The sequence below is a fragment of the Drosophila tropicalis genome, unplaced genomic scaffold (genome assembly GCF_018151085.1).
Source record: "Drosophila tropicalis isolate 14030-0801.00 unplaced genomic scaffold, ASM1815108v1 contig_9, whole genome shotgun sequence".
Lineage (NCBI taxonomy): Eukaryota > Metazoa > Arthropoda > Insecta > Diptera > Drosophilidae > Drosophila > Drosophila tropicalis.
In genome coordinates this window covers 237,793-381,971 of record NW_027173398.1, presented here as the reverse complement: position 1 = coordinate 381,971, position 144,179 = coordinate 237,793, and the positions used below count along the sequence as shown (strand labels likewise).

General features: G+C 37.9%; 11 protein-coding genes and 1 long non-coding RNA gene across 18 annotated transcripts; 4 read left to right on the top strand and 8 right to left on the bottom strand.

Moving 5' to 3' along the window:
* Positions 1 to 29,236: 29,236 nt before the first annotated feature.
* On the bottom strand, positions 29,237 to 36,240 carry Rilpl (Rab interacting lysosomal protein like). 2 transcript variants are annotated; one of them, XM_068302117.1, is made up of 5 exons: positions 35,382 to 36,240; positions 34,796 to 35,274; positions 34,632 to 34,727; positions 34,338 to 34,460; positions 29,237 to 30,531 (listed from the first exon to the last, which is right to left on the bottom strand). In XM_068302117.1, the coding sequence occupies exons 1-5, from the start codon at positions 35,994 to 35,996 to the stop codon at positions 30,528 to 30,530; spliced, it is 1,317 nt and encodes a 438-aa protein (XP_068158218.1). In that variant the 5' UTR covers positions 35,997 to 36,240; the 3' UTR covers positions 29,237 to 30,527. The 2 variants fall into 2 exon arrangements, with proteins under 2 accessions (XP_068158218.1, XP_068158217.1); XM_068302116.1 differs by lacking the exon at positions 29,237 to 30,531 and adding an exon at positions 33,918 to 34,181.
* A 9,250-nt stretch (positions 36,241 to 45,490) lies between these two features.
* LOC137586095 (uncharacterized) lies at positions 45,491 to 72,612 on the bottom strand. 4 transcript variants are annotated; one of them, XM_068302103.1, is made up of 4 exons: positions 72,421 to 72,611; positions 58,518 to 58,802; positions 48,068 to 48,497; positions 45,491 to 47,974 (listed from the first exon to the last, which is right to left on the bottom strand). In XM_068302103.1, the coding sequence occupies exons 3-4, from the start codon at positions 48,467 to 48,469 to the stop codon at positions 46,763 to 46,765; spliced, it is 1,614 nt and encodes a 537-aa protein (XP_068158204.1). In that variant the 5' UTR covers positions 48,470 to 48,497; positions 58,518 to 58,802; positions 72,421 to 72,611; the 3' UTR covers positions 45,491 to 46,762. The 4 variants fall into 4 exon arrangements, with proteins under 4 accessions (XP_068158204.1, XP_068158203.1, XP_068158205.1 ...); XM_068302102.1 differs by lacking the exon at positions 72,421 to 72,611 and adding an exon at positions 59,418 to 59,527; XM_068302104.1 differs by lacking the exon at positions 58,518 to 58,802 and having other exon boundaries at positions 72,421 to 72,612.
* Positions 72,613 to 73,161: 549 nt separating this feature from the next.
* LOC137586101 (thioredoxin) lies at positions 73,162 to 73,974 on the top strand. The gene is made up of 2 exons (XM_068302111.1): positions 73,162 to 73,480; positions 73,565 to 73,974. The coding sequence occupies exons 1-2, from the start codon at positions 73,292 to 73,294 to the stop codon at positions 73,859 to 73,861; spliced, it is 486 nt and encodes a 161-aa protein (XP_068158212.1). The 5' UTR covers positions 73,162 to 73,291; the 3' UTR covers positions 73,862 to 73,974.
* A 953-nt stretch (positions 73,975 to 74,927) lies between these two features.
* On the bottom strand, positions 74,928 to 82,159 carry AMPKalpha (AMP-activated protein kinase alpha subunit). Of its 2 annotated transcripts, none has more exons than XM_068302109.1 (4): positions 81,914 to 82,159; positions 81,767 to 81,833; positions 81,234 to 81,706; positions 74,928 to 76,774 (listed from the first exon to the last, which is right to left on the bottom strand). In XM_068302109.1, the coding sequence occupies exons 3-4, from the start codon at positions 81,519 to 81,521 to the stop codon at positions 75,284 to 75,286; spliced, it is 1,779 nt and encodes a 592-aa protein (XP_068158210.1). In that variant the 5' UTR covers positions 81,522 to 81,706; positions 81,767 to 81,833; positions 81,914 to 82,159; the 3' UTR covers positions 74,928 to 75,283. The 2 variants fall into 2 exon arrangements, with proteins under 2 accessions (XP_068158210.1, XP_068158211.1); XM_068302110.1 differs by having other exon boundaries at positions 81,918 to 82,159.
* A 2,099-nt stretch (positions 82,160 to 84,258) lies between these two features.
* Positions 84,259 to 98,746, top strand: ssx (sister-of-Sex-lethal). Of its 2 annotated transcripts, XM_068302083.1 has the most exons (6): positions 84,259 to 84,464; positions 84,544 to 84,906; positions 85,039 to 85,146; positions 85,205 to 85,386; positions 97,017 to 97,555; positions 97,654 to 98,746. In XM_068302083.1, the coding sequence occupies exons 1-6, from the start codon at positions 84,384 to 84,386 to the stop codon at positions 97,668 to 97,670; spliced, it is 1,290 nt and encodes a 429-aa protein (XP_068158184.1). In that variant the 5' UTR covers positions 84,259 to 84,383; the 3' UTR covers positions 97,671 to 98,746. The 2 variants fall into 2 exon arrangements, with proteins under 2 accessions (XP_068158184.1, XP_068158183.1); XM_068302082.1 differs by having other exon boundaries at positions 97,017 to 98,746.
* On the top strand, positions 88,076 to 88,495 carry LOC137586087 (tRNA-specific adenosine deaminase 1-like; the record flags this gene model as incomplete). Its single annotated transcript, XM_068302087.1, is given in 1 exon segment — positions 88,076 to 88,495. A coding segment is annotated over 1 exon segment (420 nt), but the record flags the coding sequence as incomplete, so codon positions are not given.
* Positions 98,747 to 102,880: 4,134 nt separating the features above from the next.
* Adat1 (Adenosine deaminase, tRNA-specific 1) lies at positions 102,881 to 104,769 on the bottom strand. The gene is made up of 2 exons (XM_068302084.1): positions 103,803 to 104,769; positions 102,881 to 103,740 (listed from the first exon to the last, which is right to left on the bottom strand). The coding sequence occupies exons 1-2, from the start codon at positions 104,684 to 104,686 to the stop codon at positions 103,410 to 103,412; spliced, it is 1,215 nt and encodes a 404-aa protein (XP_068158185.1). The 5' UTR covers positions 104,687 to 104,769; the 3' UTR covers positions 102,881 to 103,409.
* A 1,875-nt stretch (positions 104,770 to 106,644) lies between these two features.
* Positions 106,645 to 111,630, top strand: unc (uncoordinated). Its single transcript, XM_068302115.1, has 4 exons — positions 106,645 to 107,328; positions 107,431 to 109,064; positions 109,138 to 109,733; positions 109,798 to 111,630. The coding sequence occupies exons 1-4, from the start codon at positions 106,878 to 106,880 to the stop codon at positions 110,690 to 110,692; spliced, it is 3,576 nt and encodes a 1,191-aa protein (XP_068158216.1). The 5' UTR covers positions 106,645 to 106,877; the 3' UTR covers positions 110,693 to 111,630.
* A 447-nt stretch (positions 111,631 to 112,077) lies between these two features.
* Bx42 (Puff-specific protein Bx42) lies at positions 112,078 to 114,150 on the bottom strand. Its single transcript, XM_068302118.1, has 2 exons — positions 113,768 to 114,150; positions 112,078 to 113,693 (listed from the first exon to the last, which is right to left on the bottom strand). The coding sequence occupies exons 1-2, from the start codon at positions 113,988 to 113,990 to the stop codon at positions 112,261 to 112,263; spliced, it is 1,656 nt and encodes a 551-aa protein (XP_068158219.1). The 5' UTR covers positions 113,991 to 114,150; the 3' UTR covers positions 112,078 to 112,260.
* An 885-nt stretch (positions 114,151 to 115,035) lies between these two features.
* Positions 115,036 to 119,879, bottom strand: ppk8 (pickpocket 8). Its single transcript, XM_068302088.1, has 5 exons — positions 119,058 to 119,879; positions 117,365 to 117,686; positions 117,148 to 117,296; positions 116,279 to 117,084; positions 115,036 to 115,298 (listed from the first exon to the last, which is right to left on the bottom strand). Exons 1-5 carry the CDS (start codon positions 119,288 to 119,290, stop codon positions 115,036 to 115,038), a joined length of 1,773 nt encoding a protein of 590 aa, XP_068158189.1. The 5' UTR covers positions 119,291 to 119,879.
* A 7,335-nt stretch (positions 119,880 to 127,214) lies between these two features.
* On the bottom strand, positions 127,215 to 136,514 carry LOC137586111 (uncharacterized). Its single transcript, XM_068302121.1, has 2 exons — positions 136,068 to 136,514; positions 127,215 to 128,500 (listed from the first exon to the last, which is right to left on the bottom strand). Exon 2 carries the CDS (start codon positions 128,240 to 128,242, stop codon positions 127,577 to 127,579), a length of 666 nt encoding a protein of 221 aa, XP_068158222.1. The 5' UTR covers positions 128,243 to 128,500; positions 136,068 to 136,514; the 3' UTR covers positions 127,215 to 127,576.
* Positions 136,515 to 136,996: 482 nt separating this feature from the next.
* On the bottom strand, positions 136,997 to 139,291 carry LOC137586112 (uncharacterized). The gene is made up of 2 exons (XR_011033690.1): positions 137,509 to 139,291; positions 136,997 to 137,452 (listed from the first exon to the last, which is right to left on the bottom strand). It is a non-coding gene; the product is annotated as an uncharacterized lncRNA (long non-coding RNA).
* Positions 139,292 to 144,179: the final 4,888 nt, after the last annotated feature.

The following is a 144,179-nucleotide window of genomic DNA, read 5'->3' as shown; positions in this document are numbered from 1 at the left end:
TCTCCAACTCCCTTGCCTGAGATGCACCCCCCAGACCATTACCGAAAGTTTTCCGAACTTAACAGTCGGTATTATATTTTTGTTCTCGAGGGCTTTTAGGGGCTTGCGCCACACTCTAGTTGGACCATCGTTGTAATATAGCATCATTTTGGATTCATCGCAAAATATTACATCATCCCAATATGAATCTGGCTGATTTCCGTGCATTCTTGCAAACGTTAGACGCCTTTGAACGTGATCTGCCGACATCAGTGGTTTTTTGCGGGCTGCTCGGGACGAGAAATCGTTCCGTTTTAGCGCACTCCGAACACTTTCCCGGGAAATGGTTATGCCACATTCTTCCTCCAAGTCTCTGGCAAGCTTCCGGGTTGCGGGCTTTGACTCAAGCCTATCCTCTTTTTTTGCACGGTTTAGTATATTATATACCGTTTTCCGAGAAATCAAAAACATTTGGGCAATCTCTATGGCAGTTTTTTAATAGACCAACTGGGCCATATCAAATGGTACACGTTTGCCTGGCATTCTTATTTTCGTAAAATATTTCTGTTACCGGAGTAATTGTTCCAACTAATAATGAAACCACACAAAAAATTGAGGCTGTCATCGCTCTCGATTCCGGGAAAATTCCGGGAAACAGCGGTAAATTCAGAATGTGCGACAAAAAGAAACGAAAAAGCGAGATGTGTAAACACTTTCTTGGCAGTTGATTTTTGTTACATTTTTTGTTTTTTATTTATTTTCTTTTGTTAATGGAAACATATTGTTATTTTTTTTTTTACTTATTCATAAGTTTATAGTTTAATTTACCTATTTTCATTAAAAAAATTTTGAATATACATTTTCTTACTGTTCTTGCTCTGCAAGCTCCGTTAGAGTATTTTGATTGGCCAGCCAATCGGCGAAGCCTAAAAAATTGGTGCATACTTTTAGGCACCAATATAAATTAAATTTGTTGCATATCCCTGAGGGGTCCACTGGCTTGTGTGGTATACTTTTAGGAGAAATCGAAAATTCTTCATCGTACTCACTCGGTAGTTTAAAGAACAGTTCCTGTGGTCTCTCCCATACCGAGATGGAATCTGATAATGTCTCCAGCGGCAGTGCCACCAATACTGCACCATGGTTCTATGTAACCAAAAGAAAGGCCAGGGATGCCCCCCGGAAGCCGACCGCAAGAAGGGCAAAAAGGTCCTAGCAAGCTCCAAAGCGAAATCCAGACGTATATCTATTCGTCAATGTCCACGGATTCCGATTCCTCAGGAGGCCCTATGGAGCCTGGAGAGATTAGGCGCTAGTCTGCAGCTGGTTCTGCACCATCCTCTGCTGCCAATAGCAACAGGTTTGCCCTGCTTGCTCCGCCATCAAACCCAGCAAGCGATCGCTCTCCCGAAGCGGAGACACGGTGGAGACGACTTCACTTACAAGGCGGGCAGAGAAGACCAGGTCCGTGTTATGACGACCAGCGCACAGGGATACAGGAGTCTTGTAGCTGCTTTAGAGTTGGGAAAAACGCCCTTCCACACATACCAGCTCAAGCAGGAGCGCGCTTACAGGGTAGTCATTCGCAGCCTGCATCATAGCAATTAAACTTCATCCGTGAGGAACTGGCAAAAACGAGTCATAACGTGCTATGCCGATTTTCTTCATCGACATAGAGCCAGCTGCCAACAACAAAGAGATCTTCGCAATAAAACGCCTGTGTAACGCCGTGGTAACCATAGAGCCGCCGAGGAAGAACAATGACGTTCCTCAATGCCACAAATGCCAGGAATTTAACCACACCCAAAACTTCTATGGTAAAGGACGTGTGAAATGCACCAGGGACCACGAGCCTGGAAAGGACAAAGAGCAGCCTCCGGAATGCGTCAATTACGGAGAAAACCACACCGCGTTAAGACGCGGAGTGGCAGAGCAGAGGATGTCGAGTCTATAAAGAGGCGAAAAGACAAAGGGAGCAAGGCCAAACACGCTCCGCACCACTGATGCAGAATCGAGCTGTTCCAAACCTCTTCGTGCCACATAGCTTCCCATCAAGCTACACTCAGCCTGGTATGTCCTACGCTGGAGTCATCAAAAACTCGGCCACAGCAAGCGCTCCTGTGGAGAACAATCAGGCTCCTCCTCCGCCCCAGCAGTGTGGCCCCATCGTCGCTCGTCGAGCAAATAATCCAGCTGCTCCAGGCCCAAATGGAGCAATTGACCATCATGATGAAAACACTCATGTCTTCACTATGCAAATAGGACTAAAAATCGTACTGTGGAATGCGAACAGCCTATGTAAAAGTAGGCCAAAAATCGATTTGTTCCTCAAAAGAAACAATGTCGATATTTTACTTGTCTCTGAAACCCATCTCTCCGAGAATTCCTACTTCCAAATCGTCGGATATGATTTGCTGCATGCCAAGCACCCTAGCGGCAGTGCAAGAGGAGGCTCTGGCATTCTTATGAAGTCCAGGCTTAATTACTCTGTAAATGCGCCCCTCCGTCATCCGTGGCTTCAAGCAGCCTCTGTCAACATTGCCACTTCCATCGGCAATATCAACATCGTTTCCTGCTACGTCCCTCCCAGGCATACAGTCGACACACTGATGTTTTACCAAGCCCTCAATAGTTTTGGACCTAGGTTCCTGGCTGGAGGCGATTTTAACTCCAAACATACCTGGTGGGGGTCCAGGCTCAACAATCCATAGGGACTTGACCTCTTCCCGTGTATTCGCAGCCTCAACCTGACCACTCACTATTCCGGCCAACCTACGCACTGGCCTACTGATCCTAATAATATCCCCGACGTCCTGGACTTCGCAATCTCCAGAGGCATCCACAGCAACCGCATTCAAACTGATGCAGATAATGACCTGCAATCGGACCACAGAGCTGTGAAGGTGTTGTTAGACATCCCAGTTGAGTCGACTACACGCTCCACCAGGCTGCTCATGAAAAACTCCAACATAGACTATTTTAAAACTATGCTTGATGAGATCACTGAGCCCGATGCGTGCCTCAACAGTGGAGAAACTAGCTCGCAATAAAAGGGCCTTCAACAGCGCCACGAAGAAGCTGGAAGCGCTATACTTTAAATCGCGTAATGAAGCCACTGGTACATACCTCGCCGATCATGAACCCAATACGCCTGACCACAACCTCTGGCAAGCCACCAAATACCTAAAAAGGGCCACCGTGAGGAAATTCCCCATTCGAGGACCAAGTAGCCAATGGTGCAGATCCACCGAAGTCTTGTTGAGTCTGTTGAGTCTGTTAAATATCTGGGCCTTACCCGGACAGGCGTCTCAACTGGCAAACGCACCTAAAAGCTAAACGAGCTCAGCTTAGCTTAAAGCTGACCAAAATACAATGGCTCATTGGCAGCAAATCGCAGCTCAGAATCCGCAACAAGGTGCTGCTGTATAAAGCAATTATTAAACAGGTGTGAGCAAGTTGCTGCAAAGAATTGTTGGAGCGCCTGCATTTGTAAGAAACTCGATTATCCATCGAGACTTGGAAGTTCCATCCGACTGCAGAGAGATAAGGAGGTACGGCATTCGGTACTGCTCCAGGCTCGAGTCGCACAACAACTCTCTTGCACTCAACCTACTGGACAACAGTGCGCGAACAAGGCGTCTTAAAAGATGCCACCCCCTGGACCTCCCGTTCAGACAAGACCTGGACTGTTGATACGTGCAGAGGCGCTGAAAGCTGCTATCATACGACAAATTAAATAAATGGAAATTTTACCATTTACCATTTCTTAAACACATAACTGTACTCAATTCAGGTCATTGTTAATCTCCTTACATAATTTGCTTATTGTCCTCATAGGACAGATTGCAAATAAATAAATGCAAACTATATTCATATGAAGAAAGTATATGTGCAAAATGAAAAAGGAAAATAAAAATTAAATAATTTGTTGTCTAATCCAATAAAATTTGTTTATTAATAGTTAATCCGTTATTTCTTTTTAACAAGCATTTGATTTTTCGACTTTCCATTGAATTTTACAAGTTTTGTAGTGTTGAAAGGTCAATTAAATCGCATTCTTCGATTAGTGCCTTTTTAAAGTCCTTAACAGCAGGGCCGCAGAGAGTAAATCAGTGCCCGTAGGGCCCCATACTTACCTTCAAATAAATCCGCTATTTTCGACTGTGATCTATTTTTATATCCTTGCAAAAAGGGTATATTAATTTTGGTCAGTACATAGAACGAAGCTTCTCCGACCATACAAATGGCCATGTCCGTCCGTCCGTCCTGATCAACGCAAACTCCTTCTAGACCGTAAAAGCTACAGAGCTAAAATGGCTTGTGTATACTGCAGGGGTTGTATATCTCGGATTCAGGCGGATTGTACAACTATATCATATACCTCCCATACAAACGCCAAAGTCACGAAATTTTTATTATATATTACAGTATAGTTTATATTATACACAGCACGTCATCAGGTTAGCGCCCCCGCGATAAATTCAATTTAACTAAGTTGAGGACGTATAATATTTGTTTATGAATATTAGTAGTGCATAGTCCCGCCTTTGTTTGAAACTACTTCAAAAATTCGATTGGGAATTGAATTATACAGTTGTTCGATATAGTTCAATGATATGGTTGACCAAGCGTCTTTGATACCTTCGATTAACTTTGTTTTTGTAGTAAACTGCTTTTCGGACTCATACACTTTCCTGACCAACCATCCCCAGGCGTTTTCATTTATGTTAAGGTCGGGTGAGTATGGTGGCCACTCCATGAGATCAACTTTTTGGCTCTGAATCCATGACTTCATTGATCGGGCGATGTGAATTGTCGCATTATCATGTTGGAAAATCCACTGTAGGTTTTGAAAAACGTTTTGGAAATGCGGAAAAGCCGTTTTTAACACGGTGTTGTAGTCCTGTGCGTTCATGCGCGATGTCAAAAATTGAAGCGCGCAAGTGCCGTAGTACGATATTGCTCCCCACACCATAATAACCACCCCCCACCCGGTTGTGCAACCGGTCCAAGTGATGTTCTTCTTTACGTAGGTCACGGAAATAATAATTGTAGCCATCAGGTCCTTCCGAATTTAATTTATTTCATCTGAAAAGACAACATACCGCCATTTTCCATAGCTTTCCTTATTTTTAAGATAATTGGCAATCGTTTTTCTGTGCCTTCTCGTCTTTTCAGCAATTTTATGGTAGGATAGTCCAGATTCAAAGTATGCCTCAGTCTTTGATTTTTCAACCAATGATAAAACTCTTCCTTTCACATAGTGTACTTTTTTTATAGATATTGATTATTTTAAGGTTCACAAAAAATTTCGTGAATGCAATTGCCAAATTAAGCGAGATAACTAAAATTGCATTGGGGGTAGAGATGGGCATGGACTGCAATTTTTCGGTCCAGGCCAACAACGTCCAAAATTGAAAATCCCAAACACGCACACACACGCACGCTCCAAAATTTTGGAAACACGACCCAACACGGCCCAACACGAAATTTTTTACTTGATTTTTGTTTATACTTTTTTTTGTATATTTTATTAAATTTCCACGTTTTTGCGTTCAATTTTCAATATGTATAACAATCAAATATTATAGTTTACAAGTTTTTGTACAAAAATAATAGTTTGTCAAGGTTGGAGCTCGAAAGTCGAGTATGTCGCTCATTTAAAATTTGCCCCGAGGTTGAAAACACCCTTTCGCTCGTAGCTGAGCTAGCTGGAATACTTAATACTCTTCGGGCTAGTACCCGTAGCCCTTTATTACTCGAGTTTTTCCAGAAACTTAATACATCCACAGTGGACGGTGATTCAGTGGCAATGTAGTTTTCTAATTCTTGTTCGACTACGGGTTTTTCTAACGAATTAGTTTGTTGACTGTCTAAAAATTCAGCAAATAAATGAGTAGGTGGTGTACTCCTTTTAGGGGGCGATTCTACAGAACTATTAACGGATTCCATACAGTCTACAAGCATAGCTCTAACAGTGGCCAGCACTTGCTCTTTTTGATCTGGATTTAAGAGAAAACGTTTTTCTAACGAATTTAAAGTGTTACGTTTTATTTCTGTCATAACATCAGAATCCATTATTGAATATTGACAGTGTTTTTTAAGTTTTTCATACCAAAGTACATAGATATGTATAGTTGGCTGTTTATCAGCACTTAACTGCTCTGAGCAACCTTTAAAAGGATTTAAAAATGCCAAAAGTAAGCCAATTAAATGAAAGTCAATTTCGGACACTCTTTTAAGCTCATTTTTTTGTAGGAGTAAGTTCTGTACTTCTTGTTGCATCTCGTAAATGCTGTTAAGCATAATATATTTTGAGTTCCAACGTGTCCTTATATCTTGCTTCAACGTTTTAGACAACTTATTATTTAGCTCAGAATGTTTAAAATATTTTACTGATTTTTTCCAACTCTCGAGGAGTGTTAGAACACCATGAACTGGATTTTTTTTAAAACGTCATCCATTACCAAATTTAGGTTGTGACATGCACAAGACATACGTTTATATGAGCTGAAAGCGGAAACAACGTTGGCCCCATTGTCTGTCACTATGAATGAGCTTCCTAGCTTTAAGTTGTACTCTTCCAGAATTAAAGAAACTTGAGAAAGAATATTAACTCCCGTTTTTTTTTTCATGTTCAAATTCCTTAATACAAAGAATAGCTACCTTAAGCTCAAATTCTTTTGTAATATAGTGTGCGCTGACCGAAATATAACTTTTCTGCGTGTGTGAATCCGTCCACATATCAGTTGTGTATGAAAGTTCTTCATTTTCCAGGGACTCCAACAGCTTAGTTTTTATTTCTATATATTGCTGCTCTAAAACGTCCCTTGTGAGTGTTCTCCTGGATACAATCAGGTCTTCCACGTCTTGGTTACCAAATTCTGCGCCCGTATTGATTAGCTGCTGTGCAAATTCGCGAAACCCAATGCCTTTAAATATAAATATATTTTAGAAACACTATTTAAATACGCACACGTTATTTTTGCTAAGATCTACAGTTTTGTAAGATTTTACATATCGCACATAAATAATTAATTGTGACAACTCTCACAATACCATCGATCGCAGCTAGGGTTGTCAAAAATATATCTAAATATCGATATATCGGATATTTTTTTCGAGATATTTTTTTCCCCAAATATCGAATATCGTAATTTTTTTGTGATATTTTTTGATATTTTTGCGTTGGTCACTTCAAGAATGATTGCAGCGAGCGCGGATGTAAAAATGATGAAATCGAATTACTTGGATCTTAAAAATGGAACAGCAAAATGTAAACTATGTCAAAAAATTATTAAAACAAGTGGAAATTCAACAAATATGTCGTCGCACATAAAAAACAAGCACTATGACACTTTTGTAAAGTGTATGCAAAAATAGGTAAGTACTTATAAAGTGCCGTTATTTTTCTGTTTGTGTGTGTGTGTAATTTTAGAGCCCGCGTTTTCTCGAAATGCAATGGTGTGTGTATTTCGAGAAAAACGCGGGCAATTTTAGAGCCACACGCACAAATTCTCGAATTATACACGCGATTGAATTTCATATAGATTATTTCGCAATTTCTAATTCTGAATTCTTATTCGTTTGACTAAATAATTAGGTTTCGATGAAGTTTCGTGAAAACCAAACAATTGAACAATCATTTCGAAACACTGAAGCTTTAAAAGGTAAGTAAGAAAAAGTGTGCATTCTGAATTTTATTAACTTGTTCTTCATTTTAGACAATGGACAGAAGGCGAATGAAATATATGAAGCAATTGTCTTCATGATTTGCAGAGACAACATGCCTGTCCGGTGCGTGGAGAAAGAAGGTCTAACACACCTTCTTAAGAAATGTGTCCCGCAATTTAAAATGCCTGGCCGGTCCAAGGCAAGTATTAATTTCTGTTGTTTTACTGTATAGAATAATCATAAAATCAATACGCTTTTCTAAATATATACCTATCATTTTTTTCAGATTACAACAATGATCGAAGAAAAATACAGCAAATCAGTGGATGCTGTTAAAAAGATTTTAAGCGAAGTGGAGGATGTCGCATTCACCTGCGACGCAGTGACTATCACAAACTCAAGCCGATCATTTCTTACAATAACTGCGCATTTTATAAATAAGGAATGTTTGGAATCAATTTGTTTAATGGCAGCTAGAATGGATCAGGTAATTTTTTTATATTCATTATTTTATCTGTGTTTTTGTCACCTCGTTAATTGTTAATCGTATTTGTCTAGTGTTCTGTGAATTTTGGCCATTTGTCATTTTGTTGTTATTTTTTTTTTCAATTGTCTGGACGTTGACGCGTACAATGCGAAGTACGTTCAAGTGGCCCATACGACACCAGGACATAGCCTGTTTCGCGCGAGCCCAAGCAGAGCGCTGTCCACCTCCCTCCCGACCGACCGTGGGGCGCAGCCGCATATCGGACGGCACGATCGCGTGGACAAATACAAATAAAACGGACAAACTATTAAAAATATGATTAACTACAGCTAATTACGAGCTAAATGTGCTAAAATAGAAGTTTTCACAAGGGAAAGAGAGGCTTCTGATCTGATTACGGGATACAGAAGATTGTAATCAGAACATAGGACTCGAAAAGGTTCATGCAAAGAATAGTTAGAACTACACTGTTTTAAGGATAGAGGAATAAAATTTCTAGTAGGTCTACGGGGTACAGATAGGTTTAACTGGTTCAATAGCTCAGGAGAGTCTATTTCACCTATTAAAAGTTTATGAATAAAGATAGCACCAAGCATTACTCTACGATTAATTAAAGAAGGAAGATTGATTAAAAGAAGCCTACTGGAGTATGATGTCAAATTGACATTGCGATCCCAATTTAGACCGCGAAGAGCAAAAAGCAGAAATTGCTTTTGAACAGATTCAATTTTACTTTGGTGCATCTCATATTGAGGTGACCATATGCAAGATCCGTACTCTAAGATAGGACGGATTAAAGAAGTATACAGAATTTTGGTTGTGTACGGATCGTCAAACTCTTTTGACCATCGTTTCACAAACCCAAGAACATTCATAGCTTTACTAACTGTAGCAGAAATATGAGGATTAAAAGTTAATTTATGGTCCATAAGAACACCTAAGTCATTGATAATATCTAACCGCTCTAAGGCAGTGTCGTTAAGATAATAAGTTGCTAAGTATGGAGTGCATCTATAAAAAGACATAACTTTACATTTAGAACCGTTAAGGTTTAATAGGTTTGTTTCACACCAACTCTGAAGATCATTAAGATCCGATTGAAGTAGGCAAGAAGACGACATCATCCGCGTACATAAGCACCCGAGAATGTGACACTACCAATGGAAGATCATTTATAAAAAGAGTTAATAGCAATGGACTCAAATGACTACCCTGAGGTACTCCAGAGGTCACTTGGATGGTCTTAGAAAATGAAGACTTAAAGAGGACCTTTTGTGTACGCTTAGAAAGATATTGAAGAATCCAATCTAGCAAAAGGCTGGGGATGCCAAGTGCGTTTAATTTATATCAGTCAGTTTGCACGGCAGTCTTGAACCCTTTGATTGAGTGAGATGTAAATTCTAATAGGTTAGTAGTTGTCGATCTACGTTTTTTAAGCCCATGTTGGGATGACGAAATGATTGAGTTACAAAAATGCTGCAATTGAGATGTTATTATTTTCTCAAATGCTTTGGGTATGGCAGACAATTTAGAAATACCCCTATAATTGGAGGCTTCGATCTTCTTCCCCTTTTTATGAAGAGTAATAATATATGATTCCTTTCAGATAGGCGGGAAAGCGGAAGATGTGACGGACAGTGTAAACAACTTAAGTATTGGCTTACATAGGGCCTCCGCACAAAACCTTAATACGCAGCCTGGTATTCCATCAGGGCCAGGTGCATATATTGGTTTGACGGAACTGAGCACGCTAAGAACCGAACTTTCATCAAACACAGGGTCTAAAATGCAATTAGACGATTGCAAGTGATGAGGATAAGGAGGATTTGCTTGATAAATCGAAGAGCAATAAGTTGTTTTGAAAAAAATCAGCAAACATGTCGGCAATTGCCTGATCATTGTCAGCTTTATTGTTTTCGAAAGACAAGTAAGACGGGTGCACCGATGTCTTACATTTAACATTTACAAATTTATAAAATTGCTTAGGATCGCGAGAAAACCTGAGTTTACATCGCTGAAGATAATCCTTATAGCACTGTGAATTCAGCACCATAAAATTTGATCGAGCAACTACATATAGGGAAAAATCCGATGCTTTACCGGATTTTTTAAATCTTTTATAACATCTCGATTTTACGTTCTTCAAGTTACATAACTCACGTGAGAACCAAGCAGGTCTATCAGACCATCCTAGAGTCACACGCGGGACACAAACATCAAAGAACGACTCAAGAGTTTTATATATATCCGTGCAAGTATACAGATATGTCCAATCATTAGTTAACAAAAGTTTTTTAAGTTTAGTAAAGTTTGTCTTTCGAAAACATCGGGTTGGAGGCATCGAGTTATTATGTCGAGACATAACACTAAAAGGAAGGTCAATGGTTATATCCAGAGTTGGATGAAAGTTGTCTTCGGGGATAACTAAGGGATCAGTCCTGGAAATATCGCAGTTGGAAGAATCCAACACTAATACCAGATCTAGTGATCTGTTACGACTATTCCGGACAGGATATAAAACGCCACCACCATTACGGATAGTCCGATCATGTCTATATAATAAATATTTTGAGGGGAAAATTGAAGCATCAGCAATATCAGGCTTCAGCCAAGTCTCAGTAAAGGCAAGAATATGAAAGTCAAAGGCTATACTATCTACATAGAGTCTAGACAGTTTAGACTCCCCGTACGTTCTGATAGGCCAGAGTTAGGGACGAAATTAGTTTTTTGACTCGCCAACAGGTGCAGACGAGCCGGAAGGAACGTTATTCACAGAGACAGGTAGCAAACTAATCGGAGGCCGATTCTTCTTTTTTATTGTATACTCTTTTACAACAAGGTGTTCCGGCCAAAAATCTTTATGACATATTTGGCCAAAAAGATCTGGGGAGACACCTATTTTAAAGGACGAAATGTCCCGAGTATATGAGAAACGGAACTTTTCCACCGCAATGTTTGGTGCTTGAACTTTGCCCTGGATATAGGCTATGACTTCTTCAGAAGTAGTATTGGGATCAAGCCTCGAAATAAAAATTTGCTTTTTGGGTGGAACTACAACAAGGGAACTAGGAATACTAGGCACAGCTGTAGCGGCTACAGCAGACGCGGCAGCAGCTGAAGCAGCCAGCACTTTACTAGCTCCTCTTGTAACTACTTTATTGGCAATATTCCTGGAAACGGATGTTTGCCCGGACGGTTCGGAAACTACAACCGATATCGTGTTAGTAGGTGGGATACTGTCTCCAGGGGAAATGGGAAGAGACTCCACACCTGCCAAAGCCGGACTCCTAAACGACATCAGCTGCTGTACATTTGGTGACATAGGGTCAATGTCGAAAGCCGGAACTGGTAGAGACGAAAGTGCCGACGGACTGAGGGACGCGCCCTGAAACCTGGCCCTCTTGCGCGTCGGAGATTCAATCAAAAGTTTAGAACTTCTGAATTGAACCTCCATCGCCAAAAGCTCCTCTTGGAGCTTCTGAACGCCAGCTGACAGGGTTTTAAACGCTTCCCGAGTCCGTTTCATAAAACTTCGCATCTCGAGCTCCAAACCACGACACGAATCACAGCCCCATTTAAGGCCGCCACCCTGTGCAATACTGTCCCGCACCTTGACTGTGTAACCAGCACATTTAAAGTGCATTACATTGTCACACAGCCAACAGTAAAGAAAGTCTTCACTGGTCTTGCTGGGATTATTGCAATTATATTTGCAACAGACAGACATTATTAAATAATTGATTTATACAAAAACAAATTATAAATCAATATGTAAATAAAAAGAAAACTGTATATGTATGTATGTAAAGAGAGACGTATACAAACCAAGGCAAAAGCTAACTGCAATATGCAAATTAGAAAGAGAAAACAAAAAGAGAGAATATTTGTACTTATCTGTACTAAAACACACAACAACAAAAACTTGTCACAAGCGCGAAGTTAACGGCCGCGAGCGCGATCAAAAGAGAAAACAAAAGAATAGAGAGCACCAACACCACACAAACAAAAGCAAACTATGAACTGTAAATTGAGAGCGCGGGTGGGAGCAAAAGATAGAACGGAATCAAAAACTGAGCAGCGCAACAACAAAATTATATTTGCGTTTGTTAAAGTTTTGATTATAAATTTATATAAATGTTTGTAAATTTAACTCAAACTTCGCGATGAGTATAGCGATTTATTAAGAATTAGTAAGGCAATGAATTTAAATTGAATATTATAAATTAGCTTCACGAAAGAATGAAAAACAAAAATTAAGCGAGAGCGCAAAAAAAACACGACCGACTTCGATGAGTGACAATATGTATGTACCACCTAATATAAGAAAACCATACATTTCTCAAATTTAATTTAGTCTGATACCAGTGAGTACATAAGCTCTCTATTGGAGAAAGCGTGCGACGATTTTAACATTGATAAGTCTAAGTGTACAACACTGACCACGGATAATGCGAATAATATGAAAGCCGCATCAAGATATTTTCTTGGAAATGGGAAACACATTCCTTGCTTTGCGCATACCATCCACTTAGTGGTAGACGATTCATCATTTTGTAGTATTTTGGACAAAGTTAAAAAAATTGTTATGCATTTCAAGCACAGTCCTGCATTAATGGACGAGCTGCGATGAGGGAATTCCGGAAGGTTGCATTAAGACCTTGCAGCAAAGCGTTGACACGCGATGGAATTCATGTCTTGAAATGCTGGTATCCTTTTTATGTCTTGCGAATAAAGTGGCCATCATTTTAATAAAGAGATCTGAAAAAGTAAAAGGTTTGCCAGAAATGCTATCAACTGATGAATTAAATACTTGAAAGGATTTTTGTAGCCTTCTGAACCCATTCAAAGATGCAACTGAAAAAATAAGCGGTGAAAAATATGTAACTGTCAGCATGGTGATCGCGTTAATTTCACTTTTGCTAAAGAAAATGCAGATTGCAAAAGTAGAATCTGCTGACGGCATTCTTGCACAAGATTCTCTTCACAAGCAATTAGAGAAAAGGTGCAAGCCTCTTGAATTAAATAAAGTCTTAGTAAAGTCTTCATTCCTTGATCCAAGATTTAAAAAGATGTATATCTCGCCAATCGGGGTACAAGAGGCGACTAAAGATATTTTACAAGAATTGATTACATTTACTGAAGAAAAACGGGTATGTCAAAAATTAAAAGATTACAATTATGTATTAACTTAAGTAACCCAATAATGTTTTGGAGTTCGTATAAGGCTTCGGCCACGCTTTAAGCGATGAGCGACTAAGCGACTGAGCGACGCTCTCTCGAGCGACGTAAAATATTAAAGCTTATGAGAAAGCGTTGGAGTGGCCACACAGCTGCTGAGCGACGAGCGAATTTTGTGAGCGTCTGAGCGACGTCGCTCAGCGCTAGAATTGATTCTAATTTTTAGTGCATCGCTGAGCGACGAATTGCAGACAATGCAAAAAATCTGCGCAGAATCATTAATTTCGGCTGTTCAAAGCCGAACCGTTTTATGGAACGACACTCATAAAGAGTATAAAAATAGATTTATAACTGATAAAGAATGGAATGAAGTTGGAGTTATTTGTAACTGTACAGGTAAGTTTTTATTTACCGTTATGTAGAATATAGAATGCTAACTTAAGTTAAGTTATATTTAATATGTGTAGCAAGTTGTATTTAATATGTGTATGTATGAATTAGTGTATATATTTAAACGTTATTTAATTTAATAACTTAATATCTAAAATCCCAAAAATAATCAGCTAAAGAATTTCTAACATTCATTGCTGAGTGACTGCTTCTGTTGCAATGTGACTGTTCTTCAAAAACATCCACATTTGTTGATGCAACTATTCCATTGTTAATTTCTGATGTCGTATTTATGTAGTCCAGATCACTGTCCCCATCACGTTCTCTTACATAATTATGTAAAATGCAAGCACATTTTATAATTTGAATGGCTGTGCTAGGTTTTGTCTCAATATCTTTTTGTAAAATTCGCAATTTCTTAGTTAAAATACCAAATGCACATTCAATGCACTTCCTGGCGATTGATAATCTTTCATTGTATCGATCAGTTTTGGCATTTAATTTTTTTCGAGGATATGGTCTCAATAAATAATTTTTCAGTGGGTAGGCTTCATCTCCTATTAAAAAGTTTGGCAAAATGATATTCGAGCCTGGTAGTGCTTGTGGTGGTGGAACATTGAATTTGCCTGCTTCCAGCAATCTAAACAAAGTGGATCCAGAAAATGTGCCACCATCGCTTTGCTTTCCTCTGCCACCCACTTCAATTGCTATGAATTTTTTTGTCAGCATCTGCTACACCTTGTAAAACAAGTGAAAAATAATGCAAATAATTAAAATAATGTGATCCAGTATGAGCTGGGCACTTAATTTGGCAATGTTTTCCGTCGATGCTACCCAGACAGTTTGGAAACTTCCAACGCTTATAATAATCATCCGTAACTTTTTGAAGCATATCAGTTGTTGGTGTTGGCATATATTCATTTACGAGTGATTTCCAAATTATAATGCTTGTTTCGCATATAATGTTGCTAACAGTGCTTCTTCCCAGACGAAAAGCAAATGACAAGTCACGAAACGATTGACCTGTAGCAAGGTACCTTAAAATAAAAATATGTGCTTAACAAAATAAAACTGATATAAAAAATTAAAATTAATAACAAATTTACATCTATATATAATTATTTTTTAGGAGCTGCTGCAAAAGCAAAATGGAAAAATTTAAAGGATACATATAGAAGGAATTTGCAAAGAATACCACGCCTACCATCAGGATCCGAAGCTCAAACGATAAATGTTAAATGGCCATACTTGGAGCTAATGTCTTTCCTAAAGCAAACAGTTGCACCAGATCCTACTGAGGGCAATTTGCAGGAGGACGATGAAAGCATGAACGACATGCTGCTTGCAGATCTGTTTGATGAAGATAACAGCAATATGTCTGTTATGTCAACACCGTCTACAAGTATAGACGGAAAACCTACTTCTAAAAAAAGGAAAATAAATATGGAAACCGAATTCTTGGAAATAGAAAAAGAGCGACTGGAAATGTTAAAAAACCAAATCGGAAAAGACAAGGAAACAGACGAAGAAAACAAAAACCAAGATTTATTGTTTTTTAAATCACTTTTGCCTTTTTTTGAAAAATTTACCTCCATCGAAAAGTTGGAAATCAGAAACGAAATACAAAATATAATTATAGCTAAGCTTAAAAATAAGGAACACCTACAACTTTAAACTAATACTACTGTTATATACTTATTTACATAATTTACACTTACCTCAATAATAAAACCAATCGTTCTTCAGCAGAAATTGTTGATCTCGGTTTATTTATTTTGTTATTAATTTTATTTAACAACAAATCAAATGAATCGATTGACATGCGTAAATATTGCCAAAATCGATCTGGGTGGTCTCGAAGGCTACTGTATAGGTGATGAAACTCGCCATACTCTTTTCTCACCCGATTTATGGGATGAACGCCAAACCTTCGCCTTTGAATTCTCTTTAATTGTCTATATTTGCTATAGCGGCTTTCAAGAAGAACTTCTTTAGAATAAGTCATTTTTGCAACTAATCAATCGAGCGGTGTCGCTTAGTGCGTGGCCACCTCACTCAACGCGATCGCGTATTAACGTCGCTCAGTCGCTTAGTCGCTCATCGCTTAAAGCGTGGCCGAAGCCTAAGGCAGCTATGCCAGGACTCTCGAAGCTTGCCTTACGATACCTTACAACCCCTGGTAGTTCAGTGCCTTCGGAGCGACTTGCTTCTGCAATTAAATGTGTTGTCTGTGACTCGCGAAGTCGTATGACGGATACACATATAACAGAACGGGTTTTTTTGAAATCTTTAAACTCCAAATACTTGAGTTAAACATGCCTTTGAATATGCAAAATGACAAATTCCGTATTAAGAAAATCCGTATTAAGAAAATGCGTGTGAAGAAAATCTGTATTTAGAAAATGCGTGTAAAGAAAATCCGTATTAGGAAAATAAATTGTTATGTTATTGTGTAAATTTAAATTTATTTTGGGTGAAAAAAATATCTAAAATATCGATATATCGATATTTTTAACGATATATATTAATATCATATCGATATTTCTTCAAAAGCAAAAATATCATCGATACGATATTTTAAAAATATCCGACAACCCTAATCGCAGCACTAACGCATGAGTTGTCTCTTACCTTCTGTAACATTTAAAGGTAGCAGATCTTTTGCTGAAAATGCCAATTGTTTTTTTGCCAAATTCGATCAAATTTGCTTCGGTATATGTTTTTTTGCATAGTTATGCATTGTTTTTTGCTCTGGTGGCTGCACCATAGAGCATTTATGCCGAATTAAGGCGCCAGTTCCGTTTTTCGCCAAATACGCAAACACCATTAAGCACTTTGAACAGCAAACAAAGTCAATCCGCACTCCATCCTTCTCAATGATGCGAAATGTTTCCCACTCTCTGCTTTTTGCATTTTCTTTAAAGGCTTTAAAAGCCTTAATCGAGCGTTTTTATTTTTAATTGCGTCTTGAATTCTTAGCTTTTCCATTTTTTCAAAGCGTGGTGCTGCGTCGCACAGTGGGGCCTTCTGGCATTTAGCATTGCAATCATAGCGTTTAAACCAATAAATCGATTTCAAAAATTTAAAAAGCATATGATAAAGAATACCTTAAGCTTCAAAATGAATGTTTGTCAAAAGTGCTGGGTGTTCGTGGTGCTGTAATATTCAAGGTCAAAGTCAGAAAATATTTCCAAGCATGTTTTTCCTTTAAAAATGGATCGAAACCCGATTTTTTTCAATCACAAATGGAATTTTTCATTGTTTTAGACGACCATGTAACATTTTTTAATGTTTTAATTTGATTTTTTAACATAATTACAAAAAGAAAAAAAAAATTTTTTTAATTTTTTTTTAGGTTAACTCTGAAAATTTGCTATTGATGGCTGATTTTCTTCAAAATAATTTTCAATATTTACATCAGTATCTAATAAACTCAACATTTCGGGACTATAGTTGCTATTTTCCAAATCCTTTCGTGATCGCACGTGTCTCAGTGATGCAATAAGTGGGTCCGAAGAGGCTGCTAGCATGTTAAAAAGGTCTTCATTTTGTCTAACACGATAAGTTTTTAATGTATTAGTGTATCTGAACCTTTTGTAGTCCTTGTTTTTACATTCCTGTGCTTCTTCGGATAGCTCTCCAAGTGGTAAACACTGATATTCTATTAAATCCTTTCCGTGAGCCAAAATCCTATGTACCGTTGGGGTAAGTTTTTTTTGCGGATACAATTCACTCAAAAGATGAAATCGTTTAAGTTTTCACACTCTTTGAAAACTTTCAAAATCCTTTCATTCTTTAACAACATTTTTGCACAATTAAATAAAACTGTCTTGAATTATATTGACAAATACTATTCAGTCCTGATTTAAGGTGTTTCCACTTATGAAGTTAAAAATAAACTGTCGCAAACGAGAGGAATAAGTACCTCTTTATGTTATATTTTTTGAATTAAATAGGTAGAAGGAAAAATCGGTATTACCCTTTTTGTATTAATTAGGTAAACAACTTAATATTTACATCCAATTAGGTAAACGGAAATAAAAACGACCAACCCACAAATAGGACAAACTTTTCATCAACTTAAATAACAAGTCTTGTCAATAATAAGTCTTGTCATTTTTTCCAAAGCAGGTAATTAGCAATTTATCATTGTAGAAAGGCATATATGTAAGGTAGTATTTGCAAAACAGCATTACGCAATGTTATCATTTAAATACAAAGAAGCTACAGGCCAATACGCATGCGCTCTTCTTCTTCCTTAAACCTGCAGCGCATTTTTTAGGCGAGGTTGCCTTAGTTTTATGGCTTACGCATCGCTGTCGCAGGTCTCCGCATATTGGGACTATATACATCTGATAGGTAAATATTTCACCTACCTAGTGTATGTAGTCCGGTATTGATACTCGTTGAGTCTTGCTAGTTTTATTCCATCAAAGTTCAAAAAATGCCAATATTTAGTACATTTTTTAAACGCTTCTAGTTCAATAACTATTTAAGTAATTATTAAAATTTATGAAACATGCTATTAATAAAGAACATACTTTTCAGATAAAACCAAAAAAATCCAAGATCGATTGTTGAAATCGCCCAATATTCAGTTTTAAAGTTGCGATTTTTTTTAAAAATTATCATTTTTTCCTTTTCACTAAAAATGTCTCAACTTTGGGCGCCTCTAGCACCCATAAATCTCAACCGATTTAAAAAATTTTTCGGATTCATAATCTCTGAAGTATTTCCTATCGATTGCATATATCATTTTTGCCAAACGCGATCATGAAAAAACGTATTTTTGCAACGCTATCCGAGCAGAGGCCCAACTGTGCGTCGCGTAAATTACATTAAAGTGTGACCGACCGATTTCAAGCTTAAAATATTGAGTCAGCATTGGGACTTTTGGTATTTTTTGTCAATTTGAATTAAAAAAAAAATGTTCGTGTTTTTTCGTGTTCATGTTGCCCTGAACGAACACGCACGCCCATGGACAAAATTCAACTTTTCAACACGCGCACGCGGGCGCCCGTTCGTGTCACGACGTGACACGATAAAACCCAGCCCATGCCCAACTCTAATTGGGGGGCGCTAATTGTGACGCATAATAACGGCAAGCTTTTTCGTCGAGAATAAAGCAAAACGCGAAAAAATATATGACAGTTCTTCTAAAAAGCTTTCTTCTCTTGTCATAACGATCATAAATGAGTATTGCAACGACAACAAAATTTTACGAAAAACAGTGGATTAGGAAAGTAAAAATTAGAAAAAACATGTAGAGAGAGGGGGGATGCTAACCTCATGACGCGCAGTGTATCAACTAAGTTTAAAACAATCATTTATCATGATTAACAACGTTTATTCATGCAAACAATTTTACTAAAATTTTTTTTTTCTTCTTCCATCTTACCATCACGCATACACATACAGTTCATGTAGCGTTGCGCGCGTGTGTGTATGCATGTGCTCTGTTGATGCCCTTCAGTACCGGTCGCCGCAAATTCCTCAGAAAATCCGAGGCAATTTTTCAGATGTCGCCTCGGATTTTCAGGGGACATGCCTTACAAATTTGCGGCGACATTTAACATTGTGTGTCCTAGCGCCTCGGACATTCTATCGATTTTTCGGCGACATATCGCCGGAATTTCCTCTGAAGACGAATAACAAAGTCGCTCGTGTGTTCAACGGAATTTGCGGCGACATTGTCGATGGAATATCCCCGCATTTTCCCAAAAATAAATAAAAACTTGACTTGATTTGGTTTTTTAACACGCATTAGTTTTTATTTAATAACAGATGTATACATTTAAATTTGTTTATTTTTATTCTTAAATATATTACATTAAATTTAAATATTTATGTACCTATATTTACATTTTTCTTAAGTTTTTTATTGCTTTACTTCTTTTGGCTTGTGCCAACCAATGTCTTAGCACATTCTCCGCCGGCTCATCGGGAATCGGATTTTGGATGGATTCTAAAAAGAACGAAATTGATTAGGGAATGAAACCTTCATAATATTTTAATAACACGTACCTTTATTACTGTTCCTGCCCCTACGAAATTCAATCGCGAATGAACAAAGAAACGAAAAGTACAAAGCAACGCGCGCAGGAGTTGGAAAAAACAATAACAACAATGCACTGACGAACGAAGTGAATTGGCGTAGACAAAAATCATCATGCTTTACTTCTTCCAATTTTTTTTTTTTTTTTCAAATGAGAAATATATATATATGTATGTATGTACAACAGAGGTAGGCACCCATAGCCCGTGCGGGCACTTTTCTTCGGCATATGATCGTTTTACCATCTGTGTGCATGCCGAAGTCAACACGAAGTGCACTTGAGAGCGTAAAAACAGAATTAGTCTGTTGCAGCATTTCGACGCGAGCGCATCTATGTCGCGTTGTTGGATAACTGCACATGAAAAAATTAATTTGGGGGTTGTTTTCTCATTTCTTTTCTTGCAGCAGATCATCGATTGTGCTGGTTTGAGCGATTGAACCATATTTAATTCACTTTTCATTTTTCACAGTGTAAAGCACACACATACACCAGAGCCAGGCACTCATATCCCCCGGGGGACGAACACGTTCGGCTCGTCGTATGCGTGTAACCGAACGGCTGCCGAAGTCCTCACACAAAAAAAAAAAGAGCATGAGGTTGGATTCAGTTTTCCTCAGCATTTCGACGCAAGCAGATCTATGTATGTCGCTTTGTTGAGAGATGACACATGAAAAAATTGATCGCTACTTTGTTTTTCTATCTTTCTCTTGCATCAGTTTAGCTGCTGTACTCGTTTTCTTGATTTGAGGCAAAATTTTGTCAACTTTCATTTTGCGCAGTGTAAAGCAACACACGCAGACAAGCAAGTGCACACATACAACTACATTTTTCTAGCGCTCTTTGTGCCGGGCCCTGACATACACTGACAGTTTGAGCTGGCTCTCTTTGTGCCTACCCCTGATGTACAATGACGACATTAGCTCGTTCGGTTGCCTTCGGCTAACCTCAGCATGAAATGCGCTGGCAGAATTTTTTTCTGTCGACGTCAGTAGTTCGGAATATGTGGCGATTTTGTCCCCGGCGGCATTTGGTACTGAAGGGTGACGTATGACGTAGTAGGCAGCAAGCAGCTGCCGGCAGAGCAGAGATTATTATATTGACTGTAACTTGTGTTATATTTATCCGATCAGATTAAAATTTTGGGATCTGCGGTTTTATATCTAATATTGTCACATATGTGAATTTCATAGCGATACATCAATTTTTATGAAAATGTTTGTTCTGGAGCTATATGTTATAGTAGTCCGATCCTGACAATTTTACTTTATACTTTATCTGCTCCAGGCTATAAGTAGCTCAAATACCAAGTTTCATCTGGATAGCTCTTAAGATGGCAGCGTGAAGTTGATTTGCACAGACGGACGGACGGACATGGCTATATCGACTCAGCTTTTCATGCTGATCAAGAATATATATACCTTGTGGGGTCGAAAACATCTCCTTCTTTGCGTTACAAACATCTGGCCAATTTTATTATACCCTCTGCAAGGGTATAATAAGACGTAAGACCAGGCGAGTTTGACAATCTTGACGGTCAGTCGACGCACAGTGGGCGAAACGGCTGATTTAGCGGCGATTAATTAATAACTTCTGCAAAAATGATGCTTTTTTTGTACGGATATATTTTTTTTTTCTAGATAAATTTATTACACATCAAAATTAATGAACAAAAATTTTTTCAGTCAGTGAAAATATTTGTTTTTATTATTTGTTCCAAGTTAGTGTAAACCTGTTTTATTCGATGTCTGGTCGTTTTCGCTCAATTTTAAGAAATTTCGTTACACATTTTCAAAAATTTTTTTTGCTGTTACTTATAAAGGATATGTATATACACATAAAAAAAAATTCAAATAAATTGGACAGCTACATATATGTATCATTAAAAAAGCTCATCGGAAATTGAATATTCTCTTGCATGTGTACTCATTCAGCTAGAGTTATGTTTAATCGAAAAAAAAAAAATATGCTTGTATCTTTAAAAAAACCATGTTTCTTTCTTAAAACATACATTTATTTAATCATTAAATATAATAATTTAATTTAATATTGCAGTTTGAAATGCATAATGTTTAAAGGCTTGTGTATCAATTTCACATCCGGATACTAGTGTTCGTAAGATTACACTAAATCGAGAAATTAAAAGATAGTTGACTCCAGTTATTTTCTCGCTGTGTTGCCGTTATTTGTATTGCCAAAGCCACCTGGCTGGAGAATATCAACCAATATACCCATCTCCTTTCGCAAATTCTTTTGTGTTTCCAGTTTTCTAATATCAACAGCTGATTTATCTGTACTTCGAACTTGCCAATTTTTAATTATCAGTCTATAGCTAATATGCTGAATGCAATCAAGGAAACGAATCCAAGCATGTAGACTGGATAAACCATATTCGTAGAGATTTTCTTAGAATGGTAAATTTTTAATATCACTGAGATCATTAATTTTTTTTTGGAGTTGTACCACATATTCCTCAAACTGAAGATGACGATTCCGCCAGAACACTGAATACTTTTCCATCTATCATGGTCATAAAAATTGATGATGTACTTCAAAACTCTCTACAATAGTTGGCTGTATTGTTGTTATTTGGCTTTTGAAATTATTTACAACATCATTAACCAAATCTGCTGTTTCCTTTCGACAAAGCACTTTTAATGGCCTGCAATAACGAGTGGATGAAGGTTTCTCATTCTTCCAAACTTTTTCTGATCCACGAAGTATTTCCAATGGTACCAAGTACACCGAAAACATGTGCTGATCGATCATACAAGCGTTTAAATCATTAAAATTTTGGCGATAAGTTGAGTGGCCACTACTTCCATCACAGCCCCATTTATATATAGCAGTTAGCTGGGAACCATTGTTATTCTCTATACTTGGAAAATCTTTATAATGTGCTTTATATATTCGGGATACTGTGTGGTCAATTAAATTTTGTAAAGGTACCTCAAATGAATGATCAGTAACTTCTAGACCACTAGGATAGCACAGTTTTTTTGCAGACCGCAATACATCATACGTCGGAAATATATTTGCATTTCGCTTTTTGGTACCACGCTCCAAGCCCGTGTAACCCTTCTTTGTGTAACCACCATCAATATATAAGGCTAAGGCTTCCTCTGGTGTGTAGTTAATTGGTTGTTTATCATCGGATTGAAGGAACGATATTACTTTCTTGGGAAGACTTTCATCAGAGCTCAACAAATTAATCATTTTAGATGCACTTCGGTTTCCACAATTGTACAAACTAGTACTTGCCGCAGAGACCAGCTCATTGCTCGGAATTTCCTTGACAATGTCCGACAATTTTTATTTTTTTTTGTTTTTCCCTGACTATTTCCAAAACTGAGTTTAGTCCAACATTTGAAATTTGGTCCACCAATACTATATCGTCATCTAACCACTCTTGGTTGTTTACCTCAAAATTTTTGAAAATGCGGTGGTTCTCTTTCCATTTCAATGTCAATTTTTTTATGAAATTTTAAATTTTCATGGCTATGTACGCGCATTGGCTTTCGTCGAATTTAGTTTTATCAATAATATTGGTGTATATGTACGTCTCTACCGCAAAAGTTTTTTTTTCAAGCATCAGGCTCCGTATGTCATACTGTAAAAAGTGCTCGCTTGCACAGTGACATTGTTGCTAAAAAAATTATTTCTAAAATAATATGCGGATATATGCAGCTCATTGTGGACAATTTCACTTCGTAATACACAGACTAATTTAAAACCAGAGGGCCGGGGCTAACTTCGACCGCGTCAATGTTTGTATACCCTTGCAACTGTTTTGGTAACTCTTTCCTTACCTATTAGCCATCAATGTGGAAGAACGTTTTAACTTCCTATGGGAGCTGTATGATATAGTCACCCGATCTTTATCAAATTCGACACAGTCGTTAACAGATATATTAAATTAAGAAATGTTTAATTTGAAAACAATCACGTTAAAAGTAACGAAGTTATTTACAAAAGTCACTGTTTTCGCCCGATCGTTCCTATGGGAGCTATATAATATAGTCACCCGATCTTGATCAAACTTGGCACAGTCATTAACAGATATACTAAACTAACAAATGTTTAATTTGAAAGCAATCGCGGTAAAAGTAACGAAGTTATTTACAAAAGTCACTGTTTTCGACGGATCGTTCCTATGGGAGCTATATAATATAGTCATCCGATCTTTATTAAATTTGGCACAGTCGTTTATAAGCGTAATAAACTCTCTAATATTAAGTTTCACGATAATAACATAGAAAATAACAAAGTTATTGAGAAAAGTCACTGTTCGTGACTTTGGGGTTTGTATGGGAGCTATATGATATAGTGGTCCGATCCGGCTGAATCCGAGATATACAACCCCTGCAAGCCGAGATATACAACCTATACAAGCCTACGTGCAAAATTTCAGCTCTGTAGCTCTTACGGTCTAGGAGGAGTTTGCGTTGATCCAGACGGACGGACGGACATGGCTAGTTGAACTCGTCTCGTCGTGCTGATCAAGAATATATATACTTTGTATGGTCGGAGATGCTTCGTTCTATGCGTTGCACACTTCTGACCAAAATTAATATACCCTTTTTGCAAGGGTATAAAAAAAACATTGATACCGAACCCAGTCGGACCTTAAAAGTTATACTCTACTAAAGTTCAATTTATTAGTAAATGTTAAGACACATATGTATAAGTACCCAAGAAAATATTACATTTTGGGACGAAACACAATCACAGGTCACAAACATTTATTTTTTTAGTAACTACATACCTTTTCCTTTAATTTACAGCAAAAAGTTCAATTGAAAGCAATAACACTAATTTATACAAATTTGTTTTATACGCAATCAGAATTGGCATGAAAGCTAATGAAACATATGCTGACTTCAAAGCTTCACTACTGTTCAAATATTGGTAGAAAATCGAATCGATTAATGTTTTTGGACTATTGAATATGTTAGTAATCGATTGCAAAAAAAAATTTTGGCGCCAAGTTTTACTTTAAATTTGAATTAATCACAGCTAAATCAGCCGTTTCGCCCACTGTGCGACGGTTAGTCAATACTTATTCGTGTGAAAGACAAGCCTTTCTTGCTTTAGAAGGGGCGAAAACATCGATAATTGAATTCAAGTTAAATTTTCTCGCCAATTCTGATTCTAAACAAAGTGTTGCCAATTCAGACACTCTTGCTTGAGTTGAACAAGAACGGTGGAAATTTTTTACGCTAAATGAGCGTTCAGCACTGGCTACTAAAACTGGCAAGGTACAAAATATTCGCAGAGCGACACAAATGTTTGGGAAGAGATTTTGCAAGTTTTTTGCTGTGACGTCATTTAGCAACTGGAATGGACGAAGACACGCAGTAAAGTTCGCTTCCTAAATGTGCTTTAAATGAATGATTTCACTTGACAGTTCTTGAGCAACGTCAAAAGCGTTATTCTCCACAAAGTTGTCTGCCTCCTTTTGTATCTCCTCATCTTCCATCTCTTGAAACCTCCATAAATATGAAAAAACCTTAACGATATCTCTAATTGCAGCGAATCTGTGATGAATTCCGGAGATTACTGAATCTATTACCACGAAGAAAGTATTTCTTTTGAATTCGATTTCTTCTTCAGTGCTGTCTTCATCTTCAGGCGACGGCAAATGGTCAGCGCGTTTCTTCTTCCGAAGAACAGGCAATGTTGAAGAAGTGTCTTCCATTTCATTCGCAACCACTTTGCATTCCCGCAAAATAATATTCCATTGATTACGCAGGAGTTGCAAATCGTCGACAAGACTCTCGAGATTCTTTTCTTCAATGTCGATAGTTCCTCCCCTGGCTTGAATGAATCTCGAAAGAGATCTTTGATTAGAAAATTGAACTTGACTCGGAATACCGAAGAAATAATGTTTGAAATTTGGATAAATTCACGCAGATTTATTTTGTTTACAAAAATCTGAGTACTTCACATCACAATACTTACGTTTGTTTCGTTAAAATACACTTGAAAACGTCAATCAAGCCTTGGCCACTTTCGCTCGGAATATAAAATTAGCAGGACATTTCGGCGTTCCAGATTCAGGACACAGAGACCAGTGTTGCCAACTGCAGCAAAATCATTTCAAAAGTCTATAGTAAGAGTGTAAAGTTGGCATCTCTGAGTACTGAGTACGCATTCGTGCTGCGCGAAGCAAGAAAGTTTGCGAACGAAATATACTGACGATGACTGCTGAAAAGCGCGCGCAGCTCCACAAACCAATAGCGCGTTCTCATTGGTCGTTGCTCTTCGGGCACGAAAATTTGAAAGGATGGATTCTATGCAAACATATGGTATTCAACATAGTGAAGTCTATCCTGCATAACCAAATGCTGCACAAATCATCAAGGATCCTCCACCGTTGTTGCCCCTCTGGCATGTTTTGCATAGTTGCCTTATATCCTGCCAATACTTTTTGAAACGGTCTGGCTCATCTAAGTAAACCTTTTTTCGTCGAAGCAAACTATATTTGTTAATTCTTCTGACCAAATGCCATGCGAGCGGTTATGTGACGTTTCAATAGTGTGGAATAGCCCCACGAAAAGCACAATTTACCGTGTCGTACTCCTGTAGAATCTGTTTTACTTTTCTAGTTGACATATTTAGTTGTAGCTGACGTATGATTTCACTTAATTACATTCTTTCTTCCACGGCCAGCCGTTAAATTGGCCTCATACAGCAAATTCAATGTTGGTAGGTGTCGACGTTTTTTCCCGCAATTTTTTGGATTTCTAAGGAAATAGGCCACAGGAATTTTATCCCCATTGACTCTGGAGGCGAAATAGTATCAAGTTTGGAAAACGGATTTTATTTATAATAAAGATATAAATATTTTTATATATGTGTATATATATACAGAAAGAGCCTTTTGCCCATTAAACTATTTTTTGATCGTTAATAAATCACACCACAATATTTAGAAAAAAGCTTTGAAAGCTCCCCAAAACTTTTAACGGTACTTTTTTTTTTAATAAACACAAAACATGTATTTTTTCGCGAGTGTAATTTGATCTGCTGCATGAAGTGTTTTGCAGAAATTTAAATAAATGAAGTAAGTTAGTCGTCTCGCCGACTTGGGTATACCATACACTAGGTGAAACAAATATTTCAAATTTCGAAAACCAAATGTATGTCTATTAAATTGTTTTAACATGCTACCATAAGCTATCTCGCTCACTCTACAAACACACGAGCACTCTAGCGCCGCCACTAGCCAACGGCCAATTCTGGCCTTGTGGACTGCTTTGTAAAATACGTTCATACGCATATTTTGCATGTTTATAGTCCGATTTCAATAAAATTTGGTACTTTGATAGAAATAGATAAGAATAATTGGACTGCCGAATTTGATTGCGATACTCAAAAAAATACAGGAGGAAATCGGTTTTTTCTTAATTATGGAGGCGGAAGTGGGCGTGGCAAATTTGAAAATATATATACTCTGCGCGCATGCTAAGCCAGTATACATACTAAATTTGGTGACTTTAGCTTTGTTTGTTTTTGATAAAATCAGTTTTGTTTAATTTGCGGGGGGCGGAAGTGGGCGTGGCAAAATTTTTAAATAGCCAGTTTCTGCGCGTCTATTAAACTAGTCTGCATACCAAATTTGATGTCTCTAGGTATTATACTTTTTAGGAAAAACAGTTTTATGTGATTCCTGGGGGCGTGGCAAAAAGTTTGAAGAATTAATTTCTGCGCGCCAACTAAACGGGTATACAAACTAAATTTGATGTCTCTAGCCCTTATACTTTTTAAGAAAAATAATTTTATGTGATTCCTGGAGGCGTAAGGGGGCGTGGCCGAAATTCCAATTAACTCTATATATGTACATAATGCACGAGTATACATACCAAATTTGGTGGCTCTAGCCCTTATAGTCTCCGAGATCTGCGTGTTCATACGGACGGACAGACGGACATGGCTAGATCGACTCGGCTGTTCATCCTGATCAAGAATATATATACTTTATAGGGTCGGAGAAGCTTCCTTCTGCCTGTTACATACATTTTGGCGACTTTAATATACCATTTCACCCTATGGGTGTGTGGTATAAAAAGCTTCCAAGAGTTTAGAAACTTAGGCGCGGTCGAAGTTAACCCCGGCCCTCCCAAGATGACCTGCACTCAGTTAAAGATGTTGTGCCGGATTTGAAACCATTCTATCAGGAAGTACTGGAAATACCGTCAGAAAAAAATGTTACCGTTTGAAGGGTCATACTTCTTTGCACCTCATTGCAGATGAGTAAAAATCTGAAATGGCTCGCAGACACAAAAATATTAAGAACAATTTATTATACGGAGCATAGAATATCCAAATCCATGTATGTACATATGTATGTCCGTCAAGTTAGCGACACTGCTAAGACTGAGTTAGCGATGGTTCTCTGCTTTCCGTTTCGATGATCCGTTGGCCTGTTTGTCCACGTTTGCACAATTTTTGAGAAAGCGTTTGTGTTTGGTTTTAGCTACTTCAGGATCAGTTTTATTTGTATTATTTTTTAATTATAATGATTATTTTTTAAATAGCATCTATATAAGTTCCTAAAGTGGAGTAACTTATGCCCAGCGATTTATGAAACAACAAATTTTTCTTTTATATATTTTTGCTGCTTTTTTCTAAAAATGTTCCTTTTGGAATTAAAAAAAGCTAAGAACGACATGAATCTAATTTTTTAATAACAAATAAATGTAAACTTTCAACAACCGTTAATATATCCTTTTCACATAAACAACTGTTCAAGTAAACAAATGAGTCAGTGAGTGAGCAACTGATTGACATTATATGAGCTTGCCAACACAAATTTCGAGCAACTTATGTATATATTCTTGATCAGCATGAAAAGCTGAGTCGATGTAGCTATGTCCGTTCGTCTATCCGTAGGTGCAAATGAACTGCACACCTCCGTTTTAAAGCTATGGGAATTATGCTATCTATAACCTGGGTGAGATATAATATGAAAATCATCTGTATCAGACCACCATATCAATATAAAACATAATTTCCCCAAATTTCAAGATGTTTTCAATATAAACAAGCTCTGCTCCATTCTTGAAACTGTAAAAAAAAGGTTTCTGGGATACAATTGCTTTTGGGTTTTTTTTTTTAAGTTGTTTTCGATATGCGTGATACCCTTAATACATTTAACTGCTGTTTCTCTTGGTGCATGGTATACGGAAGCGTTCAAACAATTTACTTACTTACGACTTACTCATTTGAGATTCAAATCGTTGAGAACATACATTGACTCCTTTTTTTTCTTTGTTTATTTATTTATTTTCTTCTGTAATATTAATATTTGTAGTAGTACGTGGGTATTGTTATAGTATAATCATTTAATGTTATAATAATATACGCATATATAGGCAACACAATCTCATTTAAATACTAGTTATTAATGTTCACTGCTTATTATTTTTAAATCATCAAACAAATTTGACCTCTTTGATATCTTAAGTTATTTGGTATAAAAATTAATCTATTACATAAATCTCGTCAAATTTTGGGTTAATAATTAAAAACAATTTGGTCTCTACAAATTTAATTCAATTAAGAAAAGTATGTTAGCAGATTGTAACAGTTGTCACTTCCTGACAATAATGAAAACAAGCATTGTCCCTGCGACGCTTTGCCATTTTTTGATTACTTAAAAATTTGTGTATATAAATTCATATTAAACGCATAAACCGATTTGTTTTCTGTTTAGGTAATCTAAAATACTCTACAAAAGAATTCAAACTCATACTGATGTTCAAATGTTCACGTGAACCGGTATCTGTGCAGGAAACGGCAAGGAGATCAAAATTTGGTTTGCCCAAAACGTAGAAACCCAGAGTTCAAAGTGGATAAAGATATAGACTTTCATAATAAGCTTCTAAAGGTTATTTTCGTCATTATGTCAACAAGTGGCAAACGAAAACAAAGTTTCAGCCATTCAAAAATATCCTTGAATTACGTTTCCTGTTTACTGGGGTTCAAAAAGGGGAAAGTTTCGCATGACCAAGAATTTAAATAATACTTCATAATTTTGAAACGTTTAGATTTCCAATGCGTAGAATTAAAAGTAATATATAGTAAGTATGTAGCATAAAAAGTATTTTTGTATTTAAACTTTTAACACGGTTTGATTTAAATCCCCAATGAAAGTATGTATAATAGAACATCATCTTTCATCTTTAACATTGTTAAAAAAGAAACTAGTGAAATCGCATGTTAAATTGAAAATGTTCTTTAATGCAGAAGATATACACTTTAATGATCTAATATTGATCATACCTGGGCATGCCCTGGAATGGTCCACGGTGTAAAATTTAATATTTCACACAGCAATTGCAAAAACAAAAATTAATTGATCTGCCATTTGAAGCCCTAGCAGTAGCAGACATTATGAGAGCAGAGCTAAGCAAAATCCTTTTTGTGATTTGAGATGACTTAAGCTGAAGCCCTTATAGTCATATCATTCTCACAAGAATCACTTGCCGCAAGTGTCAACGTACTCCCACGTTAGCAAAGTACATACATACATATCTCGCCTTAGGTCCAAGAGGATGCTAGATACTTGCTATCTCTTTTACCCATTCAAACGCAGTTTTGCTTCTAGGCCGATTTCTATAAGTTACAGTGGTCCGATGTGTCTGGTGGACACTGAGAAGCACGGTGGGACCTCTCTCCTTTATTTTAGATGATGGCAACCATAAGTAACCACATCGTAATATAACAAAATAAGTGTATCAGTAAAGGTTCAATTTTTGTACTTATCTGTAAATACAAATATTTAGGAGCATTAAATAACGTAGTTAACGTAGATAACGTGATATCCATAGAATGAGTCAAAGAAAATATTTGTTAATTGTCACAATAGCAATGCAACAAATGCACAGGGAACATAGACCTCAACAAAGTAAAAGTTACTATTTTTCATTAACACCAAAAGGTTTTTAATAAAAAGGATCACTTTAAAGTTAACTTTCTATATTCACTTTATTCACTATACTCTCCCCAAGGCGTTTCAAATTCTGTATTTTAAAATTATATTTATGTATTGAATGAACTACTATAGAATATGTGTATCTTTATAATACTTCATAGTAATTTTACAACCTTATCTCAAATCATCTGCACACACTGCAACCCATTTTATTGAAAATTGCAAAGAAAAACCTAAAAATTCCGAAATTTCTCACGAAATATTTACAACCAGTTTTAGTTCTGATTTTCTCGGCTCCCAGCCCAGGTAACTTAATTTACTCAATTTGAGTAATTTGTTGATTATTGTATTTTGAGTAAATGTGATGATCTTGGCTTCAGCGGTTTTTTCTACGGGTGCATTTGAACAAAATTACGCCTTTTCTGCCCTGCCATATATTTATAACATTTTTCTAAAATTTTTAATATTAGAGCTAGAAGTATGAACTCTTTGAAGAAGTTGTAGATCGAGCAAAACTAAACTAAAAGTAAAAATATTTAATTTAGCCTCATCATTCGTTTTAAGGGCCAATTGAATTTAGTATGCAACGACAGCTGCCCCAGGGCTAACTTCGTGTCAATGTTTGTCTTGCAAGTGTTGTGTTACTTTTTCCTTACCTATAGATGGAAAAAAGTTTTATCTAAAAAGTCGAATGTTAGCATAGCAAATAACGAAGACATTGGCAAAAGTCACTGTTTTCCACCGATCGATCCTATGGGATCCATAGGATCCATACGATATAGTCATTCAATCTTGATCAAATTTGGCACAATCGTTTATAGGTGAATAACGAAGTTTTTGAAAAGTCACTGTTTGTTTTGCGGTACGTATTGGACTTTATATTTTCTTGTTGTATTGTTCTTCTTCTTCCCTCATTCCCCAAGCAAAGCAACGCACTCATGCACATACAGTTTATCTAGCGTTGCGTCTGTGTGTGTATGCATGTGCTCTGTTGATTTGATGATGACGTAGTAGGCAGCAAGCAGCGCTGCCGGATTGATGTTTTATATCCATGTTTTATAACCAATTCTAACACTTTAGCAAATTTCATGGGGATACTCCAATTTTTATGAAATTTGTTTCAGCTCTTCTTGAGCTATATGATATAGTGGTCCGATCCTGACAATTTTTATATTTAATCTGCTCCAGATAATAAAAAGCACACAAAAAATTTCAGCCCGATAGCTCTTAAGATGGCGGAATAAAACGCATACGCACGGACGGACAGTCGGACATGGCTAGATCGACTCAGCTTCTCATGCTGATCAAGAATATATATACCTTCGGAAACGTCTTCTTCTATGCGTTACAAACATCTGACCAATTTTATAATGCCCCCTGCAAGGGTATAAAAAGGTATCTTCGGTTGTGCCGAAGTTTATATACCCTTTCAGTTACATGTTCCAAGCTCCTTTTCTGTAACTCAATTTATCAATGCGCAGAAAAAATCTTACATATGTATATAATTTCCATTTCTGTTTCTTTTTCTTCTTCAGCATCCCCTCACACATACAGTTTATGTATATAATAGGCTGCTGGCAGCGCTGCCAGCAGAACACCATGATTTAATACAGTAGTTCACACCGACTTCTGTATACCATGCATCAAGCAAAAAAACCATGTTTAAAATTTAAGAAATGAATGTACATACAAATGTCTATATGCATGTTATGCCCATTTCTACAAGCACCCTTACGCCGCCACCAGCCAACGGCCAAATTATGTCCGTGAATACGTATAATTTGTTGCAAATGTTTTAGGACCGTCTACACACCGAAATTGGTGTCTTTAGCTTTTTTGAGCCTTTGGGGAATTGAATACACTTGCATTGTCTACCTGAGACTAATCACCGAATATAGCTTTTATGGGCTCCAAGATCAAAAGAGACAAACATAACATTATAACCAGGTCAACAAATTTTTGAAAAAAAATTGTATTATGTCACTTGAGAGAAGGATCTTATTCGACAAAATTATATACATAATTTTAAATGAATTAGCCAACGAAAGTGGCTGTACTCAAAATGTTGTTGAAGTATACAAAGCATGAAAGTATTCAATCGAAGAACTCATTATTCAAACTGGCTCAAATTTTGACTTCAGCGATGCTAAAAATGGCAAAACAGTTGGCAAAACCAAACATAAAGTCGTTTAATAATCAAGCAGTCTTTCAATCAATGAAATTGATATTTATGTTTGAGATTGATATGCAAAAAATTGTCATATAAACATTTGTTTTTCAAATTAAAATCTGAATTTCATAGGCTCAATCCGATTACATGCTTTTTGGACAGTGTAGAAAATTGTTAAACTGAATGCGTTTAAGATTGATTAATTCCCCAATTAGATAGGGTTTCCTACTAAAGATAGCTATTCGAGTTGGCACAGTAATTATTGGAGTTATGGGATTATAATGACAAGGCAATAATTAACTACAAACGAATTACAAACAAATCTTTTCAAGTAATAACTGTCTAGATAACGACATTGGAGAGGCGCCCTCACTTTTTCTATGACGTCGCATTTCTTCTGCATCCTCAATTAACCGAGAATTTAAACACAACAACAATTTATCTTGCTATGTTTCCTTTAAATTTCTCTTCAATATGTCTTAATTGACTCCAAATTTGGCATTTGTAATACATGTTGAAGCCCAGGGCCCGTAAAATTGCACATTTAAAAAATTAACTTTTTGCAAATTTGCATCCTGTGAGATAAACGAATCGCAAACAGAATCAATGGCAGAATTTGGTTAAATCTTTGCTTTCATCAGGTAACAAAAACAAAATAATAAATTTTACAGGTTATAATTTAATTTTACTGCGATATTTAAAAATGGTTTGAGGCTCAGTTCTATGGAACCAAATATCACGTCGAACTGAATAGAATTCTTTGACTAACTAAATGACTGCACAAAATAATGTATAATTATGCGAAGTTTATGCTGCTTGGGGCCCCAGTGATGCAAGAAAACCTAATCCAAATATTTACTTATGACGTTATCACGTAAAGTCTTCGTTCCCAAACTGTCATTACAAACAACCTATTCTTTGTTTTTATCTTAGCCAGTAAAAATATTAGTCGAACACCCTAACTCTAACAAGAGCTAATTTCTGTTTGTTGAGGTAAACAGAAATCTAATTCAATCGGTATCCAAATAAATAAAGACGGAATCTATATCATTGGGGGAAAATAGAAGCTTGTTCATTTTTGTATTGTTTTTAAATACACCCAACTTTTTGTAAATCCTATTTATAAAGGAATAATAATTATAAAATTATGCATACTTATAAATATAGGGTTATTTAAAAAATTTATAACAACTTATTAATAGGCGGGTACAGCAATATAGTGTGTAGATAAGATATGTACAGCTTAAACGAAGGACAGAAATAGCGAGCGTATAAAACATAGCAAAAGGCAGCAATAGATAACTGCAACAACTGAAGGTTTACCAAAACAGAAGGCACAAAAAAAGAAGAAACACAATAACCAAAAATAAAATAAAAAAATAATAGAATGAAATTAAAAATAAAACTGACAACAAAAATGCGGAAATCGGAATGGTTGTAACTCAAATTAGTACAAAGGGCGCTTACTTCGCAACCTCGCCTGAACTAGTGCCCGGTGTGGCTGATAAAGCCATTTTGGAAAGCGTCGCTAAGGAACGTTTTGGGAATGTATTAGTGCCATCCGATGGATCCGAGAACAGTTTACGGAAACTATAAAGAAAACAAGTGTTAGGATTTATCAAAATTATACTACCACTTGGAAAATTCTTTGGTTCGACGTAAAGAAAGACGAAAGAAGTTGAAAATTATCTGAGAAATCGGTATTTTGTGTGTTTCGAGTGTCCAGACCCCCGGACATAGAAACATTCATTCATGACTTACAATTTTCGTATGCCCGACTCGGAACTTTTTTTCCAGGGTGCATCATCTGGCTCATAGGGCAAAGGTCCTTGAACTGGAGCATCATGACCAGGCGGCCTAGGAATAGAACGTTTTGAAATTTAATAAAGTTGGTTTTTCTTGAGTCATCAACAAAAAATACTGACGTTTCACCCGCAGCGGGTGCTTTAACTTCAACACCATCACCCGATTCGACATTTTCATTTTGTTTGTTTTCCACGGGGTCATCTTCTTTAGCGCTGTCATCAGAGCTTGAAATTGAACGCATACGTTTGTCTTTCACTCGGCTTGAAGGCTGCAGTTCGGCCAGTTGCTCATTGAGGCCATCAATTGTGGTAAGTAACTCGTCTCGTTCACTGATAAGCTCTTTGAGCTCACGTGTCGTGTACCGAGGCCGATTAGGATCATTTTGATCCTCATCATAAGACTGAACCAGATCCTCGTTCTCCTTCTCAGCCAGACCAAGACGTTTACGCAATTGATTGATTTCCCGAGACTGATCCTGCAGTTGGGCTAAAAAATCAGCTCGCTCTTCACACAAGTTTTTAACCTGAGCTTGCATTAGTTTGTGACGGCGACGCGTGTCTCGCTCAGAAGCCTTTAAGCGTTCAGCCTGGATATTAAGCTAAAAATGCATTAAACAAATAAATTAAAAACAAAAGATTGAACTAATGTGCAACTGCAACTGATTTGGAGAGTATTGAAGTTCCCAGTTTCCGGGAGTCCACTTACATGGTCCAGCTCGCTGAACTTGTCCTGCAGTTCGCATTCACGCTGCTTTAGCTCACTTCGTTGTTTGTAAATTTGCTCCTTCAGGCGCTGCAATACTTGAGTATCTGACAAGGAACTGTGCAACTCATTGTTAGTCATAGAAATAATGCTCTCGGTCAGACTAGCCCCTAAGCCGGAACTTTGTGCTGAAGAAGATTGCAAGTCCTGTGTCTGTTTTACAAGCCGCTTGTTCTCATCCTGCAGCGAGGAGACTAAATCAACCAGCTCATTGGTCTCACTGCGCCACTGCTCTTCAATCAATTCTAACTCCTTTTCAAAACGTCGACGAAACTCCGCCTTTTCTAGCTTCTCACTTTCCAGTTGGGCAATTTTATCACGTAAATCCTGTATGGTGGCATTTTCACGTTCGTTTTTAGTTGCTAAAGCCTCAAGCAACTCTAAGGTATTGATTATCTTGGGCATCAGGACACTGACAGCATCCGTGCCAAAGCGATCCATAATCCGTTCATATTCCTTGCCTATATCTGAGGCCAGATCGTAGACATCCACGACGCCGATATCATCGATGGACGTTAAAACCATTTCGCCCATTTCATTAACATGGAAGCCGGGCATGGAGGGTAGAAGTCTTGCGGCCAAGCCAAACAGCTGTGCAGTTTAAAACACACACACCCACAAACACACGCACAAAAGCAGAAACTAGAATTTTTTGTTCAAAAACCGCGATCGAAGACAGAGAGCTAGAAAATTGATTCTGCACCTTGTATAAAATTCACAAAATAAATTGTTGTTTGCAATTATTTTTATATCTTCGCAAAAAAAACCCTGATATTAAATGAGTAATAAAATGTGCTGCCAGATGTCATCAAAAGTGTTATATTATTCAACACTGTTTCTTAAATTATAGAGCTGCCACTCAATAAAAATCTGAGCGGTTAATTTAAAAAGACATACGGTACTTTTAAAAACGCCTGCCTTTATATGTTTCTTATAGTAGTTTAAATTTTTTAGGTTTAGGAGATATAAGAATATTAGAATAAGCGTATAGTGAATAGTGAATTAAAAAAATATGAAAATTTACATTTCGCATTTTTCTCTGTTTCTAATAATGACTTCCACCAAAACGGTATGCTACGACGCAAAAAATAAAAATGTACTGTACGTCCAAAATGTAACTTTTTTACTCTTATCAATAGTCAAGGCGGATTCGGCTGCTATGGCCGAAAGTTGTATACTTTGATGCATTTTGCTTTATAAAGAGAATACATTGTACTCAACACACTGTTTGAAATTAACCGCGAATTGCAAATGTGAGATTTGGCAACGTTATGTATTTTTTCGATCCCAACACTTATAATTTTAGCAACACTCTTTTTCCGGAAAGAGGGAGACACAGTTACTAATCGATTTTTTCCTATCAACTTTTATTATTCCCACTGAAACAAAGCAACAAACCAATGTGAAACAAATATTAGATATACATAGAGTATTTTGTTCTTTAGTAGAGGCTTAAACTTAGTAATTTTGAAAACATATGTACATTATTTTGTAGCATACATTCACATTAAAGAGCTGCATGGCTTCACTCACAACGTACGCTGAAATGAATTCATTCGAATTGAATTGAATTGAGTGAGTGAGGCGCAAACAATGAATTAAATGTGCATGAATGTTGTTGTGTGATGGAACTCATAACCAAAGTCACTCACTCGAGTGAATTCGATAAAATGAAGCGTAAAGCCGAGTGAAAACTTTAGAAATGCCGAACACACTCGAATTATTCTATTTGTAGCACACACATTTTGAGCATCGTTCATTTCGTTGGAGACAATTGTGGCAGGCATAATGAAAAACAGTCAAGATGTTTTAGCTTGGTGGAATACGAACCAACAATTTTTCCCTTTGTTATTTAAGGCTAGCTGCAAAATATTTTGCATTCCAGCAAGTAGCGCTGCATCTGAGCGTGCATTTTCTGCAACTAGAAATTTAATTACAGATAAACGTTCACTAATCACCACAAATCCAGAAAACATTAATAATATTATGTTCTTACACTCTAACATACATTAATTTAATTATAATTAGAATATAATGTATACATAAATATAAAAACATAAATTTTGTTTTGCATTTTCCCTTGTTCTTCTTCTGCTTCAAGCATGACAAAGCCAAAAAAAAATGTTGGCATTCGAATGAATTCATTTGGCGTTGAAAATTTTTCTGCATTCTCACTCATTCAATTCGTCTATTGTCGGTTAAATGTCGTACGACCGAGTCTTTCGCGAGCGCTTTCACTCACTCAAATTCATGACGTTTCGCATTCAATTCAATTCAACTCATTTTGAGCGTTGTTAATTCGAATGTGCCTTTTTTGACATTCATGCAGCTCTCTAATTCACATGTACATACATACATATGTACATATGTAATTTTCAACCATTGCTCGGGCTCAACTACTTTTGGTTTAATTGCGATAGTGCGTAATTATGATGTTTATGTTGCAGTCACGTTTCTTATCTCCACTTTAATGCAATTTATGCGTTTATAGCCAAATCATCACCGGTTAAGAGCGCTAATTCACAAAAGGCCAGATTCTTTTTTTTTTCCAAAAACTACAATTTGAATGCTAGAAAAATTGAATTTTGAATCTGGTATTTTGCATTTTTAGCTTGTTTTTTTTAGATGGCATCAATTTAGTTTCTTTACTGGCAGTTAATCATTTTACCTTATTAATTTCTATACAGACCACACTGGTTCAGATGTCGAGAATTTTGGCATAAACTACAACTTGAATGCCAGCCTATTAAAATAGTCTGCAGTCTAGTAAGACTTAAGATCAATTTTTTTTTATACCCTTGCAGAGGCTATTATAAAATTGACCAGATGTTTGTAACGCACAGAAGGAGACGTTTCCGACCCCATAAAGTATACATATATATTCTTGATCAGCTTAAGTAGCTGAGTCGATTTAGCCATGTCCGTCTGTCCGTCCGAGCAGACACAAAAAAAAAAGTCAGGATCCGACCACTATACCATATACAGTATGTCAAGAAACAGTTTACACACATGGAAAAAATAATTTTTTTTCACTTTAAATACAAAAATAACTGGGTTTTATTCATTTTAACAAGTTTTTTTTGATTAATTATAGCTTAATACTAAATACTTAATTTAATTATGAAAAAACGAAACGAAAATTGTTAATACAACTCAAAAGAAACAACAAAAACTGAGATTACACATTTCTGACACTGTCAAGAAAGTGTTTACACCAGGGCCCGGCACAAAGAGAGCGCTAGAAAAATGTAGTTGTATGTGTGCACTTGCTTGTCTGCGTGTGTTGCTTTACACTGCGCAAAATGAAAGTTGACAAAATTTTGCCTCAAATCAAGAAAACGAGTACAGCAGCTAAACTGATGCAAGAGAAAGATAGAAAAACAAAGTAGCGATCAATTTTTTCATGTGTCATCTCTCAACAAAGCGACATAGATCTGCTTGCTTCGAAATGCTGAGGAAAACTAAATCCACCCTCATGCTCTTGATTTTTTTGTGTGAGGACTTCGGCAGCCGTTCGGTTACACGCATACGACGAGCCGAACGTGTTCGTCCCCCGGGGGATATGAGTGCCTGGCTCTGGTTTACACACTTCATTTTTGGCAACTGTTTCGCTCTCGTTCTTAGAAATAATAGAACTTTACCGTTAGATATGCTTCCCCCAAATCATTACGGACAGTTTGCCAAATTTCACAGTCGGAATTATATTACGCTGGTCCAATGCAGTGGATACCTTACGCCATACTCTGGGTGGTCCATCATTGTAGTACAGCATCATTTTGGTTTCGTCACAAAATATGACGTCTTCCCAATAGTCTGCGGGTCGATTTAGCATGCTGGTAGCAAAAGTTAAGCGCTTTTCTACATTAACTGCCGATAGCAGAATACTTGTGTCGTAGGATGGCCTGGCGCACAGTTTCATGGGAAACAACTAAATCGCACTCATCATGCAGCTCCTTGGCAAGCGATCTCACCGAAATTTTCGGATTTTGATCGATCTTGCGCATGATAAGGCGGTCTGCCCGTTAGTAAATTTTCTTTTTACGGCCACCTCCACTCTTTGCCTCAAGCCGGCACTCGTTTTTGGCGCGATTAATTACATTGTATATGGTTTTCCTCGACACCGAAAACATTTCGACCAATTCTGGAACAGATTTTCCCAACTGGTGATTGTATACAATCAATTGGACTACGTCAAAACTTAATCTCTTTCCTGGCATTTTAAAAATCAATTATTCAACTCAATTCAGTCAATTATTCAGATCATGCAACGAAATTTCGCATCGAAATAATGAGGAACGCAAAGTTAAAGCTGTTCTAAGAAATTCTCGAAGCATATCTAACGGTAAAGTTCTATTATTTCTAAGAACGAGAGCGAAACAGTTGGCAAAAATGAAGTGTGTAAACCAGAGCCAGGCACTCATATCCCCCGGGGGACGAACACGTTCGGCTCGTCGTATGCGTGTAAAACACTTTCTTGACAGTGTCAGAAATGTGTAATCTCCGTTTTTGTTGTTTCTTTTGAGTTGTATTATTAATTTTCGTTTCGTTTTTTCATAATTAAATAAAGTATTTAGTATTAAGCTATAATCAATCAAAAAAAACTTGTTAAAATGAATAAAACCCAGTTATTTTTGTATTTAAAGTGAAAAAAATTATTTTTTTCCATGTGTGTAAACTGTTTCTTCCCTGCAGTTCGTGTCTGCGGAGACTCTCCGTCGAGTTTCCGGGGACATGTCCGATGTCTTGGGGGACATAGCGGCGACACGCTCATTTAAGTTGCGGCGACATTTAACATTAGATGGCCTAGCAATAAGGACAATCAAGACAACTGAGCGACATAGTCGACGGTATGTCCGCGGATGGTTTTTCGAAAATGTATTGACCCTGCAGTTCGTGTCTGCGGAGACTCTCCGTCGAGTTTCCGGGGACATGTCCGATGTCTTGGGGGACATAGCGGCGACACGCTCATTTAAGTTGCGGCGACATTTAACATTAGATGGCCTAGCAATAAGGACAATCAAGACAACTGAGCGACATAGTCGACGGTATGTCCGCGGATGGTTTTTCGAAAATGTATTGAGGGACATTTGCAAAGAAATTTCCTGTGAACGTCGACGGTATGTCGGCAGGTCTTCTTTGCGTTCGTGTCAGAGGACGTTCCATCGACAATTGCGTTAAATGTCGACCGTTGGTCGGTGGGACTTTTTTTCATGCGCTTCAGAGGACGTTCCATCGACAATTACATTAAATGTCGATAGTGTTGTCCATACAAAAATAAAATACAAAATACAAAATTTTCTTTTTATTAATTTATTCATTTATTAAATTTTTATTTAACAGCAAGGGTATAACAATAAACATAAACAATAAATTATGTATCTTCTAATGCCGCTGGCTGTACTCCTTGAGACATCTGCAACATAAAAAATTCAAATTTGTCACTTCTATTTTTAAAATTTAGAAACTTTATTTGAATTATTTTGAAATGCATGCAAACTTACCTTTATAAATTTTTAATAATTTAAATATTTTCGCTGTAATCTTTCACACTGAAATCTTTGACAACTGTCTTGTACGCAAATTTAAATCAAATGCAAAGAGAAACGAAAATTACAAAGCGACGCGTGCCGAAATGGTAAATGAAAACAACAATGCAATGCCCCGTTTGAACTTTGTTCTTTTTGTCTTCCTTTTTGTCGCGTGCCGAAAAAACAGAGTATGCTTGGCCATAACCGACGATGCATGTAAAATTATGTGAAATTTACATATGTTTCACATAAAAAAAAACATGCTTATTTAATGATCAATGTATGTATAAGTAACAAGTTATTGACAAATTATGTATGTATATATAAAAATAATATGTATATGGTAATAATGTTCAAATTTTTCCCTCATCCATAAGTAACAAGGGTATGGAAAAGCCGTCATAAAAATAAATATTATTTGATGCTGCATTTTTCCTATTCTTGGCTTTTTTTTTTGTGGCAATTTTTTTCAAGAAATTGTGTTTGCTCAACTCTTTTCGGTAGCCGAAGTGTTTCGATGACGACATTGGATAGTTCGGGCACCGTCGGCTGGTCTTTGCATGTCGACGCCGGCAGAATTTAATTCTGCCGACTTCGGTATAGTCGACGATGCGGCGACATTGTCGACCGGGGACATTTGGTACTGGAGGGTTGACATACTGTATGTAGCTCTAGAACAGTGGTCGGCACGGCCCATTCCCCGGACTAGGGCCTAGCTCTGCCGCAGCGCTGTCGTTTCACATACACTGTAAATGCTCGTGTAGGTTCGGCAATGGCACTTCGAAAACAATTCGACTCGTGCTTGTCAGAAAAAAATGATTTTCAAAAAAAAAAAAAAATGGTCCACATGTCAAAACTACACTTAGAAAAATGTTTGTTGACAAATGGAAAAATTTGTTTTCTCTTGATTGACAATTTGAATTCGATGTGCAATGCGTTATATTCTTTCAAGTTTCTTCAAAGTAGGTTATAATAAAATAAATAAATAAAAAATTTCGGACTTCGTGTTTGTTGCCACACACACAAATGCAAAACCTAATTTTTGGTTGTATGCGTGCCTACCCCTGCTCTAGAAGAAACATACCTTCAGTACCAAATGTCGCCGGGGACAAAATCGCCACATATTCCGAACTACTGACGTCGACAGAAAAAAAATTCTGCCAGCGCATTTCATGCTGAGGTTAGCCGAAGGCACCCGAACGAGCTAATGTCGTCATTGTACATATGTATATATGTACATATATTTCTAATAAAAAAAAAAAGAAAAGAAGAAGTAAAGCATGATGATTTTTGTCTACGCCAGTTCAATTCGTTCGTCAGTGCATTGTTGTTATTGTTTTTTCCAACTCCTGCGCGCGTTGCTTTGTACTTTTCGTTTCTTTGTTCATTCGCGATTGAATTTCGTAGGGGCAGGAACAGTAATAAAGGTACGTGTTATTAAAATATTATGAAGGTTTCATTCCCTAATCAATTTCGTTCTTTTTAGAATCCATCCAAAATCCGATTCCCGATGAGCCGGCGGAGAATGTGCTAAGACATTGGTTGGCACAAGCCAAAAGAAGTAAAGCAATAAAAAACTTAAGAAAAATGTAAATATAGGTACATAAATATTTAAATTTAATGTAATATATTTAAGAATAAAAATAAACAAATTTAAATGTATACATCTGTTATTAAATAAAAACTAATGCGTGTTAAAAAACCAAATCAAGTCAAGTTTTTATTTATTTTTGGGAAAATGCGGGGATATTCCATCGACAATGTCGCCGCAATGTCGATTGTAAATCCGAGGTATAATTTTGCTGGGATATTCTATCGACAACGTCGCCGCAATGTCGATTTTAAATTCGAGGTATAATTTCGCTGGGACATTGCGTCGACATGTTGCCGCTAATTCGATTGAAAAATCAACCACTATTTTGCTGGGACATTTCGACATGTCGCCGCAAGTTCCGTTGAACACACGAGCGACTTTGTTATTCGTCTTCAGAGGAAATTCCGGCGATATGTCGCCGAAAAATCGATAGAATGTCCGAGGCGCTAGGACACACAATGTTAAATGTCGCCGCAAATTTGTAAGGCATGTCCCCTGAAATTCCGAGGCGACATCTGAGAAATCGCCTCGGACATTCAGAGGAATTTGCGGCGACCGGTACTGAAGAGAAATGAAAAGCCATGTTTGTTATCGTATCGAGTCATGTGGAGGCATATATGTATATACATATAAATATTTTTGATTAGCATCAACCACCCATTCCATCTAGCACTGTCGGTCTGTCCGTATAAACACCTAGATCTCGGAGACCATAAAACCTAGGGCCACCAAATTTGGTTTGTAAATACGCCTAGTATGTACAGTGATCGAGTTTATTTCAAATTTTTCCCACATCCGCCCCAGAAAATCAGATATAACCGATTTTCACAGAGGGATTCCGATTGTATACCCTATACATACCTTTTGGTTAAAATTTTACTCATTATAGCACCATATCCAAAGTGTAAGATATTTATGTATTATAACAAAAAAATAAATCTTTGATTTTTTGTAAATTTCATTTAAATCATACCTAATATATTAATAGGTTAAAATAATAATGTTTTTAGTTTAAAAATATGTTTATATTATACAATAAAATATTGTAAATGAGGTCATTTTGAACAATTTCAACCTGACGTGATGGACAATCATTACCCCCCAGTTACTATAGGACACCTTTTGAACTTAAAACACTTTTTCCAGAAAATGTACGTGTGTGTTATGATTATTTCAAATTTTTGCCACATCACTCCCGCCCATTGTATGTCGCAATTATTGCCTATTGAAATCGAAATTCAGCACACAAATAGTCTTATTCACTTCAACCAACCTAAGCAATTCTGTTCAAACCGGACAAGAAACTTGCAAAATGTACCACGGGGTCAATAAGGACGGAGTTGGCCGTCACTATGACGGCGCTAGATGTACATCTGGGCTTTAAAGTTTAAAATATATTTTTACATGTTGCAACCAAGCATACCAATACCGCAGTCGGCGGGTATTGCTTCGTTTTTCGAGACTACGATCGCTCGAACAACCCAAAAGAAGTCTTTCATGACCCGCCATAAAACTCGACACACAAAAAGACACAAATTTCGACTCGCAAAAATTACCTTTTTCTCTTCCCAGCCCCTGCCAGTAAAGTCAGATTTTGATCAAATTTGGTGTTTTGCTGTATATTAGTATCAAATTTGATTGCACGAGGTAGAGAATTACCGGAAATAATCGAGTTTCTTCTTCGAATTACGGGGGAGGGGCGTGGCAAAATCGTTACACTTACAAAATGTGCGCTTTACTAAACAAATATTCATACCAGTTATGGAGTCTCTAGCTAGAATAGTCTTTGAGATAAACGATTTTTTGAAATTGCGGGGGCGGAAATGTGCGTTAAAAAAATTTGAAATAAACTCGATCACTTTACATACTAGATACCAAATTTGGTGGCTGTATCTTTTATAGTCTCCGAGATCTAACTGTTCATACGGACGGATAGATCGACTTGGCTGTTGTTACTGATCAAGATATGTACATATATACTTTATGGGGTCGGAAGAGCTTCCTTCTCCCTGTTGCATTTCCAGCATTTCCACAGAAAAGTGTATCAGAACCAACAAATTCATAGAAGTTAACACCATACAGCAGCATTAGCGGCTGCAGTAGCATCAGCCGCAGCGGCATCAGCAGCAGCATCAGCGGCAGCAGCAGCAGCGCCAACATCAGCGGCAGCAGCAGAAGCGCCAGCATCAGCGGCAGCAGCAGCAGCGCCATCGGCAGCAGCAAAAGGGGTAGCGAGCAGGAGGAGCAGAACGGGCCAGGAGGCCGAAGCCAAAGGTGGCTGCGGGGAGAACACCCGAAAGAGATCAATAGAACAAATAAACGATTATAACGTGAGACCGAACTAAAGGCTTGATGATTGGGTGGTGTGCGTGCCGTTGGGGGACGGAAATCAAATCCTTGCTGCAGCAAGGTGACCTCCTCAAATAAGAGGAAGTTAACTTAGATAACCCGAAATGTTTATTTTAATGCACAATTTTACAAAATTTGTCAAATTTTATTTAATTGAAGGTTTTACAATTTTTCGCCATTGCGTGGCAAGATATTGAGCTTTAAAGTCGAATGTTAATTTTTTAGTTTTCCTCGTTGATTTTTCTGGACAAAAGGCGTTGTTTGAATTGACTTATTTCAAGAGGGCTGGCTGGCTGGCCTAACTGGGTATTCTTTAAAGGACTCCGTTCTTTGTTCTTGTGGATTAGTCACCTTTAATTGACCTTTATCCAGCTTAGGCTGTAAAGAACAAGTAAAAAGTGGGCTTTTCCAGAAATTCCCTGGATGCAAATTTTTTCTGGCATGACATAAGATAGCCGGGTTCACCGGTTATCTAAAACTAGTTCAGACTTATATATGTACATATGTATATGTACATACATATGTATGTATGAACATTTATTGACTATCAGTCAGTGTCCTACCGAAAGTGGTCCAAAGAGTTCTTTGAGGTCAAGATCATTCATAGGGCTTTGTTTATTGCAAAAAAAAAAAGAACAATAAAAATAGCAATAACTAATTGATGAAAATATACAGTTTATGCGACTAGCGACTAATACGATTTCTCAATTATTTTGTACAGCTTTTTTTTTTAATAAAAAAAATATATATGTATATATATTTCCCTAATTATGGTTTTTAGTTACACTTCCATATTTAAATTTAAGTACAGGTTGTTTGTGATCTACAGTTCTTTGGAGTTTTTGTTTTTTTTTTTTTTTTTTGAGTCACATTTTTAAGATCAATTTTGTTAAAACAAGTTTTTCCTTTTTTTTTTTGTTTTACGGACTAGATTAGGAACCACATTTGTACAGTTTTTTTTATAATCAATAACATAAATACTAAAAAAAAATTAAATAAAAAAAAAAATTGAATATTTTTTCTTATTTCTTTGGTGCGTTTAAAATAAATTCACAACGTAGTTAAATAAAATATAAATAGCGATTCAAGTGGCTTAATAAACTTTTAAAGATAATAAAACATTTGGCAAGTTCGATGGCATATAAAAAAATTATTTGGAGGGGGATCATTTCCTTTGGCACAAAACTTAGAAACATTAAATAAATAATACAAATAATAATCATGCGTGATTAACCAATATTTGCTTTGTGATTGGCTGGAGTTGGCCATTGTTAAGGGAACAAAAGTTAATACACTTAGATACATACATATATATCCATATATAATATACATATGTATGTATAAGTCAAAATCATACATGCTAGAAAAATATTAGACTATTCTTAATTACTATACAGGGCGACAGCTGTTAACCGTTATTTCGGGGTTTTAGGGGTACTTGGTTATGATAGCTGGCCTGCTGCCTGCAGGTGCACCAGCAAGGCTGAGGCAGCTTCCGCTGGCAATATGGCTATTTGGCGCTTGGAGCGCTTTGGTCGTAGCGGGGGGCACTGTGATGGTGATGGCGAATGTAATGGTGGCAAACCATCCAACACGCCCACAGCATTGACTAAGGCATCGCGTGACTCATCCTTGTTTAATATTAAGTCCGTAATTTTTTGATCGTCCTCTTCATCACTTTGGTCAACAATTTCATCATCAATATCTACTATTGATAGTATGTCACTGGTGGTACTGTTAATTTCGTCTTCTTCCTCCTCCTCTAATATTTCGTCTTCCTCTATATCTGATTCTGAGCTTTGTGAGCGGGGATCATCTAATTTTCTTTCATCGCCGCCCTTGAATGTTTCGGACTAGCTTCCGCTCGTTTGTGATTGCATCGCACCTGCTGCTGCGGTGTTACCCATCACCACACTGCTTGGCAAATGACACAGACAGGCGGGATTTGGCAAATGGCCTGCAGACGTCTGGGAGTCCAATTTTTTAGTCAATGTTTGCCAGTATTCAATTTGGGCATTAAGCAAATCAATTTTACGTTTACGTTCCTCAATGGCCAGTGACATTATGTACTCCTGATGCTGAGCGCGCGGATTAGCAGCACCACTCAAGCCATTAGCAGGGACAACGTTTTCACCTGTTATGCTTAGACCGCTACTGTTCGCACTGCTGCTGCCACTGCTGGAGCTGGGCACAGTCACAGCAAGACCATTGTAGCCATTAAAACTACCAGCAGCTCCAATCGCCACCCCACTTGGCAATGGAGGATTCGTTTTATCGCGAGTCTGATGATGATGGCCATTATTGATTAATAATTGAAGTCCGTTGGTCGATCCAGTCGTCGCAACATTTGCTCCGTTGCTTGGATTCGTTGAGTTATGTCCATTGCCGCGTTGAAGACGAGGTAATTGTAAAGTGGCTGAAGTGTTACGAGTGACCGAATTGATTGCAGCCTGCAGTGAATGAGATGGCGGTGGATTTACAGCCGATAATCCCAATCCATTCAATAACAAATGTTGCTGCACCTGTTCCGCGGTGAGAGGTAGAATGCTGTTGGCATTAGTGTTTGTGTTCGATGCGGTAGTTGGCGATGATACTGCTGTTGCAGAAGTTGTGCTTGCTGACACACCGTTTTGTAGGGTTTTACTAATATTAGCAAACGAACCTACGCGTATTTGGCCCACATTCTGTATGGTAATATTGGGATTTGCTGAAATACTATAGCTGCCAGTAGAAGAGGTTGTAGTTTTTGTGGATAAGACCGGCGAACTGGCAGCTTGTGGCATTGGTTCCACTTGATTTGTATGATTTCCACCAACTGGTAGGGATGATGATGATGACGATGAATTAGTTGCATGCTGCTGCTGCTGTAATTGACGCAAATCTGTAGCAAACAGCACCTCATCCTCCTCTTCTTCCAGACATACTTCCGGGGCTTTGGGACTTAAGCAATCATCATCGTCATCATCATCCAAACAATCCATACCGTTCACTGTTTGCTCATTATCGCTAATTGTTTCCGATTTAATCATTATAACGTCCGTGTCCATGCCATCATATAAAGGTACCTGAAGAAACGTATAAAAAAGGCAATGAATTATTAACAATCTGATTTTCTAGCTAAAGAATTTATACTTATAGAGTTCTAAACAATTGCTAACCTTTGTGTCCTCGTAGTCATCGGCATTGCTTGGACCATTTATACCCATTGTCCCCGCCTGGCTTGCAGCACCATCCGGAGACATCTGATCGGCTATATACTGTGCCACCGATTCTTGTTGCGATAATGTATTTAGCACATCCATAAATGAACGATTGCCTTTGTCGCATAGATCCTTTTTGAGTAAGAGCTTCATATTTTTGTATAATTGACGCAATTGCTTAGAGCTCCGCTGATGATAGACACGTAAATTAAACTCCTTTGCTATTTGTAGCCACACTTCGTCTTTTTTGCGATTTGATTCGGCATCTGTTCGTTTATTTTCGATCACGTCCTTATATTGTGCCGCATAGCCCAGCACCATGTTACGCTCCCGCTGCGTATAACGGGGAGTCTTTTCCATTTTAATTCGTTTGCAAGACGTCTTGAAGCTGGACGACAAAAAATGTTTAAATTAGCTTTAATATTTTTATTTTTTTTTAATTGTGCAATTTAGGTTGATTTTATGATCAGCTCTATGTATTAACTTCTAGAGACAGGTATCGAGTTTAAATCTAACAAAAAACAAGCTAACTAAAACTATTGGATTTTGAAAAATTAAGTACATAACCTCTTCAGTATACCACGCAGCAAGTAAACAAACGCAAAATCGTCCTACTGGAGGACTCTAGCGCCGCCACTGACCAACGGCCAACTCCCAAAAGGTGGAAAACCTTGATACTCAAAACTTGGCTAGTTTGATTCCGGTTATCATAAAATTTGGTACGTTGATATATATAATCAACAGGTTTGAATGTGCCAAGAGTGGAAACCAAATGTTTTTTTACGAATCACGGGATTCGAGAGAAAAATTTGAGATAACCTAAATATTTCTGCATCCTACACAAGACAGCCTAAATAGCTAGGTGTTCATACGGGCGGACAGACATGGCTAGATCGACACGGCTTTTTGAGTTTAAAGGTTCCTCAAAACAGAGTTTTCAAAAAAGGAGGCAGATTTTGTAGGTGTTTTTTCTTCTTATATATCGGCTAGTCTCTTAGTAATTATCCTTAGGGCAAATATTTTTATAATGCTCACCGCCTGCCCAGTATCACAAGGTTTACAGATGATATCCTTTTTCCAATTATCGAAATAGCTACAATGAATTGCAACAAGTTAGTTATACTTATTGGTTGTCTGCACAAAGTGAAAATCGTTTTGGAATTACTAATCTGCAATTTTCGCATTGGCAGAAATGAAAACACAATTTTAAACAATAAACATTATGATGAGGCGTCTCTTAAATGGTCAAGGCCACATAAACATTCAAATTATATACTAAATATTGTACTAAGCCGCGCAATCCATATTAGTGTCTTTAATTACCCACCTATAGTCAACATTATTGGCTATTACATATATGTATGTATGTATGTAGGTACATACATATGTACTTGGATATATCCAATAATTGTACAATGTACAAGTATAAGTATGTATATACAGCTGCGAGCAAAAAAATAGTAGTGGCTTCACCCATTTTATAAATATCATAGAAAGTTATGTTATCGGGGCAAGACTGAGACTTCTTGGTATGCAAATTTATTATTCGGTCTGTTATTAATTATATTATAAACAAAAAAAACCACTCCATTTTAATATTTCGAAAATAATGAAGATTTGGTGTCAATAGTTCCAAATTGAGGCGAGCAAAATAATAGTAGCACATATTTTAAAGAGCACAAAATATCATAGTATAGGGTTTTATTCCAGGGAAATAGTTTAAAAATAAAGACCAGGTTAATATCAACCTATTAATAATTAGTGGCATGTCCATTGTTCCCCAATGCGGCTGCGCAGCGAGGCGGCATTGAATCTATCATTTTCTAACACTTTTCTGGTGTTATGGCCTTTCATGTACGCTCTATAGCAGTCTAAGGACCTCTTTTATTAGTTGGCTCTGCAGCAACTACTCCCTTCTTAACGTCGCACTACAAATTTTCAATCGGGCTCAGATCGGGCGACTGTGCGGGCCACTTCATTAAATCTACTCTAGCATTGTCGATACGAGCTTTTGCCACTTTCCTTGTGTGTTTCTGGTTATTGTCTTGTTGAAATACCCAACAAAGTGATATTTTCTCTTCGTCATGTAGTACCTTTACTTTCTCAATAATTTTAACGTACACATTATGCCTTCTATGCAGCATATAGGACCAACACCGTATTAGGGAAACCAGCCTGACACCAACACACTTCATCTGCCATGTTTAAATGGTCTTTGTGGTGTACTGTGGACTGTACTCCATGTTTTTTTGTCGACGAATATACGGCCTAGATCCCCTCTGTCCAAACATCACAATTTTGGACTCATCTGACCACAGTATGTTGCGCCATTTCTCCACAGGCCATTTTATGTGAAATTTTGAGCATTCAATCCATTCGTTTATGGTCTTCTGTGGGAGAAGCGGATTTTTCCGAGGGCTGCGAGGGTTCAAGTTATTTTGAGGTAACTCTCACCGCACTGTCCAAACACTGGCCGGCACTTTAGGCTCTTCCTGGATCTTCACAGCAGATGCAAACGAGCGAAGCCTTGAGTCTCGTACTATTTTTTTTTCTAATTCGGGCGAGATTTTAAGCTTTCGGCCACGTCTTTCTGATATTTTTTTTAAATTTTAATGCATTTGGAACAGCAGTTAGGGAGTAATTAAAAATTTGACAGACTTCTATGTAAGTTTTGGCCTTATCCATAAGGTTTCTGATCTGAATAATCTTCTTAAGAGACATATGCGTACCCCGGCCCATTTAAGTCTGCGAATTGGAATACTTAAATGAATCTTCTACCGCGAACATTTAACACATCAAATAGAGCAAAAAAACCAACCTTCTAGCAATAGTTTTAGTTTCCTGCAAAGAAAGATCCTTCACTACTATTATTTTGCTCGCTCTAAATTTGGCAATTAAGCTTAAAAATTAAGTAGCAAAAAGTTAAGTCTTCAAGTGAAGTTAAAATGTAATGGACAAGTGTTAGACATTGCTGATAACGGTACTTAAAGGTTTTACACAGATCGGAATATTATCTTGCAAGTTATAGTAATAAATATCGGCAAGTGTTTTGCGCTACTATTTTTTTGCTCGCAACTGTATGTACATAGGTACATATATTCTGAGTATTATATATTTACTATGTACCACAAGCAGTCGGACAATCAAATTTTGGTGGGTTCCGTTGCCTACATGGTTTTTCAATCTCATAGTCATTCAACTCCTTTTTTTAAATTTATTTTTTAATACATACATATATGTACAAACATTCATCAACATATATGAATGTACAAATGTATATCGTATTGCATTCAAAAGTATGCATGTATTTGGATGCTCATGTTAAGTGAGCGTAAATCACTCTCCATTTATTGATAACGATACACTCATATTGTACATACACATACCTATGTATGTATTTTTGAACGTGTATGTAGGTGGGTGCATGTGTGTATAGGTAGATGTGTACATGTGTACATGGATCCATATGTGTATGAACATATGTATGTATGTGTGATAAGCTGGCGACGCAGCTAAATAAGCAAGCGAGGCACAAGCGCTGGCCCACCTCTCATTTGCTTTTCTGATAAAGCCTGGCCATCACTTTTCTGCACACGAAATCCTGTGTCGTTTTTAATGTAACTTTGTATGCTTATGTCATGGCTTAGAATTCACAATTTTTACTCTCAATCTCTCTCTATCTCTTTAAATTAAGTTCCAGCTTGGGGAATATGAGAAGCTTAAAGCTTGCGAGAAAAGCTGTCTTAGCTTAGAATGAAGCTAGGATACAGATGGTGCAAAAAAGACACAATAGGCCGGGCAGGAAATTTTTTTTTTTTTTCAACTGTTCATTGGTCATATTGTCCATATGTACGTACATATGTACGTATCTAATCTTAAATATGAGATTAGTGTGACGCACACTAATATTAGAGCACATAAAGTACTCACGTTTTGAGGCCGAGCCAAAGCCGGCTGTACGAAACGAGTGTGTGGTGGAACAGAAAGTGGGTGGTAAATGGACGAACACGGAAACAACGACGAACACGACGAGACGACAAAACTTCGCGAGCGGCAGCAATGAAGCACAAAGCTCGACTGAAATCGAATTCAAGCAAATATTGGGGGCTAACGCTCAAAGTACCGTTGGCGTACAAGAGCAACAGCAGCAAAAGCAACAACAACAACAAGCCGACAACGTCGACAACGAAGGCAAAACAAAAATAGGAATACCGCGCAGGCAGCAAACTGCCAACGTCGACGTATCCCCGACACCCGTCCCGTCATTGCTCCCTCTGGCCATATTAGGCAGCTGGGGGATTGAATGAGTTCGTCTGTTTGTTTACTTGCTCGCATTGTTGGCTTGTGTGTGTGAGACGTAATTAAAGTTTGAAACCGAGTTTACAACAACAACCACAGCGTGACATATAACAACAGCATAGCCACAGCGCATGTGTGAGCGTGAGAGTACCCCATATTGAGAGCGAAAGAGAAATTCAAAACAGGAGACCACAGCGAAGCCGCATTACAGGCCAAAAGCGGAAAAAGATGGGGGGGGGACAAAGGGTAATGAGCGCAGTTAATAAATATAAACCTGCACACACACACACACCATGCCAGAAAAAACAGAAAAGCAAATACCAACTCCAGCTGTGGCTTAAGCTGTCGACAAAGTAAGGGTTGAGATAAAGATATGTATGTATGTACATATGTTCGTTCATATGTAGAAGACACTCTGTACAACTTGAACGAAAGAGAAAAAATGCTTGGCTTAAAATTTGCTGTATGCATGTACATACATACATATGTACATATGTGTTAAGCTATTAATACGCGTATACACAACTACATATATAACATATGCATATGTTCATACGTTAATAAATACATTGAAAGCAATCTGTTATTGTAAGCCAGAGTGTGTACAATTTTAGATACATTTTCAAGTGAGTAGACGTTTAAAATACATTGTCTGAAAATATCTCAGAAACTAAGTATTGATATTTCGCTCCATTTCGATTACATCCACCTTCTTATATCTATCAGAAAATAATTGGTAGCTGGTGTTGTCTTTTTTGTGCAAAGCATAACTACGAATTGATAAGGAGTATAAGTCGCCTAATTCAATGGAAAGAGGAATGTATCTCTTGAATTGCAGTATAAAATTTAAGTAATGCCCATCCGACACAATTCCTCGGCGAGGAGAACCAAAATGGCCAAAATGCCTTGTCAGGATATACCGAGTAGAAAGGGGCTTATACTTATAGCTGGGATTGAAAGTTGACTGCCCAAACCACGGATACGGATATACGAACGACGAAAACACGTCGAGAAGCTTTTTTTGAAAATGGCAAAATTTGCATTTTTTATAACAGGTGTTAATCATGAAATCTTTAAAATATAAAAAACTAACTTCAGATTCATGATAAAGAAGACTATGAAAAGCGATATACCTAATTTCATCAAAATCCAATTATGTTTAGATATAAATAAGTCGCTATATTTAATACGCCGTGGTGAATTCGATCAAACTATTTTACCATTTTAAAGAGCCACTGTCCCACCTTATTAACATAAAGATCACCAATCGGTTCACTGAATTTCAAAAAGGAGCCCTGTTTTGTTTGATAGGTACATATGTATGTACATATGTACATACATTAACGAGTGTCCAAGAATAAGAATGAAAAATTTTAAATTGTTTGTTTTTTACACATTTTACCGGTTAGAGATCCTGCGTTATCGTTTTGTTACTTTTATTAAACGCTAGCATACTCAATCTTCTCATTAATTTCGATTGATTCTATTCAATCAATTCGGTCCAGTTACCATTCAGTTTAAACCCCAACTCATTCGATACATTATGGGGCAAATAATTCTCAATCCTCGATTGGAATCTTTTTATTTTACATACTTTATTTTTCAGGGGTTTTTGGTAAAGGTTTTTTTTTAAAGATATGCTTAAGACAATTAAATTAAAGTTTTTTTAATGAAACGAGCAAAAAAAAAAGTCGTTCTATAAATAATCGTATGTACATATGAATGTTTATATATGAACATACATATATAAATCTTACGTAAACATATAAGTAAATGACATACTTACATACATACATACATACGTATGTATGTACATATTCCAGACTGTATCGATATCTTAATGTGTACGTGTGTGTCGTATATGTCCATACAAATGCGCAGAGTCTGTGTCAGTATGGTTCGCCGATGTCGACTCAAGTTTTAAGATAAGATTAGAAAAAGAAAACCCAAAACTGAATCGTTTAGTTTCACATAAATGTACATACAATACATATGTATGTACATATAAAGAATACTACTATAAAGTCTATCTATGCCTAGTTCTCAGGGTTGAAGAGGAGGTTGTGTTGTGGTTATCTATAAAATCCTAAGGTAGCGAGCGGCTTTCTGCTGAGCGAAGTTAACTACACAGAGGCACAACTTAGACTCTCTCTCGCTTTCTTATATATTCGTGGCTCACAAAAGATATAAACGTATTTCTACCTCCCACTTACACATATACACAAAAAGTCACACACCTTACGACTTCCAATGCTTTACCCACTATACAAAAAAAAAAAAACACACACACACACAACTACAGATAAAGTTGCACTTGCCCACAACCCCCCCATGTTCAACCTGAATCCAACGAATGCAACAGATGAAATTATTTACTGATAAGCCACTGATAGCAAAACAAAATAAAGGTATTTAAACGAAAACCAAAAACGGAAAAAAAATTAGCCCTATAATATTATAGGAATGTCGTTGGTTAGAATCGGGGTAAGAGAGTACATTTCAGAGCACCGCTTGGATACTGTATCAAAGATTAAAGTTAAAACTATTTTTGTTGGATCTTTGATAAAGCGATCCGTTTGTCGCTCTCACACGCTATTTAGATACATACAAACATAGGTACACATGTACACACCTATGCATACATATGTCAGATAAAGCTCAGCAACAAAACCCACATGCGCCCCAAAAAATGTTGTCGTTCTTTGATCTCATGATTTCGATATGGTGTTGTTTTGTTAATGTTAAAAAAAAATATCTCAATCCAAAACAACTTCGATAGGAACGATCTGTCGAAAACAGTGACTTTTACCAATAACTCCGCTATTGATATTGCGACTTTTCGCAAAAAATACAGCAAAATAATGCCAAAATATTTAGATTTGTATGTATTTATTACTATCAGCAGTTTGCTCCCAAATGCTATTGCAACCAAAAGGGACATTACTGTATTGGCTTGGGCAAGAGCTCCAAAAAATCAGCTACCGACGTCAAAAAAAGATTTGTGGGAAACTTTCCGAGGAAAACATCGTTCAAGATATATAAAGATGTATTAGCACCTAGCGGTTTGGAGTCTGAATTAATCTCTAACGAGTTTAACGAACAGCATATCCCGTTTAGAAAATGCAAATTATGTTTTTTTTGTATACCCTTGCAAAAAGGGTATATTAATTTTGGTCAGAAGTGTGCAACGCATAGAACGAAGCATCTCCGACCATACAAAGTATATATATTCTTGATCAGCACGACGAGACGAGTTCAACTAGCCATGTCCGTCCGTCCGTCCGTCTGGATCAACGCAAACTCCTCCTAGACCGTAAGAGCTACAGAGCTGAAATTTTGCACGTAGGCTTGTATATACTGCAGGCGTTGTATATCTCGGATTCAGCCGGATCGGACCACTATATCATATAGCTCCCATACAAACCCCAAAGTCACGAACAGTGACTTTTCTCAATAACTTCGTTATTTTCTATGCTATTATCGTGAAACTTAATATTAGAGAGTTTACTACGCCTATAAGCGACTATGCCAAATTTGATCAAGATCGGGTGACTATATCATATAGCTCCCATACAAACGGCCAAGTCACGAACAGTGACTTTCTCAATAACTTCGTTATTTTCTGAGCTATTGTCGTGAAACTTAATATTAGAGAGTTTACTACGCCTATAAGCGACTATGCCAAATTTGATCAAGATCAGGTGGCTATATCATATAGCTCCCATAGGAACGATTGGTCGAAAACAGTGACTTTTGAAAATAACTTCGTTACTTTTAACGCGATTGCTTTTAAATTAAACATTTCTTAATTTAATATATATGTTAAAGACTGTGCCGAATTTGATAAAGATCGGGTGACTATATCATATAGCTCCCATAGGAACGATCGGTGGAAAAAAGTGACTTTGATCAATATCTTCGTTATTTCCTATGATTGTAGGCCTTTCTTTCTCAAGCTTAAGCCTTTTTAGATAAAACGTTCTTCCACATTGATGGCTAATAGGTAAGGATAGAGTTACCAAAAAAGTTGCAAGGGTATACAAACTTTGACGCGGTCGAAGTTAGCCCTGGCCCTCTGGTTTTTATATCAGTTAGTTGGCCGGATTTGTGTTGACCAATGGAGTGGCTTCTTCCCCACTAGCTGTATCGCAGTCGTCCTTGTTTTGAACCAATTTAATCAGTCGTTCGGTATACCACGCACCCATCGAAGAAATACATATTTTGAGTTTCTGGACAATTCTTTTTAGATGCCGCATAATAAGCATATGGCATCTCACTCGCTCTTACAAAGACACTTTGGGGCGCCACCAGGCAACGGGCATGGCTTAATAACTACCAACTCTGCCCTTGTGGTTTACATGGTGAAAAATGTGTAAATGTAAAACTTGGCTATTTTCAGTCATAAATAAAATGAAGTAAGTAGACTTACTTACGACGGCTGTCACGCCGACTTAGGTAAACCATGCACCAGTAAAACAAATATATTTTCAATTTATAACAACAAATGCATTTACACTTGGCCCTCGCTTAACACGGACTCTTTTAGCACGAACTCAGTCTTACACGGTTACAAATTTGCTACCATCCCCGTTTTAACACGCTAAAAACCTCGTTCTTACACGAAAAAATACTTTTGCCTTATAAGGAGTGCTATAAAGAAGCTTTAAAAGCCACCAAACTATCGAAAATGACTGATGTTTTTTGATAAGGAGCCACCAAAAAAGAAAACATGTTGAAACAAACTGACTTAAACTATAAATGCCACCAAATGCATTTCAAATTTTATATGAATCGAAACATATGATCTCCTTACTTTTTAACATTTTTAAGTTTCTATAAAGTTTAAAATGTTAATTAATTATATGAAGCACCTTTTTTATTTAATACTAACTTTTAATTTGGAAAATATGAATGTTATCCATTTATTAAAGGCATATACTTAATAACTTTTGGTTAATTTTGAACAAATGTATGAAACTATAATATAAACAGACCAAACTTGAATAATAAAAATTTTTTTTTCTGCCGATTTTGAATTTTGAGAACGTAACCCCTTATTTTGTACTGAATCCATATTTCGCTTAACACGATTTCGCTTAACACGAGGATTTCTAGGAACGTAACCCCCGTGTTAAGCGAGGGCCAAGTCTATGTATAATTAAAAAATTCTGTTCACATGCTTTTTACAACCATCTAGCGTCCCCACCAGCCAACGGCCAAATCCGGCCTTATGGAAAAACGTTTATATGCATAACTTGGCTATTTTTAGTACGACTCTGATCAAAATGGATTTGTTGCTGGATATTAATATCAAATTTATGGTGACCTTAGATGCTATAGACTCTAAGAAAACCAACGATAGACGGGGCGTGTCAAAAATGTTTAAAAACGTTATCACTTTACGTAATACATATATGAGTCCACATACCAGATTTTTTGGCTCGAGCTGTTATAGTCTTTGATATCTAAGTGTTCACACGCACGGACGGACAGAAATACATGGTATAATTACTGTTTTCCGTATTTTAGATGTACACGTCCCTCTAAGTTCGGCTTAAAGTAAACATCATAACATTTCTTCATGTAGTACGACCTCGGGATTGTCAATACCGAAACAGAAAAAAGACCTTGCCCTTACCCAAAATTTGTGTATCCTTACAAGTTTTTCTGTTACTGCTTTATTGTCAAAGCCAAAAAAAAAGAGCAATTTATCTAAAAAGTGAAATTTCTACCAAAGATCAGCCCATTTTTTGTGATTTTAAAATAATGTTAACAGTTTTAATGTGGTCATACATACACATGAGTCACCAGGATCACAATATGCAGATGGACGTGGCTTGTTTGATAGGGCTTTAAGTATACTTTCTTTATATTACAACCTAGTTTGTATGTATAAACATATTTCCCACTACTAAAAAAAGAAAGTATGATCAATTAATATATGATTGAGAAAATTGACGAAAACTCTCTCTCTTTACGTTTTAATACATTAAAGTTATTTAATCTGCTTCGCTTAGGTACTTAAACTAAAAATATATGTACATATGTACCTACATATACTCACTTGGATGAGTTTATTGAAGTTTGCTTTAACATTTTGAAGACTCACCTGCTCTTTAACCGGCTTCAGTTTAAATAAACAATCCACTGCGGCTACAATTACCGGAAAAACTGACGTTGTCGGGTTTGGGTTTGTCCGAATCTGCAGTCTTGTTTTGATTACCCTGACCAATTGATGGATTCATACAAGATTACCAAACATTGTGCGTTTACGCGGCGTATAAGTATTTTTTTTCGAGCACAGCTCGGTCTACTTTTCTCTCACTGTTTGCGTTCTCTTTCTCTGTAGCAGTTCTTTTTCGTTGCTGCTGTTATTGTTGTTTCAAACCTTGGACTAAAATTAAAAATACATAGAAACGAAATTGTGACATGAGAAATCACGACGAACAAAATTAAAATGAAATAAAACGAAAAGTAAACATCAGCCAAATTTAAACTGAATAGATATAGAATCAAAATTGAGTGTGTAAAGAACTTGGTTTCGCTTTTGTTAGAACTCATGCTTAGACTGTAGTATGTGTATTAATACTTAATATCTAATCTCACTAAAGCTATATCTTATCGCATTAAGGTGGGCTTGTGGCTTCAATACGCATTGTGAGTCAATTTAGCCAATACCTAGAAAGGTCTGATAAGATATATGTATACATATATATCTACATACACATACACATACATACATACAAATGTATATCTCTATAATTTTATATGTATGTATATCTGTATACATTTCAATGCATAAATTGAGTATATGTGTACGAATATATATGAAAACACTTAGTCTCTTAAACTAGCAGGAAGTCAAGCTTTATTAATGACTTTACAAATATTATAACAAAGACATTGAAAACGGTCATAGTCATGAATGTAATCATAATGATACATCAAGAATGAAAATATTGGGAAAAATCCCGCGTCTCCTGAAAATACAAATGCCTCTCTCACGCACTCTATCTTTCTTCGGTTGTTTCTTTCTGTGTACTCTCTTTCTCACTGATTTGCAGTAGTGGATTGTAGTCAAAATCTTCTCGATCCGCCACAAATAGTCGCAGTCGCAGTCCAAACGAATACTGAAAACTGAATTCAGAAACACAGACACAGAGACACAGCCAAACAGCCAACAACAACATATAAACTTCGAGTTGTTGGCCCGGGCCCGGGCCCGAGAGTCACGAGCGGCCGAGCAGCCAACGCAGCCTGTTGTATATATCGTGGGCGCGTTGAGCGTTCTCAGTGAACATGTCGAGCGTTGGCTGAAGGTGCACGTTTGAGTGTGGATCCCCCTTACACCCGTCTTTCTATCTACAACCAATCTCTGTTGCGCCTATTGGGGTCGAGCTGATCATGCCCAAAAACAAAAAGCCCCATGAGGGGTTGGCAATTTTCCAACCAAAAGTGTCTTTGTGTGTGTAGACTTGTGCGTCTGTGTTGCCAGTCAGGAAAGTGAAAAAGAAAGAGAGAGCGCAGCTTCATAGCGGACCACAAAAACAAAAAATATTTTTAAACAGCGCAAAAGCGAGAAAAACACTTGGTTCACATTCCATTTGTATTTAACAACAACATACAAAAAAAAAAAACACAAGAAATCACAGGAAAATTTAACCCGAGCTAAAATTTAAGCACATATGTACATAGTTATGTATAACATAACAAATATCATAGAAAGCTTTTCTTTTCACTGATGATAATCCTGAACATACATTCCATTATAACTGATCTCGTGGACAATCTAAATGTTTTACAAACTATTTAGACATATTGTAAGATTTAACCCTTTGCTTTAAACCACCATTTCCTTTAGTATTCGATTAGTTCACCAATCTTGACTGCGCCATTATTATTATCTATTGTTGATGCAGGCAGATAAAAGGACAAGGCTGGAATAATGTATCAAGAGTAAGGCCAATTTCGGGGCATACTTTAAAAATGGTCACTACATGGTCAAAGTCATAAATTGGTTTTTCTTTTTATCTCTGTTAGGGCCAGTTGATGCTATGTATGTATGTACTTTCTAATACATTATGAACAATTTATAATGAAAACATTTTCAACAAATCTGACTTTAGTCTCTCGGACTCCGCTACCAACAACTACTATAAATTTTAAAGGCTTTTATTTAGAGTGGTAATGAAATTAATTTCATTGGTATGTTGACATGAGAATCCTTTTTTATTCGAACTATACAAATATTCTCAACCGCCGACACAAACAAGTCCATGATATTAGAATGAATCCTTAAGCAACTTTGACTTTAAACAAAATGTCAAAAACAACAATGGCTGGCCAAAGTAATAAGTCAGTTTGTATAATTATCTACATATGTACATATGTTTGTATGTAGCAAATCTTGATTTTTTCCCATGTAAAATGGGTCAGATGGAGACGTTTTCGAACCAATAAAGTATATATAAATTCTTGACCAGCATGAGAAGCTGAGTCGATGTAGCCATGTCCGTCTGTCAATCTGTGCGTATGCGTTACTCCGCCAATTAAAAAGCTATTAGGATGAATCTTGGTATTTAGCCTTTTTATCAAATCCTCTATATCAGTAAGTGCTTTACGAAGAATCGGCAAAGGAGTGGAAGTATATTTACTAATTAGATATCACATCCCAAATTTTTAATCAGATCGGATAATTAGAACACAAGTTATTGTCATTATAGATCGGCTCTGTTCAAACGATGTCCACAACGCTGCCAGCAGCTTTCTAACAATAAGTCAATGCTCGAAATCAGCAGCGCGCACACACACACACACATGTAGACGCAACGCTACATAAATTACATGTGTATACGTGATCCCTGTATTTGAACATACAATGGGCTTGCAAAGGTGATGGGGGAGGGCGGGTATGGCGAAAATGAAAGGTTATAGAGTGAGAGCTTGTAGGCTTTGGAACACAAAAATAATTAACACACAATAATTAACACATTGACAAGGACTGCAAGGGTATATAATCTTCGGCATAGTTGATGTTAGCTTCTTTGATATTTTTATTATTATGTTCAATTTGGCTAAAAGTGTGCAACTTATAGAAGAAAGCATCTCCAACCATAAAAAGTATATATATTCTTGTTCACACAGGCACTGAATATCTTAGATTCAGTAGCATTAGACTACCAAATCATACACCCTTCATCTCATTAACTTTATTATTTTCTAGGCATTTGTGAACTTTGAATCTGCGTGGTTACCAAACCAAGTATACTGATCAAATTTTATCTTTATGATCCTTTAGAGAAACATATTTGGTTAAATTTCAGGAGCAGAATAATTAAACTTCTCCTGTGTACATATTTACATTCATTCGCATATTGATGCTGATCAAAAATAAACTAATGGGGTCAAAATTGCTCCCTTCTGCCTGTTAAATGCAGTTTGGGGACTTTGCTTACCACTTCACCCTATTTGTGCAAAATAACAACAGTAGAATGAGCATTATTAAACATAAGTACATGTGTATGTACATATGTATATGGACATCAAAACTAATTTTACATTTGTATGTATATGATCATGTTCAAAACTTGCACTAAACAATGATCTAGGTAGTTTTGAGATAACTCTCTCGATCTCTAGCCATAAACGAGCGTCTGTTCTTGGCAACTGAAAATTTTATTTCAATTTATACGAGTATTTTCGACTTTAAAAATAGCAAGCCCACGGAGATTAAAAGAGAAGAAGATACAGAGAGAGAAAGAGAGAGTGTGGTGTATGGACAACATACACAAAATGGGTTGGGTTTTTAGGACTGGAATGAAAATGTGGGCTAGTATACTATATACTAATATGTGTACATAAATGCACATTAATATTTATACAAAGGTCATAGTTTAAGCTTTCTGATCATGATGAAATATGATGCATGATGCATGTATGTATATTTTGAAACTCAAAAACTAATAAGGTCGCCACGCACGCTTCAAAAGAGTATACATATATGTATACAGAATACGTTTTGAGGATGCGATATATATTTGTAAACATAAGTCACAAAGTATACTTTATAGGAACAGGGGGGATGAGGGTCACAGTGTGGGAGAGATAAAACAGCAAACGAGCAGAAAATGCATTTTCTCTGCTGCGCACTTGAGCGCGCCTCGAATATGTAGATACCTTCCCGTTCTCATATAAGTATATGTACATGTATATAAGCATCTTTCTATATACACCACAATTCACCGCGTTGGTTTTTCTTGGCAATCGAATCGGTTTTCATTGCCTAGTTGTCGGCCTGTGCCACGATTTGAGTTCAAATTTATTTTTGGCAGCAGCGCCCAGCTAGCATATGCCCCTCCCCATCCACTTCCTTTTTTCCACTCAGCTTACACAACATTAGCATCCGCAGCACCAAACGAGGGAACCGGGATCAGAGCGCTACTCCAACCATTTGTGCGCATGTTGATATAGGGGGCTTCCATCATGTTGCTCTTTGCCTATACTATAATCCCATTTAAAAAGGTAATTGAACTTTCTTTGTTCAACATTAGAGCTGGGCCCAAATATTCAATTTATTATTAGATGAGTTAAAAATAAACGAAGTTAGCTTTGACTACATAGCATGGGGTGAGTTTTTTGGTTTAGTCTTGATCATGTAAGTTGGATGAGTTAAGCAAGGAATGTTTCAGAATACTTCACTAAATTATTAGACCAGAATTCAACCAGTGTTTTAAATCGTAAATAATGATGCTACTCCTCGTAGCTCATACAATTTGAGATTTAAGTGCTCTTTATACCGTCCACTCATAGGACGAAATGGTATTTTAAAGCTGCCAAAATTGACGTAACGGGCAAATACAGACATATACATATGTGTGTTCCGATAAATATGTATTAATTTTCCTGATCAGCACCAACACCAAAGTTCCACCTGTTTGTCCGACCATCCGTATGGGCATTCCGCAGACTATAGCTAGAGCGATCAAATATGGTGTAGTACGTTAGCTGATTAAGTTTATTTCAAATTTTTGGCCCCTTCGCTGACGCTATTAAAGAAAAAAGATTTAGTAAGTGGTGACTACTTCACTGCTTTCTGCATTGCACACTTTTGACTAGTACATACCATTTTGACAAAAATTATGAAAAAACTGATTTTCTCTTAGCTTATTTGAGATAAAAAAAAAAACGAATATAGACTCGAGAAGTAGGATGAATATTCCATATAAAGTATATACAAACATGTGATCAGCACGTCAAGTTGATTTTATACAGCCATTTATATCTGTCTGATCTGATCTGATCTGCTCCTAGACTGGAAGAGCTATCCAGTTGAAATTTTGCACGGGAGCTTCCATATGTGGCACGGGTTTTATGTTCTGAATAAGGCCGGATCGTACTACGATATCATGTAGCATAGTGATCTTTTTAACTTACATATTTTCTAAGCTATTGTCATAAAATATTTGTCAGTTTGATTAACCTTTTAATGACTTTGTCATATTTCATCAAGATGGGGTGACTATTTCATGTAAACCCAGTAGGAACGATCAGCCGAAACCAGTGACTTTTATACAACAAGAGAGGAGAGGAAATCGCGTCCCCTTTCCCACCTCCTCGCAAAATTTCGTTTTTTGGCCGTCCCTCTGTCTAAAAGTTCGACGACGATCGCTTGCTCGACCCAAAAATGTCGTTTATGACCCGTCATAAAACTCGAGACACACAAATTTTTGTGTGCGTCGAGACCAAAAAATTACCTTTTTCTCTGCTCAGCCTCTGCCGGTAAAGAGCCAAGGGAGCCAAAAGAGCCACTACGTGCCCATCCTCGCTTTAGAGCCACAAAATATGGTGTCAAGTTTATTTGTTCCCTTCCGTTCTAGGAGACTAATAAAGCTAAAGCCACTAAATTTGGTATAAATATGGTAAAATACGCAAGCAGATATAGGTTGTTCGATACTACAATAATTTTTGCGACATTTGCCTTTTTGCGACAATTGCAATCAAAATTGGCTCACAAATTAGTGTTATTAATTTCTACCAGCACACCAAATTTCACCAAATTAAAATCGGACTGAAAATATCGGATTGCTTGCTCAACAAAAACAACTCCTATTTCCTTACCCGTTCGTCCCTCACTCCCAAGTTTGCGACCCATTTTTCCCCTCCCCCGTTAGAGGGACGAAACCCTAAGTTAGTTCGGGTTCATTCATACAGATTAGCGTGCTTCTAACAAATCTGCCGGATCGAACCACTATATAATATATGTAGCTCCGATACAAACGGCAAAGTCACAAACAGTGACTGTTCTTAATAACTTTGTTATTTTCTGAGCTATTGTAAAATTTGTTGGTGAGTTAGTAACACCTTTAAACGACTGTGCAAAATTTAATTAAGATCGGATGACTATATCATATAGCTCCCATATGAACGATCGTTGGAAAATAGTGACTTTTGTCAATATATTCGTAAATTTGTCAAATGTAAGAGTAACAGAAAACTTGAAAAAGTACACAAACTTTGATGCGGTTTCTTTTTGAGTGGGTGAGCGGAGTGTGTAAATATGTTGTCGAGCGAAAATGAAAAACCAAAACTAACTGGGCGGGGGATGAACCAGCATTTCTTTACTTTTAGGCAGGAACTGCACCCCTTACACCGCCGTGCTGCTTAAAAACCACTCGGCGTTTTACCTATACATAAGTCACCAAAGCTACAACTTTAAACGCGATTTTTCAGGAAAATATAGAATAGTGCGCCGAAATATTTCACACAGCTTCAAATTACGGGGTATTGTACAACATATCCGAAATTCATCCAAATTGGTAATTCGCATACCTGAAGTTCCCCTTGTTAGAGATACATATACATACACATACATACATAAATACATACATACATACTTATGTGGTCGGAACGAGGCGTGGCAAAAATTTTAAATAAACTTACGGGGATTTCCCATGTGCTTAGCTTTTCATAAGTTTCAACACGACTTATGTAAATTTGTACATTCATTATTCAAATAAAAACATTAGTTTTTAATTAACTGTTTAGACCCTTATTGTAAGTTAGGCACTTCTGTAATCTTTATACACTTGTAGAGGGTATTATAAAATTGGTCAGATGTTTGTAACGCACAGAAGGAGACGTTTCCGACCCCATAAAGTATATATATTCTTGATCAGCATGAGAAGCTGAGTCGATATAGCCATGTCCGTCCGTCCGTCGGTGCTTATGCGTTTTGCTCAGCCATCTTAAGAGCTATCGCGGTGAAATTTTTTTTTGATCTTTTTATTACCCAGGTGAGATAAAGTATGAAAATTGTCAGGATCGGACCACTATATCATATAGCTCCAGAAATCAACAGAGCACATGCATACACACACAGACGCAACGCTACATGAACTGTATGTGTATGCGTGCGTTGCTTTGCCTAGGGAATGAGGGAAGAAAAAGAACAAATTGTATGTACAGTGCTTATCATAATGATAAGACACGTCGTTTTTCACACATATTTTCTAAAACACTTTAGTTTTCCAAAATTTTTTTTTAGAAATATATTCAAAATTAGAATGCGAATAAGATTAATGTCATTTTTCAATAATATTTTTCATATATACATATGTATATATATTTTTTAAAAAACAAAAAAAATAGGGTTATCAACCATATCAAAGTTATAAGACATATTTCAATTTAAGCTTAAAAATAAAAAACAAGTAGAAATTTCCTTAATATTTTTTAAATTAATAATTAATTGCATTTCCCTGCGCTCTTCCGACTTCAAAAATACGCTTTTTCATCGAATCCGATATCCATCCGGTCCGTCCAGATTAAATTTTTTCTCATCAGAAAAAATAACCTTTTATACAAAAAATAACGGTACTTCACAAGTAAGCTTTGATAAAACATGTTTCTTACCGAGTCCCAGTTTGTCTCTAAGTTTCTAAGCGCGAAATCGATTCTGGCGGCTTTGTGTCGTGAAGTCAAATGGGGTATCTTCTTAAGCACACCTCGTACAATATTTTTTGATTTATTTAAAGTGCGCCAAACAGTCATAGCCGACACTTTCTTGCCGGAAATCGAAGCAAGTTGGGCACATGATATTGTCGAGTTGCTTGCTTTATTAAGAATGTACCGTTTCTCACGGTCACCAAGAATCGGAATTCGACCTGTACTCCGCCTTTTACCGTAACTTTCCGGATTTTTTAAAAAATTGGCGATTGCGGTTCGACTACGGCCAATTTCACAGGAAATTCGGGCAATAGTCCAACCTGACTTGGAAAATGCTAAAATAGAGCCCTTTTCTTCAGGACAAAGCAGTGTAGATCGCACCATTTTCTTTTAAATAAAAATTCTAGAGGTAAATCAATAATAAACACCAAAAAAAAGTCTATCCTATATCTTTCACTTCACTTTTTGTAATGTGTCTTATAATTGTGATACGCTTGCAAGCAAGCGAATATCATACATATTTCTGGAAAAGTAACGGTACATTGCAGGCAGATGCTGGGAATAAAAACCAACGGTACTTTTCCAAAGCTGTTGCTTTGATCTTCCATTCGGTATATTGTTTTTCGCTAAATTCTTAAAAATAACTGTTTAGCAAGAAAAACAAAACAAATTTTTAATGTGTCTTATCATTGTGTTAAGCACTGTAGTATGAAAAGTAAAATTGTTTTGTTTGTATACTGATAAACTTTTTTTGGACATGTAAAATTATTATTGTCAAGGACTGCAAGGGTATATAAACTTCGGCATAGCCGAATTTAACTTCGTTGATATTTTCATTAAAGTTATACTGAGGAAATCTCTGATGAAAAAATGGAGCTTAGAGCTAGTGGCATTACAGAAGGATTAAAACTGGGAGGAAAATTCCGAAATTATTTTACAATGATCCCAATATGGCGCTTTAGCTTTTGAATGGATTATCAGCAGCGCAGAGTCGCTGATGACTGACTTTTTCAAGAAGAATTATTTAATTTTTTTGATTAAAAACTCTTTACTTAAATTATAAATATTTTCATTTTCCAACATTTTAACTTAGCACGGTTTTCCCATGCAAAATATTTTTTTTCCGCTTTACACGGTTTTTTCCAGGAACCTATCTACCGTATTAGTCGGGAGATAGGTGTCAGGTATTTGCTTCACTATTCGTTATACCAAAAATTTACAAAATTTTTATCGGCTCCAAGTAAAACGAATAACGATTTGTCGCGAAGCTGCAAATTGAACAACGATTTCGATGCGGTTGGCGCCGTTGTTATTTTTGCAGTAAAGACATTTAGTATTAAAGCACATAATTGCGAGAGAGTTGTCAAAAACAGTCAGCGTTCTTGACGCTTTATGCATTATCAAATCCTTATGGAACAAAGTTGAACAACAACAATTATAAACTGCTATCGCAATGCCGGATTTTTAGAGTCTATAGCTGCTGAGGATTTTTGTGCTGAGGATGACCTACCACTATTCACATATGTACTTTTATTTCAAATTTTGGGAAAGACAATATTGGATATTTTTTAATGTAGACAGCTCCTTGACTACAGAAGACAACAATAATGAAATTAATATAACTGAACAAAGTGAAGTTGATTAAAGCGATTCAGATGATGAGATTATTGTACGGGCAATTGACTCAATGATATCGTACGGTGAGGCATTGCAACAGATAGAGAGGTCAAAGTCGCAAAAGATCACTAACATCTTAAGCATAAGCAAGAGAACTCTAAGCAGTCTACAATTGGCCAACTTTTTAAAACACAAAATTGGACAAAACAACGTTACAAAAAAATAAAAATATGTGTGTATATTAATAATAAAAAAAAGAATTTAAAATAAATAATAATTTTGTCTACATCTAAATTTTGTTAGAAAACATCAGTAGTCAAAAAAAATTCGTAATTTCTTTCACATCTATCTGTGGCGGAAATCTTACTTGGGTGGACAAAAATACTAACACTGTTGGTGTCCAAGGGAGCTTTCACTGTACTTGGTTTGGTTTTCGGTCTTTGCTTCTCATTTTGCTCGCATTTGCTTTATTGAATTTTGGTATGTGCTTTTTGTTTGTATTTGTAATCTATGCTCGGTTTACTCGATTTGTCAACACAAGTAAGGGTGAGACCGAGTTTCGAAAGTGTATAACTGCATATTTCCTTTTGCGTTTCGAATGTGCTCGTTCAGGTGACTAGAGGTATGTAGGTATACGGTTTATCTTAGTTTTACTAGACCTACAACTTTTCAAAGGTGTATTGTCAATACTTTAAATTTTCGAAAAAGTGTCCCGTTTGGACTGCCGGGCCTGAATTCGTTACTTACCATTAAAATGCGCCAGAAAAAAACCGACAAAGACTCAGCTCACAGAACTTGTGGGCTTATCTGAAGAAGCGAACCGCCAAGCTGTCCAAAGAACAAAACTGATCGAATACCAATAATTTTGATACTTGGTCAAATCGAGGAATAGACCCAAAAAATGTAAGCAGTAATATCTGATTTTTTTTTTTTCTTTTTGATCATTTGATTTTTTGTTAATAGAAACATACGTAATTGATTTTTTTATTACTTACTAATAAGTTTATACATTAATTTACCTACTTTTATATAAAAAATTTGGATAGTCATTGAAAAATTAAAATGTTTTTCCGATGTGTAAACAATTTCTTGCCAAACTGTATGTAGATTTGGTGTAAAATATTTAAAACAATTCTTTCATTTGTCGAAACGGACTATGGTACTTTCAGATAATAGCGGAAAAAGTAATTGGCATGGATGAAAACTTACTTATTAACACACATTCTATTCGACCCACCTTATATTTCAAATTTCAAATCAGCATAATTTTTCCCAATGTCGATATACATAAGTAAGCAAAACATTGAGGTAGAATTATGTGCTTATGTTTAAGGACTCACGAATCTTAATTTTAATTCGTTTAAATTTAAGAAGCAAGTAAAAAAACTATAAATAGATATGTAACAATTCTTTAGCTGTACATACAAGCTTACTCGGCATTACTCTGTAGTACTCGCTGTACTCGCAGATCAAAAATATACATACATATCCTTCTGTCTTTTACATATGCATGTATGTACATTAATTCATATGAATGAAATTCATAGAACCTCTCACCCTTTTGAATGTGCAGAAGAAAATTTCAAGACACAGATCTCTGTGGAATCTTCCTCCTTCCACTGAACTTATTTTGAAGAATATTCTATTTGTTAAGTGTTTATTTGAAAACATGAATGATTTGTGTGTGCTCCCATTTAATGTTAAAATGCATTTCTCCGGTCTGGGACCAATGCTACCAGGTTTTTTTTTTGTAGTTTCGGATCTGATTTTGCCCTATTAATGCAGTTTTAAGGTAATTTTTATACCCTTGCAAAAAGGGTATATTAATTTTGGTCAGAAGTGTGCAACGCATAGAACGAAGCATCCCGACCATACAAAGTATATATATTCTTGATCAGCACGACGAAACGAGTTCAAATAGCCATGTTCGTCCGTCCGTCTGGATCAACGCAAACTCCTCCTAGACCGTAAGAGCTACAGAGCTGAAATTTTGCACGTAGGCTTGTATATACTGCAGGAGTTGTATATCTCGGAATCAGCCGGATCGGACCACTATATCATATAGCTCCTATACAAACCCCAAAGTCACGAACAGTGACTTTTCTCAATAACTTCGTTATTTTCTGTGCTTTTATCGTGAATATTAGAGAGATTATTACGCCTATAAACTACTGTGCCAAATTTGATTAAGATCGGATGACTATATCATATAGCTCCCATAGGAACGATCGGTCGAAAACAGTGACTTTTGTAAATAACTTCGTTACTTTTAACGCGATTGCTTTCAAATTAAACATGCCTTAATTTAATACATCTGTTAATGACTGTGCCGAATTTGATAAAAATCAGGTGACTATATCATATAGCTCCCATAGGAACGATCGGTGGAAAACAGTGACTATGATCAATATCTTCGTTATTTCCTATGATTGTAGGCCATTCTTTCGCAAACACAAGCCTCTTTAGATAAAACGTTCTTCCACATTGATGGCTAATAGGTAAGGAAGAGTTACCAAAAAAAGTTGCAAGGGTATACAAACTTTGACGCGGTCGAAGTTAGCCCCGGCCCTTTGGTTTAATTTTCACGCTCTCAAATATAATTGTCTAATAATGGCCACAAATTACCAATCATTTTGAGATCGCGCACAATTTTAAATTTGATTTGCAAGCCCTCATCCTGGTAATATCGGCACTTTGGACAATATTTTTGTTCACTATATCTAGGAAAAAACCCTTTATCTTCGTAGTTTCAGTGAATTTCATTCTCCCGACACTTCCTAAATCCTTTTTGGTTGAACCGAAAATGTTTAACTTTCGACTCATCACTAAAAAAAACTGCTCGCAGAAGCTTCTGTCCTTGTAAAAAAAGCCGAAATCTACGAAACTTTGCGGACAATAAGCCGTTTCGCTGTGACACTTAACATTTTTTTGGGGCCTTCTGCCTTTATTTTCTAGTCTGTTTTCGAGAACGAAACGATTTATTATTCTTTTTACATTACTCGGAAATGTCGGCTATTTTCCTTTTGCATATTCAACGTTTCGTCCGGATCAACGCAAACTCTTCCTAGACATAGACCGTTTGAGCTTCAGTGCTGTACATATGTATGTATATCTCGGATTCAGCCGGATCGGATCACTATTTTACATACTTCCCTACAAACGACTTTCAGCAATTATGTTACTTTATAAGCGAAACGATCCGTCGCAAACAGCGGCAATTTTCGAAATTGTTAAAAAAAATCCAACTTTGAAAGTTATTAGTAAGTAGCATGAGCAGTCATAAGTCATACGCCACAATCCTCCTACATACATATGTAAAGATCTACAAATGTACATATGGACATACATACATAGTACATATGTATGTATTTTACATACTAGAAATACCCTTTAACTGATTCCAAATGGTGCCAAAAAGCAAAAAAGTTCCTTAAACCATTTTCATGTGCATGTACATAGTTGGCTAGGTGATACTTCGCAGGCCTAAAGTGTTAATCAGGGTCAGCCAATGGGTCTTTAGATCTCAATTTCTATTAAAGTTAACAATTTTGTTAAACTACATAGTCTATTTTTTTGGGTGCAACGGTAACCCAAATAAAATTCTTCTTAAATAGTAAACATATTGCTGTGTTAACGACTTTCAAAATATCGGCATTACTCTGTAGTACTCGCTGTACTCGCAGATCAAAAATATACATACATATCCTTCTGTCTTTTACATATGTATGTATGTACATTAATTCATATGAATGAAATTCATAGAACCTCTCACCCTTTTGAATGTGCAGAAGAAAATTTCAAGACACAGATCTCTGTGGAATCTTCCTTGTTTAGATTCACGTGTGTGTGTACAAAAAAAGGAACAGTTCATTTAGACCAAAAAAAAATATATATATGTACATACATATGTATATACAGTATGTATGTATGTACATACATATATACGTATATAAAAAGCGCTTTTGTAGTGATATCATATGAATGTGTGTGTGTGTGTGTGTGTGTGTGTGTGTGTGTGTGTGTGTGTGTTAAGCCTAACCAAGCCACCGAAAAACATGTTTCAAGAGGGGTTGAAAATTCCAGCTCCGACTCAAGGAAGCTGCGCGCATTAAAATGAAGCGTAAATCGAAGTTAAAGTCGAGCTGGGTCCGCGTTTAAAAGGAAACTGCACTCTCTTTTAGGGTGGGAAAACCAACACACACACTTACACATGCATACATTTTTCGAAAAAAAGTAAAAGTCCAATTGGATTTTTATAAAACTGTGAAATTATTTTGTGGTTTTTTTTATAAACACAAGATCTGAACTGGACTTCAACGCTTTAGCCAGACACTTCCTTCATATACATACATACATATGTATATGTACATACATATGTACATACATTTGTATGCGCACATGTACTTAAATTGCATTCGGCTCCGCTAGTTGTGTTCTTTCAAACTACTTACCAATATGTATGATTTGCCAATCATGCCAGCAGTAGTACAACGTAATATTAAAAAAAAAACTCAACAAAAACTATTCTTTAAAACTTAACAATAAGGACAACAATTTAAGAAAGTGCGATAAGCAAGAAGGGAAAGGAAACGAACGCGCGTAGACCGTAACTGACTGTTTTGGTTTATCTCCTGTCTCTCTCCCCCACGTTGGCCAACACAAATGCTATAATTTGATGAAATGGTCCATCCATAGATATACATAGATCGACCTCCATTTTTTTATCGATAGTCATTATATCGATAATAGGAGCTTCCTAGCTGGACTTTGAGTGGTTTAATCGTTTCCTTCCAATTGATTTTTAAAATCCTTTAGAACATTTTCTGTGATAAAAAACATAACCATTTTAGCAAATCCAACTTTTTTATATTTACATATACATATGTAGAATGTTAAAAAAATTATAAATAACGTGCAAAGTCGTTTGGAGAGTTCATGCATATGTTTCAATAAATATTGAATAACAAATACTAAATACACAAAGACACCACGAAATTCAATCATTATTATTAAATTTTAAATACATACAAATAAAAGCGCATTCATTCACAAAGTATTTGGTCAGTAATATGAAGGTGCACAAGGGGCAATTTTACAATTTTAAAATTTTGCAATGTTATCGAACCGCCTGCCGAATCGAAAAATAATCTATTTCAGAGTTGATAATTTTGCAGTGTTGAAAAACTTAACCTGATTAGGGTAACTTTTTTTTTTTTTTTTTGTTTTTGTTATTGTTATAAACAAATAACTTCCAAAGTAGTGCACGAAGCCCTGCATAACGATATAAATAACACTAAATAAACTTGGTGAAACGCTGCTATAATGCTGAAAATAACTGCACAGGGGATTGCTCTACGACTGGCAGCCATCCAGACCAGCGCACAAAGTAACTGTCAACGCTTTACTTTTCCTCCGCAGGCGGCGGCCAAGTCAAACCAAAAGTGTTTGTCACAATCTCAAATTTTTTGCAAAAAGCTGATGATCAAGGATCACTATGAGTTTGATCAGAAGGTAATATGAACAAAGCCGGAAATTGACTTAAGCCATTCGTGGTTGTTATTGCTAAATTTACATTACTCCATCCGTTAATTTTAGGTAATCAACAGCGATAATCCGGTCATTGTAAATTTTCACGCGGAATGGTGTGATCCATGTAAAATTCTTACCCCGAAAATGCTGGAGCTTCTGGAAAATTCAAATGAAATTGATTTGGCTGTCATCGATGTGGAAACAAATTTGGACCTGGTCGAAACATTTGAAGTTAAGGCTGTACCCGCTGTACTGGCCTTTCGTAATGGCGTCGTAGTAGACAAGTTCATTGGGTTGGTAGATGCTAATTCAATAGAAACGTTGATTGATAAACTAAAGCGAAAACAACAGCAAAAGCAATAAAAACATGATAGTCGTAGTCCTAGTTTAGACACACGTAAACTGAATTATTTATACATATGTATGCAAAGATAAAATAAAAACAAGGTTGCGTTTGGGACCAGAACCTGGCAGTATTTTAACAGTTATACATTTATTTAGAGTGTTAAATACATTTGGGTATGTACAAATTTTGTATTACCTGATAAAAATTTAAACTCGAAACATAACTGTAGGAAAAGATACCGCGATTTCATGAAGTAAATCATACATATACATACATATGTATGTAAGTTTATTTTTCTAAATTGGTAAAATTGGTCACCTATGTGGTCATCTCAGCAAAAACCACCAATTTTGTCTGGCCAAATATTCATTACGTGTTTCTAAAATAACATCATATACGTTTAAACATTTTCAAGAAGCTATAGAACTGGTAAAACTAAGTTCAACGTTATTCCACATTTTTTCAATTTGGCCCCAGCATTTTTACATATGTATATACATACATGTATGTAAAAATCCGAAAGTAAGATCAAAATTACCTAGTTTTCAACGCTCCACAAAAACAGATTTATGCAAAACTTTGCAATTATCTTTCCCCTTTAGTGCATTGCACAGCAGCCCTTGGAAGGTTCTTGGACATGAACAAGAAAGAGATGGAGGCTAGTTGTATGTATGTACATGCATACGAAATACCTAAGCCACAGTGGGTAAAGAGAAGATCCGGTCAAGCTAGGTGACTTAAACGGAGCACAGTTCTCATTTTGGCACGCAACTTATCATCTCTCCATCTATATCTACCCATCTATTCACGTATGTACATACATATGTATGTAGATTTTGTCCGCAACAATATACATATAACTAAATATAATTTAAGTTTCTTTGAGATAACATAGATTAATATTGTTATTTCCATTGTACTGATTTTGCAATCAACGAATGAGTACTTTGCGTCGGCTGACATAACAGCAATGGCAGCAGGATAATGCGATCGACTCGCCTTTTTATGCTGATCAAGAATCGGAATTTACCTGTCCATAGCGACTTTTACTTTACTTCAAAACTTACAAATATAAACATAATATTTGTGATTTTGCATAATTTATTGCATATATTATTTATAATTACAAAAGTCTTTTTACCCGAAATGAAAATTTTTATTTAGTAGGTTACAATATTGAATTAAATGGGTTTTCGACCAAACTGAACTGAATACAACTTTGTACAAAGAATACTCAGAAAATCTTCTAAAAGAAGCACAAAAAAATAAAAATCAACCGTTAAAAATTATACAAAAATATATATAGTATATAAAGACACCAACAAAAACAACAAGAACAATTTATCGGGCAGCGCTAGCATTAATAACGGTAAGCGGTAAGCGAGCAATCGATGACGCAAAAACAGAATTTCTCCAAAACCCTTTGGATTTTGCATTATTTAGCGTGCCAACTGAATAATTAATGCCGCGCACATCTCAAAGAACTCCATTGTGTGATGACCCGTGGGTTGGAGCGGCATCGTGCCAGCAGACGCACTGTGGGTCGGAGGAGTTAAGCTCTCCATAATAACATCATCGCCTTGCTCAACTTCATCGTTTGTCAGGGACTTAAAATCTAGCAAATAGCTTTTGGCGTCCACCTGATACAGTTGTAGGGACATTTTTGAGAATTTGCTAGTTTTGACATTTTGACGACGAACGCGCACATGGTACGGATTAATGATTTTCCACTCGTAGTTAAGAGCCTTCATTGCCCGATATACCTCAAGCATAATGTCATTGGGCTTACTTTGGGATCGAATGCCCAGATGCCATTTGGCTCGTTTGATTGGTGTGCCGCCACGTGCTGTTTTCTCGGGGAAAGCAGCTCCTCCAGAGTTTTGAACCGACATTGCCAATTGACGTTCACGCATGGGAGCGATCCGTTCGGGATGTGGACGAATGCCGGGCATGGCCGTTGAGCTATTAGGAGTAGCTGAAGCTCCATTCGTTGGCACTGGCGTGGCTGAGCCAGAACTGACTGCAGTACCCCCAGTTCCTCCGACTATGACAGTAACTTCACGCTCATTTGGCGAATGACTCGATGACAAAGTGGAAGGGGCTGGAGGCGGTGGAGGCGATCCAGCCACAAAGAAATTATTGATCTCAGTGATCTGATTGGCAGCATCATCAGCAAATCGTTTGTTATCAATTATCAAATGGTAGGCTATTGCAAGCTGATCATGCGGATCGCCACTCAGCAAGGAATTATGGACTTCCGATTCTTTTACTCCGAATTTGGTACACACCTCCGCAACGGCGTACGTGTCAATCACATTAGAATCCTGTTCTATCGAAGAGGGAAATAAATACGCTGGCAAATCCTTTTGGAACCATTCGTGCTTTTTAATCTCCTCAATGGTGGCTCGCTTCAAAGGATCCACCTGTAGCATTTGACACACCAAATTTACAACCTGCTTATTGAGATACTCGGGTATGGGAAATATGCCAGATTTTATCTTGCGAAACAGTGTGGGTACGTGCTCATCATCAAAGGGAAGGGTGCCACACAGGAGGGCGTACAAAATGACACCACAGGACCATATATCCACCTCTGGACCAGCATACAGTTTTCCCGAGATCACCTCGGGTGCAGCATAATTGGGTGATCCGCAAGAAGTGCGCAAAAATTCGCCATCGAGCATCATATTGGATAATCCGAAATCGGCTATTTTTACGTGCATATTATGATCAAGCAGCAAGTTCTCTGGCTTTAAATCCCGATGAACAATCATATGGCGGTGACAATAATCCACTCCGGAAATGATCTGTTGGAAAAAACGGCGGGCCTGATGCTCCTGCAATTTTCCATGTTTCACAATATAATCGAAGAGTTCCCCGCCGCTCACATACTCCATGATCATAAATATATCCGAAGGTGTGGAAATCACCTGCACAAAAAAAAAGACAAAGAATAAATGGAGCAAATTAATACGTATTCTTTTTTGAAATGAATTAAAAATTAAAATTCAGTAAGTCGTCTCGCCGACTTAGGTATACCATACAACAGTAAAAACAAATATTTCAAATTCCCATGCTTTTTACAAGCATATCTTAGTATCTTGTTCACTCAAGCATACGAGCACCCTAGCGCCCCCACCAGCCAACGGCCAACTCCGGCCTTTTGGAAAAACGTTTATATGCATAACTTGGCTATTTTTAGTCCGATTTTGATCAAATTTGGTATTTTGCTGTATATTAGTATCAAATTTAAGTGCGATAAATTTGATTGCACGAGGTACAAAATTACCGGAAATAATCGAGTTTTTCCATATTACGGGGGCGGAAAGGGGCGTGGCAAAAATTGTTTAACAACAAATGATCATACCAAATTTAATGTCTATAGCATTTTTAGTCTTTAAGAAAATCGAATTTGTTTAAATTTCGCCGGCGCAGGGGGGCGTAGATTTGAAATAAACTCTACTACCGTAGAGGTATAGTTGTGAGTAAAACTATAGTAGTGCACAGCACCTGACTACATTTATTGCGATTGCGATTGAACCATTAGTTATAATGTGTACCACCTCAAGGCCAAGGATGACTAAATTTGTTATAAAAGAAAGGATTAGATCAATTATCTAATTTTCGAAGGCAAAATGTACAACAAAGATCCGTATACGTTAAGCAACAGTATAGTACAGTAGTGTCCTAAAAATTCCAATTAATTAGTGCCAAATCTCACTAAAAATGGGAAAGAAAATAGGTGGACAGCACTCGTCCTTCCGGAATAACTGTATAATAATTTATATTAATTTTGTCTATACAAAGGTCCATTTTCAACAAAAGAGACCAGTAAAACAAGGAATTGAGTATTCAAAAGTGCAGCCAATTTGGCCTTTGGAGATGATTATTCGTAACCTACTGTGGTCGAATGTGTGCTAAGAAATATTTATTTGACCCAAAAGAATTTTTGAGGACCCAAAAACATAGAAACCATCCTCAGTGTACTACCACAGCGCTCAAACACAAATAATAGATAATATTAGACATATTTTACTATGTGTACTGGGCCTATATTCTCTACCTAAAGACGTTTTTTTTTTTTTTTTTGTGATGTCCATATTATTGACATATTCCATATTATATAAGAGAGCATAACCTTCTTCATGATGTTCATGTACTCGTAGACGTTTCTATACATACTCCCATCAATCTTATGAATCGGACAAATTGCCTTACCGTTGTTTGCGTGTGGTTTGGGTGGTATTCCGCAGTCCCTGGGAGACGTACACTGTTAAGAACCTGCACGACCAAACAAGACTACTGTGCGGTCGCCTGCCAGAAAATATTACCCACTTTGCAATTGGAAGATTCATATGGAGTTTTATCAAAATACAAACGTGCTTTTATATGCTTCAAAGTCAAGAGTGGGACTAACCTTGAACTTTGCGCGTTTATCTATTGTTCTAAGAGTCTACGCCGGCAAGTGACATCCCTTACTGACAGTATTAGATCATGTTTGACTAAATTAGATGAAGCAAACGGATTGGATCTGCGGTATCGAACAATGTGTCAGTCATCAGGAACCGTTTTTCGGTTTTTTTTTTTTGAAAATCTAGGGCAGCAGAGACCATCTATGCAAAACATCCAACTAAAATTTGAATTTTTTTTATATGTTTCACCTTGTTTTCCAAGGTTTTCGATCCATTCCGTCTTCTCGGTAGAGTAATACTTTCCTCCCCCGAATAACATGAAAATTTTACGCAAGTAATAGTGCACCATAATTATCTAATTAATTACACTTATTACTGATTGATTTGGAAAATTTTTACACTGTGAAATTTCGAAATCCTTGTTACCAACTACTTTACTGCTATTTTCGTGAACACAGCTGTATATATTCGGTCCATTTGCAATTTGGAGATATGATGTTTACGGTTCAGAAAAATAGAATTAAAATGTCAAAAAGTGCCCTGAGCTCGCTTTAATAATCTGAACCTGAAATTCAACATAATTTCTCATGTAGAATATTGGGATGAGTCTTTTTGTTTCATTGGTTTCAAGGTTTTTAAAAATAATTTTAAATGATTGCAGATAATTAAAAATGGTAAGTTTAAGAGAAAGATAGTTGCCAATGGGGAAAAAACTATTTATTTTTTTTATACCATACACCCATAGGGTGAAATGGTATATTAAAGTCGCCAAAATGTATGTAACAGGCAGAAGGAAGCTTCTCCGACCCTATAAAGTATATATATTCTTGATCAGGATTAACAGCCGAGTCGATCTAGCCATGTCCGTCTGTATGAACACGCAGATCTCGGAGGCCACAAGAGCTAGAGCCTCCAAATTTGGTATGTATACTCGTGTAGTATGTAAAGAAAGAGAGTTAACTGGAATTTTGACCACGCCCATTTACGCCCCCAGGAATCACATAAAACTATTTTTCTTAAAAAGTATAACAGCTAGAGACATCAAATTTGGTTTATATTTTCGTTTAATTAGCGCGAAGAAACTAATTGTTGAAACTTTTTGCCACGCCCCCTTCCGCCCCCGGAATTTACATAAAACTGATTTTCTTAAAAACTATGAGAGCTACCGACATCTAATTTTGTATGTAGACTAGCTTAATAGACGCCCCCGCAAATTAAACAAAACTGATTTTATCAAAAACTAACAAAGCTAAAGTCACCAAATTTAGTATGTATACTGGCTTAGTATGCGCGCAGAGTATATATATTTTCATATTTTGCCACGCCCACTTCCGCCTCCATAATTAAGAAAAAACCGATTTCCTCCTGTATTTTTTTGAGTATCGCAATCAAATTCGGCAGTCCAATTATTCTTATCTATTTCTATCAAAGTACCAAATTTTATTGAAATCGGACTATAAACATGCAAAATATGCGTATGAACGTATTTTACAAAGCAGTCCACAAGGCCAGAATTGGCCGTTGGCTAGTGGCGGCGCTAGAGTGCTCGTGTGTTTGTAGTGTTTGTAGAGTGAGCGAGATAGCACAACAAAAACAATTTAATAGACATACATTTGGTCTTCGAAATTTGAAATATTTGTTTCACCTAGTGTATGGTATACCCAAGTCGGCGAGTCGACTTACTACATTTCATCTTTTACATGCTTACGCTTTGTCATATAAAATAAAATAAGCTGTTTTACTTTTTAAGAAAAATAGTTACATATGTATACATATGTGATTCCTCGGGGCGTAAAATTCCAAAATTCCAATTAAGTCTACATTTACATACTACACGAGTATACATACCATATTTGGTAGCTCTAGCTCTTATAGCCTCCGAGATCTACGTGTTCATACAGACGGACGGACGGACGGACATGGCTAGATCGACTCGGCTGTTGATCCTGATCATTTCACCCTATGGGTGTATGGTATAAAAAGAGTAAATTTAAGAAGTGATCGAATTCAGTCCATCAATAGGCGCGCAGTTCGTCGAAGGCTAAATGTTAGAATCTGATCACGTCCGATCCCTAAACCATAAGATTTATGGCACCGTGGATGAAACTTGATATGACACCGCCCAAAATGGATTAAATATACAGTGAATCGTAATTTCAAACTGTTATTTTGAAATCTTATTTGCAAGCTTTTAAGCCAGTTGCATACAATCAACTAATACCCCTTTGGTTTGTTGCAGAGCACCGATGAATGTCTAGGGGCTAAGTTTGCGTTGCGTTGGCGACAAAAAAAAAATCATTTCTAACAATGAATTCTTGAATTATAGAAATTGTAGTGTTTTTTTTTTCAACTTTAAATCGAGATTCGAATAGTATTTTTTTTAAGTTTAAATCATCTTTTGTCTTTTCAATTTTAAACCGTTCTAAAATGTCAGCAAAATAATAAGATTTTCAGATTTCTCAATTTGTAGAAAAACCATTTCAAACCAGAGGGCTGGGGCAAACTTCAACCGCGTCAAAGTTTGTATACCCTTGCAACTTTTTTGTGAACTTTTTCCTTACCTAAGCTATCGCAGTGACAAAACGTTTTTTCTAAAAAGGCTAAAGTTTGCGAAAGAACGGCCCACAATCTTAGCATATGAAATACATATACAAGCCTACGCGCAAAATGTCAGCTCTGTAGCTCTTACGGTCTATGAAGAGTTTGCGTTGATCCAGACGGACGGACGGACGGACATGGCTATTTGAAATCGTCTCGTCGTGGTGACGATTTTTTATAGATCGATCATTTTAAGGCAGCTCATATAGATGCCGGATCCGGCTGATACTCATGAATGTTAAAATAGTTTCGAAAAAGTATACAATCCGACAGCCATTGGACTAATTTTCATGTATGCTTAAACTTTTAATAATAGATGTTACTTGTAACGTTACATACATACATATGTATATGTACACTGAGAATTGTTTGAACTCACCTGGTACAATTTTATTATGTGAGGATGCCGAAAGAGTTTAAGGTTTTGTATCTCCCGTCGTATCTTACCTACGACATCCAAACTTTTAATTTTTTGCCTATTAAGGATCTTTACGGCGACCTTAAGGCGTGTTATCTGATGTTCACCGACCTTCACTTTGCCAAATGTGCCTGTACCCAATGTGGCGCCAAGAAGATAATGTCCAATTTTCACAAGCGGTTGGCCATTGGCACCACTCCCGGCAGCCGCTGCTGCTGCCTCAGCGGCAGCAGTCCTTACCTGTGGCATAATAAAAGCTACTGCTGCCTACTGCCCCACCCTTTCTTCTTTGCGATGTCAATTAAGCCCAATCTGATCGGGGAATTTGTCCAAGGGAAAGAAAGAGCAAGCAAGGAGAGACAACTTCGTCGTCGCACTGCCGTGTGATAGAAGTGAGGTCGTTATCATTTATTGCGTATTCTCAAGTTCTTCCTCTGTTGTCGTGTATTAAAAGTTATTAAGATAATTTTCACTCATTTTAAACTATTACTTACAAGGCGAATTGTCTATCTCTTTTCAGATTTATGCATTAGTCGAGCGGGGATATATGTATAAGAATAGCTGCAATTCCAATTGTTTAATTAACTTCTTGAGAACTAATTACAAAAAAAAAAAATAGCTCAATACAATTAACAACATACACACATATTTGCACATATGCATGTGTGCATATATAGCCATGTACAATGAAGCCAGGGATGCGCACTTAGTACTTGTAACGAGTCATTGTTCCGTCAGCGCAAAAATTTATAAAAAGGCATTTTAATAAATAACTATGAATGTCATTCGCCAGTCCACTTGTTTCATAACAGTATTTAAACACCTTTTTTTATTATTAAGTCGAAGAAATTATTGTGACTGTAGGGTTCTGATAATGGTGTTGGGCAATGCTTTTCGAACAGTGATACAAAAATATCGATACTAACGATATATCGGAAGACTTTTTTCACGCTCACAAACTGTTAATACGGGTATTCCAGCAAGCGTTAAGCCCGATTTCCACTGGCGACCATCCATCATCTCCTCTGGTTATGGTGCATAAGTTATTGCCATGACAACATGTTACCTTCCATTTTATCATCCAAAAGAAGCGTTCCTATCTCAGGCGGTGCGGTTGACCTTTTTATTGACATTCTCAGAAGGCAATACTGAAAATTTGTCATTTTCTGAGAAACCGTGCCAGTCACGGCGAAAATGTAAACAAAAAATTGTTACCCAATTCGGAAAAAAGTTTCGTTGCACAATTTAAATTTGTCAATGAACAATTTATTTTATGACATTTTCAAGCATCAAACTACATACATACATATGTATGTATGTATATGCATTTCTTTTTCGTTCAAAAACATTTGTGTATATATGTATACATATGTATAAATTTATACGTGGGCATAGGCCTACAGATAAATGTATTATAGCTATTTAAAGTCTTAAAATATTGAACATTTTATAAGATTCTTAATATTTGTAAACTATTGATCATTTTATTAACAATGTCAAAAATTATAAATTTTTATTTGTATCGCTGGCATCTGCAAAATAAGATGTTAAGAGACTGTGAATAGCGTTAGTGAGAATAATCCCAACCGTTCCCCGGAGATACATTGAGTGGCAATCGGGCCTAACATATTAATGAGTCCAATAATTTAATTTCTCATTATTGTATTTAAACAAATTTGTAATCAGGTGTTATGAATGTGTGTGCTGTTTCGGTCTTGAATACGAAACAACGAAATTTGAAACACAAGCTACATATCCATTTGCGGGGAACTGTTGTTTCTTTGTTTTGTCATTTATATTTTTTTTGTGAATAGCACATGTTTTCCAGTGAATGGCAAAATTTTAGCATTGCATTCGCAAAATATAGATAAAAACGCCAATAGAACCGCCTGAGATAGAAACGTCTCTAATAGATGGTAAAATGGATGGTTGAGTTTCGGCACGGCAAAATCTTATGCACCATCTCTTTGGAAATCGGACATACATATGTATGTAAGAATTTCTGCGTTTTTAAACCCTTCTAAAGGGTACCTGTAAATTACTTTTTTTTTATATGTATATGTATACACCACATATGTGCTTTAGATATACATATATAAAGAAATGTATATAATTTTGATCAAACTTCGTTGCCAGTTACGTCAATTAATATTGCTATTGGGTTACAGCAAAAATAGTAGGTTGTTTATTATTTATAAATATATTACGGCAGTGGAAACTGTTGTTTTAGATTATCTGTTCTCTTCCGACCGTTCCTAAATCAAAAAAAATCACAAGCAAAAAGTAACTGGTCATCTATTGATTGTTTTACACGATAATTTATAAAAATATCGATAGCATAGCATTTCTCATCGATTTTGGAAAAATTCAGCAAAGTGTAGCAAGCGGTAAGTGGTTAAAAAAAAAAAAAAAGGAAATTCAATTCTGTTTGCAAGATTTGAGTCAGAAGATATTAAAAGTTAATGTACAATTGAGACATAAACGTAAGTGGAGTTTTAGTAAAATTGTGAACATAGTGCTGAATATAAGGGTTGTTAATATTTTTTGTGTGTGTATGAGTGAGTGTAAAAGAGAGGTACACTTTTGTCGTTGCCGCTGGGCCTTCGTTTTCCTTCAGTTTTTAATATTTTTTAATACACATTCTTCGCGTGCGTCAGAGCGACAACTTTTTCAAACATCATCCCTTATACCACTAAATGCAGTCCCAGGCGCATCCAAAATACAGTGTCAGTGCGCATCCATCTCGACTGGCCCCCCTGCCTGCTCTTCGATGACATATCAGGTCATTGGAAGGGGGATAGTGTTCCGCCAGCTCCGAAGTTGTGTGTTGGGAGTCGTACCTTATATACATACCTTAAACGAAATCAAGTCCTTTAGTAGCGCAGATCAGGGTTCTCTAAGTCCGCTTACAGAATTGACTTAATTGCGTTTTAAAACGGTGACAAGTTCTTTATTTTTAATTTTACTTTTTTCTGTATATTTCCAGTAGTTGGCTCTTTTTTTTTTTTTTTTTTTTTGTGTCAGACAAGTCTGTGAAGACGCGAAACTATATAGATAAAATAGTTTTATCTAAAAGCTATAGAAAAAGGTCAAAGAAGAACGAAAACAGCCATGTCCCAGTCTGAGAAGATGCAAAGTGACCATTCTCGGCCATATGATGATGAGGATGACGAGACGTCTTCAGACTTCGAGGTACATTTAATTCAATTTTTCGAAAATGCTTTTATTTTCCAAAATATTCTCACCAAAAAATATTTGTCGTTAAACACAGGAGCCAGCCGATGCTGTGGAGCGTGAAGGTCAACAAGAAGACAGTGAAGAGGAGCATTTTCTAAATGAGAACAATGGTAATAATCAACAGCAGCAACAAGCCGGACAGGATCAGCAGTTGGAGGAAGAAGGTGGTGATAATCAACGTCAGCAGTATCATGACAACAACAATTCTGGCATGGAAGAACAGCAACAAGGTGGCAATTTCTCATCGCCGACGCCAGGCAACAATCCGGAGGATCGCACTAGTGCCACCAATTTGATCATTAATTATTTGCCTCAGGACATGACAGACCGTGAGCTATATAATTTGTTTAGCAGCTGCGGTTCCATTAATACCTGTAAAATAATGCGTGATTTCAAGGTAATCAAACTTTTTATGTCCGTCATGGGTGGGATGGCTAATTACCATACAGGCTATCCTTGTCCCTCGATAAAATATTAAAAACCAAATAACCCTTACTCTGTCTTACTCTATTTGGCTCTCTCTCTCTAGACCGGGTATAGTTTTGGTTACGGTTTCGTTGATTACAATGCCGAGGCCGACTCTGAGGACGCCATACAGAAGCTGAATGGTTTTTATGTTCGCAACAAACGATTAAAGGTATGGTTACATTTTTTCGATTCTTTTATAAATATTTCTTTATTTTTGGCTCTTGCAGGTTTCCTATGCACGTCCAGGCGGGCAATCTATTAAAGATACCAATCTATACGTTATTAATCTTTCGCGCAACATTAATGATGAAATGCTCGATAGAATTTTCTCTCCGTTTGGGCAGATTGTCCAACGCAATATTTTACGAGACAAGCTGACTGGTCGGCCTCGTGGTGTAGCTTTTGTGCGGTAAGTGAAAAAACACATTCCATGGGTTAAGAAATTACTCGCTAAACAAATTTATGATAAAATTGTCATCTTAATACATGCCACTTCAATTATGTTTATCATTATAATTTAATCAGATAAAGTTTTCTACTTCAGTTCTAAAAGTTTTTAAGTACAAGTCTGCTGCTTTTTGGCCTATTTTTTTCTGATTTTCATTTGTTCGCCTAGTATATACAGTGAATGTCACTCAAAATCGTATACCTTTTGAGGATTTACATTTTGCTTCATTATTTTTAAAGTAAATAACATTTTTGTACAAAATATGCTTGAAAACAGAGGTAAAGTAAAATACTTTGATAATATAGCCATAAGAACAGGATTGGAAATCCCATTTTTTCTCAAAATGTCTCAGTACTCTGAAATGTACGTAAACATGCTGTCACTGAAAATCGTACAGCCGCCATTTTTGTTCAAAATAGGGAAATTATTCGAAAAATTATAATATTTTATACTTTGTTGGAATGAGGATATAATTCAAGTATACATATTTTTATTGTGATACCAATAAAAATAAAATTCGTATAGCCCCCAACCATAAGAGCTGTACACCTTTGCTCCACAGTTGGTGGGAAAGTCATTGTGTCAGTCCTTTTTTTTTTTACTTTCTACACATAATTGTCCTTTTAACCGTTGCAAATACGTTTAACTTTGATTAATTGTAAGAATAAAATTGTTTCAAGACTTATGCCTTATATATGTATGTCAAAACGAACTACTGGCTAATCATCCGATTCTGTTAATTAGATAGATGGCTTCTTTGGACCAAATAGTATAAGATAGTAATTTATTCGAAGGATTTTTCTAATTGTTGACTAAATGACGTTTAAAATAAAATAATATTTTAACTTCTTGTTGAATTTTAAAGAAAAAATCGTTGATATTTGTTTAATTTCTGGACTATCGTCCCTTTAAACGCATCTGTTAACGTTCTATTTGATGGTATTTTACTTTTATTGGTGATTCTGTTGGTATCCCTTTACATTAGTAACATATCGGAAATATTTCTGAGACTCCTAGTTATCATTTCTGGAACTTATGGCCAATTTAAACAGTTTGGATATCCAATATTCGTTTTATTTATATTTGAAAATATTGTTAGATCATTTTAAATATTATAGGTAAATAAAATTCTAAATTTTAATTTAAAAAAAATGGAATTCATAGAGTTAACTGTACCATTTCCATTGACAGCGTGTTTTCGTACATTTCGGAGTATTGATACATTTTAAGAAATAATGGGATTGCCAATCATGTTCTTATGGCTATGATATTAAAGTATTTTACTTTACCTCTGTTTTAAAGGATATTTTGTGCAAAAACGTTATTTACTTTAAAATTTATGCAGCAAAATGTAATTCCACAATAGGTGTACGATTTTCAGTGGCATTCGCTGTAAGTATATAGTTAATAAAATGTGGGCATAACAAAATTTCGGAACAAAATTAAAAACTCTTTAAATTATTAAAGACACGTTAAGTTATTGGAATGTGCTCGTTGATATTCCTTAAGTTCAGCCATTTATACAATTTTCGGCATTGAAACTGTTGATCACAACATTTGCATATGGATATATAAAAAAAATTTTCCTAAGACGACCAAAAAAGATCTATATAAGCTCTCAAAAGGTTTTCTTCATCATGGGGCATAAACGCGACGAGTAGAATTTACCTAGTGCTTAAATTTAGCTACAATGGAGAAACGCAAGGACACCCGCTCAGTGGAGTTTCGATAACATACAAACATTTTATGCTGTCCACATGGATGTGTAGTAGGGATCTGTGTTACGCTTAAATAAATATGCAAATAAAGTCACCATTTGCGGCAGGTGCAAATCGGTCTTGCCATGTGTGCGAGATGACACGTGTGGGAGATCGCACCTTCTCCAGCTCGCAATTTTTGAGATTCGCCATCTTACCCATTAGCCGTAGTCGTTCCTTTTATAATTACCATTTCTAGCCCCATTCGACAGTAGGTTCATATCACATTGCACCAAAGCGGCGTTTTCGGGGAACGTAGATTAGCGGTTGGGACTTTCATATCATCCCTTGCAAACGCATTCCTAACTTCCAACGATGTTCTAATTTATTGCTAAATCTGTTCCCAATCCCTCAATCAGTACGTTATAATTTATGCGCTCCAAGGGTTTTTCCGGACCCATCCAGCTTACGCAGAGCTCTGTAAGGCACACATTGGGTCATCTTGTTTGTCTCCTTGGGAAAGCAAGACATGACTATTGAGCTTCCAGATTTTGAAGGTGCCATTCTAAACAAAAAAGGCCAAGACAATTCACAGTTGTCCCTAAAAAAACACTTTACAAGAATAATGAGTATCTTAACCTAAACTGGTGTTCGCGTTTCGGTTATTGGTTTTATCTTTATTTTAAGCACTCTTCTGAAATCGGTGCCCATGCAGTCGCCTAACTTGTGCAAAATATTGAATTTTTGAAAAGGCAAACTAATATTAAAAAATAAGTGAAGAGACATCAATTGCAAGTGAAAAACCAAACATTTTTTCATGTGCATTTATCCAGCAATGCGACATGCACGAGCTCGCGTCGAAATATACTGCAAGCAACTAAAACAGTTTTTACGAGTCGACTCTCATGTTAACTTTGTGTTAACTTCGGCATGCATAAAGATAGCAACACGAAAAATCCCATGCTGAAATTTTAGCGCGAAAAGCATTTCTGAGATAACTGTAATATTAACTAAACAAGGATGCGGATAGTATTTTTGAATGGGACCACGAACTCGTTTGTTATAAACTGAAACAACATTACGAGTATCATTTTCTCTGCACGCAAACACCTTGCGGCGATGCTTGTATTGAGATGAAATTGGAAACTGATGATGATGAGGTTAAAGCAAAGCGACTCCGCATAAGCAATAACGAGGAAGTAATCTATACTGGTGCCAAACGAGTAAACAAGTCTGGACCCTTAAGTGACGAAATGGAACAGACTCCGGGAGAATTGCGCACCAAACCAGGTCGTGGGAAACGTACATTATCCATGTCATGCAGTGATAAATTAGCCCGCTGGAATGTGCTAGGTGTTCAGGGTGCCAAGTGAAACAAATATTTCAAATTTCGAAGACCAAATGTATGTCTATTAAATTGTTTTTGTTGTGCTATCTCGCTCACTCTGCAAACACACGAGCACTCTAGCGCCGCCACTAGCCAACGGCCAATTCTGGCCTTGTGGACTGCTTTGTAAAATACGTTCATACGCATATTTTGCATGTTTATAGTCCGATTTCAATAAAATTTGGTACTTTGATAGAAATAGATAAGAATAATTGGACTGCCGAATTTGATTGCGATACTCAAAAAAATACAGGAGGAAATCGGTTTTTTCTTAATTATGGAGGCGGAAGTGGGCGTGGCAAAATATGAAAATATATATACTCTGCGCGCATACTAAGCCAGTATACATACTAAATTTGGTGACTTTAGCTTTGTTTGTTTTTGATAAAATCAGTTTTGTTTAATATGCGGGGGCGGAAGTGGGCGTGGCAAAATTTTTAAATAGCCAGTTTCTGCGCGTCTATTAAACTAGTCTGCATACCAAATTTGATGTCTTCTAGGTATTATACTTTTTAGGAAAAACAGTTTTATGTGTTTCCTGGGGGCGTAAGGGGGCGTGGCAAAAAGTTTGAAGAATTAATTTCTGCGCGCCAACTAAACGGGTATACAAACTAAATTTGATGTCTCTAGCCCTTATACTTTTTAAGAAAAATAATTTTATGTGATTCCTGGAGGCGTAAGGGGGCGTGGCCGAAATTCCAATTAACTCTATATATGTACATAATGCACGAGTATACATATCAAATTTGGTGGCTCTAGCCCTTATAGTCTCCGAGATCTTCGTGTTCATACGGACGGACAGACGGACATGGCTAGATCGACTCGGCTGTTCATCCTGATCAAGAATATATTTCCTTTATAGGGTCGCAGAAGCTTCCTTCTGCCTGTTACATACATTTTAGCGACTTTAATATACCATTTCACCCTATGGGTGTATGGTATAAAAACTTGCCGCGGCACTCTGACAAATATGACAATAAGTTATGCATCTTCAGTCGTTTTATCGATAATTTTGCGTAAGTGGGCAGAAATTCTGTTGTTCAAAATAATAGCAGCGCTTCATTTCAATATTAAAAATATTAAATATTAATTAAATATTAATATTATAAAAATTGTTGATTTGATGAAAGTAAGTTAAATTAATGAGCTTACTGTTATTTACATGAGAATACATCATAATAATGACCAAATTTGTACTCTAGTGGGTAGAGGCAATCGTTGCTCAAATTAAAAGCACAAATTGATATTAAGCCTTAGAAAGGAAGGAAAAACATACAGGAGAATCGAAAGATTAGGTGGATGTTCTGCTAAAATGGTCTATAATGCGATTAACTATGGACACAAATCCTAAACCCGCGGCTTCTCCTGCCACTGATATTAGTGATAAACTTATTGTAATCTCCAGCAAAGCTCACTCAAGGCCCGAAGTCTAAGAAAACTTCCGCTACTTCAAAACATATAAACGCTCAAATACAGTTTGCTAAAGAGCACCTAAAATGGCCCTTAACAAAGTGGCGCAACATTCTCTGGGTGGCTGAGAGTAAAATTGTGCTGTTCGGTGGTACTGAATCCAGACAATATGTCCATCGACTTCCAAATACTCAATATTAGCCTATCCACATGCTAAATACAGTTTAACATGGTGGTTTAACAATTTTAATATGGGCCTGTTTTTCATATAGCGGCGTAAGCCCTGTCCATTTGATTAATGGAATCATGAATCGAAATGAATATGTGGATATATTACAAAATGGTATGCTTCCAAATTCCTCTTGGGAAATACTACTAAAACGGACTTTCCAACAAGACAATAATCCTAAGCAGTGGTTTGCAACAAAAAAGATCGACATAATGCCATGGCCAGCTCAGTCGCCAGATCTGAACACAATTGAAAACTTATAGTGGGACGTCAAATGAAGTGTGGCCAAGGCGAAACTGTCAAATAAAGCAAATCTTTGGCAAGTTGTATGGGATGCATGGGCTCAGATTGCTCTGAAGTGGTGTCGGGACTTAATTGATTCCATAACGCGGAGATGGGAAGCTGTTCTAGCTAATATTGGGTTCACAACCAAGTCTTAGTTCATAAACACATGAAGCTAAAAACTTTATTTTGTTAACACATTATAAATTTTTTAATTTTTTCTGCCCTGCTAGTATTTTGAACACAACTGTATATTCCGAAATGCCTAGAAAGTTAGGTAAATATTTTGTTCTCCCGCCTTTATCAACCATTTATTTAAATGCACGTTTTTATACCCTTGCAAAAGTATTATAAAATTATAAAGATGTTTGAAACGCACAGAAGGATGCGTTTTCGACGCCAGTCAGTATATATGTATGTATATTCTTGATCAGCACTAAAATGAGTCGATATAGCCATGCCTTTCTGTCTGTCTCTCCGTCAATGAAAATCATCTCCGCCATCTTAAGAGTTGTTGGTGTGAAAGTTGATGTTTGAGCTACTTATAACCCGCGTATACTATATCATATATTTATATGTATATAAAAAATAGGTGAAGGAGTAGGAGTGTACCTATGAAATTTACTACAATAGTTTTTTAATATAAAACATCAGATCCCGAAATTATAATCAGATCGGATAAATAGAACACAAGTTACAGTCAATATTACTCGGCTTTGCTCAAACGCTGCTGGCAGCGCTACCAGCAGCTGACCAGGCTTTGCTATTGCTACGCTACTTCGTAGTATTTTTATTTGCTCTCGCTACAGCTCCCGTTTTTGACGATAGCAGGATCAGAGTCGAAGGCAAACCACGAAAAATAAAAGCTATGCTCTGTTCTACTTCTGACGTTTAAAAAAACTATAGCAATGGCAAAATATATTTGATATATATCAAAGAATCTTGCAGTTGTTGGGCAAATATTTGTACATGTTACAGACTCTTCTAAATATGATTTCCATTATTTTTTTTACCCTTGCAAAAAGGGGATATTGATTTTGACCAGAAGTAAGCATCTCCGACCATATAAAGTATATACAATCGTGGACATAAGTATTTTGACTTCACGATGTGAAGTGTAAAATCGCATTTTTCTGGTAACTGAGAGGAGTAACGGTATTCTTAAAGATAGATGGTATCAAAGCTTATAAGAAACCAAAAGCTTGCAGTGATAACGGTAAAAATTAAATTGCTGTATTTATTTGATTTAGAGATTGAGATTATATGGCTGGACAAAAGTATTTCGAAAAAGTATTTCAAAGCTTCCTGCCAAAGTCTTTTGAACTTCAGCAATCGTCTGCTCACGCGTTCTGGATAAATCGGAGCTGCGTTTTTCTTTAATGTAAGCCCAAACATTCTCTAATGTATTGATTTCGCTTAAAAACTTAGTTATCATTAGTGCCTTGTGCCACAGAGCGTTGTCCTGTTGCAGCACAATGAGCCGGTCACCGGATATACATAAATGCGTTGCCATTTGTCCTTGTTCATTGTTCCATCAACTGGGACCAAATCGCCCACACCATTAAAGGACACGCAACCCCAGAACATAACCGATCCTCCGCCATGCGATACTCGCTCGCACACAAACCTTATTTTTTTACGAATATTTCTAGGCAATCTGCAATAAACTTTATTGTTCGATCCATGATACTCAAAAGAGCTTTCGTCTGACCATATTACTTGTGCCCAAAACGATTCTGGCTTGTCGAAATATGTTTTGGCGAATGTTAACCTTTTGAGCTTATTTTTGGGTGAAATAAAAGAAATTGGACGAGCAATATAGGTTGAAAAATTGGCCTCCTTTAACCGTCTTTCAACAGTTTTTCTACTTATTGGTATGTTTAACTGCTCACTTAGTTCAATGGATGCTGCTTGTGATGTAATTAGCACATTTTCCTTGAACTTTCTCAATATTATGCGATCTTAAATAGGCTTTGACTTCCGTGGTCTTCCCGTTCGGACCTTATTTTTAAGTGGTTGATTATTTTTTTGCTTATTTATTTGATAATAAATAATTTGTTTTGGCACTTTGAATAGTTTGCTAAGGTAACCCACAGCAATACCTGCATTATACTTTGAGACCATTTAATTTCTAATGAGTTTGTTTATCTCGGATTCAGCCGAATCGGACCACTATATCATATAGCTCCCTTACAAACGAAAAAGTCACGGACTTTTCTCAAGAACTTCGTTATTTTCTGAGCTATTGTCGTAAAATTTAATATTGGTTTATTACACCTATAAACGACTGTGATCAAGATCGAGTGACTATATGATATAGCTCCCATAGAAACTATCGGTGGAAAACAGTCACTTTGATCCATAACTTCGTTATTTGCTATGCTAGTGTAGGCCGTTCTTTCGCAAGCATTCGATTTTTTATATAAAACCTTTTATATTGACTTAACTTGTTTTCTATTTATCCGATCTGATTAAAATTTCGCGATCTGATGTTTTAAATAAAAAACTCATTAGTGGGGTGAAATTTTTTTTTGATATTTGTTACAGCTCTCATCAAATTCATTTTTATACCCTTGCAAAAAGGGCATATTAATTTTGGTCAGAAGTGTGGAACGCATAGAAGAAAGCATCTCCGACCATATAAAGTATATATGTATATTCTAAATCAGAACGACAATTAGCTTAGAGTTGGAGACGAGTTCATATAGCCGTCCGTCCGTCCATCAGGATCAACACAAATTCCTAGAGCGTTAGAGCTACATGTGTTGAAATTTTGCATTTGGTCTTTTATATACTGCACAGTTTGTATATCGCGGATTCATCCGGATCGACCCACCACTATATCATATAGCGATCAGTGACTTTCCTCAATAACTTCCTTATTTTCTGAGCTTTGTCCTGAAATTTAATATTGATGAGTTTCTGATACCTATAAACGACTGTGCCAAATTTGATCGGATGACTATATCATATACAGCTGTGTTCACGAAAATAGCAGTGCCCTTAAGCTTTGACTTCAAAGTTGTTAAATCATATTAATTGCACCAATATTTTTTAAATGCATAATCTATATTTATATAGAATAAAATTACTACCATTTTGGACTGAACAAAAAGCCTCCATTTTTAGAAATGAGCAAAATATTAAAGAAAAGGGCATTTTGAGCTGTTCATAAAAATAGCAGTGACAACTAAGAATTAAAATCTGTCGTTTTCAAATTATTTAAAACTTAAAATTCAGGTCACCTTTGGTTCTTAGAACTTAATACATAGTTGTGAACCACTTATTCGTTCGGCACCTGCGCCACACCGAATCCTGGGACACAAACGTGCTTTTATATGCTTCTAAGTCAAGAGTGGGAGTTTCCTAGGAAACCGTTTTCGCCCGTTTTACGCCACGTCCTTCGGGTTTTTATGGAAGCCTAGGGCAGCAGACACCATCTTTGCAAAACATCCAACTAAAATTTTGATTTTTTTAAGTTTTACCTTGTTTTTTCAAGGTTTTCGATCCACTACGTCTTCTCAGCATAGCAATGCGTTCCTCTTCCTACCATCATGAACATTTTAGCGTTAGTTGTCGCAAACAGTAGTAGAACATAATTATCTAATAAATTAAGCTTAATACTAGCAGATATGTAACCTTTTTATTTGCTTTTTTCGCAACTAATCGAAACACTGCTATTTTTGTGAACAGCACAAAAATGTGAAAAGTGACCAAAAAATTAGTGAAATTAACGGAACTTTTTCGGTTTTCATATGCCTATATACCATTTAACAAAACCAAAGTCAGAAAACTGAATCTTTAAAAAGGAATATGTTAAAAAGGTTTGAATCTTTGTTAACCTGTACTGCACTGCTATTTTCGTGAACACAGCTGTAGCTCTTATAGGAGCGATCGGTGGAGAACACTGACATTTGTCAATAGCTTCGTTACTTTTTACGCAAATGTTATAAAAATTATTTTTCTCAGCTTAACATAGCTATTAATGACTGTACCAAATTAGATTAAAAAGCTAAGATTAAAATTCCGCCGAAAAGCTTTACATAGATTCTCTTTAAAATCATATGCCAAAAACAACAAATTGTTCTTTTCAAAAAAAGAAAACGCTTTGTCATTAGCAGCGAATATATTTTAGGTTTAGCTTTTAGAAGCAATTTCATTTTCACATTCACATCCCCACATCATTACACCACCTTCTCCTTGTCTTACTGTCAGTATTTAATATTCCGTGTCCATGGCCGTTGCGCCTTTCTCGATTCCAGCTTCTTTCCGCTAATGCCCAATATGCAGAACTTGCTCTCATTTAAGACACTGGCGTTGTTCGTTGTGTGTTAAAAAAGTGCTCAATGGCAAAATCTGTACGCTTTTGCTTATATAGCGCTTCCCACGGACAACTCGGCCATGGAATCCGCCTCCTTTCATGAATGTCAGTTTCTTTTAGAAAGAGATTTAGAAAAAGGTTTTTCAACTCCAAGGCGTCCTTGGTGGGCAGTAATATTTTAATGCATCATTACTTTTTTTCTCATTATCTGTTAACCACGGTGGTCGGCCGCACCGGGTCTTTGACAATGTGAAACCCGACGTCACGTAATTTTTGTAGACTTTTTGACACGACGGATCTGTTCTGCCAACTAAATGCCCAATTTCTTAATAAGATTTGCCCGCCAACCTGTGTTTTAAGATGAGTTTCCGGGCCAGAAATTTAACGGCTATAGCCATTACCGTCATTGTACGCAGAATAATTCGAAATGTTTATGAATAATGAAAGAATTAAGTAAAAAAGAAGCATTGTCTCAAATTCCTCAGATTAAACGATTTGCGAATGCTTAAAAGTACTCGATTAAAGTATGGTACTCATTTGTTTCCTTTAGTTTGATTTGTCCTGCCCACTACCAACAAATTAGAAAAACTGACTACTTTTGCCGTTTTCTCGAAGACCTAATAGGGACTAAAGTCACCAAATTTGGTCTGTGGGTTTAAAAGGGCGGAAGTAGCATATCCCATGGGGCATGTGAAACGAATTTTTAATAGACTTACATACATTTGATCTTCGAACTTAACATTTTTTTTTTGTAAATTTTTGATGAAATAAATATCAAATTAATCTAACTCAAAATGTTTAGCAGAAATGTAAAAATAAATACAACGATATTGTTGATTCCAAGGACTTTGCTTTCTATGAACGAACCAAAACATGTATCTCAGGCTTAACATATGTACATATGTACATAACTTTGGTTTATACAAAATTGCAGTCTATTTAATGCCGACCACATTGTAATGGAGTATTTTAAGTTTTAACTGTAAACTTCGTCTCACCCTTACTCGTATTAGCGAATCCAGTGAATAAAGTATCGCGAACGAACAAAGAGTGCAGACGAATAGCACAGACCGAAAAATCCGGTAAAGCAAGTGCGGGCAAGGCCCGAAAACCGAACCGAGTTCTTCGTTCCGATCAAATGTTTTGTTAGTTTGTACCTGACAACATTTATATATTTCAATCGGCTCAGAATTTCGATATAGAACATCTGAAAATCAATTGATTTCATAAAAGGAATTTTACAGGAATTAGAAATAATGAAGTAAGTCGTTTCGCCGACTTCGGTGTACCATGCACCAGGTGAACAAATATTTTGAATTTCGCTCACCAAATGTGGGTCTATTAAATTCGTTTTACATGCCTCATAACATGTGCTATCGCACTCACTCTCACAAAAACAGACGAGCACTTTAGCGCCACCATTATCCTAGGGCCAACTCCGCCTTTTTGGCCCCCTATTAAAACCGTTTATAAGTATATTTTTCATGATTCTAATCCAATTTAAATAAAATTTGGTAGGTTGGTAGATATTGATAGATATAATTAGTGTGCTGAATTTCGATAGGTCGATAGTCGGGTGTTTCTAGATTATGAAGGTGAAAGTGGGCGTGGCAAAAAGTTTAAAAGAATTAATGCTTAGGAACTTACTAAGGGATTATTTATACCAAATTTGATATCTCTAGCCTAATGGCTAGAGAACATCGAATTTGTTTCAATTGCGGGGGTGGAAGGTGGCAAGAATTTGAAGTAAACTTTACCAACGTAGGTAATACATGAGTCCATGTACCAAATGTCTAATAGTCTATGATATCTCAGACGGACGGACGGACATGGCTAGATCTTGATTCTGATCAAATATATATGTCCTTTATGTGGTCAGAAAGTCTTCCTTCTGGCAGACAAACGGGAGGGGGCGGATAAGTTTTTATTGAGTGGTCAGAAAGGCTTCCTTCTGCAAGACAAACGGGAGGGGGCGGATAAGTTTTTATTGAGTCAGATTTTGACTCTGATCAAGAATAAATACTTTATGGGTTACTATCACACTTTGCCCTATGGGTGAATGGTACACAATTTTTTGCCAATAAAAATGCTCAGCCCAAAAAAAAGTTTTTATTTTTCAAATTTGGAATTTGTTAGGATTTTGTTTTACATTATTTCTTTTCATCATGTTATATTTATTTGAGTGTAGATGAATACTAGAATATATATATATTTATGTATATGTACGTATAATTCAACCTGACACTTTATTTTTATTTTTTGCAGCTACAACAAGCGCGAAGAGGCCCAGGAAGCAATCAAAACTTTGAATAACACGATCCCGGAAGGCGGATCTCAGCCTATATGGGTTCGTTTGGCCGAGGAACATGGCAAAGCAAAGGCTGCTCAATTTATGTCGCAGATTGGTGGTGGTGGTGGGCCACAGCAGCAGCCCCATCATCATCACCAACAGCAGCATCACCACAATACACATATGCAGCAACATCACCACCATCAACAGCAACAACAACACCACCACCACCATCACCACCAGCAGCAGCAGCAGCAGCAGCAGCACCATCACCATCATCATCATCAGCAGCAGCAGCAGCATCATCACCACCACAATCATAGTATGCCGCATCCAGCTGCTGCAGTGCACCATATGCAACCAATGCATCATGGGGTTGGTGTCAATGTCAATGTCGGAGTAGGCGTCGGCATGGGCATGGGCGTTGGAGTTGGTGTGCCACCACCCATGCAAGGCGGCGGCGTTATTGGTGTCGGCGGTGGCGGTGGAGGCTACCATCATATGGCACACAGAGGTAGATCAAATAGACAAACACGATCTCAAAAACCGCATCCATATAACAATGCACAGAAATTTATTTAAAACGCAATTAATTTCTTTACACAATATTAGCTGCATCTCACAGGTGAAGTGTTCATGCTGCCATTGCCAATTTGCAACCACTCCAGCTGCTCCAACAGCCAGGAGCAATGCAACCACCACCAACACAACAACATCAACTACAATTACTCGACAGGCGCGCCAGTCCCCTGCGCGGCAGCTATTATGCACCGGCTACGGCCAACGTCGCAGCAACAGCGACATCTCCTCCACCGCACTTTCCAACAGCAGCAACACCAGCAGGAGCAGGAGCAGCAACTAGAATCTTTGGAACGGGGCAACCAACACCAGTACCGCGTCCAACCCATATCTACTATCAATATGCCGATGTTAATACACTCAACTGCTATGACCATAGATCGGGCGACTTATGCGCCTTGGGACTGGTTTACGTAACCTATAAGGATCAGCAACGGCAGGCTGTGGCAATAGCTCGTCGGAGTGGTGAGGGCGGCGGCGGTGGCAGCAACAACTACTACACAAACTAGAAGAGTTTCAATTTTAAGCCAAACACCAAAATCAACACAGAAAATGAAGAACTCTCTATCATGAATACATGTATATATCAATAATCTGTATTATATATACATATATATATATATATATATATATATATATATACATATATATATATATATGTGTGAAGATATATATATATATATATATATAAACATATTTATATATAGATACGCATTGATAACAATTGGTGGTATTTCAAATAGGCAAATTTAAAGCATTGGCAGCAAAGGATATTAAATATGATGAGATGCAAAATGAATAAATTAAGAAACATAAATGATGCATAAGACACAAAAACTGCTACTACTAAACACACTCCAACCAACAACTGCGAAAGCAACACTTACAATACAGATGTAAACGGTTCCAATGTGTCAGTAGCATTTGCCCTTTATAACAAACAATTGATGTAAAAACATACAAACCCGCAAACACACCTACATACATACATATATACGTATTTATACATATATATAAGTATATGTACATACTCATATATATGTATATTCGATTCAATTCCCGCTCCACCGTTCCTCTAAATTCCCCACCCGGCTTCTGAAATAAAACTAATTACCATAGAACAAAACATTTTTTTTTTCTTACATATACCTAAATTATAACTTTAAAAACTAGTCTTATATTATGATAAATGATTAAGGTTAAAACAACATTTTTTTTTAATAAATATATATATTAATATATATATAAGTGTAATACAACTAAAAAGTTAAAAACAATAAAACAAAACAGTTATATTATCAGAAAAAGTAGTGCATAAAATAGTTGCAGTTAGTTAAATTAAAAGGTGAAAAAGAGTAAACAGTAGTTGTAGCAGAATGCATCTAAATACTATCTAAACTTGGTTATCTATACATAAGTTAGTAAGTATATCACCAAACCAAGTTTAGTGGATGCTGCTAACGTTTTACAGTGGCAAATACATACAGATACATAAACTTGACAAGCAAGTTGAATTTCAAATGCCTGTAAAAACTCAATAATTTATAAATGTATTTAAAAAGGAGATTCCAAAAATAGTATGCAAAATATTCAAATTAGCTTATTAAATTGACAATGCATGAAGTTATACTCGATATCAATTTTGTATATTTGTATAAGCTTCATTCGTTTCAATTACATAAGCAATGAGCTTAAGAATCATCGCCACTAAGTTCTGTGCAAAATCATTCGAAATTTGAATGTCTTCCGCTCATATTTGAAGGGGTGGCGAGGTCGTACTTGGGAAACAAGTTTTTCCGCTAGAGTAAATTATTTTTTGTTTGGTTTGGTTGCCAACTGGGCTTCCAGATTATCCTCGTCGATCATTGTTCCATCGTTTAAAATAATTGGGCAACATCTCGAGCGGCAAAAAAATAATAATAAGCTCTAGTGAAAAATTTGGCTTCCGAATAAATGACCGATCATTAAAGCGGTCTTGGGGGCCAATTAAATTTCGCATGAATTTGTAGAATATTTTCTGAAATGCATACTTGTTATATAAAGCTAATGAAGTTCCTTACGAGCAAAGAAAAAACTTACAATGCCAAAGCCAAATTTAATTTCATTAGTTTTCTTAGGCACTTGAAGTTGAACTTGACAAAAACGTATTCACTTGTGCTCGGCACTGTACAAAAACCTACATTTTTCTTCTCAAAAAGATATCTATATGTGTATATACCGCTATTATGTATTTAAATGGTTAAATTTTGATTTTAGCTGAGTGTTGTGTGTTCGTATCGTTATGTCGCTTATTTTCTATCAGACGCATTTTATTGTACATTCTTTCGGGTACGCAGAGTATCCGCAGAGTAAATTTAAACTTACATGAATCGATAAATTTTTTATTTTAAATTGATCGTACTTGTGTCTTTTATCGTTATTTCTTGTTTTTATGATTTTATCTATATTGCCCTAACGGCTATGATCTCTGAAGTCAAAAATTTTGAGGATATGTACATACATACATACATGATATACTCTAAGGGCTATGGGTTTTTCGACCTAATATGCTTTTGACTTTGATACCTTGTCTTGATGTCTACAGATAAATCATAATGTTATCTATATGCATTAAGAAAGGACCTGGGTTTGGAGGTAAATCTTTACTCCGAATATATTTGTTGTCCGTTTGAATATTCTTCAATAAAAAAAGGAATGGAAAAATGGGTCAATGGGCAATGGTATCAAAGTCTAAAGTATGTCAAGTCCAAATACTTATAGCCTCTAGTGTAGGTATGTATGTTAGACTACATACATATATCCTACTAAATCAATATGAGTTTCATCTATTGTTATCTTGTATGTTTACGCCTCTGTTCTTTTGTATATGTACATACATATTTTTATACTTTATATAGTTCCCGTTTTTTTTTGTCAAACGGAATTCAATAGTCCCGTGGACCGATTTGAATGATCCTAAAAAATTGTATGGAAAAAACTTCTGACGTTAGTTAGCATCCGATAGGAATTCCTAGTCCGAATTCAGTAAATTATCCTTCTTGCTATAGCTGATTAAAATTCTCTCCTTAGATCATTCAAATCAGTCTGAGCGAATTTTGAACACGGCCCTGTTCGGTTTCACCAACAACAGTCTTCTTTTAAATAAAAATTCAGGATCTTTTTGATTTTTTTGTTGTATTTTCGATTTACTAGATAATGTTATTAGAGCTTTCGTTTAAGTTTGTAAACAAAGTCGATCAGACGCTGGTTGATTAGCGCTGTCGGTAAGGTAACTGGCATACAATACTGATCGGTCGAATATTTACTGCAACTTATAAAATAAACAAAAATCAAGAGAGATAAGAAATTGTAAAACCAAATTAAGTGAGAATTTTTTATGTGCTACACATAATTCTATAAATGTATTTCAGTATGTGTAAGATGAATTAATTTATGTGACTGTCCAAAATCGAGAATAACCACAAAAGATAAACAACAAGCACACATGTGCAGATAAACAATACTGGAAAAAAGAAATAATGGGTCTCCTCAATATTTCCAGTGTCAAGAAAAAAAACAAAATCCGAATCTACTAAAGTTTGTAATAAATGTGTTTAATAAACATAAAACGACAAAAAAATAACATTTTTAGTTTACTATTGGAGGAATCAAAAAGGCATTTGACTGGGCTCAGTATTAAAAGTAGTTCAAAATCAATATATCGACTAAAAGTTCAAAATACCATGAACTACATATGTAGTTTTAACTAGAAGACGGATCAAGAAACTCACAATGCAGTCAACATATACACTGACAGATCAAAATTGGACGCAGGAGTTAGACCAACGGTGTACTGTACAGACCCACAAACTTAACTCTCATACAAGCTACCTGACAACAGCATATTTCAAGTGGAGTAGTGCACATCTTCTGGATTCCTAGCCATTAGCGCATCGATTCTAACGAATGGGCAAACCGACTGGCAAAGGCAGACGTGAAGCTATTCAGTGACAACTCAGACAAGCTAAGAAAATATACAGTCTGCGAAATGCTAGGTCTCAACCGTACAGATTGCAGAATCTTACAGACATACTAACCGGACACGGCCTTTGGAGCAACAATCTAATCCTACTTGACTGCGCCGGCTGCAAGAAATGTAAGGTAACGGATGTTCCAGAAACGTTTTAGCACCTCCTATCTTGGGATTGGGATGGGCGCAAACGAACTATTTGCCAACTCTTGGCTTTCGCCAGGTACTAGGGTATCCTAAAAGACAGATGGGTATGACAAGAGTGATAAGAATACAATAAAATGGAGGTATGTAGTACATACTTTGTATGTACATGAAGGCAACGAAATAACTGTGAAAGCATTTGAATGTACTAAGGTAAATACTAGATAAATCTGTGTCGGTTTAATATGGCTGTTAATGTATATTTTAAATTTCATCAAAATCGGATGACTATTTTAAATAGTTGTGAAAACTAGACTTTTCAGATAAAACGATTTTCGACTTTAATGTCTGTAGGTAAGGAAAGAGGTACAGGAAAAACTTGCAGGGGCATACGAACTTCGACACGACCGATTAGCCGACCGGTTAGCCCTGGCCCTCTGGTTTTGGTTATCATTTGTTTCAAAATTGTTTACACACGCCAAAATTTATTGACCTAAAGCCGGCTAAAACCCAACGACTTTGCCAAATTTGATCAAGATCAAGATCAATATATTTACATACATATGTACTGTATATGGTCAAAAATGCTTCTTCCATGCGTTGCACACTTTTGAATAAAATGAATATATTTTAATTATAATGAAATATTTCAGGTATCCTAATGAAAACGATTATGAAATACTGAGTTCATTGTTGGGGCGACATGAATCTAAGCCCTTTAATTAAGACATTAAGATCTTGCGGAGATAAGCATCATTGATTGGCTTCTTAACTCCGACCCTTACAACTTAAGCAACGGATATTTGTGGTTTAATAGATTCAACTATTATACAGAGAATTAGTTGATTATATGTTTTAATGGTAAACTTTCTGTTCACATTTTTTATCACTCCTCCGATTACAGTAAACGCTCTAATACTTAGAGGCATATCATTTGTGAAAATGAAGAATGGTCGTAGGCGCATCAGTAACAGAGGGCTAACCTATAGGATGCAGGCATGGAATACCATCTCATATGTGTCTGCTATGTTATCAGATGAAAAATGACAGCTAACAATCGACTTGCGTTTTTACGTTGAAACAATGGAGAAAACTGAGAAAAATTCGTCGGTTTTACTGAGCTTTTTTTGTATTCCAAATATTTGCAACTAATCGTGCTAAAAAATAAACATTTGTTTATACAAAAACAGTACGAATTCATTCTCCAGTGATGCAAACAATGAATTTGTTATTGTTTATCTTATTACTTTCAATATTTTAACGGATTAAGGCTTTCAATGTCTTTACAATCCTTCTATATTGCATTTAATTTAACTAAAACGGTTAGGAAATTTCTGCTTTAAATTGAACTTATGTGTAAATACTACATTAATGTTAAACATATGATAAAAACACACACATTTTGTGTTTTTTGGGTCTGACTATGTCGTTATGTATGTTCATACCAACAAAAAAGAAATGTCAAAAAAGAAAAACATTTTTGTTTATACTTCCTCTGATCCAGACAAGCTGATCGACTGCTGATGCAGTTTGGCTGCCAAAGCATGGCAAACCTTACTCTAAGTGCAGTCGAGGCATATTTGAACCAGCTTAAATCTCTGGCTCTAATTAATGGGAAATCTTTTTCCCCTTAAGATTAAGATCGTAAACAGTTCGTTTGTTGGACTATCCATTTAAATTCCAGAAGTTTGCTGGGCTTTCTTGTCCATTGCTCAAAATATTCATATTTTAGTTGTTGCCAGGCCTCTTGGTACTTCTTGGCCAATTGTTTGCATGTTGCATACGTTAATTTGGGAAGATCTTCGATCAGAACATCAAATCTTTTTCTTATCTCCTTTTGGGATCCAAGCAACTCTAAGAAGCAAACAAACAGTTTATATTTGCTAATAGCCAAGGCAGCAACTGGAGTATCCACTTTCTTTTTTGTGACACCCTGACGTTTCCCATTTACTGAGATTTCATAAGGTCTGCAAGGGAGGTAAGAACTGCTATGATTAAGTCGTTATATCACACATGAAGTTTTTTTTACCTAAGGCGATCGGGCAAATGCGACCAGCTTAGGCCGTTTGGAGAAGGTTGCTGTCTTTTAGGTTGTTGAGCATAATCAAATTGAAACTTTGGGCTTATACGTATTAGTGGCTTTTGTGGCTTATAAAAATGCCTTCTGAATTCTTTGTGCTGCCATCTTTTGAAGATGGCTCTTTCTATATTTGCGACACTTGCTACAGAACTACAAAAATTTAAGCTGGTAAAGTAAATGGGTTCATGAATTAAAGAGTCAATGAGGGCACCCTGAACACCTAGCACATTCCAGCGGGCTAATTTATCACTGCATGACATGGATAATGTACGTTTCCCACGACCTGGTTTGGTGCGCAATTCTCCCGGAGTCTGTTCCATTTCGTCACTTAAGGGTCCAGACTTGTTTACTCGTTTGGCACCAGTATAGATTACTTCCTCGTTATTGCTTATGCGGAGTCGCTTTGCTTTAACCTCATCATCATCAGTTTCCAATTTCATCTCAATACAAGCATCGCCGCAAGGTGTTTGCGTGCAGAGAAAATGATACTCGTAATGTTGTTTCAGTTTATAACAAACGAGTTCGTGGTCCCATTCAAAAATACTATCAGCATCCTTGTTTAGTTCATGGTACAGGTATCTCAGAAATGCTCTTCGCGCTATAGTTTCAGCATGGGAATCGTTTAGTATGTAGCCCTTGGGACACTGCTTATCTTGGCCGATGCACTTGGTTCCACAACCCAATGAAACCACCTTGCTTGTAGCAGTTTGGCGATTATGTTCAACGATGCCGGCAAGCACTGTCCACTCATTGTCCAATGGCTTTCCTGTCTTGGGCAGTGATTTTAGTTTTTCAAAACATAAACTGGCTATTATTTCTAAGGATGGTTCCATGATTCCAAATTGCACTTGTGTAATTATTTAAACACAAAATGCTGAATTTGGCGTGCAATAGCACTGGGAACCTATCGATGTCGCTGTCGTGGCATCGATGTTTTAACTTATCGATAGTTTTTTGACGCCATCGAAAGTGCTTAGCGCTGTACTAGCTAGAAAATTTGCTGGAATTAAAAAGAACCGAGCTAGTTCTGGGGTAAATGTTTACTATTACTACTCGGGCCCAAAACATTTACCATAATCCCGCTAAAAATATTAATTTTCTTTTGTTAATTACTCAAAAACTACGAAATAAATCGCCAGGGCGCACATGAGGTCGTGCTCGTGCAATTTTTCTCTTTAGTTTGATACCAAAATTATGTAGTTAAAGCGCGTTTTGGGCCCGAGTAGTAGTAGGGAGAGGGCCCAGTTGTGACGAGGGTTTTGAAAAACTTCAAAATTTTTTCCTCAGTTCCGGGAAATGAAAAATTAAGAAGTTTAACATTTAAATATTAACAAAACGCAACTTTTTTTCAAAGAAAGTATGTTTATTTGAGTTACTCAAAAAATTTTGGAACAGATTTAATCTGGATAACTTTTTTTAGGCCAAAAGAAAATTGTGGCCCAGTTATGACTCACCTTAAGGAATTTACTGAAAAAAAGGATATACGAAAGGAATGTCACGCCAATTGTTGTGATTTAATGTTTTATTTATTATGAAGGCGTTCAATGGCAAAAATAATGAAAAAACGCAAATGAATATTGACTTACACTATATAAAATCGTTTTATTCCCAAACATTACTTAATCAGTCTTTTTACCAAATGAAACATTCCCGAACCTTCCCGATCGAGATCTTCCAGAATATTATCGGACAAATTGGTCTCACTAAGTAAATTTCCTTTGCTGAGTCATAACCGGGCCTTTTCATAGTTTATAGTTAATATGTATATATTTTTTATAGACACTATATAATCACATAAATCCTTATAGAATCACAAAATATACGGCAAATACAATATTTTGATGCATTACACTCACCTTTTCACTGTTAGTTTCACAAAATTTGGTAGTTTGAAAAAAATTTAAAAAAACTTTTTCGCACGATTTTCAACACGACGTTTGGTACGCGTATATACAATGCGATTATTACCGTTGGTGTCAGTCCAAAAACTGCAGAACGTCTAACAAACATGATTTACAGGGCTCAAACTGTCATTCAATACCGCATTTCAAAAATATTTGAGAATGTCACAACTGGGCCCTCTCCCCTAAACATTTACCATTCATTTAATTTATTATTGCATCCGTCTCAGTGGTACCCGATTATTATTGTAAGAAAATTTGTTTGAAGAATGTATAGTGTAAGAAAGAAAACAATTACATACATATGTCAGAGTAGAGTAGTGTTTATGTGGGGGTGAAATAATATCAGAAGATTCGGAGAGCTTGGTGGCTACACAGGAGTGAGTGGCTTAAAGCAGAGCGGGTAGATCCATCCAAATATTTCAGCTAGTTGCCATTCCCGATGTCCGGATCCCAGTCCGAATGTAACGATTAATCCATCCATTGAGGTCGAATTCATTCCCGATTTATTCATTCATTGACAGAATGATAAAATAATTTGAATAAGATATCTAATAAATCTACTTAAATTGATAAAACAATTTTAATTTGATCTCTGATATACTTCTTTATATGTAGTTTATAAGACACAACTTAAATGATGGCTTATCGATAAATCAGCTAGAAACGCGTTGCCAGATGTCACATTTTGTGTGATAACTATTATGAAATAAGCGGGCAAGTTTAAATAAAAGTTTAAACTTTAGTGCTCTGCTTGTTCCTGCTGCTGAGGCAGTAAAGAACTGAGGCTTGCCTTAAAATATTTATGAACTTATGTTCACATTTCTACCAAAATAATTTTAATACTGAATTAGCTGAGAAGAAAATATCCACCCGTTTCGCATGGGTGCTTCTAGCAGCACGCCTTGCCCCACCTGTCGTTTTCAAAATTGCGTTTTTTTTTTTTGCTTCTACCTGTGCGGAGTGCAAGCAGCCCTTATTTCCAATTATCCAGTATTCAATATCTTTCGTTTCAGACAACAACATCAGATGATACAAAGAGCTGAAATAAAATTCGTCACACTCATGCGAAACAGAAAACAGGCAACACAAAAATAATGTCCAACTTAACGAATTGATAGTAATGAAAATGAAACCAACGCTAGCTACAAAAAAGCCAGTAACATTAATTACTGCAACAGCAGCAACATCTTCAGCTGGTGTTCGAGTTCAACAACGAAACTCTGGCAGAGATGAACGAGTTAAAAGGGATCAGGAGGAACAGCAAAAAAGGGTAGTGGGCGGAAAGCGACGGACAACAACTACGTATCATCCTAGACAGCAAATAAAATCAAAATCAAAGTCGGAGACATGTGTTAAACAGACGCGATCTGCAGAAGACACTGTCAATAATCAGGAACAAGAAAAAGCTAATGAGATTGCAGTGAGTTCTCAGTTGAAGCAATTGGCTTGCTTGTCAGAAGATGAATTTGAGAAGGGTTTTAGGCAATGGATGGATCAGGAGGGCATAGCCCGCGAGATGCATGCTCAACTTCGCATGGATCTTATTAATTCCTTCAATAAGTCATCTTTAGGTAAGACAACTGTGGGTTCCCAGGACCTGTAATCGATTTGAGGTCAGCGCCCAGGTTTTTTTTTCTACTTTTGATCAAATCTATTTTTCTCTCTATCTGCAGGCCGACTCTTGAGCAAGACTGCTGTTGCTGTGAAAATGAACGGTTCGCCCCACTGTTTGCTCCTGTCTCCTCTGTCAATGGCCTTGCACACATTGGTGGCTGAATTTTTGCATGTTCAAAATTGTCACTATACTTTGTCGGTATATTGTAGTGAGATACCTCATCGTCATGCTTTGCCCGATTTTGAGGGTCATTCAGAGTTTCGTTTTAGTTGCGAGGAGCTAAAAGATATTCTCACATCTGTGTTAGGTGAAGAGAAGCACGCCGAGTTAAAAAAAGCGGTGCAAAATCTATATCTGGATACCCAACCTGAAAAGAACAGCTTGTTGCTTTCATTGGTGAAATCCTTGGTAGATTCCCAGAGTGCTAGAAATTGTAATATAGAGCGAAGTCATGCAAGCACAATGACCGTCCAGGAAGGTGTTCAACATTGTACCTTTAATCAGGATACAGAAGCATTGGTTGGAAATTCGAAATCTAATTTGAATATTGACTCTAGTCAGTCGTATGGAGCCGATAAAAATGATACCATTACAGGCAACAGTGGACGTGACGTGTTTGTTGGACCGCGCTTATCGGAATCCCTACATAACGTGGAGAAGCTTTTAGGTCAATTGATTAAGCAAATGCTCCGTCTATCCCAATCATGCGCCCCTCCTGTCGAAATAGTATCTCAGACGGCTTTTCAGAGTTTACTTCGACAGGAACTGGATGAGCGTGAACGTCTTCAGAAATTGGGCAAAACTATAAATCCCGAAGATTTAGTAACTCAATTACCTTTTAAGGCAAAGGCTACTACATGCACTGCCAGCGGTAGAGGCGAACAAAAACAAGACCAGGGCATTGCTGAGGTAGTTGAAACATCAGCTGGTGTTATTAAGTTACCAGCTCAGATGGCGTCTGTGCCAAGGATGCCGCAGCTCCATCCAGAACAACTTACCTGCATGGCACGAGTGCACCAGGGTATGGATCGTTTACAAAAAATATGTAGACAGCCGAAAGCTTGCATGTATATGTCCATTGAACGTATGGAAACACTGATGAGTGAGCTCTGCGCTTCCGTGCAGTTGCTCAGCAATGCACTTAATCTGTCTATAGAACAGGAGCATGGTGTGGGCCTACATAAAGGTTTTCAAGCAGGGTATCGCGAGGGTTTTTCCCATGGTCATTTTATGGGCGTCCAAGAGGGCAGACAGAAAACTCTTAAAAAATCGGAAACCTTAAAAAAAGAAACCAGCTGTCAGACGGATAATGTAAAAGTAAGCTCCCAAGTTAACCTTGTGAAAGCCTCTACGCAAACGCCACATGACAAGAAAGCTACAAAAGCATATATTGCTATCGGAACACAAACTACATATTCGCATACACATAAGAAGGTCATTGGCAAGGATTTTGGGGGTTCTCGGAAAATGCGTGAATCTGCCGTGCAGGCAAGTTTTCCAGAGAAAACTTATGAGCAGTGGATACAAGAAATGCTGAACAGTGCCAGCGGACAAATATTCCTAGAGCGCGTTGAACTCTCTCTAAATAAAGCACTAGAGTTGCAAAAGAAACGCCTGGATGAACTTTTCAGCGTGAAGTTGCGTCATCATTCTGAAATATTACGTCTAAGTCGACGTCAAAACTCGTGGCGGGTATGTATACAATACAATACACTATATATGTAAAATAAAGGCTGTTACAAAAACCGTACTATATTTCTTTCAGACCTTGTGTCGGCGCGTAGAGCGCGACACTGAGTCTTCGACGGAAGCAAAGAATTTGGTTCATAAAATTAATCGGCTTTTGCATCACTATGAGTCGCATCATCGGATTTTGGCGGAGAAGATACATGAATCGGAACTGGCAGCTGAACAAGCAGCACGGATTATACCCATCTGGAATGAGGCGGAAACAGGTGTTGCTAGTGGTTGTGCTGGCAATCCCCAATCCTTACCTGGAGTTGGTGGAATGTCTTTTCCTATAGAAACAAAAACACCAGATGCAAATCCTTTACTGCCTTTAAGTGACCAGCCTGGATGCTCAGGTTATGCAGCTAAGAACATTGCCGTGGGGTTGAGATATCCTTATCAGCTCTTAGCGGTAGCTGCACCAGAACTAATGGCGTCTCAGGCGCCTGTTGTACATGTTTCATCTACTGGAGTCGATCCACCGATAACCTCAATTCCTATGGTCTCATCTTTAAACAGTAAAGCCAAGTTGGATTCCATAACTAACAAAAACGCTTCTTTCTCGGCAGATCTATTAAATCCGCCGGTCCTTCCTTTAGCACCCAGTTTCGACGAAGCCCTGCTTAGTGCCAAGTATGTAACATATTTATTTGCTCAGGTCTATGGTTTTGCCAACCTCGTTTGTATCTCTTTGCAGAAATCGCATGCTTTCGCTAGAACGCGAAAGTGATCTGCTTGAACAGAGTTTTGTCAACTATTTTGAAAGGACATGCTCGTATAAGCCCATATCCTCATCTAGTTATAGTTCAGGACATCACATACGTGCCAATTGTCGGCGTGAACGTCAGCAAATCCACCGAACCCTGGATGGTTTTCGAGATTGGCATCGAAGGTTGCATCTTGAAGATCAAATTGAGGACCCAAAAGATGGCCAATTCGTTGCATCAACAGCAGAAGCACCGCTTAGTATACCTTCTCCCACATCTCTGCCCGAAAAAGAGCCGGATAGCTATCAGTTTACCAATGCAATTGCAGTGGCACGGAGGAAGCTATTCAATGATATGACCTCACCATGTTTGGCACAGCCACAATCATTATCTGGAGGTAATAGCCCTTTGCTTCGAAATTGGCATCATAGCAACAAATTTAGCATTAGAGGTGAACTAACGCCAACAGAAATTGATGTCTTATCCGGCAGACTTTCGGTGCCACCTGAGGTTGCCTTAACCGCTAGCAACAGAAATGACGAAATCAAACATGTCATAAATCGGACTCAAATTGCCTTAGATTGTAGTTGGGACAGTAGTAGTAGCAGCACTGCTGCTTCCAGCAATAGCAGTTTGATAACCATACCGCAGGGTAGTAACCCAAGTCGCAGACTTCAACGCTCTATGGCCAAAATGCATAAACTTTTTGGAGGATCTATAAATCCCGAAAAACGACCAGTAAGTGCTCCTCCAAGTGGCACAATTAATGTGATAGAATCCGATACAACTCGACCACAAACAGCACCCACAATGACGCCAGTATCTTCTTCGTCTAGTCCAGATATCTTATATAGCCAAGAATTTTGGAAACGCATGCATTTGTGATGTATGGCTACCATCATTTCAGAATAGCATCCAATTACACTTTTATCTTTGTCCACAAGTTTATTATATATTAAGTTGGCAGCTTCGCCGAAATGTATGTATGTACATAAAAGGACTGGCAGTACATATAAAACCAATCTTATTACATATATGTATATATTTTTCTAAATCAACTCTCCGTTGCATATCCTGGTATGGACACGTCCACGTCCTGGAACTGTACGAAAACGAGGATTAAAAAATGTGCAATTGAGTTCAACTTGAGGAATCATGGAGTCTTATGCATTTCTATACCATGCGTCCATAGGGTGAAATGGTATATTAACGTCGCCAAAATGAATGTATTGTATGTATATGTACGGGACAGGCAAAAAGAACCATTTCCGACCCTATAAAGCATATATATTCTTGATCAGCATGAGAAGCTGAGTCAATATAGCCATATCAGTCCGGCTATCTGCCCGTCGGTGCAACTCAACTTCACGCCGCTATCTTAAGTCCATCGATACTGCGGTAAATCACCTTAAGGTAAAGCATGCCACCGCATATAAGAACTTATATTGAAAATTGGGGATTCATTGACTGTTCTTCGAAACATAAATCCACCACGACTTTGGAACCAGATTCTCGGCCAAGAAAATTAAAAAAAACCGTAATCGAGGCAACAAGTTTGAAAGAAAAATTCAAAGGAACAAACGTATCTCCATGATCCTGACAGAAATGCCATTCAAATTCAACTGGTTACACTTCCCAATGCGATTCGCTTTCGCAGTGATAACCACAAGGACTATCGTTACAAGTGTGTGGATTGGATGGACAGCTCTATGTTGTAATTCATTTTAGTTGGCTTAGCAACTTCGGAAAATGTATGCAACAGATTCATTATTAGTATGAACATAATGTTCAGATATGTCGCGAAAATGTGGCAACTATTTGGATTGGGCACTTTTTTTTTGCGATTCGGTATTTGTGCTAAAAAAAAAGTTTCTTCTACTATTAAAACCTTATACAAGATAAATTTAGTTTCCTTTTTCTGCTTACACAAAAAGTTGTCCATCTAAATTTTTAAGACCTGTCGAGGGCTTTTATGATTACGTTTTAGCTTCAAACAGAATATCGTGAATGACAAATTATATTTAAAATTAGTCAAGATACTTTTACATACTTTATCTAAGAGAGTTAATATAAAAACTAATATGTAACAAGTTAAAAGACTAAGAAAAATGGGGCTTTTTGGAAAACCCCATATTCATAATGAAATATCTACTTGATTATGCGTTTTATGAAACCATCATGACAAATGTAAAAACTAATGATGCAGAGTTTGTAGACTTCAGTGTTAATACAAATCTTCAGGTTATAAATGAAGCAAAATTCATTGTACATTCGATTGGATATTTCTGAATTTATATTTTAGTTTGCCAAAAATGTCATCCATATATAAGTTGTTACATAATATGTAATTAATTTCTGCTTTGATGTTTAAACTGTTTTCATGCTGTTGTCAATTTATTGTTTAACTAAAAAAAAAAGCAGGTTTCCATGCCAATATTTATATAGTCTATAATCTAGTCCCGCCGACTTCGCTTTCGATCGGACTGATTGTTACGCTCGTGTTTTTCTTCAGGCCTTTTTGGCGCCTTTTTGGCCATGTTCAAGAATTGATCGAGACCGAAGGGATCCTCTTCCTTTTCAAATTCGACTGGACCACTGCGACCAGCGCCACTGCCACTGGCACCATCGGGATCTCTGGAGGTTCCTGAGAACTGTTTATCGGGCACAAAACGTTTCGTATTCACAATCGCGTCTAAGTCAGCGCCATAATTGTTGGAATCCGCCTGTTTAGTGGGCCTGTAGATGTGGGCACCCAACGTATTGGAATCACGCCAGGGTTTGTCGTAGACATTGTAGGCCTCATCGTCGCCATAGCCAGAATCCATGCCCTTAGTGGTATTAAAGAGGCGTTGATCAAAGAGCGTTTCGCTATTGCCAGCGGATGTTTTGGTGGGCAGACCCAATGCAATCTGTTCGGAAATGTCACGTTCGCGTTCCCGTTGCAATTTGGAACGTTTCTCTGGGGCAGCACGCTGTAAGTTGCGATCTCGTTGTCTCTCCCGCTGCCGTTCCGCACGTAGGTCATTTCGTTCACGTGCATCCGAACCTCCAGCAGATGGCTCGCTGCCACCAAGTTCGGGATTCCGTAAGCCAGCCCGTTCTTCGCGGGCCCTTTGGGCCATTAAACGAAGCATATCCTCTTTTTTCTCCTTTTCCTTTTGGGCTAATTTTTTTTCAAGTTGGGCTCGCGCCTCTACTGCTTCTCGTGCCTTTCTATCAGCAATGTACAGGGCCTCGGCCATTTTGGCAAATTTTTCATTGATGTGGACTTGCTGCAGGCCACGACCGTCGGCGGCCAGACGCTTGTCGAGGGGAATGGTATAACCTTTAGCATTCTTCCAGTTGGATATGCACGGAGGAATTTTCCATTCCTTTTGCTCTTTGACTGTAACCTTACGGGATGGCGAATGCAGAACCGGCGCCGGCGGTGATGGCGGGCCACGTGGTATTTTCTTGTTAATGCGGAATTTCGGCGGCTCCATGGGATCTAGTTGGGCCTCCACCATGCGTATCACCCGTTGTTTTGCCCCCGAATTGAAGGCATCGCCTTGCTGCGATGGCGTATAACGTATATATTGGGCGGGCCCTGCTTTTTGGGCATGGCGCACAGGCAGGGCGGAGGTAATTTTCTGATTTGTCAGCTTCTCCAAAGCCAATCGGGTTTCCTCTGTAGTCTCAGCGACAGTTTCCTCATCAGGACGCTGAAGTTCCTCAGCATCTTCAGCCAAAACTTCAGCGGGCAGTAATTGCGAAATGGAAGAATAGACTATCTTATCCTTGCCATGACCCTGACGGGCGATGGCATCATATTTGACTTTACCCTTGTCATCGAGACGCACAGCCAAAGCATCCGACTTTTTGCCCACATTCGCTGGAGCTCCCAATCCTAAGAGAAACATACACAATATGTGTAGAAATGTAAATTGCCAAATCCTTAACATTATGTTAACAGGACCTTACCTAAGGGAAACTGAGCCACATGTATCTCGGGAAAAGCTCCGCCATCCCCAAAATCTGCTTCTGTACGTGGTACCCAATCCTTGCGTTGTCCATATGGAGGGGCTGCTATCTTGGCCGAAACTAAGGCTCCAATTTTAGGTGCTCCTTTGGCTGCTAGACGACGCTCGTCCTCCCTATCCCAGACTGTGTTTGTTGGGGTGGGCAGCAGACTTGACAGCGACATCTTGTTTTAGTTCGTTTTCTGTGCTCGCTTTCCCTTTTTTTATTCGATACTTTATGAATATAAATTTTACTGTTAAATTTTTCTTACACAAAAACTCATACAACGCAAATGGAAAAAACGTAAATTGCACACAGGGACAGATAAAGACGCGAGTGAGGCACACACACCATTACATGGATGCGTGCTGCCAGATCATCGTAAAACAAGCGACAGAAAATACTAAAAAATTCAACTAAATAAAAATAGTGTTGCTGTGCGAAAGGAACTATGGTAGCAGTTGGAATAATATTGAACTACATAAATTATTTGTGGTTCAAAACGAATTAAGAAATTCTATATAAATATAATTACCACTTTTACAATTACAACAAAATTAAAATAAAGAACAGGAAAAATATATCGAGGATTGATTTTTATGTGTTATAATTTTTATGGGTAAATATTTACGATAAATACTTACTACAGCTACTCGAGATTTCAGTGTTGAAAAGTGGAAAAATCGGCTAAAGCTATATTTCAGTGTTGTCAAACGCTATTTTTTGTCGCGCTGTTTGACCGTCCTGGTAGCCAAATATTTTAATCTAAACTCTAAAGTCGATGAATAGCCGAATATTGTATTCTAAACTATATTTGGCAACACCATCTCAAAATTGAACAGCTTTTTTAGCCGGAAACAGCTACTTTTAGCTATAGTCCCGCTAAAAACATTAATTTTCTTTTGTTAATTACTCAAAAACTAATAAATAAATCGCCAAGGCGCACCTCAGGTAGTGCTCGTGGAATTTTTATCTTTCGTTTGATACCAAATTAATGTAGTTTAAGTACGTTTTGGGCCCGAGTAACTTAAGTAAATATTTACCGAAAATTTTGATGTTTAATTCCCAGGAGCAGTTCATACTAACGCTCATAATTGGGATTTTGAGTAAGAGTACGCCCCGGTCACACTGAATTATTACAATTGCGCCAAACCCAAACCATTTGAATTTGTCGTTGCGTTTTCCTGTGTTTATATTTATACCGAATATGTACAATATTGAAACTGATTTCAAACAGGATTATCGAATCGATGCTGATAATACTGACAGTATTCTGAGTGAAACCATTGAACAACCTCATTTTCCTTCGCACGCTGCATATCTTCCACAAACTCTACTTTCTTTAACTTAATCAATTCCAAGGTCGAGACAGGACGATTACGATGCAATTCGGAACAACTACGACAGGGTCGTATTAAAGCAAAATACACACACTCTGCTATGGAGAGAAAGCTAAACCCCAAAAACAGACCCATAAGTCCACCGACGTTAGCTGCAATGGTAAGAGGGGGAGAGACGGAAAAACAATAGAAAAGATTTTATTGAAATTTAAGTTATATTAAGTCTTTTTACATGCCTAGCAAACACAACTCGACTTGACTAAAAAAACACTTTTAGTATTAACCAGTGTCGAAGTTTGTATACCCTTGCAAGTTTTTCTGATTCTCTTTCCTTGTGTGTATGTAGGTGGAAGTTTCATATAAGTTAAGTTTGATCGAACTTCCACAATTATGAATTATGTAAGTTAAAGCTGAAGTATTGTGATATTGATTAGTCTTGGTGCTTGGCCTTATCTTACGACATTCATTTATTATAAAGTAAACCTACACTTGAACTACGAAAGGTAGTGAATTAAATTTAACTTCGAATGAGATATTATTCACCAAAATCAGACACAAAATAGATTGAGTTCGCTGCCCTGCAAAAACAGGCAATATTAAGCAAAACAACTAAACTATTTCCTTCTCATATCGCTGTTTAGTTAAAAATAACATACCTATATATGTATGTATGTAAACACAATTACCATTTAGCTCACCTGTGATTGTTGGCGTAAAAACTTCAAATATTTTAATGAAAAGCCTACCATTGGATCGTTTTGAGCAATGAAATGTCAAAGAAGCTAATTTCGGCACAGCCGAAGTTTAAATACCCTTGCATATAAAGGAGTTGGAGTATCCCTATGAAACTACTAATATGATAGTGTTTTATATAAAACATCAGATCAAAAAATTTGAATAAGATCGAATAAATGGAACATAAGTTACAGTCGACTCTGCTCAAACGCTGCTTGCTGCCTACTACGTCATTGCTCGCTTGGGAGATTCTAACACATATTTACATACATACATATGTATATGTATGTATGTTTTTTATGGTGTCAGTAAAGCTTTCCTTTGAAAAGAGAAAATAAGCTGGCTATTTTTGCTTATTTAGCCGGACCAAAAAGCAAAATCATTGTCTATTACTTACATAAAAAATCGGAGATGCCTATGAATTCAGTCTGTTTTTTTGCTCGAAAGGTTTCGTCTTTGTAGTACATATTGACAACAGCGATGCTACGCTCCACATACGAGTGGGTGTAATTTGCGACCGTGGGATTGGTGTTCTCGAAGCCATCATTTGTGATTTTAGCACTAAATGTAATGGAATTGAATGTCAAATCAAAGCAACTAGGAAGACAATCATCCACGCACGATTCCGCAATGTCCTCTATGGTATGCAATCGTACACTGTCCACACATTTTGATTTGTATATGGAGCAGATGGTATCGTTGCCATTGATTCTGGGCATGTAGAAGCCAATACATCCGCAATGCTTTAAAAGCGATCTCGAAAGGCATTCCATATTACAATTCCTTTGTGTGTAATGGGCAAAATAGCGTAAGCGTTGGTTGCCCTCATTATGGAAAAGACACCGACGATATTTACGATCCACCGCGCGCAAATACTTCTCCGTCATTATCATGGAGGGATCAATACGTAATTTTGTCTCCAGTCCGGGTGCTAAAAGTACGCCGGTCTCACGTACATTGGGCGACTCGTTGGGACTATGCAAAGCTATCTTAAAGCCAATACTATTCGACGAGGAGCAATAGTAGTCATTGGCCTGAACATCTAGAATGAGGGAAAGGCCCAGCGATTCTCCAGTTCCTGAAGCAGCACGTGGATAGAAGAGTTTAGTCCTTCGTCGAATTGAACCGAAGCCCAGTTCCGCATGCCAATTGATGGCCTTATAAGTATTCGGTGACCAAATGTTGCGCAACGACAAAGGTACACTAAATTATGAGAACATGTAGTTATTTTAACATGAATTCTCAATACGTGCACTTTGTATTTACATTTTCTTATACATAAACCTTGGATGCAGCATATTGAATACACAACATAGACCCTCGTCGGTCACAATGGGATAAAATACTCGGGCACAATTGTAGTCTTCGGCACCAAAACGACATCCAATAATCATTTCACCACACGGTTGTGAGACCTACATACATACATACATTGTTTAAGAAGTATTATCCTATATAAAGTCTTACTCAATTATTGACTTACATTCAATATAAACTCTTCCCAATTGTTTTCCTTGGCGATGTTCTGGTGATTATTTACATTGTCACTTACATCGCTATTACGATGACAGAGCGACTGTAGCATGGCATACTCTGTGGTGTCGCTAGTAAAATGTTTCACTCTGGCGGCTAATGCTTGGTTTAGATTGCATATGGTGACAGCAGGAAATGGTTCATCTGTGATATAGGTGGGCTCTGGATTAAGACCCACAATAACTGGGGTCGTATTCCATTTCTCGAACGAATCGTGTATAAGAAATCCGGCAATGCAAAGAACCGCCAAAAACGCCAGGCCAAAGAAAATTCTGCAAGTCACAAGTTAAATCAAACTGAGGTTCTCTATGTTAATAACTGTGGCTAGATTTTTTAAGTGTTACATTGGCTAACACGATGCTTTTTAGGTTATGTTTTAATTTACTGGTGCTTTCAAGAAGTTAAAAATGTTTCACCTCATGCTTTATGAGGAACAATATATATTGTTTATAATTATGAACAGCCAAGCTGATCTAGCCATGTCCGTCCGTCAAGAGCCGAGAATTTGAAACAAATTTCGAGTGCTTGTGAGAGCGAGCGAGATAGATATTGCTAATCAGCATCTAAAATGAATTTTACACATTTCTAAACGGTTGTTTCACTTGCTGCATGGTATACTGAAGTCGGCAAGACGCTTTCCTTCGTTTTTATACCATACACCCATAGGGTGAAATGGTATATTATAGTCGCCAATATAAATGTAACAGGCAGAAGGAAGCTTCTCCGACCCTATAAAGTATATATATTCTCACGATCAGGATTGATAGCCGAGTCGATCTAGCCACGCCCCCTTACGCCCCCAGGAATCACATAAAACTATTTTTCTCAAAAAGTATAACAGCTAGAGACATCAAATTTGGTTTAAATACTCGTTTATTGTTCAAACTTTTTGCCACGCCCGCTTCCGCCCCCGGAATTTACATAAAACTGATTTTCTTAAAAACTATGACAGCTACCGACATCAAATTTGGTATGTAGACTAGCTTATATTGGCGCGCAGATATTGGCTACTTAAAAATTTTGTCACGGCCAGTTCCGCCCCCGCAAATAAACAAAGCTGATTTTATCAAAAACTAACAAAGCTAAAGTCACCAAATTTATTATGTACACTTGCTTAGTATGCGCGTAGAGTATATTTATTTTCATATTTTGTCACACCCACTTCAGCCTCCATAATTAAGAAAAAACCGATTTCCTCCTGTAGTTTTTTGACTATCGCATTTAAATTTAAATTAATCTTATCTATTTCTACCAAACTACCAAATTTTATTGAAATCGGACTAGAAACATGCAAAATATGCGTATGAACGTATTTTACTAAGCGGTCCACAAGGCCAGAATTGGCCGTTGGCTATTGGCGGCGCTACAGTGCTCGTGTGTTTGTAGAGTGAGCGAGATAGCACATAGTATGAACAATGTAAAAACAATAGACATATGTACATTTGGTTTTCGAAATTTAAAAAAATTTGTTTCACCTGGTGTATGGTATACCCAAGTCGACGAGTCGACTTACTTCATTTTTAATTGCAAAGTATGTACTTGCAAAAACTTATTAAGTTACATATGTACATATTTCACGGACATTTATTTTAATGAAGAATCCATTTCAATAGATCACTCGATCAGTGCTTGGGTAATCATACCTGTCGGTGGCAAGCAATTTCCTACTGTTGATGTACTTGAGCCCATGTATGGTGGTATTGCGGCAAAATTCATCTGTATTCCGAGCTAATATAGTGCGCCATGTGGTAATGGGTGTTGCTGCTCTAGTATCTTTCATTGGTGTTTGGTTACGAAATGCTGAAATTTTCTGTTGAGCCTTCCAAAAAAGCGGTGTCCGGAATAAATATCGTTTACGACCGCGATGCGTTCGCATGGTGCAATATTTGACAAATTAATGAAATAGAAATGAAAATGAAATTGCATCGATGTCATGGTTATGCATACGGTGACAGTTGAATGCGTCCGTCCGTCGACAGGGTTTACATATTGAAATGACTTGGCACGGGTGATACAGGCGGTGCTTCCAAGGGCTTCACTGCCAGCTCATGGCCCGTTCCATTTAATTTGTCGTTTTGTGAGTCATTTTCATTTTCTTCAGAAACTTGCACATCGACAATATAACTTTCCGGTATACAGACGGCCGTTCGAGAACTCTGCGGAGATGTGCCCACCGTTGTTCGAACATGGTAGGTCAAAGGACGCGCCAATTTGGGTGAGCGTGGATCATGGCACTGCTTGGAGGCACAACGATTGTGTGCGATCTTCACTAAAGAATTTTTTTCGGGGCATTTTCCATTTACTTTTTTTGCGAAATATCATTGCGCATCGAGGACTTCAAAGGGCTAAATATGCGGCCATTGACATAGTCATCACGGGGCTTAGCGAAAATGCCAGCCAGATATTTAAACATTTTAAAATTTGTGAGAAAAATGTTGTGTAATTTCTAAGAGAAATTTTCTGAATATTCGGGTGATTGTTGATGCAAAGCTCCCTTCAATAAGCATACATAGTGCTTAACTATTTGATAAATGTGTGCAGTAGGTACATATGTATGTAGATATGTGCATACATACATACAGAAATATGTATGTAGGGTCTGCTCATTAGAAAGCAAACGTATCCGATGCCATTCAGGAAAAGAGGACGATGCTTGAGGAAAAGTTTGATTTAAGTACAATCAGGGAACCTGTGCAGAGACAAAGTCAGTAGAGACACCACACTTGAAAGAAAATCAAATTAAAAGCTTCAATGACATAGACACAGATGAAGACCACCATAGAGACCTGCAGAATCCTATTCGATTTGGTCAGAGACATGTCACCTGCATGGCACACAAACACACCCATCCACACACACACACACACACACTTATACATAGGTTACATCTGTGCATACGCACTTTTGTATGACTTCATTGAAACAAGTTCATAAAACACTTAACCTGACCAAACCCCAAACGTATGTATGTCCCCTGGGTATGTGTCAATGTTGGTGGTTTCATGTTAGTAACTTTTGCTTGTCCATCTCACTCCCCGAATATACATATGTACATACATATGTATGTATGTATTCTCCTCTCCCTCCCTCTCATTTACTCTTTGACTTGTTAGCAATTTTACTTCAGCTTTCCGCTTTCCCCTCCCCTTATATACTCTATATTACCGCTCTACCGCACAAGCCACAGGATGTGTCCTCTAACGGAGAGTTTTCGCCTTTCGATTTTGCTGACCAGATGTAAAATGCTTCATATTTTTCTCCTCTCTACTCTTAGGTGAGTGTGTGTGTGTTTGTGTGTGTGTGTTGCGTGCATCATCAAAAGTTACCAAACAAATTGACCTAATCCAAGTTCGTACATACCATGTTCATATATACATACATACATACATTCAGTCGAATGCTTGTACATTGGATCCTGTTGAGCCGCCATTAGAAATCGTTTAGCTGGGACCCAGGAGATGTATTAAGCATTAAGCTATTAAAACTTAGGCATATCGACAATGTTGGATGGTTTAATCCTAATTTATTGGTATGAAATTTTCCCTAGACTATGGGACATCTTCGCAATCTGTCATTGGACATTAGGTCCTTACATAAGCGGTTTTTCAACTGTTATCAGGCCAAATGAGATTAAATGTGAATGGACAGAAATATCACATAGACGGGGTGCTGACCATTTGTGTTATTATGTACCATTCTTCATACCCTTGCAAAAAGGGTATATTAATTTTGGTCAGAAGTGTGCAACGCATAGAACGAAGCATCTCCGACCATACAAAGTATATATATTCTTGATCAGCACGACGAGACGAGTTCAAAGAGCCATGTCCGTCCGCCCGTCTGGATCAACGCAAACTCCTCCTAGACCGTAAGAGCTACAGAGCTGAAATTTTGCACGTAGGCTTGTACATATATACTGCAGGGGTTGTATATCTCGGATTCAGCCGGATCGGACCACGAACAGTGACTTTTCTGAATAACTTCGTTATTTTCTGTGCTTTTATCGTGAATCTTAATATTAGAGAGTTTATTACGTCTAAAAACTACTGTGCCGAATTTGATCAAGATCGGATGACTATATCATATAGCTCCCATAGGAACGGTCGATGGAAAACAGTTACTATGATCAATATCTTCGTTATTTTCTATGATTGTAGGCCATTCTTTCGCAAACATAAGCCTTTTTTAGATAAAACGTTCTTCCACATTGATGGCTAATAGGTAAGGAAAGAGTTACCAAAAAAGTTTTAAATTATATAGGTATACTTAAGTGAAGCAAACAATTTTCAAAGACTAAGGAAATCTATCGACAAATCATTTACTTACCCATAGGGGAGGATGCACATTCATATATCCTGTTTATACATACCATGCACCAGATATACCAGAAAATAAATCAAATAAATCAGTTTATTGTTTAAATAATGTGATCGTAGGTACTCTCTGGATCGTGTTCTTATCTCGGAGGATAACTGGACTGCACAGGGTTGCCCCACCCGTCAAATATCTCCACTTACCACAACTAACTCTCTCTTTCTCACACACACACACACACACACACAGAAAGCATACCAAATAAGGGGGGTGTGTGTGTGTGTGTACATACATATATGCAAAAATCTGAAAATGATAGAAAAATGATTAATTGTAGTTGGCAGTAGTTCAGCAGTCAGTTACTGCACTGCCAGTGCAGTAAACCTCATGGCCATACAATGTCCATGCATCAGTGTGTGTGCATGTGGATGCGGATGTGTGTGGGTATGTGTTATTCTTACATTTTGTAAAAGAATGTGAGTATGTGTTGGTATTCATGATGGGCTGTTTATGTATGTGAAAAGTCAGTGACGTTTCAAGCAATCCCAGAAGTAACAATTTATTATAATTTACTTAGTTTTTCTGAAGATATTTAGTTATCAGTTGTCAGATCCTTGTGACAAAAAAAACCTGAAAAGTTGGTCGCGATCTGTAATGTTTAATTGGCTCGGAACTGTGTCAAAGTTTTCAACAAGAGTGAGCGAGATGGCATATGTTTAACAGATAGTGTTAACGGCACACTAAAATAAAACTATCCGCAAAATCTGTAATGAGAATTCCGATTTGTCAATAGGCCTGGGCAGGAGCAGACAAGGATGAAAAACAGTTATTGTTTCGAAAAAATACCTATTTGGGAAACACTCTGATCTAGTCATTCAAAACCATAACAAATATCAACGCATGCCATCTCGCTCACTCGTATACGGGTTCATCACACTTTAGAAAAGTTCCGCGCGCAGTGGCCGATACGAAAGTTAATTTAAACTTTTTAACCGTTCTTACTAAATTGAAACCTTTGGCACTCCTTGAATCCACCACTGGCTGTACTTTATATCTACATACATTTATGTACATTGTATGTCTGTACATACATACATATATACTATTTGCAGCAGTCTTTCGTTTCAAATTTTTTCTTTACTTTTTTCGAGCACAACAGCAGCTGACTGCAGCGATATTAATGATAGATATGCGTTCGCTTCAATGCATTCAACCCAGGACTCAACCATCTCTCGTTCGTTTGCTATAACATAATATGGATATGCACACTTATTGAGCGGAGAAAGAAAGGCATTTGTGTGTGTGTGTGTGTGGTCGTAACTTTAAATAATATAAATCGGTGCATTTAAATTGCAATTAAATGTTATCACAGATTCGAACCATTACCGAATAAAGGACTTTAAATATTGAACCACGTCGGGGTCAGCAATTGCCTTTAAGTATGCAATACATTAGCCGACATGTCCAATAAAAAAAAAAAAATTAAGAATAATAATAAGGAAGAAGAAGCAACCAATCAGCATTTTGTCATCCCCTCAGTCTCTGGGTCTGCAGACATTCTTTTTATCTTTTTTATGTTTTGTTTTCGTTGAAGCACTAATTTCCATTTATTCATTTAGTTGCAACACTCATTTTTGCAACCATTCACACAGACAGAGAGCACTTGAGTCCGGATTGAGGGCTGGGTTTGGTGTTCGCTGGGCATGCCCGTCTGTCTATATGGACCATGCCTTCTTTTCATTCATATCTGCACAAAGCAGTGCAGCCGTGTTACCCCTTCACCTCTTGGGCTGCCGTGCCTCCGTTCTAATGCTGATGAGATGGCTAAGGAGTGACGACAAAATGTTACAGAAAATATGACAAATAAGGTCATATGATAAAATAGAAAAAAAAACGAAGTAAAAATAAAAAACAAAAACCGAAAATGACAGCCAATGGTACTCCCTCTCTCTGTTTGTCTCTGTTCTTCTTCGACTGTCACTTCAGCTTTTGCTTGAGTTCCCATGGGTTTTTGTTTGCGGCTGCAGAAAGGAGGCAGGATCGGGTGCGGGTAAGTAGGAGAGTAGCCGCAGTCTGATGAAAGGGTTCAAAACTATTTTCAAACTATGTATTTAGCGCGCATTATTTTGGACTCCACTTTTCATTCTTGTCTCTTTCACACAAACACACACTCACATCATCATCATCGTCGTCTTCATCATCATTATCGTCATCTTCATTATCATCTCGCTCTGCTTCCTGGGTCGTCATCTGTTTTTATGATATCTGCCCTCTTCTTGCCCCATTTCCCCTAAATCAGTAATAGAGGGTATATGAAACAGTGGTAGAAAATGGCGAATTCCATTGCGAAATGCATCTCTTTACAAACATTTTTGGACAGAGAACACTTTTCGATCTTTTCTCGAGAAGAGGAGATATTTTTTATAATGATTTTTGTCACGAGTGGGCAATATAAGGGAATGCATCTCCGACATATTCATAAACAAATATGTTATTAATATGTCCGTCGGACTCTCCGACCTTTTCCATGTCTTTTTTTCCTTTTTAAATGATAATAAAACCAATCATTTTATGATTTAGCTACAGTAGAACTAATCTAATAAACTATTCTTCTTGCAGTATTTTAGCAAAATTTTAGAATGTCATGGCTACAGTGAAGGATATACATGTTTGTACGTACATACATACAAATGTGGGTATTTTCGGGGTCGTCCTTGTGCGAATTGTCCGGGCTGTTGGACGGAGGGGCAGGAGAACGCATTGGTCTGACCCTCAACCTCGACTATTTTTGCCCACTTGTAACATATTTTTGGGCAGCGGATTAGTAGCACGTCATGTTGCCATGTTGAAGTGTTTATGTGAATAGCGAGCCACACACACACACACACACACACACACACACACACACATCCACTCAGCTTTTGGCATATCGCACATATCATGCGACACTTAATAAAAACAATGTGCCCAACATGCCGCCTTAAATGGAAATCCATTTTCAGTGCTTGTTTTTGTTCAGTTTTCTGTAGAGTAAAAACGAACTTACACTATGAACGCTCTGTGCTAGCTGGTTTGGCTTTTGTTTCACAGTCGAGTCGGGTTGAGTTATTTAAATGTCTGCATTTGCCCATTGCCTCCTCTCCACTTTCTGTCCAATTTCCCCACTTTCATTTGCTCCAGCCTTGCCTTTATAAATTTATAATTAATTGTTTTAAAGCTTTTTCAAAAACAGCAAAAAACAACAAGGAAAACACAAATTCAATGAGAGATAGGGGTTGGCATTCATTATAACATTTTGTGGTTTTTGTGTTAATACGTTTGTTTATACATATGTATGTATGTATGTAATTGTGATGTGCCTACTGGGCTTACTGGGTTCTTGTTTATGATTCAAACCACACGAGAGCTGCTTAATCGTTTAAGCAATTAGTGGAGAGGACGAAACCTGAATCTCTTTGGTGTCCATACCAAGTGTCGTGGTGACCTTCAAGACAAACATCTTGAAGCATTTCGAAAAACATGAACAGATAGTCGGACGTTCATCTATTTTTCGTTTAGCCGTATATCCCATCCGCATGATTTTCATCCTTTATTTAACCCAGGTAATCAATAGCTTAATACCAAGTTTCATCCCAATAGCTTTCAAATTGGCGGCGTGAAGCATGCGGCAAGATCGACTCGGCTAGGCACTCCGATTAAGACAATAGGGTGTATACTATGTATAGACTTTATACATGTAAACTCTACGGGGTCGGGAAAAGCTTCTTCTCTGCATTACGAACATCTGGCAGAATTTATAATTCCCTCTGCAAGGGTATAATATGTGTCAATCAGAATGGTTTTTTTTATTTTAATAATTTTAAAACGTTATTAAATAATTAAAATAAAAAAGCTGATAAAATGAAATAAAAACCGAAAAATGTAGCGATCAATTTCCCCCCACACCCCACACAACAGTTTTTGAGGTTGTTTCGAATGCCATTTGCCATTGAAAGGATTTTGATGATCTTTTTTTATCTATCATTCAATTTTATATGACGGCGAGGAGGCGGAAGAACGACGACAACAACTCAAATTTTGGATTTAATTGGATTAATTTTGTTTGTCTCTCTCATTTTATAGAATGAGAGACTTCTCTCACTTATAAGTTTTTTGTGTATGTGTTTTGCGTTTCTTTTTAAAAACGTTCAAATATTCTTTTTTGTAAGATTGTTTGGTTTTATAACGGGGTGGGGGGGAGGAGGATGGGGAGAGAAAGAAAGCAACAACAAACAAAAGCTGCTCCTTTTACCTTTCTACCGACCGACCCAACCCAACCACACCCTTCGTGTTTCTTGTTTGGTTTTCTTCAAGTTTTATATCTCATATTTCATGAATCATTTGTGTTTTGTTTTGACGCAATTAGTTGGGTGTGCGACCAACCCTTGATATTGGTGGGGAGTACGACCGCCGGTAGGCATCGCTGGCAAAATGCTATTTATAACCACCATGCGCGGAATACCAACTTGAGAATTATAAGAGTGCAATGAAATTGAATAAAAACCAAAATGTGCTTTTTACACTCGCGCTTTTGACGGCGGCAGCAGCAGCAGAGCTGCCAAAATGAGAGCTCGTTTTTCATACGTTTCGCTCGCTGTTCTTCGTCATCACTTCCTATACATTCATAAGTACATACTTGTATGAACGTACATACATATGTACATTTGTAAGTACTATGAATAGTGGCATGACTGAAGGAAACCTTTCGTTGCTTTCAGCAATATTTTATTGTATCTTCAAGAACGATAATCGTACTAACCCACACTAAAGAAGAAAAAAATTCAACATTCATAAGTAGGTATATCATCAAGATCGGTACTATAAAAGCAAGGAAAACAAATATTTGTTTGTCCAATTCAAAATAAAAAGTCTTTCTTCATCAAATTAAATGATATAAAATAATAGGTCTTATAATGAGTAAAGTATTAATGAAGACCCTCGCTACGAAATTGTAAAAACTAAATGTACGAGAGAATACGGCTTTAAAGGTGACGGTAATGGTTTTAAGGGGTGACATCATCCTCAGCAAAACTTACATTCCAATCTCTCGCGCTCTTAGCTTAGCACTATGTGCCTTCTTCAGGAGCCTTTACTGATATGTCTTTTTCATACGATTCAAAGATGTAAAGTCAAGTAACAGGCAGAAGAAAGCATTTCCGACTTTCCATAATGTCATGACCATGATTCATTATGATCAACAGCTGAGTCGATCGCGCAATATTAGCCTTCCTGTAAGTCCCAAATATTTCCAAATATTTGACTACAAAATAATATTTGTTAAATTGGTGTCTATATCATTTAGCTCACTTAGGAACCATCGGCCCAAAAATTAGTTTTGGTCAGTGTTCGTGGGGGGGGGAAGGATCCAAATGAAATACAAGGAGTTGGCGGGTGCCAATTTCTTCAGTTTGTGGTGAGCGAGTGGTGAATTAAAACGCACGAGAAACTTCGGTTAACTAAATGTAGGTTTTATTATTTATATAATATTCACAGGTAAACCGGCACACACGGAAATGGTTCGGGTTGAAAGTGATTAACAAATCGTAAAAAAATGCAAGAGAACGGGTGTTCGGGTGAAAGGCTCGATTCTTAGTGATGGCGGTGCCCATTGGAAAAAATCAAGTCACTCCTCCTGGTGTGACCGTAGACGCCGAGGATCAAAAAAACCCTCCTCACTCCTCACCGCTCACTGCTCTTCGCCGCTCACTGCTGTTCACCCGGTGGCGTGAACATACCGCCCCCCTTGCAACATGTTGCAATTGTCACCCTGGACATATAAAGGATGGGGGACGGCAACGTCCTGGAGCGCCTAGATCCCACAGGAGCCGGAGACGACCCATCCGAACACGGTGCTCTGGGCTGCGGGAGTACCGCTATGACCGGGCACACAGCCTGGTTGGATGACCTCAGGATAGAGGTCTGCCCCGAGCACCACGGATACCGACGCCGGCCGATAGAAGTAGGGGTCGGCCAGGATCAGGGTTGCGAACTTCTCTCGGACCGGCGCCGCCACTTCCCGGATGGGAGTGCGGATGAGCAAGTCCTCTTCGACCCGGAATATAACGTTCCGTCGGAACGTCTTGTCGGACCTCGACTCGAGGACGGCCGTACAGGCTTGGTCGACCCCGACCGTGGTCACAGCTAACCCCAGGGACCGGGCAAAGGAGAGATTGATGCGGCTCTCAGCCGCACACGCATCAAGAAGGACGCGGGTCTCGAAGGATTTCGAGCCATTGCCCAACCGTAGGACTGCGGTGGGCAGGACAGTCGTCGTCCTGGCGTGGAGCAGGGAGGATAACGAAATCTCGGGTGCGCCTTCTGGGGAAGCGGAGCGGTCGGACGATGATCGGGAACGGGGTTGTAGCGGGGGTGCAGCACGACTGGAGGGGGTGATCGGCTGCGACGCCGGGCGGAGGCACGTCGTCTCGGCGGTTGGTCGGCCATGTGGAGCAGGGTATGGTGCCTTTGCCCGCATCGTCGGCAACCATGGCGAGTCCGACACGCGTCGGATGAATGCTCGTGGGCCAAGCAATTGGGACAATATTTATTGATGAGCACCGCCCGAAGCCGCTTTTCCCCTCGGAGGTTTAGGAAGCGCTGACACTGCCGGAGTGCATGAACCCCCCGACAGACCCGGCATCGGTACACGTTCGTGCCCTGTGGAGCTCGTTTGCTGCGGTGGTGCGGCAGACGCGTGGGGGCCATGTCGCTATGAAAGGGCGAGCTGAATGAACTGTAACGAAAGAAATTACGTATGGGGGAGTGGATTAGTCTATGCACGGGAACGAGAAACATGCACGGAGACGAGGACATTCGGAGGAAACATAGAGGGATTAGGAGTCACGATAAGGTTTTAGACTCAGGACTCCTGCTGTCTTGCAACAGAATGAGCTTCGCTACGGGTCTTCGGATAGACCCACGCGCGGTGGTGACATCAGCCACTCGGACGAGGCCGTCAGCCCCGGGCAGAGTGCGCTCAATTCGCCCTAAGCGCCACTCGTTGGAGGGGAGATGATCTTCGGACACGATCACGAGGTCGCCGGTCTGGATGCTGCGAGTCGGTGATTTCCACTTGTTCCGTTTGTGAAGCTCCTTGAGGTACTCACTCTTCCAGCGGCGGCAGAAAGCCTGCTGGATTGCCTTTAGTCGCTGCCATCGGTTGATCAGCGACATAGGCTCGACCAGAATTTCCGGTTCCGCAATGGCTAAGAGTGGTCCTCCAATCAGGAAATGTCCCGGGCTTAGGGCCAGTAGATCCTCTGGGTCCTCACTCATGGGAGAGATTGGCCTGGAGTTTAGGCACGCTTCGATCCTACACAGGAGAGTGGAAAGTTCCTCGAAGGTGTATTTGACAGTGGACGAGGACTTGTAAAACAGGGTCTTAAAACTTTTGACCCCTGCTTCCCACAGTCCTCCCATGTGGGGCGCGCTTGGCGGAATGAACTGCCAGGATAGGATGTGCTGGGGGGAATGCCTTCATTATTTCAAGCTTGGTGGCGTTCAGGAAATCTTTTTCGAGCGCCTTTGAGGCCCCTACGAAGGTTTTGCCGTTGTCGGAGTAAATGCGCTGTGGACATTGTCTCCGTGCGACAAACCGAGAGAAGGCTGCCAGAAATCTTTCAGTGGTGAGGTCGGAGGTAGCCTCGAGATGGATTGCCTTCGTGCTGAAACACACAAAGACGCAGACATAACCCTTAGTTATGAGACACGCACGCCCGGTGTAATTTTTGATCTCGAACGGCCCTGCGAAATCAATGCCCGTGTGGGTGAAGGGCCTGGAATACGTGATGCGTTCTCGAGGGAGATCACCCATCATCTGGGTCTGTAGTCGTCGACGATGAACGATGCAGACCTTGCACCCCTTGATGTGGGACTTTACCATGTTCTTTATCCGTGGGATCCAGAATTTGGTGCGCAAATACCGCACCATCAGTTGATTGCCGCCATGCAACGTGATGCGGTGGGCGAATGCGACAAGCAGGCGAGTGAAATGAGTACTATATGGGAGGAGAATAGGGTGACGTTCATCATATCGGAGGGACTCAGCGGCCCGGAGTCGTCCGCAGGAGCGGAGTAACCCATGCTGGTCGAGAAATGGGTTCAGATTGAGTAGAGTGCTGGATGATGGCAGGGGTCGCCCTTCGCCCAGGGCCCGTATCTCCGCGAGGTATTCCCGCCGCTGAGAGGTCCGAATCAAGGCGCGCTCGGCGGAAAGAAGTTCGTCATTGGTGAGGCGAACCGTGGAAGGCGTCGAAATCCTCTTGGTGGCGAAGCGTAGGATGTACGCGATGACTCGTAGAGCCCTACCATAATTCGAGAACCGTTCGCTGACGTCCTCGAGTAGCGTGGTCGCGGTGGTGTGGCACTGGACCCGTTGCTCCAGCTGGGTGTCTGGGAGTTCGTTATGGGGAGTTGGCCAATACTCGGGGGCTCTCTGGAGCCAGTCCGGCCCATGCCACCAGAGGCTGCTGGCCGATAGCTCGGCCGCGGAGACTCCACGGCTCGCCAGATCCGCGGGGTTGTCCTCGGAGCGCACATGTGACCAGCTTTGGCCACTAGTGCTTTCGGAGATCCTGGATACGCGATTGGCCACGAAGGTGGACCAACTGCACGGAGGTTTATTGAGCCAAGCCAACACGATGGTAGAGTCGGTCCAAAACTGGGAGGTTGCAGGTCGGATTGGAAGTTCAGGAACGATCGACGCCCAGAGATCGGCTAGCAGAACCGCTCCGCACAACTCTAGCCGAGGCAGCGAGACTGTTTTGACTGGAGCTACACGGGTCTTAGCCGTTAATAAATGGACGTCTACTTGATTGCCGTACCGAACCCGCACATATAGGGCCGCTCCATACGCTTTCTGTGACGCGTCACAGAAGCCATGAAGCTCCCACGAGAGCTTATCGCTGGTGTTTAGCCAACGGGGAATGCGGAGTCGACTGAGGCCTGGGTAATCCTGCAGGAATTCATGCCATTGCTGCAGCAGGAGAGGCGGCAGAGCATCATCCCAGCCCAGTTCGGTAAGCCAGATTTGCTGCATGAATATCTTCGCTCGGATGACAAATGGGGCTAGCCACCCAGCGGGGTCGAAGAGCTTAGCGATATGAGACAGAACCTGCCTCTTGGAGATCGACTCCTTCAAGGGGGGTCCGCTGTGGTGAAGAAGAAGACGTCCTCAGCAGCTTGCCATCGAATACCCAAGGTTTTTGCGGTGCTCGCGTCTTCCAGCTCGAGAAAGTCCTCTCGCAGCAGGTGCTCTCTCGGAATGGCTTGAAGTACTTCCTTCTTATTGGAAGTCCACTTCCGAAGCGGGAATCCCGCAGATTGGAGGACCGCTTGAAGCTCTCGTATGGCGAGACGAGCGTCGGCTTCAGTGTGAGCGCCGGCAAGGACATCATCAACATACATGTAGTTCCGAAGGATTTCGCTCGCCTGAGGATACATCGTTTGCACGTCTTGTGCCAGTTGTAAAAGGACTCGGATCGCCAAGAATGGCGCGCAGTTAACCCCAAACGTGACAGTTTGTAACTCGTAATCCTGAATATTGCCGCAGCGGTCTCGGTAGAGGATCCGCTGAAAGGGGGTATGCCTGGGATCGACTCGGATTTGTCGATACATCTGCGTTATGTCGGCATTGAAAACGAATTGAAAGAACCGCCATTTCAGTACCTGAAGCGTGAGGTCGGCCTGAAGAGTAGGACCGGTGTGCAAGACATCGTTGAGGCTGACGCCTTGTGTGGAGGGGCTCGACGCGTTAAATACCACGCGTACCTTAGTGGTGGTGCTATCGGGCTTAAACACCGCATGATGGGGAGATAGAAGTTTTCCCATCTTGAGGCGGCGTCACCCGAATCATATGACCCAATTCCTCATATTCTTGAATAATGGCATCGTACTGCGTTTTTAGAACCGGATCCTTGAGAAGGCGTGCCTCATTCCGCAGGAATTGAGCCAGCGCGATCGGTCTTGAGTGGCCCAAGTCAACGCTATTCGGACCTTTGAACGGTAGGGACACAACATATCGGCCGTCCTTTCCCCTTTGGGTGGTCTCCTGGAAGTTCCGCTCGCAGAATGCGTCATCCTCCTTTTCCGGCTTTGCGGGAAGGTCTTCCACCTCCCAAAACTTGGTGAGGAGTACATCAAGCTTTGCTTCGGGACTAACTCGCGTCTGTGCCGCGAAAACGGATCTAGACACCGGGGGGTCAGGAGTGATAGCCCCACACAGAACCCATCCAAAGATGGTTTCTAGCCCGACAAAATCACCAATATCCTTTTTGATCCGTTCTCCGAGGATGTGGGGAAACAGGTCTACACCGATGATCATGTCAATAGGCGCGGGCTTGTTGTAGTACGGGTCAGCCAGGGGGCGATCGAGGCACTGCGTCGGAACCGTATTAAGGAATGGAGCTGTTGGAATGGCCCCTGACAATTTGGATACGACCAGGGCGGAGACCTCAATCTTGTTCAATCTGTCACACGGGGGAGACAGCATTAGCAGACACACCTTGTCGGCGCAGCCTCCATCACTCTGGCCCATGCCAGTAACCGCGGCGTCTACTGGGTAGAAGGGGGGCTGGACCATGCTGAAGACGCGTTCGGAGAGAAAAGTTGAATCGGCTCCCGAGTCGATCAACGCCCGAATATGATGATCCACACCACGATGGTGCAGAGTGACAATCGCAGTGCCTAAAAGGCCTCTGCCTGGGGTAGATGCAAAATAACTTTGAGCATTTGTGAGCTGGTCGCTCGCGGACGGGCGCTCTGTGACGCTGGATGGTGGGACTTGCGCAGCGGATGGCGAGGGCACGGACACATCACTAGGATGCAACAGCGTATGATGACGTTCCTTGCAGGTATGGCAATTATGCGCACTGGAGCAGCCCTTCACTTGATGACCGCGGGCAAAACAGTTCAGACAAAGTCCCTGCTGTCTAATGGTTTCCAGCCGCCTCTGAACAGGCATATCAAGGAAACTAGGGCAGAGCCGTATTGGGTGATTTTCCCGATGGCACAGCTTGCAAGACGCCGATTTGAGCTGAGCTTTCGCTGGAAACGCTTGGACTTTCATCGTTGCAGAGGATTTGCGGGGGCCAATGGGGATGGCTTGGACACTTGGGGCCGACTTATGTTCGTCGGTGGCATCCAGGACCCGATACCGATCGGTAAGAAATTGGTTCAAATCGGACCACGTTGAGACGACAGTCTTATTGGGCACTGATTGCTCCCACAGGAGGATTGTGGCCTTCGGCAATTTACTAGTGCAGATGGCGATAAGTAGGACATCCCAATTCTCAGTACTAACACCCGAACGCTCAAGTGCGGTAAGACACCCTTGAAACGCGGTCTGCAGCTCTCGCAAGGATTTGCCCGACTCTTGTGCCACCGCGGGAATCTGAAGGAGTTGTCTGGCTTGAGTCATGACCAGCAGACGGCTGTTTTCGTACCGTGCGGTGAGGTTCTCCCACGCGGCCTGGAAACCCTCATTCGTCAGGGGGGACTTAGCCACGATGGTTCTCGCTTCCCCTCGCGTCTTGGCGTTCAAGTGATAGAGCTTCTCCACTTGTGACAAATACGGATTGGCGATATAAATGGCGGCGAACAAATCGCGGAATGTGGGCCATGCTAGGCTGTCGCCATCAAATGTCTCTACCTCACACGGAGGAACTCTATGCCCCGGTGGCCCCGACGGAGCGGTTGGCTGACGCCTAAGAGTCGTCATCTGTACCGAGAGCTGTTCGATGCGTTCTCCGAACAACGTCCCGCATCGCACATATGCCGCGTAAGCGGATTCGTGCTTCGCCTTGATGTGGCTTATGTTTGCCAAGCTTTCCTCGTCGGCTTGGATTGTCAAGGCCTTGTGACAACGGGAGTATTCCATCTCGACAGTTGACCAAAGGGATTTGAGCTGCTCTAAGTGCATTTTAATGGAAAACAAGGGCACTTCAGAAGTTAGAGCTTCACTCTCGCGAGCTTCAAACAGAGTCAATGCGTCGCACGCTATAACGAAATCGGAAAGGGACATTCTGGAGTGTTCTCTACGCTGTTGTGATACGGATCGGGTGACGGGAGCGTCAGAACAGTGCGTCACAACAACGTGCGGAATCTGGGTCTGAGTTGAAAGCTTGGAACGACCTTGGTGTTCCCTCGAGTCTTTAACCGAGAATCTGCGACCCTCAGGTAAGCTGGACGAAGACGGACGGGACCTTGGGGATTCGCTGCGGCTGCGAACTGACGAGAACTTGCGCGAAATATCCGTACGCTTCACGGTCACCGGAGTTGTCGGAGGCCGAACCTTCTCCGGAGTTGCAGAGGGAGACGAAAGACTGTTGGACTTCGGCGCAGTCTTGGACGGCTCCGTGGACATACTCAGGGGACGAGCTTACCGACGAACACCGCGTTTGTGCGCGTCCCTTTTTTTTGTTTTGGAAGTGAGAAGTGGACTGTATGGGGACGCAAGAACTTCCTCACTGTGCACCGCAGGATTGCGGGAGAATTTTCTCGCGTGTGGCTCGGAAACGAAGCCTCTTTAATGGGGATAGATGCGGAATAATATACGAACGCACGAATGCGGATTGAAAATTACCGATGGGAGTACGTATAAAACAAAACACGGATGAAATATATAAACAAAGATGTATAGGATAAAAGGAAAATACGTTTTTATATAAATCTGGATCTGGATATATATGTGTGCGCAGAATAATGGCCGGAAAAAATTGTATATATAGTTTTTAAATATGAACGGATATATAAATATGGGCCCGATAGTGCTGGAAAAAATTTATATGTGTTTATTTATAAATATGGGCGGATATATATATGAGCGCAAAATACTGGCCGAAAAAATTATATATATAATTTATAAATATGGACGGATATATAAATATGGGCCCGATAGTGCTGGAAAAAATATATATGTATTTATTTATAAATATGGGCGGATATATATATGAGCGCAAAATACTGGCCGAAAAAATTATATATATAATTTATAAATATGGACGGATATATATATGTGAGCGCAAAAAGTTGGCCGGAAAAATTATATAAATGATTTATAAATATGGACGGATATATAAATGTGGGCACGATAATGCTGGAAAAATATATATGTATTGTTTTATAAATATGGGCGGATATATAATTAGGCGAAAAAAGAGAATCGGAAATAATGTGATTTAAATTTGGCGCGCTTGAGCCGCCTATCGATATCACGACTCGACTCACGTGTCACCACTACTCCGAAAACAGCTGTCGGCCGCTGTTTATATATTTGGTTTTTGATTTTGTTGTTTAATTATGTATGTGAATAATTTTTTTTTTGTGGTTGTGCGGAAAAACCAAGAACAAGTGTTGTGCGGAAAAACAAGCGAGTGTTGTGCGCAAATAAAACAACCGATCAATGCATATGGACAGATGCTTTGATCTATGTGTGTACGTACATGCATAAGTACACAGGTGAGTATAGATATGTATGCACACGCGTTGTTCACAACAACAAAAAAAACGTAAGTAATTGTAATTTAATTGGATGTGGGGTTGTGTTAAATCAATGCGCGACACCGAAATGTATTATGCGTTGTGGATATGTACATATGTATGTGCAATGTATGACTATGTAAGCATATACATATGTATGTATGTACGTATGTAAGCAAGTGCACCGGTATCCAAAGACGCGCGTGAGGAAATTAATTTCGCACCTAATTCGAACGCGCAAGAAATCGCGGTGCATACGTGAAGTGCTATTTAAAAAAAAGAATATTTTTTTTGCCTTTTGTGTCGTGGTAAATGTGCGAAGGGATTGTATGTATATGGATATGTATGTACATATGCGCGTACATCAACAGGTGACGATGTATGTATGTACGTAGATACGCGCGTGTGGAAATAAGTTTGGCATTAAAGATTATTATTCCAACACATAAGAAAACGCGGTGAACACTTTGATTTTTATTTTTCCCTATTTTTTATAACACTTTAATAATTTTTTTTTTGTTTTTTAAACTTTTACGCGGATTTGGCAAACAGCTGTGGAAATTACATGTACATGTGAATGCATATGTAAAAAAGGTGGATTTGGACAAGTGCGAGGAAAAAAAACATAAATGAAAATGGATAATCGTGGAATGTAAAATGAGAACGTTGGACAATCACGCTAAGGATTAGGAACTACCATGAAACCTTGGAACAGGTCAGGTATGTACATACAATATGTAAAAGTGTGTAGGTCGCTATGGAGAAGCGGGAAAACCTCACACTTTTAGTAGTATGTAAATGAAATGAATAATGAAATTTTGTACTTATCAGGAATTCCGCCGATGCAAGCTGGAGGAGCGGAAGGATATCCGGCTCGAAGGACCAATGTTCGTGGGGGGGCGGAAGGATCCAAATGAAATACAAGGAGTTGGCGGGTGCCAATTTCTTCAGTTTGTGGTGAGCGAGTGGTGAATTAAAACGCACGAGAAACTTCGGTTAACTAAATGTAGGTTTTATTATTTATATAATATTCACAGGTAAACCGGCACACACGGAAATGGTTCGGGTTGAAAGTGATTAACAAATCGTAAAAAAATGCAAGAGAACGGGTGTTCGGGTGAAAGGCTCGATTCTTAGTGATGGCGGTGCCCATTGGAAAAAATCAAGTCACTCCTCCTGGTGTGACCGTAGACGCCGAGGATCAAAAAAACCCTCCTCACTCCTCACCGCTCACTGCTCTTCGCCGCTCACTGCTGTTCACCCGGTGGCGTGAACAGTCAGAAAAATATACATATCTAATTGTTTTACGTTTATTACCAAAGTGGGCCATAAACTTACACAAACAATAATGTACCTATGTATAATAACTATTTCAGACCGTCCTTTGGCTGAAATTTAAAAAAATTTAAAGCCTAACATCTTGCCATTGCAATAGTGAAAAATTTAAAAGATTTGCCCATACATACCCATAAAAATAAAAGATTGGTCTTAATATATGTACGTTTCTTGCTTATAACGAACTACTATTCGATGTATTTGCCAATGTACATATGTATGTACAAAAAAAAAAAAAAGAAAAAAAAAACGGATACTAATAATTAAATTAAGTTCTGTGACCAGCGATGCCAAGTCAAAATTTGAGAAATACGTAGACAGGCTCCAAAATCTACGTATTTGTACATAGCACAATTTTGCTGAAATACGTAGATCTACGTACTTTTTTTAAAGCTTAAAAACAGTAAAAAAAATTAAATTTTTAAATTAACTGTATTGTACTTCGTTGTTATTATTTTCATTTGTCATTTTAGAAAGCAAATTACATTGTTTAAATTATACATATTAATTTATGTACATGTTTTACAAAAATTTATACATGTTTTGATTAAAATATTTTAGGTGTTTCGACTTTTGGTGTGAAGCAATACTTTTAAAGTTTCCGTTTCTAATTTGTTTCTGTTATTTGTCTTAATTAAATTAATTTCTGAAAATAAACGCTCAACATTAGCACTGCTATGTGGCAAAACAAGCAAATTTTGGGTTAACTCCGTCAAGAAGGGAAACATGTGGGTTGAATTTCCGTTTTTTACGTTTGAAACATAACGCCAAAAGACGTCTGGCGGTACCGCTTCCTCCTCTTTGAAGGGAAAATTAATGTTCCGGAGAAGTCGCCATTCGCGGTCTAGCTCCGTCATATCTTGTGAACACAATCCTGTAAATAATAAGAACTAATTAAAAATTCTGTTCATAAGACAATAAAAAACATACCTGGAAACATTTGCCCCAAATGTGCAATAGATGGTAGCTTTGCTTTCAAACTATTGTTTAGTATTGTCGCTGGATTTAAGAAGTGTAAACTTTTCATTTTCTGCAGCTTCTCATCCTCAAAGGAAAACCGATTTTGTAGTTGCCTTAAACTTTCAATATAAAATTGAAGGCAGGAGTTTTGAGTCTCGATGATTTTATCTCGTTCCATGTTATGTTTTTTTTTTTTGTCAACAAAGCCGCAAAGTTTCCTCCGAAATACATATCTTTTAAGGGCAAGTGGTTCTCATCGTTAACGAAATCAATCTTTAGTAATTCTTCATCAGGTAATAATAAAAACTCCGATTTTAGAAAGCACTCAACTATTGTCTTGTAAACTGTAAGAAGATTTTCGTACAACAAATACAATTTTGGATTTTCTAACTGCATTTCCTTGTTTAAATTGTTGAAATAGGGCAGCACAAATTTCAGAAACTCCAAATACAGTTCTGTCGTCGAATCTAAGCACATTTGGAGAATCGGCTCTGCAGATTTTAACTGGTCATTCAATGCAGCTCCTTGAAAGTAAAGTCTTAACGCAGGCAGTTGTTTTAACAGCCTTTCAACTACTTAAAGCAGAGATAACCACCTTGTTTGTCCAATATGTAAAAGTTTGTGTGGTTTCACATTAACGAAAGACTGAAACTCCTTATAGTCTCCGATACGTTTTGGGCTTTTTGATATAAAGTTATAGACATCTCTTGCAAATCCTTCCACTTTTTTTGGCAATTTTTTGCAAGCATAAGAAGCGCAGAGGTGAAATGAGTGACATATACATTTCATCAAAAACAAATTCGGAATATCCTTCTTCAGCAGTTGCGAAAGAGAGTGGTTTTGGCCAAACATTGCATTGCATCCATCTGCAGCAAATCCTATCATGTTCTGCTCATATGGTATGTCCCTTTCTTGAAAAAATTTTTTGCATTCATTATGCAATGCCGTGGCAGAGCTGTCAGTGACTGCAATAAGCTCCAAAAAAGTATCTTGTACTTTAAAAGCCACTGCAGTTCTTGCAATAAGAGCGAGATGTTTCGTTGTAGATCTGTCTGTACTTTCATCGACAATAAGCGAAAACTTATTCGATTTTAACCGTTCTATTAAGTCGTCCTCTGCCACTTGTCCAGTTACCGATGTTATTATAGCTTGAACCTTTGTCCGTCCAAATTTTAGTAAATGTACGACTTTGGGATCGCTAGCAACAGATTGTATGATACTGCTGAGATCTTCCGCCAAAGCAAAGGAAAGATTGTTTTTCAAATGTGTATTTCAGCACATTTAGCCTTATTTTTAAAAGAAGTTGACGGCTCAGGCAATAAAGAAAATATAGTTGGTTGATCGATGCCTAAGAGTAAAGTAATAACAATTAAAATAACATATAAAAACCAACATGAAACACTGTTTAGTAAATTATTCACATAACAATTTGTTAAAGGAAATACTAACGTACATATACATAAAAAGAGCACAAAAAGCACGTGGACACACGACAAGAACTTAACAAGTATAAAACGCAACTCTATACATACTTCTCGAATTTTTCTTATGCTTAACGAAGCTTCATGCTTTTCTAAATCCCTCTTGCCTGAACAGCATTTGAGGTCTGATTTGCAAGATTTGCAATATGACAAACCATTACCCTTACTGCTTTTCGTCAACCAGGAATACTTCTTTTCCCAAGCTTCTGAGTACTTCGCGTCGTAGTGGACTTTCCTTTTCTTGGTTGGAGTTACGTTTGCTTCTTCGTCGGTGTCACTTGTTAAAATTTCCATTTTTCACATAAATTTTTCACTTCCAATTTCAAGCACAAATTCTGAAGTAAGCTCTGCCAATCTTTTTTGCAATTTAGCGCTGCTAACCCATTGAAAAAACGTCAACATATGGAAAACGGAATTTAGAGCTGCTAACCCAATATAAATCATATCATCTTTTTATACCCTTGCAAAAAGGGTATATTAATTTTGGTCAGAAGTGTGCAACGCATAGAACGAAACATCTCCGACCATACAAAGTATATATATTCTTGATCAGCACGACGAGACGAGTTCAAATAGCCATGTCCGTCCGTCCGTCCGTCCGTCTGGATCAACGCAAACTCCTCCAAGACCGTAAGAGCTACAGAGCTGAAATTTTGCACCTAGGCTTGTATATACTGCAGGCGTTGTATATCTCGGATTCAGCCGGATCGGACCACTATATCATATAGCTCCCATACAAACCCCAAAGTCACGAACAGTGACTTTTCTCAATAACTTCGTTATTTTCTATGTTATTATCGTGAAACTTAATATTAATAAGAGTTTATTACGCTTTTAAACGACTGTGCCAAATTTGATCAAGATCGGATGACTATATCATATAGCTCCCATAGGAACGATCGGTCGAAAACAGTGACTTTTGTAAATAACTTCGTTACTTTTACCGCGATTGCTTTCAAATTAAACATTTGTTAGTTTAGTTGATCTTTTAATGACTGTGCCAAATTTGATCAAGATCGGGTGACTATATCATATAGCTCCCATAGGAACGATCGGGCGAAAACAGTGACTTTGATCAATATCTTCGTTATTTTCTATGATTGTAGGCCATTCTTTGGCAAACATAAGCCTTTTTAGATAAAACGTTCTTCCACATTGATGGCTAATAGGTAAGGAAAGAGTTACCAAAAAAGTAGCAAGGGTATACGAACTTTGACGCGGTCAAAGTTAGCCCCGGCCCTCTGGTTTTCATTTAATTCATAATATATTGATATTACCCAAAAACTTTGGGTTTTACAATTTTTTTCAATATTTTTTGAAAGTACGTAGTTTTAGTCTCTTCGTACGTAGATACGTAGATCTCCTTCGAAATACGTAGATCAAATCCCCCGGGGGACGAACACGTTCGGCACCTCGTATGCGTGTAACCGAACGGCTGCCGAAGACCTGACACAGAGCATGAGGGTTGATTTAGTTGCCGTCAGCATTTCGCACATCTATGTCGCTTTGCTCGATCGCTACACATGAAAAAAATTAATGCCTTTATTCTTTTTATGTAACTGGCAACTTTTGCAAAAATATTATGAGATTATATTTATACCCTTGCAAAAAGGGTATATTAATTTTGGTCAGAAGTGTGCAACTCATAGAACGAAGCATCTCCGACCATACAAAGTATATATATTCTTGATCAGCACGACGAGACGAGTTCAACTAGCCATGTCCGTCCGTCCGTCCGTCCGTCCGTCCGTCTGGATCAACGCAAACTCCTCCTAGACCGTAAGAGCTACAGAGCTGAAATTTTGCACGAAGGCTTGTATATACTGCAGGCGTTGTATATCTCGGATTCAGCCGGATCGGACCACTATATCATATAGCTCCCATACAAACCCAAAAGTCACGAACAGTGACTTTTCTCAATAACTTCGTTATTTTCTGTGTTATTATCGTGAAACTTAATATTAGAGAGTTTACTACGCCTATAAGCGACTATGCCAAATTTGATCAAGATCAGGTGACCATATCATATAGCTCCCATAGGAACGATTGGTCGAAAACAGTGACTTTTGTAAATAACTTCGTTACTTTTAACGCGATTACTTTTAAATTAAACATTTCTTAATTTAATATATATGTTAATGACTGTGCCGAATTTGATAAAGATCGGGTGACTATATCATATAGCTCCCATAGGAACGATCGGTGGAAAACAGTGACTTTGATCAATATCTTCGTTATTTCCTATGATTGTAGGCCATTCTTTCGCAAACATAAGCCTTTTTAGATAAAACGTTCTTCCACATTGATGGCTAATACGTAAGGATAGAGTTACCAAAAAAGTTGCAAGGGTATACAAACTTTGACGCGGTCGAAGTTAGCCCCGGCCCTCTGGTTTTAATTGAAATTATGAATTATTGTTGAATTATTGAATTATGTTATAAATACATATATTTGTGAAACTACATTTTCTACAATGAAATTAATTAAAAATTCTAATCGAAACAGTCTAACTGATAGCCATTTAGAAGATCTCCTTTGGATAAAAAGTTATCCAAATAAAATAGAAGTAAAGGAAATAGTTGAGTTTCAAAAAAAATATTAATTCAAAATTATTGGTTTTCCATCGCATTTCTAATTTTTCTTGCTTTGGTCACATGCAATTTGCGCAGTGTAAAGCAACTTACGCACACAAGCAAGCGCACACATACAACTACATCTTTTCAGCGCTCTCTTTGTGCCGGGCCCTGACGTAGATCTACGTACAAATACGTAGACTTGGCAACGCTGTCTGTGACAGCTATTGGAGAATGTGCACAATGAAGAGTGGAGAACACGTAACTGGATCGTCAGACATGGAAAGACAAAAAAATACTTAGAATAATATTCAAAAATATGATTGATTTAGTTTGAAGGTGGAATATATGCATACACTATCGTTCCAATAAAAAATACAGAGTGTATGTGGAACTTCGACTTTGCCTTAAGCTTGAATTTATCACAGTTTTGCCCATGTACATAAGTATGTACATATGTAGCCTCTGTATGTATACATACATATGTACATATTCATACACATACATACATTTGTACTTATGTATGTATGTGTGGTCATCAAAGGTAGACAGTATTTTTTAGTCGAACTAAACTAAGTAACTAAAAACCAGAGGGCCGGGGCTAACTTTGACCGCGTCAAAGTTTGTATACCCTTGCTACTTTTTTGGTAACTCTTTCCTTACGTATTAGCCATCAATGTGGAAGAACGTTTTATCTAAAAAGGCTTTTGTTTGCGAAAAAATGGCCTACAAATTAGGAAATAACGAAGATATTGATCAAAGTCACTGTTTTCGCCCGATCGTTCCTATGGGAGCTATATGATATAGTCACCCGATCTTGATCAAATTTGGCACAGTCATTAAAAGATCAACTAAACTAACAAATGTTTAATTTGAAAGCAATCGCGGTAAAAGTAACGAAGTTATTTACAAAAGTCACTGTTTTCGACCGATCGTTCCTATATGAGCTATATGATATAGTCATCCGATCTTGATCAAATTTGGCACAGTCGTTTATAAGCGTAATAAACTCTCTAATATTAAGTTTCACGATAATAACATAGAAAATAACGAAGTTATTGAGAAAAGTCACTGTTCGTGACTTTGGGGTTTGTATGGGAGCTATATGATATAGTGGTCCGATCCGGCTGAATCCGAGATATACAACGCCAGCAGTACATACAAGCCTAGGTGCAAAATTTCAGCTCTGTAGCTCTTACGGTCTAGGAGGAGTTTGCGTTGATCCAGACGGACGGACGGACGGACGGACATGGCTAGTTGAACTCGTCTCGTCGTGCTGATCAAGAATATATAGTCATATATCCGACTCCAATACCCAATAACATATAAATATTTCGGCCCCTAAAAATCATAACGTAAACAATTGTCCCCCTCAAAACCAAAGCGTATGAACGCTAATCCATAAAAATTAACATAAACAATCGAACACTTGAAATAATAATTGTCCCCCTAACAACCAAAGGCGTGAGAACGCTAACTCAGCATTTAAAGTCGGACCAATCAAATCGTCGAAGTATCAACCACGCCACCAAAGGGCTCCCAAATTTAGCTATAAATATAACCATAAGACATTTTTGTAATCAGTTCTAAGTTTCCTTTCAAATAATAAAGTACGTTACTTAACTCACGAAAAATATCTTTTTTTTCCTTATCGAGAAAATCGAATATTTAATTGGCGCAGTCGGTAGGATTGGAAAAAAAAAAAAAAAAAAGTTATTCTATCCGTGTTACATATAGAATCGTTATCCGTGTGTTACATAGAACTGGTGAATAACTATTGTAGTGAACTGTTATTCTATCCGTGCGACGTGTAGAACTGTTATCTGTGCGTTACATAGAATTAGTGAATAATCACTACAAAATAAATTTCCGATCCGACATCAAGAATTTACGGGTAGTGCTCAAAAGTCTACAACAGTGAAAAATACTTTCTGCCAACTGTGCGCGGAAGTATCAACTGTGCGTTGCAACCAAAGAAAAAAATATTTACGCCAACTGTGCGCGAAAATATTAACTGTGTGTTACAACTATTAAATCCAATTGAGGAACAAAAACCGCCAACTTGTGTGCGAACAAAAAACCAAAATCCAAAATAAAACATAACCAAAACCCAGAAAATTAACAAAACAAAACACCACAAAAAAACCCAGAAGATCAACAAAACAACCATCACTAAAACACAGAAAAAAAAAAAAACCAAAACAAACCATCACTAAAATCCAGAAAAATCAAAAAATTTAAAAGATATACAATGGCTGTAGAACTCACAGAAGCCCACCTCAACCAAGCACTGTCTTCATTAAGACAAGTGGCAAATTACGATGGAGCTCCAGAAAATCTGACGTCGTTTATAAGGAGGATCGATTTTATTATGCACCTATATCCAACCCACGATATAAGGCAGCATAACATACTGTTCAGTGCTATCGAGATGCAGCTTACCGGAGAAGCACAACGACTCTCACAAATCGGACAATCTAACACCTGGCCGGAACTAAGGACACTCCTTATCAACGAATTAAAAACGCAGACCCCCTGTGAGGAACTTTTGCGACGCCTCTACAACACCAGCTACACAGGAAATCTT

What these genes read in the sequence shown, in the direction of transcription:
- Rilpl (XM_068302116.1), bottom strand. Translation starts at nt 35,996, where the DNA reads ATGCCCGGCTTCCATGTTAATGAAATGGGCGAAATGGTTTTAACGTCC. An exon ending in GCACCCGCTGCGGGTGAAAC is followed by an intron (nt 34,728 to 34,795) that starts GTCAGTATTTTT and finishes TTCTATTCCTAG; the next exon opens with GCCGCCTGGTCATGATGCTC. An exon ending in GAGTCGGGCATACGAAAATT is followed by an intron (nt 34,461 to 34,631) that starts GTAAGTCATGAA and finishes TTTTCTTTATAG; the next exon opens with TTTCCGTAAACTGTTCTCGG.
- LOC137586095 (XM_068302104.1), bottom strand. Translation starts at nt 48,469, where the DNA reads ATGGAAAAGACTCCCCGTTATACGCAGCGGGAGCGTAACATGGTGCTG. An exon ending in ATGACTACGAGGACACAAAG is followed by an intron (nt 47,975 to 48,067) that starts GTTAGCAATTGT and finishes ACGTTTCTTCAG; the next exon opens with GTACCTTTATATGATGGCAT.
- LOC137586101 (XM_068302111.1), top strand. Translation starts at nt 73,292, where the DNA reads ATGCTGAAAATAACTGCACAGGGGATTGCTCTACGACTGGCAGCCATC. An exon ending in ACTATGAGTTTGATCAGAAG is followed by an intron (nt 73,481 to 73,564) that starts GTAATATGAACA and finishes CGTTAATTTTAG; the next exon opens with GTAATCAACAGCGATAATCC.
- AMPKalpha (XM_068302109.1), bottom strand. Translation starts at nt 81,521, where the DNA reads ATGCCACAGGTAAGGACTGCTGCCGCTGAGGCAGCAGCAGCGGCTGCC. An exon ending in ACATAATAAAATTGTACCAG is followed by an intron (nt 76,775 to 81,233) that starts GTGAGTTCAAAC and finishes TTTTTTGTGCAG; the next exon opens with GTGATTTCCACACCTTCGGA.
- ssx (XM_068302082.1), top strand. Translation starts at nt 84,384, where the DNA reads ATGTCCCAGTCTGAGAAGATGCAAAGTGACCATTCTCGGCCATATGAT. An exon ending in AGACGTCTTCAGACTTCGAG is followed by an intron (nt 84,465 to 84,543) that starts GTACATTTAATT and finishes CGTTAAACACAG; the next exon opens with GAGCCAGCCGATGCTGTGGA. An exon ending in AAATAATGCGTGATTTCAAG is followed by an intron (nt 84,907 to 85,038) that starts GTAATCAAACTT and finishes CTCTCTCTCTAG; the next exon opens with ACCGGGTATAGTTTTGGTTA.
- Adat1 (XM_068302084.1), bottom strand. Translation starts at nt 104,686, where the DNA reads ATGGAACCATCCTTAGAAATAATAGCCAGTTTATGTTTTGAAAAACTA. An exon ending in CATTTGCCCGATCGCCTTAG is followed by an intron (nt 103,741 to 103,802) that starts GTAAAAAAAACT and finishes CCTCCCTTGCAG; the next exon opens with ACCTTATGAAATCTCAGTAA.
- unc (XM_068302115.1), top strand. Translation starts at nt 106,878, where the DNA reads ATGAAAATGAAACCAACGCTAGCTACAAAAAAGCCAGTAACATTAATT. An exon ending in GACGTCAAAACTCGTGGCGG is followed by an intron (nt 109,065 to 109,137) that starts GTATGTATACAA and finishes TATTTCTTTCAG; the next exon opens with ACCTTGTGTCGGCGCGTAGA. An exon ending in GAAGCCCTGCTTAGTGCCAA is followed by an intron (nt 109,734 to 109,797) that starts GTATGTAACATA and finishes ATCTCTTTGCAG; the next exon opens with AAATCGCATGCTTTCGCTAG.
- Bx42 (XM_068302118.1), bottom strand. Translation starts at nt 113,990, where the DNA reads ATGTCGCTGTCAAGTCTGCTGCCCACCCCAACAAACACAGTCTGGGAT. An exon ending in TGTGGCTCAGTTTCCCTTAG is followed by an intron (nt 113,694 to 113,767) that starts GTAAGGTCCTGT and finishes TGTTTCTCTTAG; the next exon opens with GATTGGGAGCTCCAGCGAAT.
- ppk8 (XM_068302088.1), bottom strand. Translation starts at nt 119,290, where the DNA reads ATGCGAACGCATCGCGGTCGTAAACGATATTTATTCCGGACACCGCTT. An exon ending in AGGTTTATGTATAAGAAAAT is followed by an intron (nt 117,085 to 117,147) that starts GTAAATACAAAG and finishes CTCATAATTTAG; the next exon opens with TGTACCTTTGTCGTTGCGCA. An exon ending in AGGCATCTCCGATTTTTTAT is followed by an intron (nt 115,299 to 116,278) that starts GTAAGTAATAGA and finishes TTACCATTGCAG; the next exon opens with CTAACGTCGGTGGACTTATG.
- LOC137586111 (XM_068302121.1), bottom strand. Translation starts at nt 128,242, where the DNA reads ATGCGGGCAAAGGCACCATACCCTGCTCCACATGGCCGACCAACCGCC.